This window comes from Somniosus microcephalus, chromosome 1, assembly GCF_052327205.1.
Source record: "Somniosus microcephalus isolate GS21.2 chromosome 1, FLI_Smic_1.0, whole genome shotgun sequence".
In the NCBI taxonomy this organism is placed as follows: domain Eukaryota; kingdom Metazoa; phylum Chordata; class Chondrichthyes; order Squaliformes; family Somniosidae; genus Somniosus; species Somniosus microcephalus.
Window position 1 is genome coordinate 428,917,919 of NC_140987.1, and position 144,179 is coordinate 429,062,097.

At 44.4% G+C, this 144,179-nt stretch overlaps 1 protein-coding gene across 1 annotated transcript; it reads left to right on the forward strand.

Annotated features, from left to right (window-relative positions):
• Positions 1-12,662: 12,662 nt before the first annotated feature.
• abcb7 (ATP-binding cassette, sub-family B (MDR/TAP), member 7) lies at positions 12,663-98,828 on the forward strand. Its single transcript, XM_086000416.1, has 16 exons — positions 12,663-12,830; positions 29,463-29,546; positions 33,804-33,887; positions 38,501-38,620; positions 43,960-44,092; positions 46,166-46,434; positions 53,312-53,400; positions 53,504-53,591; positions 54,652-54,826; positions 62,953-63,110; positions 63,392-63,555; positions 73,686-73,815; positions 86,149-86,320; positions 90,468-90,571; positions 90,871-90,978; positions 94,846-98,828. The coding sequence occupies exons 1-16, from the start codon at positions 12,699-12,701 to the stop codon at positions 95,059-95,061; spliced, it is 2,226 nt and encodes a 741-aa protein (XP_085856542.1). The 5' UTR covers positions 12,663-12,698; the 3' UTR covers positions 95,062-98,828.
• The last annotated feature ends 45,351 nt before the right edge of the window (positions 98,829-144,179 follow it).

The following is a 144,179-nucleotide window of genomic DNA, read 5'->3' on the forward strand; positions in this document are numbered from 1 at the left end:
ATGGGCAAAATAAAGATGGCCACCGCCATATAAAAGGAAAGCTGGCCACACCCTCTACTGAGTGGCCCGCGAGGGCGAGACCTTGCCCAGCCTTTTGCCTCCCCTGCCCGGCCTGCTGCTCCTTCGCAAGCTCTGCCCAGTGGCTGCTGCGAGGCTGGGGGAAGGCGCCTGAGGCTCAGATGCCCTTCCGCCAGATGCCGCTGGGGGGCGGCCTACACGGCGTTTGGGCCTCGAGGGGCCGTCTGCTGAGTGGCGCACCTGAGCCTGGCCACCATCAGCTGCAGCCGCTTGCCCTTGACGCCCCAGTGGGGGAATGGCGGCGACGGATGGCGCAATGTGGGCCAGCTGGCGTCTGGGATGCGCTGGCTGGTGCTGTGGCGCGGTGGCACTCGGCCGGGCCCGCACTGCAGGATCCGCAACAATCAGCCGAGGGGCGGCTTGCTGGGATGGTCCAGCGCGGCGGCTGCCCTGGCGATGCCTGCCTGAGACAGCGCGTGTGGCAGCAGTGAGTGCCCCTGTTGTCCTGGTGTGCGCCCGCATCACATCCGCCAGGGTCTTGACGGCATCAGTCAGCATGCGGCCACTCGCGGCAGTTGCTGCCCCGAACTCGCGCACACTGGTCGCCAGCGACTCGATGGCCTCAGGCATGCGCCCCACCACGCTCATGAGCTCCGTGTGGCGCCGGTCCGAATCCTCGGCCATCTTATCCAGCTTCTGCACCTCCTCCGAGGTGAAGGTGTCCGGACTGGAGTCGCGACTCTCCCGCTGGGGAGGAGGGGGCCGAACTAGGGGACCCTTGCCACGTTGGTGGCGGCGAGTGTGCCGATCAGCAGCACTCCCCTCTGATCCTTCCCCCCTTTGGGGGGAAGGCCGCGGGCCACGCGCACGGCTCCTGGGTGGCTGGACGCCACTGGTCCCAGAAGCTGCATTGCCCTGCGACAGTTCCTCCAGGCACTCGTCCAGTGAGGAGGTGTCAAGCATTTCCTCCTCTCCTGCGGGACGTGACTGTTCCCCCGATGGTCCGGCTTGCTCCTCCTCCTCCTCCTGCTCGGAGGTGCTGTCACTGGCAGCTTCAGGGTCCTGGTCGTCACCAGCTGAAAGCAGGAATGCACAAGAGTAGCTTCAGAGTGAGGAGACGGCGTCAGCGAGGGAGTTAGGACTGGTGGCATTCAGCGCATTGGTGGGACAGTGGCAAAGGAGGTAGCTCGGATGGGCCAGTGCGACGCGAGAGGGCCAAAAGGCGAGGTCCTTACCATTGCCGGGCAGTGGAGGGTCGGCTACTCCGGACGCTGTGGGGACGATCACACGGGCTCCCATGAGCACACACATGCGCTCCTCCAGCCGAGTGAGCTTCTGCAGCTTGGCGCGGCCACCCCTGGCACGGGCCTGGCGATTAAAGGCTACTTTAGCCTGCAAGAGAAAGGACGGGCTGTAAGTGCGCAGTGTAGCCCTGATGTAGTGTGCACTGCCTCCCATGGTGGAATAGCTTGGCCAGAGTGAAGCCCTGATGTAGTGTGCACTGCCTCCCATGGTGGAATAGCTTGGCCAGAGTGTAGAGTGCCGAATGGCCAATTGATGCTCATGACTGTCCCAATGCTGCTGGCTGAGGGCTGGCCAATAGGACTTTCAGCTCCCTTTGCCCATCATGTCAGGTGTACATGCAAGAATGAGGAGGAGACTGGAAAGGGTACTCACCCTGACAATCCTGGTCAGGTCGTTGTATTTTTTACGACATTGTTTGTGGGTCCTGGGGGCATTGCCGGTGAACGTCACCCTCTGGGCGATCTGCTTCCAGGCTTTGGTGTAGTCGTGGTGGGTTGGATTCCTCCCACTCTCTGGGAACAAGATCTTGCGCCTCACCTCCAGAGCTGTGACCATTATGTCCAGATCACCCTCTGAGAAGCGCAGGGCACGCTGACGGGCCTTCTCTGGCGTTGCCATGACTCCCTGGGGCTGAGCAGCAGTGTTGAGGCCTCTTTGCAAGGCTGCAGTGTGCAGGGCGTGGCAGCAGACCAATTCGTCCCTTCCCCCTTTAAGAGCTGGTCGGCGCCACGGGGTCTGCTGTCAGTCCAAAAATGACCGCACCCGCGCTGCGCCCCGCCTGGGCGCTATCCCTCTGGACCGCCGGCTTAGCGCCTAAAGATAGTAGTGGAACGCCTCTTTTAGCGCTCCACCAACCTCTTAGGGCGAAGCCACTGAATTTCCGGCAACGGGGCGCTACTTTGGGGCGGGCGCTAACTTCGGGCGGGCGCTAAGGTTAGCGCCCCAAAACTGCCTATACTGAAAATCTACCCTATAACTTTTGATTGTATAGCCGGACAGACAGACAGACAAACAGACAGAAAGACAGACAGACCGTTTTATATATATAGAGACTAGCTGGAGTGCCCGGCGGTGCCGAGGGAACTCAAGAACCCTGTGCCAGACAGAGAGAGGGGGGGAAGGAGAGAGAGAGGGGGGGAAGGAGAGAGAGAGAGAGAGAGAGAGGGAAGGAGAGAGAGAGAGGGAAGGAGAGAGAGAGAGAGAGGGAAGGAGAGAGAGAGGGAAGGAGAGAGAGACAGAGAGCGAAGGAGAGAGGGGGAATGAGAGAGAGACAGAGAGATAGGGAGAGAGAGACAGAGAGGGAGAGAGAGACAGAGACAGAGGGAAGGAGAGAGAGAGAGAGAGAGGGAAGGAGAGAGAGAGGGAAGGAGAGAAAGGGGAAAGGGGTGGGGGAGAAAGGGGTGGGGGGAAGGGGTGGGGGAAAGGGGTGGGGGGAAGGGGGGAAGGGGTGGGGGGAAGGGGGGGAAAGGGGTGGGGGAAGGGGGGAAGGGGGAAGGGAGGGGTGGGGGGAAAGGGGAGGGGGGAAGGGAAGGGGGAAGGGAGGGAGGAAGGGAAAGGGGAAGGGGGGAAGGGAAGGGGGAAGGGTGTGTGTGAGGGGGTTGGGAAGGGGGTGTGGGGGGAAGGGTGTGTGTGGGGGGAAAGGGGGTGGGAAGGGGGTGTGGGGGGGAAAGGGGGGTGGGAAGGGGGTGTGGGGGGAAGGGGTTGTGGGGGAAGGAGGGGGGAAGGGGGTGGAAAGGGAGGGGGGGAAAGGGAGGGGGGGAGCCAGCAGACCCTCTCCCCTCTGCCAGTGTTGAGAGCTGCACAGCCAGTGGTTGGAGAAGGCTAGGCCCCGGGGCCTCGGGCACCCGCACTGACATGGCCCAGCCGAGCCCAGCGTCCCGGGCAGCCCGAGCTCCGCAGCCGCCGCTCGGCCGCAGGCCACAAGCACCCGAGCCCATCGCCGGCGATGGCTCCGCGGAGCTCCGTACCACCCTGCCAGCCTTTACAAAGATGGCGGCGGTGGCTACGCTCGGCTCAGTCCCACCCCGCCAGCCTTTACAAAGATGGCGGCGGTCGCGGGCCGCTTGTTGAGCGGGACAGGAGGTGCCTAGCTCGGGCGTGGCTGGGGAGGAGAGGCCGAGGCTTCGAGGCCTGCAGGTGGGGTAACCCTGGAACGTTGCGGCGCCCGGTGGAGGTAGCGAGTCAAGAGGGAAAAAGAAGAGTGAAAGGTAGGAAAATTAATGAGGTTAGAGAAAATATTTACAAATTAATTAACTTTTTTTTAAAACAATTTAATTGTGTTTTAAAAGCAACTTTTTTTTGCTGGAAATCTATATTTGAAAATAAACATGCAGAAAGTGGGAAAAATAAATGAATAGTTAGGAATCAAGATGGCGGCCACTCACCTCAGCTCAGAAGGATTAGGCCCGCCCACACATGCAATGAAACGCCCCCCATGAGGGCGGGGGGGAGGGGAGGGGGAAGGGAGGGGGAAACATAGAAACATAGAAACATAGAAGATAGGAGCAGGAGTAGGCCATTCGGCCCTTCGAGCCTGCTCCGCCATTCAACGAGATCATGGCTGATCATCCAAACCCTAGCACCCGGTCCCTACACCGACAGCCATCCCACCCAAGCCCTATCCCCGTAACCCCGCGTATTTAATCCCCCCTAACACTAAGGGTCAATTTTTATCATGGCCAATCAACCTAACCCGCACATCTTTGGACTGTGGGAGGAAACCGGAGCACCCGGAGAAAACCCACGCAAACACGGGGAGAATGTGCAAACTCCACACAGACAGTCACCCGAGGCCGGATTTGAACCCGGGTCCCTGGCGCTGTGAGGCAACAGTGCTAACCACTCTGCCACCGTGCTGCCCCCAGGGCTGAAGTGCCCGGCGGTGCCGAGGCTTTTTCGAGGGCGTGTTGTTGTTGGAAGAGAGAGAGAGAGCGACTGGGGGGAAGAGAGAGAGTGACTGGGGGGAAGAGAGAGAGCGACTGGGGGGAAGAGAGAGAGCGACTGGGGGGAAGAGAGAGAGCGACTGGGGGGAAGAGAGGGAGGGGAGGGGGAGGGGGGGAGGGGAGGGGGGAGGGGAGGGGGAGGGGAGGGGGAGGGTGGAAGGGAGGGGAGGGGAGGGGGGAGGGGAGGGGAGGGGGGAGGGGGGGCGGGGAAGGGAGGGGAGGGGGAAGGGAGGGCGGGAAGGGAGGGCGGGGGGGAAGGGAGGGCGGGGGGAAGGGAGGGGGAAGGGAGGGGGGGAAAAGGGGGCGGGGAGGGAAGGGAACCCCGAGGTGAAGACCGCCGATTGCGCGCGCAGCAGGAGCTGAGACGCGGCGTCTCTCTCTGGCTTGGCCGGCGGGCCCGGTTGCCAGGGTAACCGTGACGCTGACCAAGCCCCGCCCCCGGGCTGAGCCAGAGAGAGAGAGAGACGCCGCATCTCAGCTGCTCCTGCTGCGCGCGCGGCCCCCCCGAGGGTCGCGGCCCCCCCCCCGAGGGTCGTGGCCCCCCCGAGGGTCGCGGCCCCCCCCCCCCGAGGTGAAGACCGCAGATTGCGGCTGTGCGAGACGGCCGGCCGCGGTTGCCAGGGTAACGCTTGACGCTCAGCAAGCCCCGCCCCCTGGCTGAGCCAGAGAGAGACAGCGCGTCTCAGCTCCTGCTGCGCGCGCACCCTAGCGGCGCTGGGCTGAGGCTCGGCCCTCCAGCCTTCGAGTGGGGCCGGGAGGTGCCTAGCTCGGGCGTGGGTGCGGAGGAGACGCCGAGGCTTCTAGGCCTACCTGGAAAAACGGGGAAAGGTAGGAAAATTAATGAGATTAGATAAGTTAATTACTTTCTAAATCATTTTAAAAAAAAACAATATGGGCTAGATTTTCAGTATAGACAGTTTTGGGGCGCTAAGCTTAGCGCCCGCCCGAAGTTATCGCCCGCCCCAAAGTAGCGCCCCGTTGCCGGAAATTCAGTGGCTTCGCCCTAAGAGGTTGGTGGAGCGCTAAAAGAGGCGTTCCACTAGTATCTTTAGGCGCTAAGCCGGCGGTGGAGAGCGCAACACCCGAGCTCGGGCGTAGCGCACGGCAGACACTCTGGTGCCAGTGAGCTCTTAAAGGGGAAGGGTGCATGTATTTTTTTCAAATGCAAAGGAGGAGGAGGAGGAGGAGGAGGAGGAGGAGGAGGAGGAGGAGGAGGAGGAATGATTGGTGCCCGGAAACATAAAGACCGTTCAGAACAACACCCAGCTTACTTCCACACAACACATGCAGAGTGCCTTTTGTACGAGTGCCCTTTAATTTGCGCTCCCCAGGGTGTGTTGCGTTCCATTTTACAAACGCTCTGGACGCCAGGCGCACAATGGGGCGGTCCGACTGAAGTTTGGATTCGGGGCGGCCAAAGGCGTTGCACGAGGATGTGACGTCATTTTCTGCGCGCGCATCCGGGCGGCCGCTAAACTTTGCGCCGGCGCTAACGGGCAACTTAATTTGGGGCGGGGCGCAAACTGCGCTGCGCCCAGGCGCTACACGCATAGCGCCCGAAAATCACTTCTCTTAAGGCGCTAACTGCTGGCGCAAGCAACTGAAAATCTAGCCCTATGTGTTTTAAAAGCAACGTTTTTTTTTAAGACGCAGAAAGCGGGAAAAAGAAAGGAAAAGTTTGGAATCAAGATGGCGGCGACTCACCTCGGTTCAGAACGATAAGGCCCGGCCACACACGCACCGATTGGCCCGGCGGCACACGCCAGCAACCCGGCGTACGATTGGTCGAGCTCGAGGTCACTCTGTCGCTAATGAGCGGATAATGAGATGCTAATGAGCGGAACGTTGAAGGTTTTTGGGATACCGCGGGCGCAATTTTAGCCCGGCCGAAACGTAAATATGCTTAAAACCGTCTCGGAAGCGTAAGCTTTCTTTAGAGGTAATGCGCGCGTAGGTACGCCCTGTAACTTTCAAGCGCATAGCCCGACAGACGCACAGGCGATGACAGACAGAATGACAGACAGACAGAATGACAGACAGACAGACAGACAGACAGATGTACCGATTTATATATATAGATAAAGATGAAGAAAGACTCATGAAATAACACTGGACGGCCAGCTGGTGGCGCCGTCCCAGGAGTATAAATACTCAGGCGTGGGCCCAGCTTTCCCAGGACATTTTGTAAACAGGAACTAGTGAAAGATAACTAGACCTCCATGTTTTGAAACAAGCTGATTAAAGCCTTGCTTTATACTCGAACCAAGTGCATAGTGAGTTTTATTACGTCAATTGCTACCAGTAATATTGTTTTGGGAATTATTGTTATCAGTAATATTGCTCTGGGGATTATTCCTACCGGTAATATTGCTCTGGTGATTATTACTACCAGTAATATTGCTCTGGGGATTATTGCTACCAGTAATATTGCTCTGGGAATTATTGGTATCAGTAATATTGATCTGGGGATTATTGCTATCAGTAATATCACACTGGGGATTATTGCTACCAGTAATATTGCTCGGGATTATTGCTGCCAGTAATATTGCTCTGGGGATTATTGCTAACAGTAGTATTGGTCTGGGAATTATTGCTACTACTAATATTTCTCTGGGGAATATTGCTACCCGTAATATAACTCTGGAGATTATTGCTATCAGTAATTTTGCTCTGTGAATTATTGCTAACTGTAATATTGCTCTGGGGATTATTGCAACCAGTAATATTGTTCTGGGAATTATTACTACCAGTAATATTGCTTTAGGGATTATTGCAACCCTTAAAATTACTCTGGAGATTATTGCTATCAGTAATATTGCTCTGGGGATTACTGCTACCAGTAATATTGCTCTGGGGCTTAATATTGCTCTGGGGTTATTACTACCAGTAATATTGCTCTGTGGATTATTGCTATCAGTAATATTTATCTGGGGAATATTGTGTCAGTAATATTGCTCCGGGTGTTATTGCTGTCAGTAATGTTACTCTGGGGATTATTGCTACCAGTAATATTGCTCTGGGGATTATTGCAACCAGTAATATTGTTCTGGGAATTATTACTACCAGTAATATTGCTTTAGGGATTATTACAACCCTTAAAATTACTCTGGAGATTATTGCTATCAGTAATATTGCTCTGGGGATTACTGCTACCAGTAATATTGCTCTGGGGCTTAATATTGCTCTGGGGTTATTACTACCAGTAATATTGCTCTGTGGATTATTGCTATCAGTAATATTTATCTGGGGAATATTGTGTCAGTAATATTGCTCCGGGTGTTATTGCTGTCAGTAATATTACTCTGGGGATTATTGCTACCAGTAATATTGCTCTAAGGATTATTGCTACCAGTTATATTGCCCTGGGGATTATTACTACCAGTAATATTGCTCTGGGATTTATTGCTATCAGTGTTTGCTCTGGGAATTATTGTTACCAGTAATATTGCTCTGGTGATTATTGCTATCCAGTATATTTCTCTGAGGATAATTACTACCAGTAATATTGCTCTGGGTATTATTGCTCCCAGTAATACTGCTCTGGGGGTTATTGCTACCCATAATATTGCTCTGTGAATTATTGCAACCAGTAAAGTTGCTCTGGGGATTATTGCTACCTGTAATATTGCTCTGAGGATTATTGCTATAGGCAGTTTTGCTCTGGTAATTATTGCTACCAATCATACTGCTCTGGGGATTATTGCTACCAGTAATATTGTTTTGGGGATCATTGTTATCAGTAATATTGCTCAGGGGATTATTACTACCAGTAATATTGCTCTGGGGATTATTGCTATCAGTAATATTACTCTGGAGATTATTGCTATCAGTAATATCGCGCTAGGAATTATTGCTACCAGAGATATTGCTCTGGGGATTATTACTACCAGTAATATTGCTCTGGGGATTATTGCTACCAGCATTTTTGCTCTGGGAATTATTGTTTCCAGTATTATTGCTCTGCGGATGATTGCTATCAGTAATATTGCTCATGTGATTAATCCAACCATTAATCTGGGGATTATTGCTATCAATAATTTTGCTCTGGGAATTATTGCTATCGGTAATATTGCCCTGGGTATTATTGCTATCCGTATTATTGCTCTGTCAATGATTGCTTCCAGTAATATTGCTCTGGGTATTATTTCTAGCAGTATTATTGCTCTGTGAATTATTGCTATTGCTCTGGGGATTATTGCTACCCATAAAATTGCTCTGAGGATTTTTGCTATCAGCAGTTTTGCTCTGGTAATTATTGCTACCAGTCATATTGCTCTGGGGATTATTGCTACCAGTAATATTGTTTTAGGGATTATTGTTATCAGTAATATTGCTCTGGGGATTATTCCCACCGGTAATACTGCTCTGGGGATTATTATTTCCAGTGATATTGCTCTGGAGATTATTGCTACCAGTAATATTGCTCTGGGGATTATTACTCTGGGAATTATTACTACCAGTAATATTGCTCTGGGGATTATTGTTACCAGTAATATTGCTCTGGGGATTATTACTACTAGTAATATTGCCCTGCGGATTATTACTACCAGTAATTTTGCTCTGGGAATTATTCCTATCTGTAATTTTGCTCTGGGAATTATTGCTATCGGTAATATTGCTCTGGGTATTATTGCTCCCAGTAATATTGCTCTGGGTATTATTGCTATCAGTATTATTGCTCTGTCAATGATTGCTACCAGCAATATTGCTCTGGGGATTATTGCTACCAGTAATATTGCTCTGGGGACTATTGCTATCTGTTATATTTCTCTGAGGATTATTACTACCAGGAATATTGCTCCCAGTAATATTGCTCTGGGTATTATTTCTATCAGTATTATTGCTCTGGGATTTATTGCTATCAGTGTTTGCTCTGGGAATTATTGTTACCAGTAATATTGCTCTGGTAATTATTGCTACCAGTCATATTGCTCTGGGGATTATTGCTACCAGTAATATTGCTCTGAGTATTATTGCTATTAGCAGTTTTGCTCTGGTAATTATTGCTACCAGTCATATTGCTCTGGGGATTATTGTTACCAGTAATATTGTTTTGGGGATTATTGTTACCAGTAATATTGCTTGGGGGATTATTCCTACCAGTAATACTGCTCTGGGGATTATTACTACCAGTAATATTGCTCTGGCAATTATTGCTATCAGTTATATCACTCTAGGGATTAATGCTACCAGAGATATTGCTCTGGGAATTATTGCTGTCGGTAATTTTGATCTGTGGATTATTGCTATCAGTAATAATGCTCTGGGGATTTTTGCTTTTGCTCCTGGTATTATTGCTATCAGTAGTATTGCTCTGGAGTTATTGCTATCAGTAATATTGCACTGGGGATTACTGCTACCAGTAATTTTGCTGTGGGGATTATTGTTTCACAAGTGTATCAGTAATATTGCTCTGGGCTTTATTGCTACCAGCAATATTGGTCAGGGGATTATTATTACCAGTAATATTGCTCTGGGGATTATTACTACCAGTAATATTGTTCTGGGAATTATTGCTAGCAGTTATATTGCTGTGGGGATTATTCATACCAGTAATATTGCTGTGGTTATTATTGCTACTGGTAATTTTGCTCTGGGGAATATTGCTACCAGTAATATTGCTCTGTGGATAATTGCTATCAGTAATATTGCTCATGGGATTATTTCTATCAGTAATTTTGCTCTGGGGAATATTGCTACCAGTAATATTGCTCTGGGGATTATTGCTACCAGTAATATTGTTCTGGGGATTATTGCTATCAGTAATTGTTCTGGCGATTATTGCCACCAGTAATATTGTTGTGGGGATTATTGCTACCAGTAATATTGCTCTGGGGATCATTGCTACCAGTAATAATGCACTGGGGATTATTGCTACCAGTAATTTGCTGTGGGGATTATTGCTGTGGGGTTTATTGCTACCAGTAATATTGCTCTGGGGATCATTGCTACCAGTAATATTGCTCTGGGGATTATTGTTACCAGTAATTTGCAGTGGGGATAATTGCTATCAGTAATATTGCTCTAGGGATTATTGCTACCAGTAATACTGCTTTGGGGATTATTGCTACCAGTAATTTTGCTGTGGGGATTATTGGTATCAGTAATATTGCTCTAGGGATTATTGCTACCAGTAATACTGCTCTGGGGATTATTGCTACCAGTAATTTTGCTGTGGGGATTAGTGGTATCATTAATTTTGCTCTGGGAATTATTGCTATCAGTAATATTGCTCTGGGTATTATTGCTATCAGTGTTATTGCTCTGTCAATGATTGCTACCAGCAGTATTGCTCTGGGGAATATTGCTACCAGTAATATTGCTCTGGGGATTATTGCTACCAGTAATATTGTTCTGGGGATTATTGCTATCAGTAATTGTTCTGGGGATTATTGCCACCAGTAATATTGTTGTGGGGATTATTGCTACCAGTAATATTGCTCTGGGGATCATTGCTACCAGTAATAATGCACTGGGGATTATTGCTACCAGTAATTTGCTGTGGGGATTATTGCTGTGGGGTTTATTGCTACCAGTAATATTGCTCTGGGGATCATTGCTACCAGTAATATTGCTCTGGGGATTATTGTTACCAGTAATTTGCAGTGGGGATTATTGCTATCAGTAATATTGCTCTAGGGATTATTGCTACCAGTAATACTGCTTTGGGGATTATTGCTACCAGTAATTTTGCTGTGGGGATTATTGGTATCAGTAATATTGCTCTAGGGATTATTGCTACCAGTAATACTGCTCTGGGGATTATTGCTACCAGTAATTTTGCTGTGGGGATTAGTGGTATCATTAATTTTGCTCTGGGAATTATTGCTATCAGTAATATTGCTCTGGGTATTATTGCTATCAGTGTTATTGCTCTGTCAATGATTGCTACCAGCAGTATTGCTCTGGGGATTATTGCTACCAGTAATATTGCTCTGGAGATTATTGCTACCAGTAATATTTCTGAGGATTATTACTACCAGGAATATTGCTCTGGGTATTATTGCTCCCAGTAATATTGCTCTGGGTATTATTTCTATCAGTATTATTGTTCTGTGAATTATTGCTACCAGCAATATTGCTCTGGGGATTATTGCTACCCATAATATTGCTCTGTGAATTATTGCGACCAAAAAAATTGCTCTGGGGATTTTTGCTATCAGTAATATTGCTCTGGGGATCATTGCTATCATTAATATTGCTCTGGGGATTATTGCTAGCAGTAGTATTGCTCTGGGGATAATTGCTGCCAGTAATATTGCACTGAGGATTATTGCTATCAGCAGTTTTGCTCTGGTAATTACTGCTACCAGTCATATTGCTCTCGAGATTATTGCTACCTGTAATATTGTTTTGGGGCTATTGTTATCAGTAATATTACTCTGGGGATTATTACTACCAGTAATATTGCTGTGTTTATTATTGCTACTAGTAACATTGCTCTGGAGATTATTCCTACCAGTAATTTGTTGTGGGGATTATTGGTATCAGTAATATTGCTCTACGGATTATTACTACCTGTAATATTGCTCTGGGGCTCATTGCTACCAGTAATATTGCTCTGGGGATTATTGCTACCAATAATATTGCTATGCGGATGAATGCTATCAGTAATATTGCCCATGGGATTAATGCAACCAGTAATATTGCTCATGGATCATTGCTACCAATAATATTGCTCTGGGGATTATTGCTATCAGTAATATTGTTCTGGGGATTATTGGTATCAGTAATTTTGCTCTGGGTATTATTGCTACCAGTAATATTGCTCTGGGGATTATTGCTACCAGTAATTTGCTGTGGGGATTATTGGTATTAGTAGTATTGCTCTGGCGATTGTTGCTACCAGTAATATTGCCCTGGGGATCACTGCTACCAGTAATATTGCTCTGGGGATTATTGCCATCAGTAATATTGTTCTGGGGGTTATTGGTATCAGTAATATTGCTCTGGGGATTATTGCTATCAGTAATATTGCTCTGGGGATCATTGCTACCAGTAATATTGCTCTGGGGATTATTGGTATGAGTAATATTGCTCTGGAGGTTATTGGTATCAGTAATATTGCTCTGGGTATTATTGCTATCAGTAATATTGCTCTGGGATTATTGCTACCAGTAATATTGCTCTGGCGATCATTGGTATCAGTAATATTGCTCTGGGTATTATTGCTATCAGTAATATTGCTCTGGGTATTATTGCTACCAGTAGTATTGCTCTGGGTATCATTGGTATGTGTAATTTTGCTCTGGGTATTATTGCTACCAGTAATATTGCTCTGGGGATCATTGCTACCAGTAATATTGCTCTGGGGATCATTGCTACCAGTAATATTGCTCTGAGGATGATCTGTCAGTGGGTGGAAGTCATGACGTCACTGGAAACCGGTGAGGTGGTGCTGCGGCTCCCACAATGCTGCGGGGTTGAGCTAAGATGGCGGCGCTCTGGCTCTCTTTGCGGTGTGGTGTTCATCTCCAGAGATGCCGGCTCGCCTTCCTGTTACAGCCGGCCAACTCGGTCCACCTCCTGAGCTACTCGAGGCACCGCGCCGAGGAACGCCGTGAGGTGAGGCCCCATGAGACGGGAACAGCGGGAGAGAGTGAAGGACAGTCGGTCGGTTAGTCATTAAGTGAGTGGCGGGGAGAGAGAGAGACCGGCCCAGCCCAGCAGCAAACTCTCTTCCTGGTCCCAGTAAGCAGCTCTGCCCTCCAGTCACCCGTATTACCCCGTAACAGCTGGAGCTCCAGGTTCACACCTGGGTTTTCATTATTAGCAGACAGTGAGTGAGCGGTAAAATAAATGTGCCTTCCCGGTTTGTCTTTGCGCTCTGTTATTATGTTTCTGTAGAGCAGGCTCCACCCTCCCCTCAAAGATCAAGTTGGGAATTTCCATTTAAAGGCAAAGGAGGTGGAACATTACATAAGAACATAAGAAGTAGGAGCAGGAGTAGGCCATACGGCCCCTCGGGCCTGCTCCGCCATTCAATAGGATCATGGCTGATCCGAACCTAGACTCACGTCCACTTCCCTACCCGCGCCCGTAACCCCTAATTCCCTTATCAGCTAGGAAACTGTCTACCTCCGTTTTAAATTTATTTAATGTTGCAGCTTCCACAGCTCTCAGGCAGCAAATTCCATAGATTTACTACCCTCTGAGTGAAGAAGTTTCTTCTCATCTCAGTTCTAAAAGGACAGCCCCTTATTCTAAGATTATGCCCCCTAGTTCTAGTCTCACCCATCAGTGGAAACATCCTCCCCGTATCCACCCGATCAAGCCCCTTCACAATCTTATATGTTTCGATAAGATCGCCTCTCATCTGAATTCCAATGAGTAGAGGCCCAACCTACTCAACCTTTCCTCCTAAGTCAACCCCCTCATCTCCGGAACCAACCGAGTGAACCTTCTCTGAACTGCCTCGAGAGCAAGTATATCTTTTCTTAAATATGGAAACCAAAACTGTACGCAGTATTCCAGGCGTGGCCTCACCAGTACCCTGTATAACTGAAGCAAGACTTCCCTGCTTTTATACTCCATCCCCCTTGCAATAAAAGCCAAGATTCCATTGGCCTTTCTGATCACCTGCTGTACCTGCATACTAACCTTCTGTGTTTCATGCACCAGGACCCACAGATCCCTTTGTACTGTAGCACTTTGCAGTTTCTCTCCATTTAGCTAATAACTTGCTCTTTGATTTTTTCTGCCAAAGTGCATAACCTCACACTTTCCAACATTATATTCCATCTGCCAAATTTCTGCCCACCCACTTAGCCTGTCTATGTCCTTACAGTTTGTTCCTAATATTTAACAAGTGATCAAGATTTTTGTTATCTTGTATAGTATGTTTACAGGAAACTTTAAAACAAATCCTTTTTGTGTCATCTCTTAAAAACGAAAGGGATGTGTTAAAATATGTCCCTTATTTCCAAATTGTGTTAAGTGTTGTATATTGTGCATGAGACTGGCCGAATTTTGAGTTGGGGTAAGCAAAAAGTAATTGCTTCCTGCAGTTGTCGCCGGTAAGGGGGGAAATCCATATTTAAGTGGTGGCAATCTGGCTCACTTTATGTAATAAACTCTCACATTTGGTAATGATCTTACTTGCAGATATTTGCTCATATAAAAACAGAAAATGTTGGAAATACTCTGCAGGTCCGGCAGCATCCGTGGAGAGAGAAACAGAGTTAACGTTTTGGGTTGATGACCATAGATCAGAACCCTTGCTCATGTTTACTTCTATAATTTGGCATCTCTAACACTGATTTTTGTTCATTACTGATAGCTGAGCAAGTGGCTTGCCATTGGTGAACTGCTTGGTGGTTGTGAATAACAATGTAGATCCCCTTTTAAATAGCCAATAGTAGATAATTATGAATGATAAAGGTTATTAATCTCCAAAGCAGATGGAGCTGTGTATGTCTTCATAATTTCACCCTCAATTTGTACTTTATTACAATTGAAGGTCAGAGGCTAACTATGATGGATTGCAGAAGTCACATGTTAGGAAATAATTTTACTGTTGCTGCTAATTGCTCTTTATGGGCATTATTCTCTTGTGAATGTCATCAACAGGCAGCAAAATAGATCATTATTGATATCACAATAACTTGAGAATTAACCATAAAAGGATAAAATGTTTTCTTTCAAATTTGCTTTTAGAATACTGTTGTTATAAAAAGCTAATATAAGGTATTATACTCAACTTTTTCTCTTGCAACAGTCTTATGAAATTTGCCCCATTTCCCAAATTCCTCAAAGTTGCTGGAAAATGTGCATCAGCTGCTAAAATGTTGGAAAATATGCATTCTGCTGGATTAAAAAAAGCCTTGAGCATTTCCACAGAAGAAAATATATTTATGGAAAATATGTTTACTGTTCAGGGTCACAAGATGGTCTCTAACCATAAGTGAACCAAATTGGGTTTCTGACCACCGTTGGAACCACTGAGATTAGATTACAGCTTTGCCATCAATGTCTACAATGTAGGTTTGACAACTTGCTTGCATGTATTTTTTTTTCTCTTCTGTTCAGAAGGTGTTAACTCCTTGCTGGGGTATGTTTTCTTGGGTGTTGGCCACCCTCCAGTACAGGAAACTCTCGATTTACCGGCACCCAAACAACCAGAAATCTCAGTTAACCGGCAAAATTCAGGAGTAGGTTCAGTTAAGTTTTACTTCATATTAGTGGCCGTTCCTGGATCTGTGGCTGTGTAATCGGGGTTCCTGCACTTGTTGCTAAGCAACAGGGACGCTTGGTCTGTGGCTGGGGTTCCTGCAGCTGTTGCTAAGCAACAGGGAAGCCTGGATTTGTTGCTGTGCACGGAGCTCTCGTACCTTTTAACTATACCTCTCTGTAATCCGGACATTTTGATAAACTGGCACCACGCCGGTCCCATCAGTGCCCGATTAAAAAAGAGTTTCCTGTACTATGCCCTTACTCATGTACGAGCCTTAACAGTGAGTGTCAGCAGACTTTTCACCCCCGGAGGCATCACAGACTGATGCTGTCCTCACGCAACATCCATACGTGTGCACCCTCAGCAAGAATCTCTGTGTAGTGGTCAGGAAAGGAATTCTGGATAATTTTATTGCCCTCCATAACTCCTGGGTGCTGTGGCCAATAGTAGTGCGTTTATTACTACCCTGGCTGAGATTAGCTTGCTCAATACAGACTAGAGCTCAAACCTGACATATGCCTGGAGTATCAGGTTTGGGTCGCATAAAATTACGGTGTCACTAGAGTGCTGACTGGTATTATTCAATGTCACTGTTTGAAATTTATGACTGGGTTCTTGTTTTGAAGTTTGGGTTTGTGAGTTAAACTGCGAGCTAAAAACAGTACAGTGCCCTGTTCTCGGAAGGATAATGAAGTTGTTTCAAGTGTACTGAGACATCATTTCCATTTGATTGTCATAAATTTCCTCCCTACATATTGATGTAATGTATTTTAATGGGTATTTTGGTTTGAACAACTATTATTAACTTAAACTGTGTGAAGATGCAATATATCTAGAATAATGAGTATCTTTGGGTGAGTTATAATGCTGTAGTTAATTTGAGAAATTCAGGTGGCAGTAATCATTTATGAAGCCCAGGCAATTTTGTCTGTCACCAGAATCCTAAGCTTGGGTTAAAACCTTTAAATCTTCCCTGCTGATTGTGCTTTTTTTTTTGTATGGTGTAATATTATGTATTGGAACTGTATGAAGGAAAATGCCATTGTTTTTGTACACCATGATACAGGGAACTAGCATATATCGTGTTGCTGCATAGGCCCGGAATTTGCGGTCCGGATGACGTCGAACTGGCAGCGTTCGCCGCCATTCCGTCTTTGAAACAGTCCACAACTTCGGGATTTGGTACAGGCGCAGGTGGAAATCCTGAAGTTGCGGCCTGTCATTCACTGCTCCGACACAGGCTGCGCTGTGCCCCGCAAACCCCCCTCCCGCCATCTTCTGCAGTAATGCTGCTGTTCAATTCCCCACTAAAAGTTAGACCCAAAGGGATTAGGCGTAACTGGGGTTTTAAGTGTATTGACTGCTGAACAAAGGTTATGGCCCTGAAAAACGTTTTAATTTTGTGCAGTGTGAAGTTTATCCATTTCAATAAAAATTAAAATTAAGAAACTATATTCATCTTTATTTCAAGTTTACCTTTTCCTCATGAGAGCCCCAATCTTTGTTTTGCTCGCTAACATTTTTAAAAAGTTAGAATTTTAAAAGCTTACCCACTTCCTTGTTCGCTGTCTGAGAATTCTGCCTTTTGATTGGCTGCATAAGCAGCTTATTGATGTCACGGCAGCTCGCACTAGGGGAGCCCCACTATACTCCATTGATTTGAACTACGCGTCGGAAAACCTGAACTTCTCGATAGAGAGCGCAAGATCTTTGTGTGCAGCTTACTTCGGGGTCAGCAGCGAATGCCTTTGCTTCGCTACTGACCGCAAATTCTGGGCCAATGTGTAGTGTTTTCTGGTAATAATCTGTAATTTCCACTGTAAACTCAGTGATTCCATCATATTCAGTAATCCTCTGACATGGACATTGTAGTTCATCAACTGTATAGATCATTTTGGCCATTGATTGCTGCCAAAGATAGATCTATGGAGAAGGTGATTTGGGTGGGGGCAAGAGGAGAAGCTGCTCCTGGAGATATACTAGCTGTGTTGGGCAGGTAGGAGAGAAGCTGTTCCTGGAGATATACTAGCTGTGTTGGGCAGGTAGGAGAGAAGCTGCTCCTGGAGATATACTAGCTGTGTTGGGCAGGTAGGCGAGAAGCTGCTCCTGGAGATATACTAGCTGTGTTGGGCAGGTAGGAGAGAAGCTGCTCCTGGAGATATACTAGCTGTGTTGGGCAGGTAGGCGAGAAGCTGCTCCTGGAGATATACTAGCTGTGTTGGGCAGGTAGGAGAGAAGCTGCTCCTGGAGATATACTAGCTGTGTTGGGCAGGTAGGAGCGAAGCTGCTCCTGGAGATATACTAGCTGTGTTGGGCAGGTAGACGAGAAGCTGCTCCTGGAGATATACTAGCTGTGTTGGGCAGGTAGGCGAGAAGCTGCTCCTGGAGATTTACTAGCTGTGTTGGGCAGGTAGGAGAGAAGCTGCTCCTGGAGATATACTAGCTGTGTTGGGCAGGTAGGAGCGAAGCTGCTCCTGGAGATATACTAGCTGTGTTGGGCAGGTAGGAGAGAAGCTGTTCCTGGAGATATACTAGCTGTGTTGGGCAGGTAGGAGAGAAGCTGCTCCTGGAGATATACTAGCTGTGTTGGGCAGGTAGGCGAGAAGCTGCTCCTGGAGATATACTAGCTGTTGGGCAGGTAGGAGTGGAATCATGCAATGGCAGTCTGACAGGGCTGTACCACGGATGAGAGGAAGAGGGTGGCATGGTGAACTGTCTTAAGCACTGCAGAAAGGTTGAGAACAAACCAAGATAATGCACCTTGGTCACAGTCATAGAAGGTATTGTTGCTGGCTTTGAACAGGGCAGTCTCTGAGCAGGACAAGGAATTTAAATAGGGTAGGCACAGAGCGGAGAGGTTGATAACCCATTTAAAGGAAGGGGGTTAGCGATTTGGCAATATTTGGAGAGAAGTAAAGGGTAGCCATTTTGAAGAGGGGGTTAATAATGGCAGCTTTGAAAAGGAGAGGCAAAGTGCCTGAGCAAAGCAGTCCATTACCAATACTGGCTTGAGGGACTAGAAAAGGTGGCTGAGTGGTCTGGAGTTGGGTGGGAAGTGGATTGAGGGAGCAGGAGATCAGTTTCATGGAAAGGATGAGCTAGTGAAGTGTGTTGGGGAGAGAATGGAATTAAGCTGCATTGTACAGTGGGTTGAGGCCATGGCTAATGGATTGGGTGGGGAGGGAAGAGGAAGGAGTGATGTTGGCCAACACCTGTCTTGGAGACAAAGTAGTCTTCATGCTTGGTATTGGAAGTGAGGGTGGAATAGTGTGGGGGGATGAGTTTTTGAGGGTGGTTAGTTATGGAAAAAAGATCAGAGCTCCTGGAGTGGAAGCATTTAACCATGGAGAAATAAGCTTAATCGCTAATAATGCTTCCCAGGAATAGATGAAGATAGCTGGCAGTGACCGGCAGTTTTAATCGACAAGAGCAGATAGGTGTTGCATAGAAAGCTGTTCAGTCGACAACTGTTTTGCATTCGGGGGTTTGTAAACCTCCCAGCCTGGTAACACGTTCCACCATATGCTTTGCCTAAACCGCCATGAGATACTGCCATATCGCAGTTACACTGCCAATTCGATTCGCTCCACGTGATATCAAGAAATGGCCGAACGCACTGGATACAGCCAAGGCTGTGGGCCCCGACAACATCCCGGCTATTGTGCTGAAGACTTGTGCTCCAGAACTAGCCGCGCCTCTAGCCAAGCTGTTCCAGTACAGCTACAACACTGGCATCTATCCAATGTGGAAAACTGCCCAGGTATGTCCTGTCCACAAAAAGCAGGACAAATCCAATCCGGCCAATTACCGCCCCACCAGTCTACTCTCAATCATCAGCAAAGTGATGGAAGGTGTCAGCGACAGTGCTATCAAGCAGCACTTACTCACCAATAACCTGCTCACTGATGCCCAGTTTGGGTTCTGCCAAGACCACTGTGCTCCTGACCTCATTACAGCCTTGGTCCAAACATGGACAAAGGAGCTGAATTCCAGAGGTGAGGTGAGAGTGACTGCCCTTGACATCAAGGCAGCATTTGACCGAGTGTGGCATGAAGGAGCCCTAGTAAAATTGAAGTCAATGGGAATCAGGGGGAACACTCTCCACTGGCTGGAGTCATACCTAGCACAAAGGAAGATGGTTGTGGTGGTTGAAGGTCAATCATCACAGCTCCAGGACATCACTGCAGGAGTTCCTCAGGGCAGTGTCCTAGGCCCAACCATCTTCAGCTGCTTCATCAATGACCTTCCCTCCAACACAAGGTCAGAAATGGGAATGTTCGCTGATGACTGCACAATGTTCAGCGCCATTCACAACTCCACAGATAATGAAGCAGTCCATGCCCGCATGCAGCAAGACCTGGACGACGTTCAGGCTTGGGCTGCTAAGTGGCAGGTAACATTCACGTCACAAGTGCCAGGCAATGACTATCTCCAACAAACGAGAGTCTAACCACCTCCCCTTGACATTCAATGGCATTACCATTGCCGAATCCCCCACTATCAACATCCTGGGGGGGTCACCATTAACCAGAAACTTAACTGGACCAGCCACACACATACTGTGGCAACAAGAGCAGGTCAGAGGCTAGGTATTCTGTGGCGAGTGTCTCACCACCCGACTCCCCAAAGCCTTTCCACCATCTACAAGGCACAAGTAAGGAGTGTGATGGAATACTCTCCACTTGCCTGGATGATTGCAGCTCCAACAACACTCAAGAAGCTCGACACCATCCAGGACACAGCAGCCCGCTTGATTGGTACCCCATCCACCACCATAAACATTCACTCCCTCCACCACCGGTGTCCCGTGGCCGCAGTGTGTACCATCTACAAGATGCACTGCAGCAACTCGCCAAGGCTTCTTCGGCAGCACCTCCCAAACCCACGACCTCTTCCACCTAGAAGGACAAGGGCAGCAGACGCATGGGAACATCACCATCTCCAAGTTCCCCTCCAAGTCACACACCATCAGCAGACGCATGGGAACATCACCACCTCCAAGTTCCCCTCCAAGTCACACACCATCCTGACTTAGAAGTATACCGCCTTCATCGTCACTGGGTCAAAATCCTGGAACTCCCTAACAGCACTGTGGGAGTACCATCACCACACGGACTGCAGCGGTTCAAGAAGGCGGCTCAACACCACCTTCTCAAGGGCAACTAGGGATGGGCAATAAATGCTGGCATTGCCAGCGACGCCCTGATCCCATAAACGAATTTAAAAAAACACCATCGGCATGTGACAGGATACGTGAAAGGCGTGTTTTCAAAACATCTAATTACTGTATTCAGTGTCAGTGGTGTTTAAGTTATTACTGAAGTTAAAAGTTGACTAGTGTGCAGATGTAAGATTTTTATTATGTAGATGAGTTAATGTTTATGTTTTGAGATGAGATTTTTATTCACCTATTTTCGGTGAGTAGAACGCAGAGTTCCCAGAATTTTGTGTGGGATATGCACTTTTTAAAAACTCTTGGGGAGAAATTCGGTTGGTTGCGCCACCTATTAGCGCCTAAAGATGCCGAGAAGTGGGGCACTAACCAACTAGCGCCTGGGTGCAGCGATCCTTGCGCCGCCTCCCATATTGAGCGGACATTTAGCGCCGGTGCAAAATTTTAGCGCCTGCTCACGGGCGCAGGTAGATCATGACGTCATTTCAGTGTGCAACGCCTTTTGGGCGCCCCGGACCGGAAATTCAGTGGCGCCCCCCTCCATTCCACCTGGCGCTAATAAGGACAGCTTACCTGGAGCGCTCCCCAGCCGCTCTCGGGCTGGGGGGGCGCTATTTAAAGGGGACTGCTGTGGTTTAAAAGCAGCAGCCATTTCTGGAGCACAACTTCTTCCAGAGTTAGAGTTGCTGAACTGCACACTGCGAGCCCTTTCACCACTGAGCCAGAACTTCAGCCTTCTGACCATCTCCTTGCTGTTGGTGAGCTTTTCAAACGGGGAAACTTTCTGTGCGCACTTATTATGGGGGCTGCATTGGAGGCGAACGTCCTGCTGCTGAATCATCTGGAAAGGGCACAGAGACACAGGGAGAGAGGGGCAGGCATGGCCAGACGGAGGAGGGACAACAGACGTCGCCACAGGAAACCGTACGCTGCCAGGGTTTTCCGACAGCAGTTCTCATACATGAACATGTCGGAGGAGCAGTGTATCAGAAGGCTGCGCTTTAGAAAGGAGGTGGTGAGTGAGCTGTGCCACCTGCTTCAGCCAGATCTGCAGCCTCAGTTAAGGTGCAGGACATCTCTGTCGGTGGCTGCGAAGATCACTGTTGCCCTTAACTTCTACGCAAGCGGCTCCTTTCAGGGCGCAACTGGGGACATAGCCAACATCTCGCAGTTTGCGGTGCATTGCTGCATCCGTCAAGTGACCGATGCCCTGTATAAAAGGAGGCAGCAGTACATCTCCTTCCCAATGACGCCGGACAAGCAGCGGGAGCGCGCAGAGGGCTTCGCAGCAATAGCGGACTTCTCCATGGTGCAGGGTGCCATTGACTGCACGCACGTGGCTTTGCGGGCGCCTGTAGAGAATGCGGAGGAGTTCCGCAACCGCAAGGGGTTCCATTCCTTGAATGTCCAGCTGGTCTGTGACCACCGACAGCTGATCCTCGCAGTGAACGCTCAGTTCCCAGGAAGCAGCCACGACGCCTTCATCCTGCGCCAGACTTCTGTTGCAGACCTTTTCGAGGCCCCGGCTCACCCAGGATTCTGGCTTCTTGGTGACAAGGGCTATCCTCTGTGCACCTGGCTGATGACCCCGCTTCGTTCGCCCAGCACCCCTGCTGAAGAACGCTACAATGCGAGCCATCAGGCGACGAGGAACATTGTGGAGCAGACAATCGGCATGCTAAAGCAGCGGTTCTGCTGTCTGGACCATTCCGGAGGAGCCCTGCAGTACTCGCCTGAGCGAGTCTCCCACTTCGTGGTAGTGTGCTGCATAACCTGGCAATCCTACATACCCAGCCAATGCCACCAGACATTGAAGCACCAGCAGAGGAGGAGGACGAGGTCCAAGATGGGAGGGAGGCACAAACTGGAAGGTCCGTCCGTCGGAGGCTGCTCAGAAGTCGCTCCTAGGCCCCTCTAACGGAATGTGAAGGGCAAAATTCATGTAAATAGCAGACATGGCCATTGTAAATAAAGGAAGTTGTTTATTGTACAAAATGTGCTTCCTTCCAGCAAAAAAAGCAAAAATATCACACTGACACATAAGTGACTCGCACACCCGGGAGACTGTCCAAAACATTACTACCATCCAGACCTGCATCCTCGGCCTTGATTTCAACAAAAACGGGGTTTCAACAGCACCCTCTAATCTTTCCCCCTTAATAGTGATCTTCTCCTGCGAGTTCTGCCCCATCCCTCCCTGCAGCTCCTTCGCAGTGGGACCCCAGTGGCTGCAGCAAGGCTGGGGGAGGCCTGCTGACTGTCCGAAATCGCAGATGCCCGTGAGGAACGGCCTGGACGAGCTCTGGCCCTGGAGGGCCCGGCTGCTGACTGCTCCAACGTGGCATGGGTGGAAGCAGTCTGTCCTACAGGTGGTGGCAGCTGCAGTGGAGAAGTGCCAACGGTTGGAGCAGGAATGATGTCATCCTGAGAGCGGACAGCAGCTCCCTGGTCGGCCAACACACTGGCACTCTGACGGGCCAGCAACGCAGCATGCGCAGCAATCGGCTGGTCCACAGATTGCTGGCCTGCTGTGGTGCTGCAAGGGCCCCGGGGAATCCTGCCTGATCCAGCGAGGGTGGCAGCAGTCAGTTGTCGCGTGGCCTCAATCTGCGCCTGCATGAGACCAGCGAGTGACTGCGTGGCAGCACTCAGCACTTGCGTGGCAGGTGCCAGTGCTTCGGTGAAGCCCTGGACAGTCCTTTCCATTGCTGTCGCGAAGCCCTGGACAGTCCTTTCCAGTGCTGTCCCGAAGTCCTGCGCACTCCGGGCCTGTGCTGCGCCGAAGTCTTGGACACTCCTTGCCAGTGTCTCGATGGATTCAGGCATCCTTGCCACTGCAGCCATGAGCACAGTGTGCCTCAGCCCAGCCTGGGCGCTCATTTCAGAGCGGGCACGCACCTCCTCTGCACTCTGTGCAGCAGCACTCGCGGCCTGACTCGCCCTCCGGGGAGACGGCCCCCCGAGCTTCCCTACCCCCCTTGCATTGCTGCAGGCCGCTGGTTCCTGGAGCTGGCTCCTCCCCAGAGCATTCCCCCCCCCCCCGCTCCCCTCCAGGGAAGTAGTCTCCCCAGTCGGCAGATGGGCTGGCTCACCCGAGGGTGGTTCGGATGGTCCAGCTTCCTCCTGGTCGTCGCCTCCAGAGTCAGTGGCACTGGCAGCTTGAGGGCCCGGCTCCCGAGCTGGTGATGCAGCATCTGAACGCAGGGAGGTTGAAGAGTGGCTTTAGCGAAAGGACAGGGTGGCAGCAAGGGATGCATGAGTGCTGCAATGCGCTGACTTGGGCCCAGAGTGAAAAAGCATGCTGGTGGGGGAACAAGTGGAAGGAGAGAGTTCAGAAAGGTGATGACCTTACCATCGCCCTGCACAATGGGGTCGGCGGCTCCAGAGGTGACAGGACCACTCATCCGGCTTCCAACAATCTGGTGGACTCGCTCCTCGAGGTCTGTGAGGGTCTGCAGATGAGGCCAGCCTCCTCCGGTATGAATCTGCTCCCGACGGTTCCTGGCCAGCTTGGCCTACAAGAGAAGTGATGAAACATGCTGCCCTGATCTGACATCACATGCCCCCCATGATCGAATAGCCCTTACATTATGCACTGAGCTGAATGTGCGTGTGTGTTTCCAGAAAGGGCCATGGGTTATGGATGACAGCTAGCCATTGGGGTTTTGTAGACCCTCTGGCCATAAAGTGAGGTGCAGATGGAGATGATTGTGAAAAAGGCACTTACCCTAACGACCCGAGTGAGGTCGTTGAACTTCTTCCTGCATTGAACAGGAGTCCTGGGCACCACGCTGGTGGAGGTCACTATCTGGGAAACTTCCCTCCAAGCTCGCCGGTAATCTCTGATGAAGCCACCTGCCATTTTCGGGGTACAGCACAGCCTGCCGGCGCTCCACTGTGCCAACCAGAGCATTCAAGGCCTCCTCGCTGAATCGCTCCGCTCTCTGCCTGACCCCCTCCATGTCTGGGAAGTCTGGTACGCCACCGGTTGCTCAGCACCGATTTTGAGGCCTACAAGGCGCAGAGTGTGGCTGCTGATGCTACTTGACCCGCCCCTTTTAAGAGCTGGCCGGCGCCAGTGTGACTCGTGGAAATCGATTATTGACAGCACCTGCGCTGTGCCTGGCCGCCGAGAAATTGAGTTGCGCCGCCGGGGCAGCGCCTGATTTAGTGCCGCAATCACCTTCAGGGGCACTGCAACCCAATATCGCGCGAGGTGGCGATAAATTGCGCCTGGCGCTAAAGTTTGCGCAACGCCAGTACTAGCGCCCCAAACGGGGCGATACTGAATTTCTCCCCCTTGCTGTTCTATCTTTGAACTTTATTTTCCTGCAGCACTTTTCTATTTATTCCCTTATTTATCAGTTGGCAAACTAGTGTTTCCCGTGCAAATAAATGGCATGTGGGAGATTTTTTTAATAATCAGATGGCAATGTGTCTGTTCATTTCATGGCATGGATGTGAAATTTTAATGTGGGGTTGGTGAGCTTTATGAACACTCCTGTTGTAAGTGCGTTAGGATGTGCTTGGAGGACGAGTAACTTCAGGAAGTTAACTGGCTACAATAAAATAAAACAGTGTAATGATCTGGCATTCCTAGCAATATCCGACTTCTGTATTAGGATTTTTCTGCCAAGATAAATTAGGTTGAAATATAGATGGCCCTCCTTGAAAGGGGCTGTGTAGACATGCCACAATTACGGTTGCCATATTGTGCCACTTCAGACACTTCCAGGAACTGCTTACACTGGTGATTGTTGTAGTGCAAGCCTACCTTTACAGCCAAAGATTATTTTGAACTTTTTCTCGTGACTTAAATTAAAAATTTAGGAGTTAGTCTAATAATGTCACTGACCTCAGCATTATATTCTCTATGCAAAAACATTATTCAAAGTCTTACTGGACACTACAGAATGCCATTGCCTCCATTTCATTTACCTTTTTGAACTGATGGTTGAAATATTCTCCTTTAGATGCCTTGGCACCAGTATATCAAAATAATCCATGTGACATGGCGTCTAAAGTTTGGAGCTAACTGTTCAGTCATGTTTTTAAATCGGAAAGCAATTGTTAATGTAAGGTTTTTATTAAATGCAGTATTAAACATTGCAATCAAATTGGTTCAAAATTTTCCATTTCACTTTACCATTAGTACAACCTCTATAAATTCAGACTTCTAACAAAGCCATAATTGTTTTTGTGTTAGTGCTCACGGTCCTGTAGATCGGGATGCTTTATCTTTTTACCCCAACTAGAAATTGTATTGAGAAAAATGCATTTGGTGCTTGCTACCCCTCCTTTGTTTCCTATTTTCCTCCTTATTCCAGCAATAACGCTTTGGCCACCTGCACTGCTGCCATTGGTGAAGAGGAATTAAGTTTCTGGTATTGGCAGATTTCTTCTCTGCCATTTTAAAAATGCAAAATCTAGTTTTTAATGCTAATTTGTCATTCCACTATGATCTTGAGTAACTGATATTCCTGTAATACTTGATATTGGCCTATGGGGGGCGATTTTCTGACAGAGGAGGAGGCGGGCTTGGAATCGGGAAAATCCGATTCAAAGAGGTCTGGTTCGGAAGCGCTCCCGCCTCCAGCTGGCCACCGCTATTAAAGATCCTTAAATGCTTGTTTGGGGCCTCTCTAAGCCTATTTTGAGAGGCCCTTGTGATTGATTTTTTTCAGCGTGATCCACGCGCCTCCTAAACCAGGCCAGATAAACCTGGCAGGTTGACTTGTGGGTGGCCTCCTCATTGCTGCAGGTCTAACAAGACATTGTTTATTGCAGCAAGGATTACTTGCAGGTGCCAGACCTTGGCTTTAAAAGGTCTCTGAGCACTTTTAAAAGGCCTTCCGAAGTCTGAGGTGCTGCAGCTTGACTCCATCAACTGTGGGACCTCTTTGGAAGACCCTCTCCCCGCTTGCAATGAGCGTTTCCCCAAAGGAGGCATCTACAAGCAGCATGGGAACAATTCGTTTTCTTTCTGCATGGACCTCAGATGAGGAGGTCAGAGCGCCGGTGTATTGACCAGCGGCAGCATGCAAGCACGTGGCTGCCTGGGATGCAAGGGATGAACTTATGGCCAGATTTGCATAGGTTGCCCAAGTTGGCACATGTCCATGGCTCCATCCTAGGACATCATTGACAATGGACATGACTCTCTGGACTCCTTTCACTCAGGCCACCAACCTGACAACGCAAGTGTGGTGGTGCCTGCAATGTGGAGCTGCCTAAGGCGAAAGAACAGATGGCATAATGCCAACATTTTGGCTTCAAATCCTTTTAATGCTTTCCAACAGGGATGGCATTTCATCAATACACAGAATCAGTCTCCCAATCTGTGCACACATCCCTTGCCAGCTATATCCACACAGCCTTGGTTTCTTTGGCAGGCCTCTTACTCCGAGATGAGTGGAAGAGCACCTCCATGCTATCTGTCACTCCCTCCAACAACATTTGCAGCGCCTCATCCGAGAGCCTCGGTTAGGCCCTTGCATTGGAATTGAACATAGTGGTTTCTCAAAAGATGTTGGAGGTGGTGCAGGAGATGCAGAAATGCTGTGGAATGAGCCAAGGGAGCAAGAAGCCATAAAATCAGACTGGGAAAAGTGCTGTCAACAGAGGCGAGTTTCAGCCCCAAAACACTAATTGAGTAAGGGCATTCCACACCTCTGAAATCAAGTGGCCAATCATAGGTTTCAAAAATTTGCGATTTTCCCATCAGTGGAGGCGGGTTTCAAACTCGCCCAAACTGAAACCTGCCTCCAGTGGGAAAATCACCCCCATGGTTCTGCTGTTTGGCACACTGTTGCTGGTGCACAAAGCCATTTACAATGGAAGCTTAGAGGGTAAACTTTGAGAAATTACTCTGGCATTGAGCCCTACAAGCTAATAACAAACATTTCATTACAAAATTTGCTTACTGAAAGTAATCGCTAACCCAACTTTGACACACCTGGACTCTGAACTTTAAGCTTTGGCTGTGTTTTAATGAAGATACTGGAAATTCTACATCAATAAATGTTTGAGGTGAATTCTATATTGCCTGGCTTCAATGTAGATTCTTGACTACAAAATTCCTTCTGTTATTGGAAGGAAGAATTTAGAACTTTACTGAATACATAGAAACACAAACCCTGTACTATACTTTTAAACAATGACTTTTTCTAATGTATAATTTCCTTACTACTGAAGATACTATTAAAATAATTTATTATCTTTTATGCTGGAGATGTCTCAAACATTTATACAGTGTTGTAAATATAAATGCCTATAACATATTAAAATGGTACATCAATACTCTAGACATCTAATGTAGCTTCTGTATGATGCTTAAAGAAATCAGTTGGAAATTGTAGGAAAAAATTCTGCAAGGACCAGAAAATGTTGGAGCTTTTTGATCGAACTGTCAACAAAGCCGAGCTTTCCACCTAAAGCCTGAATACCAGTTAACCTTTGAACTCTGTTTACTTATCAATCAACCTTTTGTAGTCTTAAGCGATATAGCTTTACTGTAGCAAAATAATGCATTATGTATTTATAACCATCATACCATCTAACTTATCATGAGTGATGCCAACAGAGATCCACCAGTATCTGTTAACATATCTCAAACCTTGCTACGTAGACGCTTCCTGTAGCATAATTTTTGTCAGGTCTCTGCACCTTCTCACACCTTTCGCCTTCTAACACCTCTGTCGCCCATAAACTAATGCCTGGATAACACCTACTTCTAAACTACCTATACTGACCAAATTACTTGCCTTTCAATCATTCCAGGACCAGGTAGTACTGCTGTGCCTTCCAATAAGTGCCTCAAAATGTGATTTTAAATTTGACTGCTTATTAAATTTTAAATGCAGCCATCTGCCTTATTCCTACTTTATCCCTGCGGGAAGCCATCCTTCTGGTTGCGTTTCCACCCCACTTCATGCGTGCTTCCACAGGGTGCCCGCCCCTGCCTTCCCCGATCCAAGGCGTGCCTGCTGGCTCCCTATCAACCTCCCATTGCTAGATCCACAGCCTTCCAGCCCTGCTGCATTAATCTTGATCGCTTTAGTTACACTTCACTCTTCAATTCCTGGACCTTGTTTCTGGCTCCCAGTGCAGTCTGCTGCCTCCCAGCCCATTGGACAATCTTTAATAGTTTTAGCCACTTTACTTTGGAGAATCTAGGCTGCTGCCTCTGCCTAAATTCTGCCCATGAAGATTATCCAGTGGGCGCGGGAGTTTACCCTGCTGCCTACCTCAAACATCTTGACTTCCTGCTGTCTCTTCTGGGCTCCCTGAGCCTGCCAGATTCCTGGCACTTTGGGGCTCCGTGGCCATCAAAGTCTGCCTCCGCACAATAATACATTGTGCATTACATGCACAATAGCTCTTAAATTGTGCATATGTAATGCTTGCTTTGTTATAGTTGTGGTCCTAAGACATCAATTGGGATGTAACCCTCAAGAGGCCCATCATTGTTTACTGTAGATGACAGGTGATTGTTATTGGAAAAATATCAGCACTATAAATTACAAAATGCAACTTAGTGGAGTGGTATACTTCTTTAAGATCTCCTATCCAGCTGCGCTACAATCAATCTGTTCACCCTTATTAGCCTACGACATACTACAGTAATGTCTCCATTTGATCAAGTGTTTTTCATTGGCTATTGTGACAATTATTGCTACCACAGCTTCATTTGAGTGATGTTTAGCTGGTTAATTTTCTGGCTAGTAAATACAAAGCTAAATCTTGATGTACTAATGATCTTTGGGAACTTTTAGGGCAGCAGTAAGATTTGGTTTAATTTTTCATATACAGAAACAATGTTGATTCTTTCTTCTACTTTTGTGTTCTTTAGGCTTCTTCAACATGTTTAAGATATGGGACCTTGCAAAATTTGAGAGGAGAAAATGGAAGAAGGCGCATATTGGAGGCTGCAAAGGTTGGATTTTAATGTTTTGTATTTTGTATCAAGTCATTCCTAGGAAGAATATTGCATGAGCCGTCATTTCAAATGGGTGTGATTTAATGACTAGTAGCGGCGTATCTCTTTTTAACAAGAATTGATGAGTTCATGTATATTTTTGAAGTAAATTTGCCTCATTTAGTTACTGCTGGGTTACCTATTAGTATGATTATTTGACACTTTCCTGCTCATATTACATAATTTACTTGTCTGGTGCAGTGGTCAAAATTTTTATACTTGAAGGGTGAGACTCCCTATTGGATTTTCTCCCATTTCCCATTACTTCTCACCATGCCATACACCATCCAACTAAGACAGTAACTTGGATGACTTGCTTGCAGACCTCCACCAAGTTGTACTGAGATTGGCCACGAGGAGGAACGTGAGAGCATTCCTGGAGAATCATAGAATGGTACAGCACAGAAGGAGGCTATTCAGCCCATTGAGCTTGCACCGGCTCATTTGAAAAGCAATCCAGTTAGTCCCACTCCCCCTCTCTATCCCCATATCCCTGCAATTTTTTTCTCCAAGTATTTATCCAATTCCCTGTAGAAGGCTACTCTTGAATTTGTGTCCACCACCCTATCAGGCAATACATTCCAAATCCTAACCACTCGTTGCGTAAAAAAAAAGTTTTTCCTCGTGTCGCCTCTGGTTCCTTTGCCAATCACCTTAATGTTTCGTCTAGTTTTCTCTCCTCCTCTACAAAGGTCTGCTTCTTAGTATGGCTGAGATTTGGGAAGGCAGCACTGTGGAGTGCTGATGAGCAGAATCTCACATCCCGTCGGAAATCCGCCTTGCTGTAGGGGATATACATCAGATCCTATAAGCCAAGTCTTGTCATTTTGGCCCAGTAATTCCGTTCCAAACGCGTGAGTACGGTTGGGGTACTCACGTGTCTGGCTGGAGGAAATGCCGGTTTTCAGCATGCACAGTGCATGCGGGGAAAACCGGCATTTCCTGTCCTCTGAACGAAGGGGTTCAGAGGCAGAACGCGCGCGACTGCACAGGCAGCGCGTGCACAGTAAAATTCCTTTTTTTTTTTCCCCCCCAGAGTTGCGCGCGTGTAAAGGCCTCCGGTCTTTACGCGTGGAAAAACAAGATGTAAGTATTTAGTTTTTCAGGTAAGTGGGCTTTTAGTACACTGTAGAAATTTTTTTCCACAGGTTTGTTATTTTTAAAGAATTTACAGGATGGTAAGTTTAGTTTTAGACCCTATTTTTAAAAAATTTATTTTTTTCAAAAAATTGATTAATTGTTTAAAACATTTTTAAATTAAAAACTTATTTATAGTTATTATAATCAGTGGGATGTTTTTTTAAATTTTATTTAAAGTTAAAGTAGTGTTTTGGCAGCCCATACTTTTCATGAGTTTGACAGCTCTTACTGTCAAACTCATGAATGAGTTTCCCCTCCCCTGATTGGCTGCACAGTGCTCACCTGATCCCAGCCGGCACATCGCACTAACTACGCCGCTGGATCAGGTAAGCACATCGCGCCGACAGCTGAACCGGGCCTGTGACAGGAAATGCAAGCAGGCCCGGGCTTCAGATGTCGGCGCGCAGGGTGAGTGCAGATCGGGGGCTTGCACGCGCGGCAAGCCCCCGATCCTAATTTCAGGGCCTTTATCTTTTATCCATCTTGCGTGACTGCTATTAATTTACCTTTTTACAATGTTGAAACAGTGAGGTTCCTTACCAGCTCAATGGATAAGTGCACCATGTAATACGGAACTGAATTGCACAGAACAGGAAGATCCCAGTCTCAACTGAGTCGGTTGATTTCAACTGAGACAGTGGTGCATGTGTTACAATTGGCTTCAGTGGTTAACTCTAGGCTAGTATGTGATGAATGGCTTGGATGAAGTACTGAAGGGCTGCCAGGATTTGCAGATATTGTACTTAAGTGCGATACAGCCCCATCGAGGGAAGGGAAGGGATGATAATCTGAAAGAAAGACACAATAGACAATATCTTGGCTTTATTTTGTGGGGCCTTGCATAATGCAGACTATTGGATATTCTTGATAGAGTTGCTATTCTGTTGTGCAGTCAGTGAGCTCTGTGCAATCAGTGAGCTCAGTGTAGACACTTGGTGGGTGATGTGTGCATATCGTGAAGCAGTAGAAAATAGTGAAAATTTCCACTCTTAAATTATAATCAAGAAGCAAAGTTTAAAAAAAAAACATTGTTTTTGTTATGAGGGTAAGTAGTTTAAAAGTCTGGTCATTAGGTACAGGAAACTCTTTGGTATCCGGCACCGACGGGACCGGCGTGGTGCCGGTTTATCAAAAAGTCCGGATTACAGAGAGGTATAGTTAAAAGGTACGAGAGCTCCGTACACAGCAACAAATACAGACTTCCCTGTTGCTTAGCAACATGTGCAGGAACTCCGGCCACAGACCAAGTGTCCCTGTTGCTTAGCAACAAGTGTAGGAGCCCCAGTTACACAGCCACAGATCCAGGAACAGCCACTAATATGAAGTAAAACTTACCTGAACCTACTCCTGAATTTTGCCGGTTAACAGAGATTTCCGGTTATTTAGGTGCCGGTAAATCGAGAGTTTCCTGTATGTGCATACATCATAGGATGCAGCACAATTTCATTTAACTGCCAGTGTCAAAAGATCAGTCACATGGAAGCCACCAATATTTTGTCTATGTTTTGATATAAATTTATAGCAATCATTGTTGCAGTATATCGCATGAAAAATTTTCAGGCAAGAGGAAATCAATTTTCAGTTTTGACTAGTTAACCTTTAAAATCACTACAAAATTACTAGACTTTATTCAGTGGGCAGCTCATATATTTCCAATTATTATGTGGCGAGGAATAATGTGTTTCCCTGTGCAATTAGAGGATAATCTGAGGTTGAATAACCACAAATATTAAATACTTGGAGGAATGGAGGTGTGTATTATTTCTCAAACCTGATCGACTAGCTCAGAAGAAATTGCATGAGTGACTTGCAGGGAACTTATTACAGTTGTCAAATTATTATAAATTAATCTTTTAATCCAATGCCTATATACAGGTTTAGAATGTTGCTGCTTAAATGTTACCTGATGGCTGAATATGTACAATGCCTTCCTTGCTTTAAAATTGTGTTCTCTGGTTCTATACACAGATTTAACTATGTCTACCTTTTCCCTTTGTGATTTTTACAAATAAACTTCCATTTTGTCGTTGTCCAACAGCAAAAATACTCCACCCCTAGATAGATTTTTAATTTTTTAAACATTTGAGCTGGTGCAATATGTTGCAACAGTTTATGGTTCAACAATGCTGGGGAATATGTGATCAATTTATCTCTCTCTTCCAACCATTCCCCCCCCCCCCCCCCCCTCTGCCAGCCAATCGCCCGTGTGATTAGTTTGGAGGGAAAGAGTTACAGGAGGAACTTATCCCCAGTTTATTGATGCACAGTCCTGGCAGCTGGGAGCAGCATTGGCAGAGATTAAGCTGCTCTGGGCTGCAAATGCAGCATGAGCTGGAGAGGAGGCAGAGTGATTCCCAACCTCAAAACAATATTTTATTATAGCCATTCTAAACATGATCGCTGCTGCCAGTGTTGATGCTGGAGGGCGCCACAGTCACATTCATTGCCGTGAGAAAACATGGGTGCCGCCTCTCTCTTGCCCTCCTGCTACTTTCGCACTCTCCCTCTAATAGGTTTCAACAGAACTTGCCATCTGTTGAGCTTCTATGCTCATTGCAATTAAAAAAGAAAAGGAGCTGGAATAAAGTGAAATTTTTGTTTGAATTATGTATGAGCAACGCACCCAATTTAATTTTCAATTTTTCTTCTGATTTATTTTACTACAAGAAGAGGGGCCAATTAGAATCTAATTCCTATTGAAATCACTTTCAGGCAGGATGAAACGGTGGGTGGGAGGCAGGGTGGCGATGATCTTATTTTTCCTGCTTTTATGATCGTGTTTCTCCTCCCTCTATTGGTGAAACAGTCCTGCCCCTCAACGAGGAAGGTTTGGAAAAACAGGAGCTTTTGCATGCTTACACTTGGATCTTCTGGCTGTAGATTTGAATGTAAATGAGATACCAGTTGTTTTGTATGTCTGGCATCCAATGTGTTGGCATCATGAATGATTTTTTAAAGTACTGTAATACAGAAGTCAATAACTCAACTTTTCTAATTATCTAATTTTGTGAATTTTGCTTTGCATGTTTTAAAAAATGTGCTTGCATAATTAATTTGTCTTTGTTTTTGTTTCAGGGACCCCAGTGGTGGCAGTTGATAGATAAAAGGACAGACTGGCATGGGCATGCTGGTGGACGCCTTCATACCGACCCCAAAAACGTAACTATTGTTTGTTCACGGTTGAGCATAAACTTTGAATGCAATTTTATTTAAAAATCTGATGCTGAAGTCTTACTTGAAAAGGGCATAGGCCGGAATTTTGCCTGCCTCGGCAGGTCTAGTGCGGGCGGTGTCGGTGGCGGGTCACAACCCCGCTGCTGGCTCCATCCAGCTGCTGAAAACGGACTTGTGTTAATAGGGCCTATTAAGCCTGCCCAGCGCGTTACCCGGCCCAATTAAATGGAGCAGGTCTGGTGACGTCATTCATCACACGTTTTCAGCCGTGATCTTTAAAGGGACCATGGCCGCATTACATTTGATGTTTAATCTAACACAATGCTGTCAGTGTACTACAGCATTGGAGAGCTACAAACACTGATCATGACTGCACAGAGACAGAGGGAGGCACCCAGGTACTCCGATGTCTCCCTCCATATATCAGAGCATGCAGGGAGGTCCTCTTCCCTTCCGATGGGCGGAAGAGACCTCCCCAGGAGACCAAAACAGCCTGATTGCAGAGGAGGTCACAAGCAGGGATGTGCTCAGGAGGACCTGGGTGCTAAAGTTTCAATGATCTCATTAGATCAGGAAATGTTAGTACAAAGCCACCTTCAACAGCATCCTGCTGTGCCACTCATCACATCCCCATCACTCCGCCTTCCCTACCCTACTTCTGCACGTCCTTACACCAACATACCTTGCACCTCCACCCACCCCCCTTTCTCTATCTACATTATCACATCCCCATCTCACTAGCCACCCCTCACACTCATCCTAGTGCAATCAACCAACTAACAACACACAAGGGTAGCCACTTGAGTCTTTTATCCAATGTTTATGTAAAGTTTCTGTTAATGTGTCAAACATAAAAATCTTTATTTTCAACACTTTCCGGTCTTGGACAGATTTGTGTGCACCTTTGGAAGTGGCTTAGTGAGTTGCAGTGAATGGTGAGACATAACGGTACCTCCCGCAATGGTGATGAGTGTGAAAGGAATGGCTTGGTCATTGTGGGGATACTTTATGGTGTTCGTGTGGGGTGGTGCCAACCTGGCGTATCATGTGGCAGCCATATGGGTGTGCAGCGTAAAGTTAAGTAAATATGGCCATGATGAGGCCATCAACTGGCCTCCCGGGCATCAATGTTCTCGGGTGCTGATGCCGTGTGTCCTGTGCAGCATCAGGTGATTGTGAAGGTTGGTACTACTGGTGTGCCTGGTGTTGGGGCTGATCGTGGTCGGATTCTGAGAACCATGGTGGGACAGTATAAAGGGCACCTATGTTGATGGAATAGATGGCAGGTGAAGTACAGATGACAAGCATTCTGTCAATGGTGAGAAAGTCCTTCCAATAAGGTGAGACTGGATAGAGACTTTGCTGGAAAGACTTGCAGCCTGCAGAATCTGTGCTGGAAATGGACTGAGCAACAGCTTCTGCCTGAGGAAAGTGATCATCTGTCAGGCGGGAGCTTTTACTGTACATTTGATGCTGTCAAGTAATCAGCTGGAGCAATGGCCACAGAACTCCCGCCTCAGGTTGACAGACGTGGTTCCCGAGCTGCATGAATCCCGTGGCCACGCAGGGAAATTTAAAATGTAGGGGGAGAAAGGCTCTTGAGTGCCCGTAAACTATCTGATAATGATTTCAATTAGGTCGCCTGCCAGTTGGGTCGCTGCCGCACCGGCAAACGTGCCCATGGGAAAGGCGCACGGGGGCGGGATGACGGCAGGTTCCCGACCGGCTCCCAATTTTTTTCAACTTTCCCACCTGACCGGCTTCCATTCCCACCCGCTACCACCCCGGAAAATTCCGGCCATAGTCTTCATGAAGGCGTGTTTGGAGTGTAATTTACATCTTTTATAAACATTTGATTTTGTTTAATAATACTCCTGTGAAGGACCTTGAGATGTTTTACTATGTTAAAGGCGCTATATAAATGCAAGTAGTTATATCAAACAATTTTTCTTGATTAGTGGTCCTTAATTGCATAGGTTTATGAGATGGAAGTGCAATTTGTGCATTAGCACAGAAAAGGTTTTTGTGATGGGGGGCAATAGGATTTTATCCCTGGAACTGTTTTGTGCTGTCAAAAGTGGATTTGTTTTGTGGATGAATGCAGTGCCTTTTTGTGAGGACGGCGAGCCTGAAAGCCTGGGTTTGCAAGTCATGTAAGAATGTAGGAAAGTGCAGCCTGTGCGCCAAAGCTTTTTGTGACTAAGTTTCATTGTATATGCCACACTCTAGCATTCGCTGAACTGCTGTCAAATCAGTTTGAATTTGTTTCACGCATGAATTGGTTTCACACAAATTGGATAAGCAAACTTAGGAGGCAGGGTGTTGATATACAATTGTTGTCCTGTTGATCACACTTGCAATTCCTTATAGCTTGTGTTTTTGATCTTGATTGTCCTGTTGAAGAGCTAGTGAGTAAAATGATTTCCAATATTGATTATAACCAATGAGCAGATTTTACACCTTCAAGAAACCATGCTGACAAGACAATTTCTTTAAAACGTTGCAGTGATGCCATAATGTAACGAATGAACTGGGAGAAAAGAATAGGCGATGGACATTGGGAAAAGATTGTTGAACAATGGAACACGCATATATGGCTTTATATATTCTGGAAATTGACATTAAAATATTCTATATATAATGTATTTTATTGTTTTTCTCAGTTAATTTTGTGGATTTAATAATTCATATTTAATTAGTATCTATCAAGCATGATTTATATGTTAAATCATAGAATTTTACATACACTCAGCCCCATTACCTGCCCTGTTCCCTTTTCCACTTCCCTCTTATAGAGCTGTTACAAATTCTGCTTCCACTGTTTCTGGTAGGGCATTCCACGTTTGGAAAAAAAAAACCTCTGCGTGAAAAAAATTCTCCTAACTTCTGCCTTTGCTCTTAACTCAAAATGATGTCTTCTAATAACTGACTCACTGATTTGTGCAAATAGTTTTTCCCTGTTTACCACACCAGAGTGCCTCATCATTTTTCACATCTCTATCAGATCTCGAAGCCTTTTCTTTCCGAGTTTCTCCAGTCTCTCATAACTGGCCTCTTCTCCTTGCTGCCATCTTAGTAGATCTATTTTATGCCATGTCCTTGACATTCTTCCTAAAATGGGGTCTCCAAAACTTGATACACTATTGTAACTGTGGCCAAATCAATGATTTCTACAAGTTTAGCATTACCTCTTTGCTTTGTACTGTCACTAATGATAAAAACTAGGATCGTATATGCTGTTTTTTTCCTTAGCTTTATCAACTTGTCCTTCCAAAAGTGTCTGGTCTTACATTTCAGGAGAAAGAATATCACTGTTCACATTTCTGTATTAAAATTTATCCAACAACTATATGCCCAATCCGCAATCCTATCTGTTCTCCTGAAGTGACTTGCAGTTCTTCAATTTATTCATTTGGCTAACTGGCTATCCATTCTACCACGTTTTCTTTAATATTGTGCAGCTTAATTTTATCAGCAAGCTTCCCATGCATGCCCTTTTTAATGACTTTTAAAATTTACAACACCCGCTGCATTGTCTTTATCAGTACATGCCTTTATTTTATCAAAGAACTATTAAATTTGCCAGGCACAATTTGCCTTTTACACATCTGTGCTGGCCATGTCTTTCTAAATGAGTATTAATTTTATCCTGTATTACGGCCTGTAAAAGCTTACCCACAGGTGTTGGGCTAGTATCCAGTTTATTTTTTTCTTCATTCTTGGACAGAGGTGTAACATTTGTAATCTTTCGGTCCTCTGGTGCAACATTTCTATCCAAGGATATTTGAAAGACTTTTTTTTACTTCATCATTCGGAGTTGAGTTTCACCAACATTTTCAGCAATACTTCCTTATCTATAATTATCCCATCTAATTTTTCAGCTCCTCTATGTATCCTTTGTGTGAAAACCAAGACAAAGCACTCGTGACCATTCTTTCACCCTCCATTAAATTGTCTTTTTGTCTCTAATTGTCACATTATCCTTTTTAACTTTGTGTTGATAAAATCCTTTCCTATTTCCCTTTATGTTCCTTGCCAGTCTTTCTTCATGCTCCCTCTTGCCTTTCTGATCTTTTTTGCTTCCCCTTTATATTTTCTATCCTCAGCTTTATTTTCTTTTGTATTCGTCCTACATTTGTCCTATGCCTAGATTTGTGATGTTTTTAACAAAACTGTCCAGGAAGTTTTTTTAATGATTTAAAAAAGACTATCTCCTGATACTTTAAAGACAGTGTCTCATCATTTGGTTCTCTTTACAAAAAAATCATATATGACTAGAAAGCATTGAAGCATTCTTTTTGTTCCATCCATTTCTGTCTGTTTGAAAAATCTTATTTAAACAGTGTACACGATTGCACTGGGCACATTAGCTGGAGGATTTACTGAGCCCAACTATTGGCTAAATTCGTAGTGGTACGATCCAAAACCACGAAGATGACTCGGCACCTGCTGTGCCTGTTAAATAAGATCATTTGCATTGTCAGCTTAGTAACCTTTACAAACCAGAAATACTCATGATGCCGTTAGTACGTGCTGTTTACAAAAATCTGCTATTTAAGGTTGAAAGGAATACTAATTTTGTAAGTTTTGTCTTTCAGTTCAAAGATGTTGATGCAGGAAAAATCCTCAAGGCTATGTTGACATATGTTTGGCCAAAGGATAGACCTGATCTCCGTGCCAGGGTGGCTGTATCTCTTGGTCTTTTAGGTGGGGCGAAGGTCAGTAAATTGTGCTCAAATTTTTAAAATATGCTGTGTTTGTAGCTTTTTTTATTGCAGTTTGGTTTTGAGCATTTTATTGTGCAGTCCAATAGATTTATATTTGAAAATGTGCTTTTTTGTGAATGTACAAATTTTTCTATAATGCCTTTTACTTTAATGTAATTTCATATTTTAGTAATCCTGTGTAAGAAAAAAGCTTGATCTTGTATTTTTTATGGATTTAAATTGAGGGAATGTATTCCCATTGTTCATAAGGAAGCCATAATGAGGCTTGTTTTGCACAAGGGATTATTTTACACATTGGTGGAGTTGTGTAAAAAAGCTGTTTTTAAAGTGGTAAAAAGTATAATTACAAGTGATCCAGTTCTACAACTAGATAAATTGTGTTCTGTGTTCACTTCATGGTCTTGCTGTTTGCATTTGATCAGCTTAGTAATATGAGGATCAAGTGAATGGATATGGTGGGGAGGGGGAAAAGGGCACTCGATTCTCTAACTACTGACTTGGCATGGGTGAGAAGAAAATAGAGTTCAAAATGGAAGAAATAGTAACTTCTGAAAATGAAAGCTAAAGAAAGTGAGCACTTTAAAGTAATGTCAATTTTGGGGAGAACAGCAACTCGAGGAGAATTGTGCTGCTTCTGTTTTCCTGCAGAAACCTTTGCTCGAAATCCTGCTTTAAATTTCGTGATTTTTACCCAGCTGGTCATGCTATGTATTCTCTAACACAATACCAGTGACCTCTATAGTTGATGCACAAGAATACAAGTTATAAGTTCAAGTTCTGTAACCAAAGGAATTGTTGAGGTGTACTGAACCGAGAAAGGGAGGATAGGTGTCCTGCTGTTGATTTTGACCCAGTGTAACTCCATCCTTCCCCCCAAGTTACTGATGGAGTTTGGTGTGGAGGTTGAATTTTCTGGTCTCCCGAGAATTAGTTGAGCAGTATTGGCATCTGCTGTTGACGAGTATTGGCCTAGATTACCTTGTTCTCCTGAAGTACATTGTGCAAGATCAGATGCAAGAGGATGAAAAGGTTGAGGGGGACAAATGTAGATAACCACTTCAATTCAAAACTTGCCACAGAAATAGGTTTTTCTGCAAAAGTTCCGTCAGACGCAAAGCCAAGGTAAAGAAAATAATTTGTGGGCGAGTCACCCCAAGACAGTCTATTGTACCTCCTAGAGACAAAAATGTTGGAAATACACAGTGTGGTTTACCAACATCTGAAAGAGAGACAGGTGAATGTTTCAAGTGGATACCTTTCATCACAACCCTAACAGTCTATCCAAAATATTAACCTTTTTCAGATGCTGACTAATCTGCCATGTATTTTCAGCATTTGCCTGTGTATTTATTTTGATCTTGCTAACTGCGTATGTGATGGAGCTCACTGGTTCTAAATGCAAGTTGTCTACTTGCCCTCTCAGCCAAGTACTTACTGGTGTGTGGTTGTAGGGTGGGAGAAAGGGGAGCAGAACCAAGAGGGGTATGATTTTTTTCTCTCGAAAAAAGAAGTAACTTTTAACCTGTGTGTTTGCATTCAACAACATAAAGTTTCTAAATTTTAATTATTTATTAGTAGATAGTGTACTAAATTTGCTAAGCTTGTCTTGATCAAAGTAGGAATTCTATCTAAAACCTGCAGTCTCTCCAGTTATTGCTGTAACCTCTTTCCGTGCCTTCTTGGTAAAACACAATGTTTTTCATTAAAGAGGTCTTCCAAAATCATGCTGATATTTTATTTACAGTTATCAAATGTAATTATGAAATTAACTGTATACCCTGTGCCCTGAAATACGAACTTTATTCATTTGGGAACATAATTTACATAATATCCACATGACTGCATTGCCCCTAAGCAATTTGATAGTCTATCTTTGTGGAATAAATCTCATTATACAGCACAGTGTGGTATTCTCTGTTCTACACATGTATGGATTTTTTTTATTACAAATTCTGCAGTGATCTTAATTTTAAATGCTAACCTGAATTGATAATGTGTAGCTTTTGAAACTTATTTTTAGTGTCATCCTGATGCAATGTGTTTTGTTTTTAACTTGATATCTATATTAAAAAAACAGCCTCTTCCATTGAAAGTGTATCACATGATTTCAGCACGTGATGTAATTTTCCTCATCTGTTTCTATGGAAGCTCGCTCTCTTGTGTATAATTTTGCTTTAAGTATGCGTTTAGCAATCTATACACACAGTATGCTTTCTAATCTGTTAATTGTTCAACTAAACAAGTTGACTACCGTATAACCATCAGCTAGAGTTAAATTTCATCATTTGGATCGGATAATCGAACCAACAATCCAACTGCCTGAATGGCTTCTTCACATTCCCTATCATCAGTTTATGGCAGTGGTAGTCTTTAGATTTTCTAGAGATTAGCCCTTAGCAAACTTGCTATTTGGCATCCATTCCATTGAGCAGTCATAGGATGGTGACCAAACTTGGGTTCAGTGCTGCTCCCTCTTTTATTTCATGTCCAGCAGTGTGAGGCTGGGCTAGCTCAGGCTGCATTTAACAGCTGAATGGAACCCATTAAAATAAAACTTATCAATTTGATGTCGTTTTTTCCCTTTATGCAGTATTGCCTGGCCTTCACTCAGCTACTGTCCAGGGTAGTCATGTTTAAAATTAGGAACTTGCCATATTTGGAACTGCGGGTACAGACTCTTATTGCATCACTCTGGTGAAATGTGTTGGAACATTTGTGTGTGGTCCTTGGGCAAGGCATTGTTTGGGACTGTGATTATTAGTAAAGATGATGAGTACTGTTGGATGGAAGAGGCAACCTAACTTGAAGCTTGCAGGATGTGCTGCTACTGTGTAGTTTTCCACTATTTTTGATTTATTTTTCTAATCTTTCTCTATATTTGGCTTTTTGTTTGGTTATATAGGGGGAGAAATTCATTATGGCCCTGTTTGAGGTGCTAACTTTTAAAAGTTGAAAAAATTAGCGGCAGGCGCTAATGTTTCTCAACTTTAAAATAATTCGGTTTTGCGCTCCAGGAAGGAAGTGGAGTGCTAAATCAAGTGCTCCACTTCCTTCTTGGAGTGCAGCAGGCGGGGCGGTAGGTGTGCAGCGCTGCCGCGTTGGAAGGCTCCTTCCCTCCCTCAAAGGGAAGGGCCATCGCTGCAGGCTCTGCAAGGGAAAGCAACTTACTTGGTCCCCAACGGCAGCCGCGATTCAGCCCGATGCACTGCAGCAGAGTGCTGGGCTGATCGAGCGCTGGGGGGGTGGGGGGGGAGCAAAAAAAAAAAAGAGAGTGAGCATTTGATTTTTTTTCAGTACCTCGGCCGCCTCGCCTTTAAGTATCGCCCCCGAAGCGCCCGGCTTCCCGATGAACACTCCTGCAGCTGCCGGTGTTGTCGTCCGGCGATGCTGCAGGGGGCGAAACCAAAGTTCGGGTCCGAGCGCAACCGGGGCAAACCTCCTGCTGAATTTAGCGGGAGGCGATATTCTCGCCGGGCCCGGGCAGTAAGTGCTTAGCGCCCCGTTATTGCCCACCGGAGGCACAAAGATACCCAATTTCTCCCCCATATTATTTACATAGAATTTTACAGCACAGAAACAGGCTATTCAGCCCAGCAGGTCTATGCCGATCTTTATGGTCCACACAAGCCGCCTTCCACCTTACTTCATCTCGCCCTATCCTTCTACCGCATGTACTTATCTAGCTTCCCCTTAAGGGCATAATTTCTCTCCTATTTTTGCCTTTTTTTTTGGTCTTTTCTCTCTTTTATTTATGATTCCTGAGAAGTTGGAAGGAATATGAAGGCCCAGGTTGCCAACAAGTGTTGTTCAGGAAGGGCTTTTAAGTAATGTTGCCTACTCAGTAAGTCAGTTAACTAGTGCAAACTTGACAAGGAATGTGTCCACATTTCTTTTTGAAAATGACTTTTCTAAGGATCTGAGACAACTAATAATTCCTAGATTGCTTGGACAAATCCCAGTCTGCAACATTTTCCAATAATTCTACATCCCTGTATTCCCAAGAGTGCTTATTTTTGTTTTACTTTTTAAGTCGTGCTTTAAGTTTTGTTCATAACCTCCTATCAAAAGAAGTGGGTGTAAACATAGCAAGAAAATGAGTCAGACACCTGTACTTGTGGCTTATTGGGCAACTCCTATCACAGGCTGCATCTGCACAATGTGATTACATGGAGTTATTTTCTTTCTTCCATAGCCCTCCCGAGGTTTAATTTGTTCTGGCACCATTACAGAATTGATGAATACGTGCACTTTATATTAAAAAAAAAAGGAAAAATCCACACCTGCAATTTTCTGATTTTCTGAAGTCAGGCAGACTGAGGGAGGGCTAATTAAACACATAATTTCTCTTCTATTTATTCTTTCCTCTTTTGGGTCTCTTCTCTATTGTTTGATTCCTGAGAAGTTGGAAGGTATCTGAAGGCGGTTAGTGGAAATGGGAGAGTCCCAGGTCAACCTAATGCTGCTCTTGTGCATCTACTAGTGACTAGATATGGAATGGCATCAGCAGAGGCCTGTAATGTGTCAGGATGGTGAAGGTTACAATTTTTGACCTGATTTCAAAAAAAGACCAGTTAGGTACCTGCATCAAGCTGTAATATTGGTTTGATGAGAAGTGAGCTTTGTTTTTTTTTCTTAAAGTAAAATACAGGAAACTTTCTGGTATCCGACACTGACGGGACCGAGCTGTTGCCGTTCCATCAAAACTGCCGGAGAAACCAGCGCTAATGTTAAAACATACGGAGCTTCTGAGCTCCGTGTGAAGCAACAAACCCTGTTGCTTAGCAACAGCTTCAAAACAGTCGGCGTAGCTTGCAAGCATTTTTGTAGCTAAGCAACAGCTTCAGCTAGACCTTGCAGAGCCACGACTGGAGAAAAAAAGCAACGAGAAGTAAAAAAAACTTATCTGAACCGACTCCTGAATTTTGCCGGTGGATAGAGCTTTCCGGACATTTAACCTCCGGTTAAACGAAAGTTTCCTGTAATACAGACCTGCATTGTAAATTTAATGAATGTGTTCTTTCTATTAAAACAGGACAACTGTGAGGTGCAGCTGTGTTCTTTAATACATATTAAAGAAGATGCTGCTGTCAGGCTCTTTGTTGTTAAAAGCAGACATGTAAATACAGTGAAGTAATGATAATACCAGCATCAGCTGCCAGCTATTAGATGTTGCAGTGAATTAAATCTTTACTGCCAACTTTTTACAGCACCAAGGACTTGACATTTCAAAGTGCCTCCAGGACCTTTATTCAGGAAGCTGTAAATCAGTCAAATTATTCACTAGGTATAGTGTTCAACCTTTCGTAATGTTTGTTCTCGTGTCTTTGCAGCTCATGAATATAATGGTTCCCTTCATGTTTAAATATGCAGTAGATGAACTCAACCAAATGTCAGGTAGTGTTTTGAACCTGAATGATGCAACAAGTACAGTCATCACCATGGCAACGACTGTCCTCATTGGCTGTAAGTAAAATATTTTAATTTGCTTGACAGATGCTGACTTTCTTAAGCCAGTGCATGTTGCAGTGAGTAGCAAACATTTCTGGCAAAAGAATTGCAGGGATTTTTTTTCCCTTTGCATAAATTTATATTGTAATGTGTATGAGGTTGTTACTGTAGTGATTTTGCTGTGAGTTTGCAGATTATTATATCAAAATACATCATGTAAATCAGTGTTTCTATTGCAAGAGAATAAAGCGAGACGTGTATGGCGGGAAACTCAGAGTCTGAAGGAACAATAGATTTGAAACTTAAAATGTGCTCTCAAACATAAATACTGTAAATCAATTTATTGGAAGAGTGGATCCTCAGCCTGCTTCATCATGGTGACTCATTGTCTTGTTTGATTAGCTGTCGCAATAAAAGCCCTAATCGTGTCATAGAAGCATACAGCACACAGTCTGTGTGGAGTTTGCACATTCTCCCCGTGTTTGCGTGGGTTTCCTCCGGGTGCTCCGGTTTCCTCCCACAGTCCAAAGATGTGCGGGTTAGGTTGATTGGCCATGATAAAAAATTGGCCCTTAGTGTTAGGGGGGATTAAATACGTGGGGTTACGGGGATAGGGCTTGGGTGGGATGGCTGTCGATGTAGGGACCGGGTGCTAGGGTTTGGATGATCAGCCATGATCTCGTTGAATGGCGGAGCAGGCTCGAAGGGCCGAATGGCCTACTCCTGCTCCTAGTTTCTATAGGAGGCGGCCATTTGGCCCATCGTGCCTGTGCCGGCTCTTTGAACGAGCTATCCATCAGTCCCATTCCCCTGCTCTTTCCCCAGAGCCCTGCAACTTTTTCCTCTGTCAAATGGACACAGACAGAAATGGATTAAAAACTGGGTAATAATAACATGGACAATTGGAATGGGCGGAATGCACGTACAACACCTGGCATGAGACTATAGCAGCATTACATACGCCCCTCCCTATCTCTCCTCCTCCAGCCCCACAACGCCCGAGATGTCTGCACTCCTTCAATTCTGGCATCTTGTGCATCCCTGATTTTAATTGTTCGACCATTGGTGGCTGTGCCTTCAGCTGCCAAGGCCCTAAGCTCTGGATTTCCCTCCATAAATCGCTCCACCTCGCTACCTCTCCTTCCTCCTTTAAGACGCTCCTTAAAACCTACTTCTTTGACCAAGCTTTTGGTCATCTGCCCTAATTTCTCCTTATGTGGCTCAGTGTCAAATTTTGTTTTACAACGCTCCTGTAAAGCACCTTGGGATGTTTTACAACCTTAAAGGCGCTATATAAAGGCAAGTTGTCGTTCAAATTACATAGAATGTACAGCACAGAAACAGGCCATTCTGCAGGTTTCCCTTTGCTCTAGTGCGGGATCATTTTATTCATATGGAATCATCAAAAAGCTTGACCAGATGTCTTTTGTGCCAATTATACCTTTGTTTTGACTGATCTCTTAGTATTTGTCATTGGGTTTTTTTCTCGCTGACTATATCTCTCCTCTCTTGAGAGACTTGCCCTCTTGCTGAGATAGTTACTCAGATGCCTGTTGCCCTCCAATACCTTGCCTAAGTAGCCATTATTCATGTGAGAGTATTGGCAGGTTATTCCAATAACAGGATGCTTCATAACAGAGCTGTGCCCTATCCTTAGTCAACATCCACGTGCACTTCTCGCAGGGCTCGCTGGACAGCGATCAACATCAGAAATCCTTTCCAGTACACTCTCTTTCTTTCTCTCCCCTCCCAAAGCTGGCAGCGCTGAGGCCATTTGTAATGCCCTCACAGCCCAACTGAGATCAACTAACTTATAGGGTGATGAAATTTGGGACCCTTCTAGTCTGTATGGCTCAGCATTCACTGGATCAACTTGCTGAGCCATCAGGAAAATAATGATTGTGCTGTATTTTTGCTAAAATGTGAAATGCAATGTATGTGTAACAAAGACATAAATAACTTAAATCATTAACTTTTTTTGTCCAGTGTTATAATTTGATTAAAATTTAAACTTTCTTAATGTAGAAAGTAGCTTTGAAATGTTGGTGTGTTTTACAAAGGCAATTTGAATCTCCAATTCCTTTACAGATGGTATTTCGAGGGTTTGTGCAGCTGCCTTCAATGAGCTCAGGAATGCTGTCTTCGGCAAAGTAGCTCAAAGTTCTATCAGGCGAATAGCCAAAAACGTTTTCCTCCACCTGCACAATTTAGATTTGGGTTTCCACCTCAGCAGGCAGACAGGCGCACTTTCAAAAGCCATAGACAGAGGGACCAGAGGAATCAGTTTTGTGCTGAGTGCCTTGGTGTTTAATCTGGGTCCCACCATGTTTGAAGTACTGCTTGTCAGTAGCATTTTGGTAAGTAATATATTTGTTGAATTGCTTTTGGTATTTTGGTAGATACAATGGTCCATGGGATGTTCAGCCATTAATCTACAACTGAATTGTAGAGCAGAAATCTCTTTGGGGAAGATGAGAAAATATTCTGTTTTGTCAATTTTCTTTACATCCTCAGCCATTGTGTACTACCTTCAGGCAAGAGGGTGCGCAGGAAATCATCTCCTGCGTCTTCTGCCAGTATTGCTGTAATATTTTTGATCACGGAAACCAAGGTGAAAAGTACAGGGTCCATAAGTCAGGTGCTACCAAGGTTGAAAAGTGAAGACTAGCTAAATCAGAAATTAGGGAACGTATGACTTTGAGATTTAATTTTTAGAAACCAAGATTATAGGAGGAAGGAAAGATTGAGTGAGGTAAGGAATTCCGTAGTCTTGAGGTCATAGCAAAGAATGAGTTAAAGTAGATTGTGATGATTCTTAATTTCAATACAATAATAATGTAAGGGGGAAGAAGAAGAGAGGATAGCATATTCAGAGCTTTTAAAGAATGAGAGAAAAGCTCAATAAATTGACAATAACAGTATTGATTAAAATAGAGGGTGATATAGATTGCAGTGGAGAGAGAGGAATTGGCTAGAAGTTTGAGCGATTTCCTATCTCAAAAAATAGCTTTTTCTTGGATCCCTCCAAGAATGCAAGAAAAATTTTAGGACAGTTGTGGCCCGGTATGGGAGTAATATTCTAGTCTTGGACAATTAAACGTTGATACCAAAAATGTTAGGCATAAACAAGGAACCAAGCTTCTTAAAATCAGCTTTATAAATGGAATTTGCTGTCAGAAAAGATAGTGAGACCAATGTAATAAATAAAGAACCAAGGGTAGAGGTGGTAAGACTGGCTGTTATTGGCAGCCAGGTGACATGTAAGGATGGGCTCGGGTGACTTCCTTTTCTTCCCAGGTGTAGATGTTGCTTGGTCAAAGTTGGAAATTCACCACAAAAGGAATTGCGTGCTTGAACCAATGCCCTACACCACCGTCCATTCATGTTGACACATGCTATACAATATCTGGGAAATTAGTCAGTGATTGAGGAAACTTGAATGTGATTACTTTCATGGTGTGGAGGGCAGCTTTTTTAAAAGATGTAAAAGTGTGCCAATGTTTAAAAGTATGTTTACTTGAGATGATACGAAGTATTTTATATTAGGTTGTGACGGTAGTGCTTTACCACTTGATCTACTGTCCCAGTGATCAAGGTCACTCTGCTTCTCAACTAAACCATTGTGAGACAGAAAAATTCTCAGTTTCAGGAAAGGCAGATAAAACTGATGGGAAAGATTAATACAGTGGTAACTCAAGCCTGAGGTTGGTCAACATGTTTTCATGATAGTCAATCCATGGCATGCAACTAAATTTTGATTTTGATATGTATACTGTCTTAGAACTACAGGAAACTTTGTGCTATCAGGCACCGACTGGACCGAGCTGTTGCCGTCCCATCAAAACTGCCGGACAAACCAGCGCTAATGTTGAAACATACGGAGATTTTGAGCTCCGTATCTGGCAACAAACCCACAGCTTCTAAACAGTCGACCGTACCTTGCAAGCGTCTCTGTAGCTTAGCAACAGCTTCAGCGAGACCTTGCAGAGCCTGACTGGTGGGAAAAAAAAAGCAACGGGAAAAAAAAAAACCTAACGAAACGGCTCCTGATTTTTGCCGGTGGCTCGAGCATTCCATAAGAACATAAGAAGTAGGAGCAGGAGTAGGTCATATGGCCCCTCGGGCCTGCTCCGCCATTCAATAGGATCATGGCTGATCCGAATCTAGACTCGCGTCCACTTCCCTGCCCTCTCCCCGTAACCCCTAATTCCCTTGTCTGCTAGGAAACTGTCTATCTCTCTTTTAAATTTATTTAATGTTGCAGCTTCCACAGCTCTCTGGGGTAGCAAATTCCATGGATTTACTACCCTCTGAGTGAAGAAGTTTCTCCTCATCTCAGTTTTGAAAGGGCAGCCCCTTATTCTAAGATTATGCCCCCTAGTTCTAGTCTCACCCATCAGTGGAAACATCCTCACTGCATCCACCCGATCAAGACCCCTCACAATCTTATATGTTTCGATAAGATCGCCTCTCATTCTTCTGAACTCCAATGAGTAGAGGCCCAACCTACTCAACCTTTCCTCATACGTCAACCCCCTCATCTCTGGAATCAACCGAGTGAACCTTCTCTGAACCGCCTCGAGAGCAAGTATATCTTAAATATGGAAACCAAAACTGCACGCAGTATTCCAGGTGTGGCCTCACCAATACCCTGTATAACTGCAGCAAGACCTCCCTGTTTTTATACTCCATCCCCCTTGCAATAAAAGCCAAGATTCCATTGGCCTTCCTGCTGCACCTGCATACTAACTTTTTGTGTTTCATGCACCAGGACCCCCAGATCCCTTTGTAATGTAGCACTTTGCAGTTTCTCTCCATTTAGATAATAACTTGCTCTTTGATTTTTTTCTGCCAAAGTGCATAACCTCACACTTTCCAACATTATATTCCATCTGCCAAATCTCTGCCCACTCACTTAGCCTGTCTATGCCCTTTTGCAGGTTTTTTATGTCCTCCTCACTCACTGCTTTCCCTCCCATCTTTGTATCGTCAGCAAACTTGGATACGTTGCACTCGGTCCCTTCCTCCAAATTGTTAATATAGATTGTAAAGAGTTGGGGTCCCAGCACTGACCCCTGCGGAACACCACTAGTTACTGATTGCCATCCTGAGAATGAACCATTTATCCCAACTCTTTGTTTTCTGTTAGATAGCCAATCTTCCACCCATGCCAGTATATGACCCCCAATCCCGTGATTTTTTTATCTTGATCAGTAATCTTTTGTGTGGAACCTTGTCAAATGCCTTTTGGAAGTCCAGATACACTACATCCACTGGTTCCCCTTTATCCACCCTGTATGTTACATCCTCAGAGAATTCGAGCAAATTTGTCAAACATGACTTCCCCTTCATAAAAACCATGCTGACTCTGTCCTATTAAATTATGTTTATCCAAATGCTCTGTTACTGTTTCCTTAATAATGGACTCCAACATTTTGCCAACCACAGATGTTAGGCTAACTGGTCTACAGTTTCCAGCTTTTTGTCTACTTCCCTTCTTAAATAAGGGTGTTACATTAGCAGTTTTCCAATCTGCCGGGACCTTTCCTGACTCCAGGGAGTTTTGGAAAATAATCACCAATGCATCCACGATCCCTACCGCCACTTCTCTCAAGACCCTAGGATGTAGGCCATCAAGTCCAGGGGATTTATCCGCCTTAAGTCCCATTATTTTACCGAGTACCATCTCCTTAGTGGTTTTAATCGTGTTTAGCTCCTCCCCCCCCCCCCATTGCCCCCTGTTTGTCCAGTGTTGGGATATTCTTAGTGTCCTCTACTGTAAAGACTGATACAAAATATTTGTTCAGCGTCTTTGCCATCTCCATGTTCTCCACCACTAGTTTCCCGGTCTCATCGTCTAAGGGACCAACGTTCACTTTAGCCACCCTTTTACTTTTTATATAGCTGTAGAAACTCTTGCTATCTGTTTTTATATTTTTTGCTAGTTTACTTTCATAATCTATCTTCCCTTTCTTAATCTATCTTCCCTTTCTTAATTAATCTTTTAGTTATTGTTTGCTGGCTTTTAAATGCTTCCCAATCTTCTATCCTCCCACTAGATTTGGCTACTTTATATGCCCTTGTTTTCAGTCGGATACTATACTTTATTACTTTACTAAGCCACGGATGGCTGTCTTTTCTTTTACTCCCCTTTTTCCTCAGTGGAATATATTTATCTTGAAAGATGTGAAATATCTCCTTGAATGTAGACCACTGCTCTTGTAGCACTGTTGCCTCACAGCGCCAGGGACCCGGGTTCAAATCCGGCCTCGGGTGACTGTGAGGAGTTTGCACATTCTCCCCGTGTTTGCGTGGGTTTCCTCCGGGTGCTCCGGTTTCCTCCCACAGTCCAAAGATGTGCGGGTTAGGTTGATTGGCCATGATAAAAATTGGCCCTTAGTGTTAGGGGGTATTAAATACGTGGGGTTACGGGGATAGGGCTTGTGTGGGGATGGCTGTCGGTGTAGGGACCGGGTGCTAGGGTTTGGATGATCAGCCATGATCTCGTTGAATGGCGGAGCAGGCTCGAAGGGCCAAATGGCCTACTCCTGCTCCTATCTTCTATGTTTCTATGTACCGTCTTACACTTTAATCTGTTTTCCCAGTCCACTTTAGTCAATTCTACTCTCATACCTTCATAGTCTCCTTTATTTAAGCTCAGTATGCTGGTTTGAGATCCAACCCGCTTACCCTCAAACTGAATTTGGAATTCAACCATATTATGGTCACTCATTCCAAGGGGATCCTTTACTAGGACATTTTTTATTAATCCTGTCTCATTACACAGGACCAGATCTAAGATTGCCTGCCCCCTGGTTGGTTCAGTTACATACTGCTCAAGGAACCCGTCCCTAATACACTCTATGAACTCTTCCTCAAGGCTGCCATGCCCAATTTGATTAGTCCAGTCAATATGAAAGTTAAAATCCCCCATGATTATAGCTGTTCCCTTATTACAAGCCCCAACTATTTCCTGATTTATACTCCGACCAACAGAGTTGCAACTGTTAGGAGGCCTTTTGACTACGCCCACTAGTGACTTTTTCCCCTTATTATTCCTTATCTCCACCCAAACTGTTCACTATCCTGATCCTTTGACCCAATATCATTTCTGACTATTGCAGTGATTCCATCCTTGACTAACATAGCAACCCCACCTCCCTTTCCTTCCTGTCTGTCCTTCCTAATTGTCAAATACCCTTGTATGTTTAGTTCCCAGTCATGATCATCTTGCAGCCATGTTTCCGTAATGGCCACCAGATCATACCCATGTGTAGTTATTTGTACCATCAACTCGTCTAATTTGTTACGAATGCTGTGTGCATTCAGATAAAGAACTTTCAAATATGTTTTCTGACAATTTATTCCTGCTTTTACCCCTTTTACTACTTTACCTTTATCATTATACATTCTGTCCCTTCCTGACATGCTCTGGTTTTTAATTCCCCCACTGCTACCTTGCTCTATTGCGTTCTCCGCTGTCATTTTTATTTTTCGCTCTCTTAAAACCTCCCCCCCACTAATTAGTTTAAAGCCCTCTCTACAGCCCTAGTTACTCGATTCGCCAGGATTCTAGTCCCAGCACTGGCCAAGTGAAGTCCGTCCCAACGGAACAGCTCTCTCCTGTCCCAGTACTGATGCCAGTGTCCCAAGAAGCAAAACCCATTTCTCCCACACCAGTCTTTGAGCCACGCATTTAACACTCTAATTTTATTTACCCTAGCCAAATTTGCACGTGGCTCAGGAGGTAATCCAGAGATTATTACCCTTGTGGTTCTGCTTTTTAATTTGGCCCCTAGCTGCTCAAACTCCCTCAGCAGAACCTCTTTCCTTGTCCTATCTATGTCGTTGGTACCAACATGGACCACGACAACTGGATCCTCCCCCTCCCACTCCAAGTTTCTCTCCAGCCCAGAGGAGATGTCCTTAACCCTGGCACCGGGCAGGCAACACAGCCTTCGGGACTCTCTCTCTCGGCTGCAAAGAATTCTATCTATCCCCCTAACGATACTATCCCCTACCACTACAACATTTCTTTTAACCCCCCCCCCCCCCACTTGAATGGCCCCCTGCTCCACGGTGCTGTGGCCAGGTTGCTCATCCTCCCCGCAGTCCCCGTTCCCATCCTCACAGGGAGTAAGAGCCTCAAACCTGTTGGACAAGAGCAAGGGCTGCTGCTCCTCCAACACTACCTCCTGGATCCCCGTACCTGCCTCACTTCTAGTCACACCATCCTGTCCCTGGCTACGGACTATATCTGAATTAATTACTCTAATTGGCGTGACTACTTCCTGAAACAGAGTCCAGGTAACTCTCCCCCTCCCTGATGTCTCTCGGTGTATGAAGCTCGGACTCCAGCTCATCAACACGGAGCCGGAATTCCTCGAGCAGCCAGCGCTTACTACAAATGTGATCACCGTGAGCATCAATGGTGTTCACCAGCTCCCACATATTGCAGCAGCAACACATCACCTGCTCTCCCATTCTATGTAATTAATTAAATTTATTAATATTTTTAAATACCCTCTGCCCCGATTTTAGATGATAAATATCTCACCATCGAAACTATAAACCACAGAGTTTAAGATTAAAAAGAGAGAAATACTCACCAACCAATCACTTACCTGCTTTCTGGTGACGTCACACTTCGATTATTTTTTACCCCTCTCCTTCCCTTTGAGTTCCGAGTTCGGAGATTAGTACGCCTTACCTGGTCTCTGGAGCCTTTTATAGCCCCGCTCTGCCGCTCGAGTTTCCCGCCGACGCTCTGAGGCCTTACCTGTTCTCTGGAGCCTTTTATAGCAAAGTTTCCTGTATTGTGCAGTCAATAACAATTTGTATTACAGGTAGTTGTCTTAAAAGGAAGAAAGATCTTGCATTTATATAACACCTAATCACACCCTTTGACAGTCCCAAAGCGCTTTTCAGCCAATGGATTGAATGAAGATATGTTTTTTAAAAAAGCTAGACGTGCAATTTATTGACTGTTTCTCTCACTATCTATAATTAACATTGAAATAGAGCCTAGTGTCTAATAAGAGTTTATTCGTAAACACAGCGGACCAAATCAAGGTTGATGTTGCAATACATAATTCATGTTCACATACACAAATCTGCACTTGCCCAAAGTTGGTTGTTTTTATCATAAATGCAGCATATGCTAACACTTTTGACTACTGCAGATACTAAATTCCGAGCTGGAAAGTTTTCACTTTTAATGTTTCTTTCTTACAGTATTATAAATGTGGTGGACAGTATGCATTAATAACCCTGGGGACTTTGGCTGGGTATTCAGCTTTTACTATTGGCATCACACAGTGGAGGTACTGTAGAAAAGTTAAATTTGTTGATTTTCTCAGTTTTCTTCGTACACACCAGTGTCGTGTTATGGCGACTTACAACGTCAGTGTAATTTCTTATTTGCAGGACTCGATTCAGGATCGAAATGAACAAAGCTGATAATGATGCAGGCAATGCTGCAATAGACTCACTCCTGAATTATGAGACTGTGAAGGTACGGTGCGCTGAATTCTGTATGTTTTAGATTCTGGATGGTCTTGTATCAAAAGCAAATTTTTTTTTCCAGCTTTAAGATTATACAATTTAGGTTGTTACTCTGATCCTCCCCTCTTTTCAAATTACAGCTCTCGGTACTGCAGAAGTGTTGTAAAATAACTGACCCCATTTCCTGTAGCATAAGCATTGTTTTGCATTTCATTTGGTTCCCTTATGAACTCTGAGCTATATAGATTATGTATTTCAAAGTTTAGTATCTATTTTTGGACAGTCTTAACAGTGTTGAGACAATCCAGTTGTGGCAAGTGTGGTTGTTACGGTTGCTTCAGAATCAATGACTGGTTGGGATGCAAAAGCTATCTTGCAAGGGTGAATTTGGTAGTCTCGTTATTAGTGTTAATTTGTTGCCAGACTGATGGATGGAAATGCCAGCCTTGCTGCAAGCTACCTTTGACCAAATGTTGATATAGCATTGGCAGAGACCTGCGTCTAGACAGTTGAGCTTTCTCTTTGAACAAGGTTCACTGGTAGAAATGCTAGTTGGTCTCAGCTGGGGCACTGGCAGGAAGGGAACAATTTGCCTCAGTGCCCCTAGGTTGGGGAGGAGAAAATGAGCCAGGGTTCCCTGCACCTGATTGTAATTGTAATCCAGTGAACTCTGTTGAAGGTGGGCGTTGGATGACAACAAAATTGGTCTTGGCTGTGATGCCCCCTGTGGTTAAATAGCCTGCCAACGCACACATGAAAAATGGCCACTTTGGAGAGCTAACAGAGGTTGTCTGGCATCCATGGAAACATAGCCTGGCAAGGAGCCAATGCCTTCAGAAGAACAACAGAGCAGAAAATTGTGGAAAAGGTGGGAATAATTTCAGAGTGTATATCACTGGGGAGAGGCACTACGTTCTGAAGAAAATTCTTCAAATATTTACACTTTATAAATGTGTGCTTTCTAACGTGTAACCTGTTTGCTCTAAATTTAAAAGGTAAATTCTTATTATGCAAAACCAGTTCTCTCGATTGATGAAAAAGAGTACCATAGTTTAACATTTTTATTACAGTATTTCAACAACGAGAAGTATGAAGCAGAGAAATATGATGGGTACTTGAAGACTTATGAAGATGCATCTCTGAAGACTACCTCGAGCCTCGCAGCACTGAACTTTGGTCAGAATCTTATCTTTAGCTTTGGCCTGACGGGGATCATGTTGCTTGCAAGTCAAGGAATCCTGGCAGGTACTGCAGTTAAACTGGTGAATATGTTTAAAGCTTTATAGCCTCCAATGTTGGGTGGGATATCCTTTCATGTAACGTTCTTCTCTTCCCGCTATCAGTTTATATGTTTTGAGCAGTAATCCTACTTTCTGCTATAAGATGCAATTTGTGTAACTCATTGACCCTGCTGGAGAACCCACTGTGTTGGGTCTCGGGCAATAGCTGCTCAACATCCATGCTGTGGCTCTGTTTGTAGGAGCATAGATGTGCATTAAGGACCTGGAAGGATGCTGCCCTGCGCTTCTCGAGGACTAGTGACTCACTGACCGAATTGTGTGCGCGCCAGTAGAGTGGCTGTCCTCCAGGCATAAGACCCAATGTGGTAGGTCACGAGTATCCAGCAGGCTGCTGGCAAGTGAAGCAATTTGAGTGCTCCTAACAAGCAGAAGAATAATTTCTTTATTTCATGAATCATATGGGGTAGATTATTTAGGAATACTTTGACATATCTTCCCTTCTCCCCTCCCATTATCCCCTTTATCAATTCTGGAAAATAGAATTCATTGAATAATATATTTTTAGATGTACAGGTACTGTGTTTCATTTTATCAGCCAATCCAAAAGAAAAGATTATTGGCTGCATCAGCAGGAATGAACCTGCAACTGATCTGAAAATCTAGTGAACTCATATCTACTAAATGGCCATAGCATCAGGGTTTTGGCTTGCAATGCAAAAATTCCTGATGTAAGCGTGTCTCTTTGCTCTACCCAATATGGTGACCGGTTCATTTCAATAACAAGAGTTTGAAAAGTGATCAAGTCAAATCTTTTATACAAGATTGCAGTTTTTGACTGTAATCACTCACCTTGTCCTCCTTGACCAGATGACCATGTCCCTTTATAAAAAATAAAAAAAAAATATGATCCAAATGAAGTGGAGAAAAATTGGTATAATAGAAAATTGATGTGCTTTAAAGTGTCAAATTTTGAATTAATCATATAGTTAAAACATTAGCTGTTACAGTTTAGCCATATGGCATTAAAAAAAGGTGCAGCATTTTGAATTGGAGATCTGGCCACTATTTTGTCTCCTTTCACTGCCCTGCCATCTCCATATTTGTATATCCTTTAGTAAGGATGGTCCAGAAGCAGTCACTGACTCTCCAAAGCCTTTCCACCACCTAAAAGGCACAAGTCAGGAGTGTGATGGAATACATTCCTTTTGCCTGGATGGGTGATGCTGCAACAACACCCAAGAAGCTCAACACCATCCAGGACAAAGTAATCCACTTGATTGGCACCTCATCCACTAGCTTAAACATCCACTACCATCGTGCCCTGGCTGCAATGTGAACTATCTATAGGATGCACTGCAGCAACATGCCACGACTTCTTCGGCAGTACTTCCCAAACCTGTGACTTCCACCACCTTGAAGGACAAAAGCAGCGGATGTATGGGAATGCCATCACCTCCAAGTCACACACCATCCCAATTTGGACATATATTGCTGTACTTTGATGATCGCTGGGTCAAATCCTGGAACTCCCCACCTAACAGTGCTGTGGGAGCACCTTCACCACATGTACCCCATTCAAGAAGGCGGCCCACCACCACCTTGAGAGCAGCTAGGGATGGGCAATACATGCCAGAATGGCAGCGACGCCCATATCCCAAGAATGAATGGGGATAAAAACTGTTGTGTATGTACCTTTTAAGGGAATAATTGGTCTCAGACTGCAGTACCGGCAGTGACCACCCCTGTATAAAAGGCCCTAGCAGGCTTCTGTAGTTTCAGTTTCCAGGTTGTCTCCATTCAGTAAAGACTTGTTATAATCAACTCCTGCAGTCCGTGTCTCAATTATACATGGACATAATACTGGCGACGAGTAAGAAACGAACTTACCTGCAACTCGGCAGCACCTCAGACGACGTTATTGAAGGTCGAAGCCAGAAGAAAGAAAAAAAAATAGTAATCCAAAGAAACTCGAGAAACGGGCGTTGACCGTGGGCAACTGCCCTCCAAATCATTGAATTGAAAAGTGCAGGAGAGACTGTCGAGAGCCGGGCTTTGTTCTCCAGTCTGTGGTTTCCCAGCTAATCGGGCTGGTGGCAGGTAGTGCACTGATCCTTCCTGGGCTGCGGCGGGCTAGAGCTCGATCGGGTGGCTCTGCAACGGGGCCGGGCAGCGAGTCGGGAAGCAAAGAGAGAGAGAGAGGGTGGAGCACACAGGGCGCGGCCGGTGCTTCGAAGCCGGGCAGCGTTCGGACCTAAGAAGAGGGAGGGAAGTGTCCCAGAGGGTCCGCTCCACGACGGGAACGGTTCTTCAATTAACGGAGCAAATATTGAAGCGCGATAGAAAAATAAAAATACCGCGGAGAGCGGCGTTGGCAGCAGTGATCGGGGAGGCGTGAAGACCATAGGGCGTCGCCATTACAGGATAGTAAAATAAATATAATCGCCAGCAACAGCGTTGGCAGCGGCGGGAAAGCGCGGGAGGCGCCATCTTAACTCGGGGAAGAAGGAAAAGCGCGGGAGGCGCCATTTTGATCCATCGGGGACGAAGGCAAAGCGCGGGAGGCGCCATCTTAGATTTTCAAGATGCCAAAGACTGGCGATATCACTGCCTTCGATAATGCAATAGAAGACTGGACCACGTATGTGGAAAGAGTCGAGGTATATTGCGAGGCAAACGAAATAGCCGATGAGAAAAAGGCATCGGTATTGCTAAATTTAATGGGCGCAAGAACGTACGGCCTATTGCGGGACCTGATTACTCCAGCCAAACCGAAGGCGAAGAGTTTTAACGAAATTGTTGCTATCCCACAGGAACACCTAAATCCTACACCGCTGCTGATAGCAGAAAGATTTAAATTCCACAGGAGAAATCAGCATAAAAATGAGAGCAATGCTGATTACCTTACGGAACTACGCAAGCTATCAAAGCACTGCCAGTTCGGAGCAGGACTGGCAGATACCTTACGGGACAAATTTGTCTGTGGACTCCTGAGTGAAGGAACCCAGCGAGGTTACTCTCCGAGAAAGAGCTGACGCTAGATAAGGCTTTCAGCGTGGCAGTATCTTACGAAGCAGCAGCAAGGGGAGCTGCGGAAATACAACAAAAGCCACAGGAATACGGCACCCACGAAATGACACGGGGATTTGCAAAATGTTATCGCTGCGGCAGAACAAACCATGACCAGAAGGACTGCTGGTCTAAGGACAAAATATGCAGGCAATGCGGAAAGATGGGACACATTGCACGAGTTTGCAGGTCTGGGAAGAAGACCAACGACAACAAAAAGGCTACTAAGGAACCGTACAGGAAAGTACAAAAGATGACGGACAGTAGTTCCGAAGACCAGATGAGCGATAGTGAATCCGGGAACAAGAGACTAAGCTGTCTCAAACTTCACAACGTAATCGCAAAAGAGGATCACCGAACCATTTGGGTCACCCTCACGATAGCAGGGTCCCAAGTCAAAATGGAATTGGATACAGGATCAGCTCTAACTGTCATGAATCGACGAGACTACGAGCGGCTATTCTCACACATACCCTTGAGAGAGACATCCATTGTCTTGAGGATGTATACGGGGCAAAAAGTATACCCCAGAGGAAAAATAAGGGTGCCTGTCGAATACAACGGCAAGAAAATACGGAAATTGTATCTCTACATTCTGCAAGATGGTGGACCACCGTTATTGGGACGTGAATGGATCAGAAAGATAAGTTTAGATTGGCACTCCATTCAGGCACTGACGGTGGCTGGTAAAAAGGATGACGACGTCACTCCTGGACGATTGTCAACAATCTTAGCTGACGCCAAAGAGGTATTTCAACAAGAACTGGGCACTCTTAAAGGCATAACCGCCTCGATAAAAATAGAGGAGAATGCAATTCCCAAGTTTTTCAAAGCAAGACCGGTACCATATGCAATTCGCCCAGCCGTCGAGGCAGAGCTGGAGAATCTGCCGAAGGCAGGCGTGTTATCTAAGGCAGACTGGAGCGAGTGGGCGACACCCATTGTTCCTGTCATGAAGAAAACGTTAAACAATAAGTCTGAGGAGCCAAGGAAGGTTCGCATCTGTGGGGACTTCAAGGTGACTGTGAACCCAGTCCTTCACACAGTACAATATCCTCTTCCAAGGATAGAAGATATCTTCGCCTCACTATCTGGAGGGAAGCGTTTTACAAAAATTGACCTACCGCAAGCATATTTGCAGATGGAGGTTGAAGAATCCTCTAGGAAGTATCTCACGATAAACACTCGCAAAGATCTTTACCAGTATAATCGACTGGTATTCGGAGTAGCATCAGCTCCGGCGATATGGCAAAGAGCGATGGAACAAGCCCTGCAAGGGATTCCGGGGACTCCGTGTTACTTGGACGATATCCTAGTGACAGGTGAAGATGACAATGAACACCTTGCCAACCTAGACCAGTTGCTCACTAGACTACATGAACATGGGCTACGAGCCAATCGCCCCAAGTGCGAGTTTTTTAAGAAACATATCGTATTGTGGCCACGTGATTGATGAAGAGGGGTTACATAAGTCCCCTGACAAAATTGAAGCGGTAGTTAAGGCTCCAGCGCCTGAAAATGTGTCGCAACTGAGGTAATTCCTCGGATTGGTGAATTACTACCATAAGTTTTTGCCGAATTTGTCCACAATTCTGCATCCACTGAACGCCCTACTACGAACGGGAGTAGCATGGAAATGGAGCAATGAATGTGTAATACCCACTGGAAATGTTATGTACGCTAAGTATGGTTATCAATCTTTAACTTAGACACTGTATTATCATTGTTATAAATCCCTGGGTTAAAGTTGCCCATGTGAAGGTACGGCAAGAACTTTTAAGGACACAATGTGACGAAGAGCATACTTTCCATAATTCTGCACCAGTATCAACTGTTGCAGACAGTGAGGCTGCGCAGTCTCCAGGCAGAAACCCCAGGAGGAAGGGGTGGAGTCAGGTTTTTCGAGCGGGAAAAAAAGCTGCAGAGAGCGACTGGAAGAGAAGAGGGCAGGAGCTCTGAAAAGAGGGCTCAGGAGACAAATGGCTGCCGCATCCCGTCCCGGGCTTCCAAACTCGGCCGCCGCCCTTCGTATTAGTAGCACTGCATCCTGAACTGGCTGGCTGCAAGTCACCAGTACCGGGGGATCGTCATCTGAACCCAGATCTGCAAAGTAGAGGTCTGGGGAGAGCTGCTTGCCTCGTGCTGATGGGGATCTACTTGGAAAAGCTGGAGAGAGAGAGTCACCAACTCCAGCTGCTGCTGTGTGCTCTGCATCCAGAACTCCAAGTGGGATTCAGTGATGGTGAAGAGAATTCAACGAAGGGGTTCGGAGTCGTAAGTCTTGCAGACATTATACATAGCATGAGCTCCAACTTAAGCGCGCCAACGAAAGAGTGCACTCGAATTTGGACACAGGGACAGATTCTCCTTTGAATCCATGTAAATGGAGAATGTATGTTTATTATGTCTAGATTCATTCTAATGCATGCAAATGTCTAATTTAGCTCATTGACCTGTAATCTTCTTATACTGTCTGATGTTAAAACTATAAAGTAAGATAATTAGAATTAAGCCATTGTAGTAGTGATCTCCTTACTGGACTATAGAATACTGTCTACAACAGAGACCACATCTCACATATATCTAGAGAACCGAGAAAGGGGTTACAAATGTAAGCGGGCCTTTCAGAAGAGTAAAGACCTAATCACTTCAAGAGAAGTATTGGCTCACTACAACCCATCACTACCGATAAGACTGGCGTGTGATGCGTCTCCCAATGGCATTGGGGCGGTACTGTCACAAATTCCTTGATGGTTCAGAGAGGCCGATAGCTTTTGCATCACGCTCGTTAACTTCAGCCGAGCGTAACTACGCCCAGATTGACAGAGAGGCCCTCAGCCTGGTGTGGGGGGTGAAGAAGTTCAATCACTACCTGCACGGTCAGAAATTTACTCTACGAACTGATCATCAACCTCTTGTCTCCATTTTCAACCCTAAGAAGGGCGTACCGATAATGACGGCACAACGGCTACAGAGGTGGTCCCTGTTCCTAGGGGCACACCAATATGACATCGAGTACAAAGGAACTAAACAGCATGGGAATGCTGATGGATTGTTGCGCCTACCGTTGCCGACGGTGGAAGAGGAACTGGCAGTGGATCCAGTGGAGTTATTCCACTCGACTATAGTCGAATGTCTCCCTGTGACGAATGCAAACATAGAAAAGGAAACACGAAATGACCCGACACTCTCCAGGGTCTATGATTTAACGGTGAAGGGATGGCCAGCACATGGCGAACCACTGTTGCCAGCATTCTTGCCGAGAAGAGAACAGCTGTCAGTGTGCAGAGGAACCTTGATGTGTGGATCCAGAGTAGTAATTCCACCCAAATTGAAGGATAGAGTGCTCAATGAGCTTCATGAGGGTCATCTGGGAGGGGTAAAAATGAAGAACTTTGCCAGAGCGTTTGTGTGGTGGCCGGGAATCGATAGAGAAATCAAAGAGATGACCAAGAGCTGTACTGGATGCCAGAAGGTCCAAAACGCCCCACCACAAGCCCCTCTACATCCATGGGAGTGGCCCTCATCTCCATGGCAAAGGGTGCACATTGATTTTGCTGGTCCCTTTATGGACTCGATGTTTTTAATTGTGGTGGATGCACATTCAAAGTGGCCAGAGGTAATAAAAATGTCCTCAACCACCACAGAAAAAACTATCACAGTCTTACGAACCATATTCGCCAGGAATGGGCTGCCTGAACAGATTTGCTCTGACAATGGACCACAGTTTGTGTCTGAAGAGTTCCGGAGGTTCTTAAAGAACAATGGTGTTAAGCATTACACATCCACCCCATATCATCCAGCCACTAATGGATTGGCCGAGAGGTTTGTTCAAACATTCAAGAAGGCTATCAAGGCAATGTGTAATGAAGATATACCCCTACAACACAAGGTGGATAACTTCTTGTTTGCATACCGGAATGCGACACATGCGGTTACCAACCAAACTCCAGCCATGATGTTCTTCAATCGAAGACTACGATGCCGCTTGGATTTGGTTAAGCCAAACGTCAGAAGAGATGTGGAGAACAGGCAGTTTCAGAATATGAATGAAAGGCCTACCAGGAGTTTTAAGAGAGGTCAACCAGTTTTGGCCCAGGACTACCGCACAGAGAAATGGCAGTCAGGAACGATCTGTACATGGCAAGGACCTCTAATGTATACCGTGGACGTTGGAGAGAGCATTGTAAGACGCCATGCTGACCAGATTCTAGAATCACTGGAAAACGTCAACTCCACACCACGATCTGATACACCTGGCGATGAAACCGAGTACCAATTGCATCTACCTCCGAATCGGTGATATTGGAAGCAGACGAACCAAACAACGACATTGATCCCGACTCAACCTTGCCAGAAGAACCTGATACCCCAAAGAGGCGTTATCCAGACAGAATCAGGAAGCCTCCTCAAAGACTGAACTTATAATTGCTTAACTTCAACCAATGTATCTAGCAACCGTAATTGTAATTAGTTATTATTTAGTTGTTAAATGAATGTTATGTACTGTTTATCTAAAAGGGGAGGAATTGTTGTGTATGTACCTTTAAGGGAATAACTGGTCTGAGACTGCAGTACCAGCAGTGACCACCCCTGTATAAAAGGCCCTAGCAGGCTTCTGTAGTTTCAGTTTCCAGGTTGTCTCCATTCAGTAAAGACTTGTTATAATCAACTCCTGCAGTCCGTGTCTCAATTATACACGGACATAATAAAAACTGCTAAAGCTGCATTTTGTGTTAGAGGCATAGTTTGGGGTGGGATAGATCTTCCTGCTGGTTTGTATGTATTTTGCCTTCCCCATCCACCTTGAAGAGAGGTGGATGGGGAAGGAAAAACTACTAAGTAAGGTGCTCAATTTAGTAGGCTAGCTGAGAATTAACGAAACAGTAATTGATGAATTCAGATTAATAGACTCCCATTAAGTTAAACTCATCACCTTAAACTGGATAATGCAAATGTTGTTCCTAAATTGTAAAAAGATAATGTTCAAACTTTTTTGTTTCTTAAGTTGAATTGAATTTAAATCTATATAGAAATTTATTGCAACATCCCATTCTTTTGTAGGTACGCTAACGGTAGGAGACCTGGTGATGGTAAATGGGCTACTTTTCCAATTGTCTCTTCCCTTAAATTTTCTGGGCACCGTATATAGAGAGACACGGCAGGCGTTAATAGACATGAACACTTTGTTTACCTTGCTAAGCGTTGACACAAAGATCAAGGTAAGGTAGTACAGTTCTTGAAAGTCAATGATGCAGGACTCAAGTTCTGGGTTGTTAGCCAGAAATTGGTGTGTGAATTTGTGTATATGTTATATATATGTGTATGTGTGTGTTATGTGTCTATGTATATGTATAGTTAATGTATTGAAAACCTTTCCATTAAAAACTGAAGGTTTGAAGTGTCCAAAACCGTCTCAAGTCATTAATTTCTGGGTGGAAAACCTGATGTGGATCTGGCTCCCAGCTGAGTAACGTAACTTTGTTTTTTTTGACTTTTTTAGGAAATAAAAATGGCTCCAGTACTTCAGGTTACTCCTGAGAAATCTACAATCACTTTTGACGATGTTTACTTTGAATATATTGATGGTCAAAAAGTTCTCGATGGAGTATCATTTGAAATTCCTGCTGGGAAGAAAGTGGCAATTGTAGGTGGTAGTGGTTCAGGGTAGGTGGTCATTTACACTGGTAGTCTTGCCATTTAGATTTGCTTTTCAAATGTTTCCAATTTTCTCCACTTTATTCATCTTTCTGTCTCTTGAGTTTGCGTGTTGTCTCATAATTTTCTTTCTCTCTCACACTTATGAGCAGGAGTCACTGTTTGATCAGCAGTGGACCCCTAGCTGACTTCCTCTTTTAGCCCAGGGACTTGCTGTCCCACTGATATTACTTGATTCAGCATAGATGAGAAACTGAACTAGGGACTTCTCTAGTCAGTGATATTGCTTAGCTAATGCCATTTTTTGTTCCTTTATTTTTACCTTGCTTTGAAAATTATAATTTCAGAAACGAATGTTCCTGTTTTTGATTATTCATTTATCAGTAGTTAACCTCTCTGACCAGCAAAGTGTTGGTGATGTCATCTGCTAGCATGGGGGTCAGCTTCCATATATATGTTGATAGTGCCCAGCTATACCTCTCATACCACATCCCTTGAGGCCAGGACCACATCAGTGCTGTCAGACTATGGCCTAGAAATTCAGTGCCCTTAGCACCGATTTTGCGGCGCTAGAGGGCCGAGCGCTGCAATTGGCGCCGGTTCCTAAATTGCCTGGGGCCCTTCCGCGGCGGTAGACCGGTAGCGCTGCGCCGGCACCGATGACGTCATCGGTGTGCGCAGCGTCCCGGTTGCCGTGGTAACCCGGCCCCAAGCCGAAATTCAGTTGCGCCCGCCTCGCCCGTGGCAGGCGCAACTAAGACTCTGGCAACAGAGTCTTCCCCCAGTGTGCGCCGGCGCATAAAGGTGGAGCGGCGGCCGGCCGCGTTCCCGGCGGCCGCCTGCCCGCACCTCCCTTCCCGGACTCCTGCATTCCCCCCCCGCGGCCCTGATCAGTGTCTCATGCGAGCCCGGCACTTCCCCGAGGTGCCGGGCTCAGATGTCGGGTCAATCCGCCGGACAGTTGTCGGCTGCAGGCAGCTCCTCCTTAACAGGAGGAGGAGGCCTGCAGTTCCCCCGCCTGCCGCACCGCATCGGGTGCCGCAGCGGGGGATTAGCGCCGGGAAACCCAAGTTGACGCCCGTTTTGAGGCGCTAAAGGAGGGTTTTAGCGCCCGCCTCCGTCTGGGCCCGGCGCACCCGAATTTTCGTCGGGCGCTGCCGCATTACCGCTGGCGCAAACTTTCTGGCGCTACAGCCCTGGCAAGACCAGAACCCAATTTCTAGGCCCATGTGTCTACATCAAGTTGTGAGTAAGTCAAAAAAAAATTCCAGATATTTTCGGGAGGGCCAAAGCTATTGTATTTGGCTCACACGATGAACTCCGCTCCCTTGCCACTCACTCCGACCCCCTCCCCGGCCATTGTCCCAGGCTGAGCCAGGCCATGCAAAACATTGGCATCCTCTTTGCAGAAATGAGCTTCAAACCCCAGCATCTATCCATCACCTAGTGCGTTAATTTCCACCTCCTCAATATCACCAGCCTATGTCCTTACCTCACCTCTACTACTATCAAAACCTTTATTCATGCTTCTTTCACTCCTAGACTCTCTTTCCCCAATGTCCTCCTTTGCAACCTTCTACATTCCACCTTCCCTAAACTCTGTTCACAACTACATCGCCTGTATCCTGTCTTGCACTAAGCCACACTTGTCTATCACTCTTGTCCTTGGTGGCCTCTTTGTTCCTAACCCCTAACATGTTTAATTTAAATAAAGCCCTGGTCTTAAAATCCCTCCACAGCCTTTAATCCTTTGATTGAGCTTTTGTGCACTGCCCCCTCCATTTGCTCCACCATTGGTGTCAGAACCTTCATCTGCCTTGACCCTACACACTCATTCTCTCACTAAACCCTTCTGCCTCTCCACTACTTTCTCAACATTTAAAAGCATCCACAAAACTTATCTTTTTGACCAAACTCATTCACAATGCTGGGCTTGATAGACATCCAGGAGCAGTTTAATCCACTGGGTAATGAATTTAATTGGGTAAAAGTCATTCAAAATTTTGAAGGTTCCAGTCTGATCATTATCAAGATATTAAAATGCAATGCTACTTATCCCTATCCTGTTATTATACAGAAGCAGCAGTGGTATTGATCGTAAAGCAAAGATTGTAAAAAAAAATCAAACAGAATTCCCTAATACAATTATTTATATATGTACACAGCTATCCTCCAACGTGCAAATTATAGTTACGGCAAAGCATTACATAGAATTGCATAGAGTCTACGGCATAGAATCTACAGCATAGAAACCGGCCAGTCAGCTGAACTAGTCCACACAAACCTTCTCCCACCCCTCTTCATCTAACCCAATCAGCATATCCTTCTTCTGCTTTCTTCCTCATGCGCTTATCTAGCTTCCCCTTAACTGCACATATGCTATTTGACTCAACTACTCCATATGGTAGCAAGTTCCACATTCTTACCACTCTTTGGGTGAAGAAGTTTCTCCTGAATTCCCTATTGGATTTATTAGTGACTATTTTATATTTATGATGATCTCTTGTTTTGGACTCTCCCATAAATGGAAACATTTTCTCTACGTCTATCCTATCAAACCCTTTCATATTCTTGACAATCACTATCAGGTCACCCCCTCAGCCTTCTCTTTTCTAGAGAAAAGAGCCCCAGCCTGTACAGCCTTTCCTGATAAATATATCCTTTCAATTCTGGTATCATTCTTGTTAATTTTTTTTGCACCTTCTCCAATGCCTCTATATCTTTATAATACGGAGACCAGAACTGTGCATAGTACTCTAAGGCCACGAATTTAATTGAGGAGACGGGATGTGGGCGGGACCGCTGGTTTCTGGTCCTGCTCCCAGCTGCATCCGCTCTGTGATATACCTATCAATTCCTCCAATAAAAGGCGAAGAGTTACGAAGGTGACTAAAGGTTTTTATTGACTAAATAACAGAGCCCACTCTCGTGGGTGATCCGATCCAAGCAGGAGGAATACCAGCCAGTCGCTCACCTTTATACCTGGCCTGGTGGGTGGAGCCAAGGCGGAGTCGGCAGTGGTCATCCCAGGTATAGCAGTGTGGCAAGAGGCGACCTCGTACCGTGATACAATAGTGGTCAGTGATACAGTTATAACGAACAGTGGTGAACAGTGCTAACTACTAACAGTGATACGATAGTGAACGTGGTTTACCACATTCACCCCTTGTTTAGAATTAAGTCCGGCGGGGTGAAGTGTACTACCAATTCTGGTAGGTCAGTCTGTCCGGAGGCTTCGTAAGCCCCTCCGATCGCCGCAGCGGTGGTGTTGCCTTATCCGGTGCTGGTGCCTTATCCGGTGTTGATGCTGGTGTTTGCGTGGTCGGCGAGGGCTCGTGGGGTTCCGGCATGCCGTCTACCTGGACTGAGGTTGGGGGGGGTGGTGGCGGTGTTTCCGGATCGGCTGAGGGTGCGAGGTCTCGTAGGGAGACAGTGTCCTCCCGCCCGTCTGGGTACGCCACGTAGGCGTACTGGGGGTTGGCGTGCAGGAGGTTCACCCCCTCGACCAGGGGGTCCGTTTTATGGGTCCTCACGTGTTTCCGCAGCCAGACCGGCCCCGGGGCGGTCAGCCAGGTTGGTAGAGTGGTTCCCGTAGTCGACTTCCTGGGGAAAACGAACATTCGTTCATGGGGGGTGGTGTTAGTGGCCGTGCAAAGTAATGACCGGATGGAGTGCAGCGCTGTCGGGAGGACTTCTTGCCAGCGGGAGGTTGGGAGGCCCTTAGACTTTAAGGCTAAGAGGACGGCCTTCCATACCGTCGCGTTCTCTCTTTCCACCTGACCGTTACCTCTGGGGTTGTAGCTGGTGGTCCTGCTTGCTGCAATACCTCTCTCTAGGAGGAATTGCCGGAGTTCCTCGCTCATGAAGGAGGAGCCCCGGTCGCTGTGTATATAGTTCGGGAACCCGAACAAGGCGAAGAGGGCATTCAGGCACTTAATGACCGTGCTACTGGTCATGTCGGGGCAGGGGAAGGCAAAGGGGAAACGGGAGTACTCATCAACGATGTTGAGGAAGTACACATTACGGTCAGAGGACGGGAGGGGCCCCTTAAAGTCGATGCTCAGGCGCTCGAAGGGGCGGGTGGCCTTGATCAGGCTTGCTCGGTCCGGCCTATAGAAGTGCGGTTTGCACTCCGCACAGGTCTGGCAGTTCCTGGTCATGGTCCTGACCTCCTCGATGGAGTAGGTCAGGTTGCGGGCCTTAATGAAATGGTAGAGTCTGGTGACTCCGGGGTGGCAGAGCTGGTCGTGGAGGGTCTGAAGCCTATCGATATGCGCGCTGGCGCATGTCATTCGTGAAAGGGCATCAGGGGATTCGTTCAGCTTGCCTGGCCGGTACAAGATCTCATAATCGTAGGTGGAGAGCTCGATTCTCCATCTCAAAATCTTGTCATTCTTGATTTTGCCCTTCAGCTTGTTATTAAACATGAAAGCCACCGAACGCTGGTCGGTGAGGAGGGTAAATCGTTTGCCTGCCAGGTAGTGCCTCCAGCGCCGTACTGCCTCCACGATCGCCTGGGCCTCTTTCTCGACCGACGAATGTCGGATCTCGGGGCCCTGTAGGGTCCTTGAGAAGAAGGCCACTGGCCTCCCCTCCTGGTTTAGGGTGGCGGCTAAGGCGAAGTCGGATGCGTCGCTCTCCACCTGAAAGGGGATGGACTCGTCCACTGCGTGCATCGTGGCCTTGGCTATGTCTCCCTTAATGAGGGAGAAGGCCGCGCACGCCTCCTCCGTGAGGGGGAAGGAAGTGGCTTTCAGGAGGGGTCTGGCTTTGTCCGCGTAATTGGGTACCCATTGGGCATAGTAGGCGAAAAGCCCCAGGGTTCTCCTAAGTGCTTTAGGGCAGTGGGGGAGGGGTAGCTCCATGAGGGGGCGCATTCTTTCTGGGTCGGGGCCGATGATTCCGTTCTCCACTACGCAGCCGAGGATGGCAAGGCGCGTGGTGTTAAACACGCATTTCTCCTTATTGTAGGTGAGGTTCAGCCGTTGGGCCGTACGGAGGAATTTCTCCAGATTCGCGTCATGTTCCTGCCGGTCGCGGCCGCAGATAGTGACGTTATCTAGGTAGGGGAATGTAGCCTGCAGTTCGTTCTGGTCAACCATCTGGTCCATCTCCCTTTGGAAGACCGAGACCCCATTAGTGACACCGAAGGGGACCCTAAGGAAGTGGTATAGGCGCCCATTCGCCTCGAAGGCGGTATACTGGCGGTCCTCAGGGTGGATAGGGAGTTGGTGGTAGGCCGACTTCAGGTCGATGGTCGAGAATACTTTATACTGTGCAATCTGATTGACCATGTCAGATATGCGGGGGAGGGGGTATGCGTCCAGCTGGGTATATCTGTTTATGGTCTGGCTGTAGTCGATGACCAGGCGGTTTTTATCGCCGGTCTTTACGACTACGACCTGGGCACGCCAGGGGCTGCTGCTCCCCTCGATAATGCCCTCTTTCAGGAGGCGCCGCACCTCAGAGCTAATGAAGGCTCTGTCCCCGGCGCTATACCGCCTGCTCTTGGTAGCGACGGGTTTGCAGTCGGGTAAGGTTAGCAAACAGAGAGGGTGGCGGGACCTTGAGGGTGGAGAGGCTGCAGGTGTTACGCAGTGGGCGGTTTAACGTTTGCTGGTTGTTGACTGTGAGTGGGGGGAGGGGTCCACCATATGCTAGGGTTACGCTTTGGAGGTGGGATTGGAAGTCCAGCCCTAGTAGGACGGCAGCGCAGAGATGGGGGAGGACGAGGAGTTTAAAGTTTTTATACTCCGTGCCCTTAACCGACAGGGTCACGACACAGTAGCCGCTGATGTCCGTGGCGTGGGACCTCGATGCCATCGAGATTCGGCTGCGCGTTGGTAGGACAGAGAGGGAGTAGTGGCTCACCGTGTCTGGGTGGATGAAGCTCTCCGTGCTTCCGCTGTCGAACAGGCAGGTCGTGGCGTGGCCGTTCACTTTGATGTCCATCATTGACTTGGACAGATGGTGCGGGCGGGCTTGGTCCAGGGTGACGGAAGCTAGTGTGTAGCTGAGCGAGTCGTTGTCATCTGCGGGCGAGGCGGTCGGGCGTGGTGAGTAAAATGGCGTCTCCCACGAGGTAGGGCCCCATGAGGCACTATTGGGGTCGGTTGCCTTAATCAAAGATGGCCGCCCCCATGACTCATGTGTGGGGATGCTGGCCTCAGTTGCCCTAAACAAAGATGGCCGCCCCCATAGTTCGCATGCGGCACTGCTGGCCTCTGAGGATCCGCTCCTGCAGGCCTTGGAGAAGTGGCCTTTCTTTCAGGCAGGTTTTGCATATGGAGTTCTTGGCTGGGCAGCGCGACCTCGGGTGCTTCTCCTGGCCACAAAAAAAAACAGCCGGCGGCCCGATCGCGGATGCCCGATGTCGGTGCCGGGGGTGGCGGGGCCGGTCGGGTCCGGGACGCCGACGCAGAGGTAGGTCCCGGGGGCGGCGCTGGGAAGGGTGCTGTGGTAGGGGTCGGGCCCGAGTCCCAGGGTCGCGAGCAGTACCTGGTGAATGCTTCCTGATCTTGGTGGGCCACTTCCAGGGAGATAGCGAGGGCTTCAGCTTTTTCCATGCTGAGGTCTTTAGCTTCCAGCAGTCTTTGCCGTGAGTACTCGGACCGTAGGCCTTTCAGGAATGCGTCGCGGATATTATCTTCAGTATTTTCGGCTGCCGACACCGATTTAAAGTCACAGTTCCTGGCGAGTGCATATAGCGCCTGTGAGAATTCGGCTACTGATTCTCCTGGCTGTTGCGGCCGTGATCTTAGGAGGTGCCTAGCGTACATGTAGTTTACCGGGGTCCGGTACTTCTGTTTCAGCAGGTTGATGGCGGTCTCGTAGGTAGTCATGTCCTCGATGAGAGTGTATACTCTCGGGCTCAGTTGTGCCTGCAGGACACTTAGTTTGGATGCCTGAGGGACGCTGGATTCTCTCAGGTATGATTCGAAGCAGACCAGCCAGTGTTTAAAGTCTGCGGCTGAGTTTGCTGCTCGTGGGTTCAGGTCCAGGTACGGCGGTCTGAGGGCTCGCAGCCAAGCTGGCTGGTGTGGCTGTGCTCCTGGGAGCTGCGCTGGTGGCTCCTCCGCCGGTTGTGACTCGTTGTCGGACATCATTAAATTTAGTCAATAAAATTGATATACCTATCAATTCCTCCAATAAAAGGCGAAGAGTTACGAAGGTGACTAAAGGTTTTTATTGACTAAATAACAGAGCCCACTCTCGTGGGTGATCCGATCCAAGCAGGAGGAATACCAGCCAGTCGCTCACCTTTATACCTGGCCTGGTGGGTGGAGCCAAGGCGGAGTCGGCAGTGGTCATCCCAGGTATAGCAGTGTGGCAAGAGGCGACCTCGTACCGTGATACAATAGTGGTCAGTGATACAGTTATAACGAACAGTGGTGAACAGTGCTAACTACTAACAGTGATACGATAGTGAACGTGGTTTACCACACTCTGCAGACGTGATTTTACCTTGAATGGCCTTGTTAAGCCCGCCCTGTGGGCTTACTGGCCAATTAACAGGAAGCGGATCTGATGACGTCATTTGATGATGCGTCATCAGCCGGTTTCCTTAAAGGGACCACGTCCACTTGGAGTTTGACAGCATTGAGGTGCTGCAAACACTGACAATCACTGCACAAGGGTGGACGCTTGCACCCAGGCTCTCCAGTGACTCCCTCCCTTATGGAGGGAGTCACAGCATGCAGAGAGGTTCTCTTCCCTTCCAAGGGCAGAAGAGACCACCCCAGGACACCAACTTACCTTGCATCTCCACCCAACCCCCTCTATCTACTTTATCACTTCCCCATCTCACTAGCCACCCCTCACACTCAACCTCATCCTACTGCAAGCATACCAACTAACAACACACAAGGGTAGGCACTTGAGAGGTTTAGCCAATGTCCATGTGAAGTTTCTGGTAATGTGTTGGCATACAGTGAAATCTCTTTTTCAAAAAGTGCCCCTTATTGGACAGATCTGAGCGCATCTCAGTGTCTTACTGAGTACCAGTGATTGTTCAGTCTTAAATCCACCCCGCCCGCCCCCCCCCCCCCCCCCCCCCCCAAACCGCTATAGTGATGTGTGTGCATGGAATGGCTTGGACATTAAAGGGATGCTTTACGGTGCTGGTGTGGGATGGTGTCAACCTGGCACATCATGTGGCAGCCAGGGTTTAGTGTCAAGTGAAGAAAGTCTGGCCATGGTGATGCCATCGCTGGCCTCCTGGCCAGCAATTTTGTCAGGGGCTGATGCCCTGTGTCCAGTGCAGCATCAGGTGATGGCGGAGAGGGTTGTTGATGTTGCTGATATTGGTGTGCCTGGTGATGTTGGTGTTGACGCTGATCGTGGAAGGATTCAGAGGACCAAGGTCTGATTGTTTCATTGGCTCCGATGTTGCTGGAATAGATGACAGCTGCGGGTGAGATGACAGACGATCTGTCAATGGTGAGAGGTGTTCTCCCAATGAGGTGGCACTGGACATACAGTTGGATCTAAAAACTTGTAAGCTAAAGAAATCTCTCTTAAAAATGCAGTAAACAACATTTTCTGCGCTCTGAAATTCACCATCTGCAACATGGCATCCTTGACACCACTTCTGCAGCTGTCAGCTTTTCACAAACAGCAGAGCAGACTCAAAACGCGCCAGGTTGAGCTGGCGTGTTCCCTGAACAGCGGGTAACCAGTGGGGGAGAAAGTAAAATTAGAATTAAGCCTCAAAATCCTCTTAAATTGGCTCTTAACAAGCCATTTTAACTAGCTGAATTGTATCTCCCGCCGCTTGGTGTCGGGTCAGTTCTGCACTGACAGACCTGACACCTGGGAGACTCGCGTGGAGGCGGGTTGACAGTGGGTTTCCTACCCGCTGTCAATCTTTGCAATTTTGACAGCAAACCCGCTCCCTCAGTGCTATTAAATTTGCGGCCTAAGTGTGGTCTAACCAAGGTTCTATAAAAGTTTAACGCAACTTTGATTTTCAATTCTAACCCTCTAGAAGTGAACCCCAGTGCTTTGTTTTTTTATGGCCTTACTGATCTGCATTACTATTTTTAGTGATTTGTGTATCTGTACCCCATGATCCCTTTTGCTTCTCTCCACCATTTAGCAATATGTGGCTTTATTATTCTTCCTACCAAAATGCACGACCTCACACTTCTCTATATTGAAATTGATTGCCAATTACACGCCCATTCTGCAAGTTTAATAATATCTTGTATTTTCTTGCGTTTTTCCTCAATATTAACTATACCCTTCAATTTGGTTGGTGTCTGCAAATTTTGAAATTGTACTTCAGATTCCCAATTCTAAAACGTTTATGTAAATTGTGAACAACAGCGATCCCAGCACCGATCCCTGTGGAACACCACTTCCTGCCTTTTGGCAGTTGGGTAGCTACCCTTAAGACCTACTGTTTTCTAGCCAGCTTGCTATCCATTCTGCTACTTGTCCCCGGACTCCATATGCTCTGATTTTAATCATGAGTCTACTATGCGGTACCTTATCGAAGACCTTTTGAAAATCCAAATATATTACATCTATTGCACTCTTTCTGTTACTTCAAAGAATTCAATAAGATTGGTCAAGCATGAAATCTGTGCTGACTGCTGTTTTATATTTTGCTTTATAGATGTTTTTTCTATTGCATCTTTGCGAAAAGATTCCTTTATATTTCCTAACGCCAACATTAAGCTAACTGGTCTGTAGTTCCATGGACTTATTTTCTCTCTCCCTTTTAAAATATAGGAATAATATTAGCTGTCTGCCTGTGCTCTGGCACTATTCCCTTTTCTAATGAATTTTTATATATATGTAATGGTGCCTCTACTGTCTCTTCTCTAACTTCTTCTTTTAATATGCATGGATGCAATCCATCTGGATCAGGGGTTTAATCCTCTCTAAGTTTGATTATCAGTTATCTTCCCCCTTTCTATCTTAAATGGCTTTGTATCTTTTTTGTCCTCTACTAATGTCTTGTCCACCTTGTTTGCCTCAGTATTTCCCAGAGAGACTATCAGGTTTACAGTTCTGTAAGTCATGGAAAAAAATCTCCTAATATTGACCATCATTAGTATAGTAGATCCATTCATGTTTCTACAAAGGCTTGTAAATGTCTTAAATAATTGTACAAATTCTTTCTTCTTGTTTAGGAAAAGTACAATAGTGAGGTTGATGTTCCGCTTCTACGAACCTCAGAAAGGGAGTATTTATGTGGCTGGTGAGAATATTAAAGACATCAGTTTGGAAAGCTTGCGGAAAGCCATTGGCGTTGTACCACAGGTAAAGATAATTATAAGTGTCCTAATGTCCTGTTTCATCTGGTCTCAAAATGCATTAGGTGTATGTAAATGTCTTTGTTTAAGCAGCTGCCGTATGTAGCCTCAAAGTGAAGGAACATCTGAATCTATGTAGATTTGATATCCATAGACTTTTGGGGTGGGGGGTGCAGGGGAAATGCAAACTGACATATGGTAATAACTTACAGAACAATTGTCATACTCAAAATGAGTAAATAGCATGAAATTCATTGCCTTAGGGAAATTGTCAGCCAAATTGTTAAATGCTTCTGGTAGCACGGCATTGGTCTGAATTAATCTTGCTTTGGGCAATCTTAACTTCTGAAAGTGGGAGCCCAACTTGAAGCTGACTGCAATGACAGATGGTAGACTGTTGTTTTTCCTGATTTGGAATAATTTAACTGCATAAATACATTAGCTTTGATGAGCTGTTCTTCTGGAATTTGCCTTGCATGCTAATCTTCTGAGGATTCAAAAATGTGTAAACTCTATGTAACAAATCTTTATGATGTAGATTTAGTGCATCTTTTAGTTATGAAACAGATTGAAGTCTTGGCCAGGCCACTAGATGGAGTTTTTAAACGCTGCAGGCTTTATACAAGAGCTTCTGTCTAAAGGCTTTGCTATTTGTACACTTCAGAGATGGTGTTGTTGAAAAGACCATGACCCACTCACTGGCTCTTGTCTAATGGTGTAGCCTCTTTGAAGCACTTCCGGACATTTTTCTACATTAAAGGTGCTATGTAACTGCAAGTTGATGTTTGTATTCAGCAATTAACTTGAAAGGTATGCAAAGTCTCCATATATCTTTTTCATTGTGAGCGAGGTGTATCTTGTATTAAATTGATTACTGTGGGGCTCCCATGATGTCGCATGTACCCATTTAGCCTTGCCCTACGATGCATAGCCAAACAGGCCAGGGAAGTCTCCGCTTCAATCTCTGGTGTTCGCTGAATTAGCTGATTTGGTGGTAATGACTTTATTTTGCCACAATGTCCCTGGGGTGTGAAGGAAAAAAAATCAGCGCGGATTCCTGTTCCTCATCAGTGTTTTCTGCTGGAGAATGCACAGGTGAGGACAGGTTTGAGCTTGGTTCTGATGTCTGCCATGGTCCAAGATCCTACAACAACTCATTGTCTACGTTCACACAATGGCCACTTGGCTGTACTGAAGTGTTGCTGAAGTCTGTGGAACGTGCCTTAGAAGAGAAATCATTTTCAAGGGAAGAAATAGGACTACAATCAGTTACAATGAGCTATAATAACGACTCAAAAGAACACACTTGAATACGCCATCAGCACTCTCTCATCACTGCTCTCACAAATGACATCAACTCTCTAGAAAAGCTTTTGTACAGCTTATTAAGCAAAGATTGGAAACAGTGAGTGTAGTGTATGTGCCTTTAAGAGCCCCATGTGTACTGTAATGCGGGTAATGGCCACTCGGGCTATATAAGCTTGTATATTGTGTTGTATCAGTTAGTTCCCCTCCAGACTTTGTTTAGTAAACACCTATGAAACCAACTCCTGTCTTCAGTGTCTCTATCAACACACAGACACAACAGTGGCGACGAATTGGAAACGGACTTACCTGCAATTCGGCAGCCCCTCAAGGACATCGATTCCTCTGGCGTCCAAAGTTGAAGAAAAATCAAGAAAAAGAAAAAGCTGTGGTTTCACCAGCTAGCCAAGCTGGTGGCAGGTACTGCAATAATCCTTCCTGGGCGTCGGGCTGGGGCTCCAGCGACTGTCTCTGCAGCTGGGCCAAGCAGCGAAATCGGAGGCAAGCAGTAACAGACGGGGAGGGAGCACTCGGGAGACGGCCGGCGCTGCAAGCAGGTCGGCGTTCAGACCTAGAGAGAGAGTCCGGCGGGAACGAGTCTCCAACTGTAAATAAATAAATAAATAAAAAGAACGGAAACCGCGGGAAACAGCGTTGTCATCGGCAGCAGTGGCGGGGAAGCGCGGGAAGCGCCATATCTTTTCTGCAGAAAAGAAAGAAAAGCGCGGGAAGCGCCATTTTATTTCTAGGATGCCTAAGTCTGGCAATATTGATGCTTTTGATAACGAGATAGAGGATTGGACCACATGTGGAAAGAGTGGAGGTATATTGCACCGCAAATGCAATAGAAGATGAAAAAAAAGCTTCAGTACTGCTAAATCTAATGGGCGCAAAGACATACGGGCTGTTACGAAATTTAATCACTCCAGCCAAACCAAAGGACAAGAATTTTAAAGAAATTGTTGATACCCTACAGGAGCACTTAAACCCAACACCGCTGCTGATAGCAGAACGATTCAAATTCTTCAAGAGAAATCAACACAAGAATGAAAGTAACGCTGAGTACCTCACCGAATTAAGAAAGCTATCAAAACACTGCCAATTCGGGGCAGGACTAGCAGATTATCTTCAAGACAAATTCGTCTGCGGTCTCTTAAGTGAAGGAACACAGAAAAGGCTGCTTTCTGAAAAATATTTAACACTGGACAAGGCTTTCAGTATGGCTGTATCATACGAAGCAGCCGCAAGAGGAGCTGCAGAGATACAACAAAAGACACAGGACTTCGGCACCCATGAAATGACACAGGGTTTCGAGAGATGTTATCGCTGCGGCAGATCCACCCATGACCAGAGGGACTGCTGGTTCAAGGACAAAGCATGCAGGCAATGCGGAAAGATTGGACACATTGCACGGGTATGCCGATCTGGACAAAATAAATCCACGGACAGGAAAAAAAAAATCAATAAAGAAAAGTACAGAAAGGTACAAATGATGACGGACAGTAGCTCCGAAGACCAGAAGAGCGATAGCGACTCCAAAAACAAGAGACTAAGCTGTCTCAAATTACATAATGTAATTGCCAAAGATGATTACCAGACCATTTGAGTTACCCTCACGATAGCAGCGTCCCCAGTTAAAATGGAGCTAGATACAGGATCAGCTCTGACCGTAATAAATCGACGGGATTACGAGCGGCTATTTCCGCATATACCTTTTAAAAGACACATCCATTATCTTGAAAACATATACGGGGCAGAAAGTATACCTGTGGTAAACCACTGTTATACCTGTCTGTAGGTGTATGTGTATTCCACTAGGTACAGGTCTGGACATGCCTCGGCTGACTCCTCCCACTATTCCAGGTATATAAGTGACTACCTCCCAGTCCCTTAGTATTCTGGACGGGTCGACCACTCGAGACAAGACCTTCATTCTTTAGTTAATAAAAGCCTGGTTGTTACTCGCTTAACCTCAGTCTTTTGAGTAATTGATGGCGCATCAATACCCCAAAGGAAAAATAAAGGTGCCTGTTGTATACAACGGCAAGGAAATACAAAAGTTGTATTTATACATTCTACAAGATGGTGGTCCACCGCTGTTGGGACGTGAATGGATCAGGAAAATACGTTTAGACTGGCACTCCATTCAGGCACTGACGGTGACCAGTAAGAAAAAAAAACGATGATGACGTCATACCTGAACGATTAAAAGACATCTTGGCCAACGCCGAAGAAGTGTTTCAAGAGAAACTAGGAACCTTGAAAGGCATCACCGCCTCAATAAAAGTGGAAGATGCAGCAATTCCCAAGTTTTTTAAGGCAAGACCGGTGCCATACGCAATTCGTCCAGCAGTCGAGGCAGAGCTGGAGAATTTGGAAAAGGCAGGCGTATTATCTAAAATAGATTGGAGCGAGTGGGCAACACCCATCGTTCCAGTCATGAAGAAAGCATTGAATAATGATAAATCTGAAGAACAGAGAAAAATTTGCATCTGTGGAGACTTCAAGGTGACTGTAAACCTGGTCCTTCACACGGTACAGTATCCTCTTCCGAGGATAGAAGATATTTTCGCCTCACTATCCGGAGGGAAACGTTTCACCAAAGTTGACTTGGCACAGGCATATCTACAGATGGAGGTTGAAGAGGCCTCTAAAAAAAAAATATCTCACGATAAATACACAAAAAGGTCTGTACCAGTACAATCGACTGGTTTTCGGAGTAGCATCCGCTCCAGCTATCTGGCAAAGAGCTATGGAGCAAGTCCTCCAAGGGATTCCAGGGACTCAATGCTACCTAGACGACATCCTTGTAACAGGAGAAAACGACAACGAGCACCTTGCCAATTTGGAGCAGGTGCTCACTAGGCTGAGAGAACGGGGCCTACGAGCAAATCGCCCCAAGTGCGAATTTTTCCAAAATCAAATATATTGTGGCCACATAATTAATAAGGAAGGGTTGCATAAGTCACCTGAGAAAATTGAAGCGGTCATAAAAGCCCCAGCACCTGAAAATGTTTCACAATTAAGGTCGTTCCTGGGATTAATAAATTACTATCATAAATTTTTACCGAACTTATCAACTCTTCTACACCCTCTTAATGAACTGCTACAAACGGGAGTAATTTGGAAATGGAGCGAAGACTGTAAACGTGCCTTCCATAAATGCAAAGACTTAATCACGTCCAAAGAAGTTTTGGCTCATTACAACCCATCACTGCCAATCAGACTGGCGTGCGATGCATCCCCTTACGGCGTAGGAGCAGTATTATCGCATAAATTCCCTGATGGCTCAGAACGGCCGATAGCTTTTGCGTCACGCTCATTGAACTCAGCTGAGCGTAACTATGCCCAAATCGACAGGGAAGCACTCAGCCTGGTATGGGGAGTGAAGAAATTCAACCATTACCTACACGGACAAAAATTTACCTTGTTGACTGACCATCAACCCCTCATCTCCATATTCAACCCTAAAAAGGGTGTTCCCATTATGACAGCGCAAAGGCTACAGAGGTGGTCCCTTTTTCTAGGGGCACACCAATACAACATAGAATACAAAGGATCAAAACAGCATGGGAATGCTGACGGGTTATCCCGCCTACCGTTGCCAATGGTAGAAGAAGCACCTACCGTAGACCCAGTGGAGATTTTCCACTCTACCATAGTCGAATGTCTACCAGTAACAAATTCTGCCATTGAAAGGGAAACTAGAAATGACCCGACTCTCTCATGAGTCTACGATTTAACAGTGAAGGGATGGTCAGCACATGGCGAGAATGCTGGCAACAGTGGTTCGCCAAGAAGAGAACAGCTGTCAGTCTGCCGAGGAACCTTGCTGTGTGGATCCAGAGTGGTGATTCCACCCAAACTCCAGGATAAAGTTCTAAAGGAGCTTCACGAGGGGCATCTGGGTGGAGTGAAAATGAAGAACCTAGCCAGGGCGTTTGTATGGTGGCCAGGTATCGATGGAGACATCGAAGAAACGACCAAGAGCTGCCTCGAATGCCAGAAGGTCCAAAACGCTCCACCCCAAGCCCCTCTACATCCATGGGAGTGGCCCTCATCTCCCTGGCAAAGGGTACGCATCGACTTTGCTGGTCCATTTATGGACTCAATGTTCTTAATCGCGGTTGATGCACACTCCAACTGGCCGGAGGTAATAAAGATGTCCACCACCACCACGGAAAAAACCATCACAGTATTAAGGACCATATTTGCCAGGAATGGGCTGCCGGAACAGATCTGTTCTGATAATGGACCGCAATTTGTGTCCGAAGAATTCAGGAAGTTCTTAAACAATGGGGTTAAGCACTACACGTCCGCCCCATACCACCTCGCCACCAATGGATTGGCTGAAAGGTTTGTCCAGACCTTCAAGAAGGCCATAAAGGCCATGGGTAATGAAGACATAAAACTTCAGCACAAGGTGGATAACTTCTTGTTCGCATACAGGAATGCAACACATATGGTTACAAACCAAACTCCCGCCATGATGTTCTTCAATAGAAGCCTAAGATGCCGGCTGGATTTGATCAAGCCCAACATCAGAAGGGACGTGGAGAACTGGCAATTTGAAGGCATGAATGAAAGGCCAACTAGAACCTTCCAGATAGGTCAACAAGTTTTGGCCCGGGACTACCGTACCGAGAAATGGCAGCCTGGAACTATCTGCACACGACTAGGACCGCTGATGTATACCGTGGACATTGGAGAAAGCATAATAAGGCGCCATGCTGACCAAATCATAGAGTCATCCGAAAAGGGACAACTTACACCACAACTCTATACGCCTAACGATGAGAGACTGACTTATAATTAATTAACTGCAGCAATGTGTAGGTTATTTTTCTTGTAACATGTTATTAATAATTACTTAAAATATTATGTACTGGTTGGCTAAAAGGGGAGGAATTGTAGTGTATGTGCCTTTAAGAGCCCCATGTGTACTGTAATGCCGGTAATGGCCACTCGGGCTATATAAGCCTGTATATTGTGTTGTATCAGTTAGTTCCCCTCCAGACTTTGTTTAGTAAACACCTATGAAACCAACTCCTGTCTTCAGTGTCTCTATTAACACACAGACACAACAGTGAGTTTTAAATTTGAGTCCAAGTTACTTATTTCAAGACTTTATTTGGTAAATGTTTTTAAAGCTGAAGCAAGATAGATGTACATAATGTATAATGCATGTAGTGTATTCTATTGCTCAGTAAGCATTCTGGAACTATTACCGGAGCAAGCCCAGGCTGCCGTTAACGTGAATTATTTTGGACGTGTCCTGTTCAATATATTTTGTGTCTTTAAGCGAAATGGTACCCATAGGGCTCTCCATTTAGACAACAGAAAGTGCATCCTTTGACCTCCATATGGGATTCATTGTATGACTTTTAAATTCGTTCCTGGGATGTGGGTGTCACTGGCAAGGCCAGCATTTATTGTCCATCGCGAATTGCCCTTGAAAAGGTGATGGTGAGCCGCCTTCTTGAACCGCTGCAGTCTGCATGGTGAAGGTGTTCCCTTGGTGCTGTTAGGGTGAGAGTTCCAGGATTTTGACCCGGCGACTATGAAGGAACGATATATTTCCAAGCCAGGATGATGTGTGACTTGGAGGGGAACTTGAAGGTGATGGTGTTCCCAAGCACCTGCTACCCTTGTCCTTCTAGGTGGTAGAGGTCATTGGTTTGGGAGGTGCTGTCGAAGAAGCCTTGGCGAGTTGCTGCAGTGCATCTTGTAGATGGTACACACTGCAGCCGCGGTGTGCGGTGGTGGAGGGAGTGAATGTTTAAGGTGGTGGATGGGGTGCCAATCAAGCGGGCTGCTTTGTCCTGGATGGTGTCGAGCTTCTCGAGTGTTGTTGGAGCTGCACTCATCCAGGCAAGTGGAGCGTATTCCATCACACTTCTGACTTGTGCCTTGTAGATGGTACTTCTACAAGTATGTAAAAAGGAAAAGATTAGCAAAAGTAAACGTTGGTCCCTTAGGGGCTGAGACAGGAGAAATTATTATGGGGAATAAGGAAATGGCAGAAACGTTAAACAAATATTTTGTATTTGTCTTCACAGTAGAAGACACAAAAAGCATACCAAAAATGGTGGGGATCCAGGGGTCTAATGAGGGTGAGGAATGCAACGTAATTAATATAAGTAGAGAAACTAATGGGACTAAAAGCCGACAAATCCCTTGGACCTGGCGGTCTACATCCTAGGATTCTAAAAGAAATGGCTGAAGAGATAGTGGATGCATTGGTTTTGATCTTCCAAAATTCCCTAGATTCTGAAATGGTCCCAGCGGATTGGAAGGTCGCAAATGTAACACCGCTATTCAAGAAAGGAGGGAGAGAAAAAAACAGGGAACTACAGGCCAATTAGCCTGACATCAGTTGTCGGGAAAATGCTGGAATCCATTGTTAAGGAAGTGGTATCAAGTCACTTAGAAAATCATAACATGATTAGGCAGAGTCAACATGGTTTTATGAAAGGGAAATTGTGTTTGACAAATTTATTAGAGTTTTTTGAGGATGTAACTAGCAGGGTAGATAAAGGTGACTCCGGTGGATGTAATATATTTGGATTTCCAAAAGGCATTTGATAAGGTGCCACATAAAAGATTATTACACCAGATTAGGGCTCATGGGGTTGGGGATAATATAGCAGCATGGATAGAGGATTGGTTAACAGACAGAAAACAGAGAATAGGGATAAACGGATCTTTTCCAGGTTGGCAGGCTGTAACTAGTGGGGTGCCGCAAGGATCAGTGTTGGGGCCTCAGCTATTTACAATCTATATTAATGACCTAGATGAAGGGACTGAGTGCAATGTATCCAAGTTTGCTGCTGATACAAAGCTAGGTGGGAGAGTAAGCTGCGAGAACAGAGTTTGCAAAGGGATATAGATGGACTAAGTGAGTGGGGCAGTAAGGTGGCAGATTGAGTATAATGTAGGGAAATGTGAGGTTATTCACTTTGGTAGGAAGAATAGAAAAACAATATTTTCTAAATGGTGAGAAAGTTTCAAATGTTGGTGTTCAGAGAGATTTGGGTGTCCTCATGCAAGAAACACAAAGCTAGCATGCAGGTACAGCAAGCAATAAGGAAGGCAAATGGCATGTTGGCCTTTATTGCAAGGGGGTTGGAGTATAAGAGTAAGGAAGTCTTGCTAGAATTGTACAGGGCCTTGGTGAGACCACACCTGGAGTACTGTGCAGTTTTGGTCTCCTTATGTAAGGAGGCGGTGCAACGAAGGTTCACCACTAGATTGATTCCTGGGATGAAAGGGCTGTCCTATGAGGAGAGATTGTGTAGATTGGGCCGATACCCTCTGGAGTTTAGAAGAATGAGAGGTGATCTCATTGAAACATACAAGATTCTGAGGGGGATTGACAGGGTAGATGCTGAGAGGTTGTTTCCCCTGGCTGGAGTGTCTAGAACTAGGGGGCATAGTCTCAGGATAAGAGGTAGGCCATTTAAGACTGAGATGAGGAAGAATTTCTTCACTCGGAGGGTTGTGAATCTTTGGAATTCTCTGCCTCAGAGGACTGTGAATGCTGAATCTTTGAGCATATTCAAGGCTGAGATAGATAGATTTTTGGACTCATGGGGAATCAAGGGATATGGGGATCGGGCAGGAAAGTGGAGCTGAGGTCGCAGATCAGCCATGATCTTATTGAATGGCGGAGCAGGCTCGAGGGGCCGTATGGCCTACTCCTGCTCTTATGTTCTTATGAAAGGCTTTGGGGAGTCAGGAGACACTCGCCGCAGAATACCCAACCTCTGACCTGCTCTTGTAGCCACAGTATTTATGTGGCTGGTCTAGTTAAGTTTCTGGTCAATGGTGAACCCAAGGATGTTGATGTTGGGGGATTCGGCGATGGTAATGCCATTGAATGTCAAAGGGCGGTGGTTAGACGCTCTCTTGTTGGAGATGGTCATTGCCTGGCACTTGTGTGGCGCAAATGTTACCTGCCAGTTGATCAGCCCAAGCCCGAATGTCGTCCAGGTCTTGCTGCATGCGGGCATAGACGGCTTCATTATCTGAGGAGTTGTGAATGGAACTGAACACTGAGCAATCATCAGTGAACTTCCCCACTTCTACCCTTATGATGGAGGGTAGGTCATTGATGAAACAGCTGAAGATGGTTGGGCCGAGGACACTGCCCTGAGGAACTCCTGCAGCAATGTCCTGGGGCTGGCATGATTGACCTCCAACAACCACAGCCATCTATCTTTGTGCTAATTATGACTCCAGCCAGTGGAGATTTTTTTTTCCCCCGACTCCCATTGACTTCAATTTTGCTAGGACTTCTTGATGCCACACTTGGTCAACTGCTGCCTTCATGTCAAGGGCAGTCACTCTCCCCTCATCTCTGGAATTCAGCTCTTTTATTCATGTTTGGACCAAGGCTGTAATGAGGTCTGAAGCCGAGTGGTCGTGGTGGAACCCAAACTGAGCACCGGTGAGCAAATTATTGGCGAGTAAGTGCTGCTTGATAGCACTATCAACAACACCTTCCATCACATTGCTGATGATTGAGAGTAGACTGATGGGGCGGTAATTGGCCGGATTAGGTTTGCCCTGCTTTTTGTGGACAGGACATACCTGGGCAGTTTTCCATATTGTTGGGTAGATGCCAGTGTTGTAGCTGTACTGGAACAGCTTGGCTAGAGGCGCGGCTAGTTCTGGAGCACAATCTTCAGCACGATAGCCAGGATGTTGTCAGGACCCGTAGCCTTTGCTGTATCCAGTGCGCTCAGCTGTTTCTTGATATCACATGGAGTGAATCGAGATGGTTACAAACGCTTCAGCCTTGTCTTTTGCACTTGCGTGCTGGGCTCCGCTATCATTGAGGATGAGAATGTTCATGGAGCCTCCTCCTCCCGTCAGTTGTTTAATGGTCCACCACCATTCATGACTGGATGTGGCAGGACTGCAGAGCTTTGATCTGATCTGTTGGTTGTGGGATCGCTTAGCCCCGTCTATAGCATGCTGCTTCCGTTGTTTAGCATGCATGTAGTCATGTGTTGCAGCTTCCCCAGGTTGGCACCTCATTTTTAGGTACACCTGGTGCTGCTCCTGGCATGCTCTTCTATACTCCTCATTGATCCAGGGTTGGTCACCTGGCTTGATAATGGTAGAGTGAGGGATATGTCAGGCCTTGAGGTTAGATTGTAGTGGAATGCAATTCTGCTGCTGCTGATGGCCCATAGCGCTTCATGGATGTCCAGTTTTGAGCTGCTAGATCTGTTCAGAATCTATCCCATTTAGCTCCATGGTAGTGCCACACAACACGATGGACTGTATCCTCAGTATGAAGACAGGACTTCGTCTCCACAAGGACTGTGCGGTGGTCACTGCTACCAATACTGTCATGGACCGATGCATCTGCGACAGGTAGATTGGTGAGGACGAGGTCAAGTAGGTTTTTCCCTCATGTTGGTGTTCTCACCACCTGCTGCAGGCCCAGTCTGGCAGCTGTCTTTCAGGACTCTGCCAGCTCGGTCAGTCGTGGTGCTACCGAGCCACTCTTGGTGATGGACATTGAAGTCCCCCCACCCAGCGTATGTTCTGTGCCCTTGCTACCCTCAGTCTTTTTCCAAGTGGTGTTCAACATGGAGGAGTACTGAATCATCAGCTGAGAGAGGGCAGTAGATAGTAATCAGCAGGAGGTTTCCTTGCCCATGTTTGACCTGATGCCATGAGACTTCATGGGGCCTGGAGTCAATCTTGAGGACTCCCAGGGCCACTCCCTCCCAACTGTATACCACTGTGCCGGCACCTCTGGTGGGTTTGTCCTGCTGGTGGGACAGGAGATACCCAGGGGTGATGATGGAGGAGTCTGGGACATTGGCTGAAAGGTACGATTCTGTGAGTATGATTGTCAGGCTGTTGCTTGACCAGTCTGTGGGACAGCGCTCCTAATTTTGGCACAAGTCCCCAGATGTTAGTGGGGAGGCCTTTGCAGGTTCAACTGGACTGTGTTGTACGTATGTCGTGTCCAAATCTGGTGCCAAGGTCAATGCCAGGTGCCATATAATACACAGAAGAAGCACATTTGAGATTTGTTCAATATAATACATATCCAACAGCTATAAACAACCACAATACACAAGTTGCACCGGTGATAAGTTGGGGCTGTGTTGGAAACATACTGCATGTATTTAGTTTGTATTATGGATATAACCAAATGACATTTTAATAGTTCAGTAAATGGAAATAAACAATAATCAGCACTTGTGTCATAATATAGATGGCATTACCTAAAATGTGTGAAAAATAGTTATTTCTCATTGTGCCTGAGAGTACAGAGACCATTTTGATTTGGTTGTCTCCTGTTCGTCATTGGCCATATGGTGGCTAAGGCAGTGTTTTAGTGTGGGTTTTCTATAGTAAATAGATGAAGGGTAATGGCTGTTAGAGATTAAATATTCAGTGAGGCTTTATTGTCCATTTTATGGCACATGATTTACATTAATTTATATTCATATATGTTTAGTGTATAAAAATGCATAAGAACAGTTTAGTTGTGACTGAAATATAGCATCGTACTAGATTTAACTTTCATCAAGTGAAAACTCTTCTGTAACTGTCCATCCTGTTGTCTCTTGTGGCTTTATGTTTACAGGGAGCCAAACTGGCATTTTAAAAGATTGTTTACTTTCTTTTACAATGAACTCATCTGCCAGTTGCCACAGCTTGAATCTGCTCTGTGTTTACCTGACAGCATCCCTGGAAAGTGCAGCGGACACTATACCAAATGGTCACTTTACAGTGAATGAATGAGTAGTGACGTTTAAATGACCTTGTCAAACATCCGTTTCTGTTCCAAGAAGTGGTGAACCTGTATGCATGATTTTTAAAATGTATTCTTGAAGATCAGGCAAGGAATACTTCAATAACAGTGGTGTGAAGCATTCGAGATTAATTTGGCTATGGGGGGGGCGGTGGCGGAGGGGCCAGTATATTAATTTGTTATGGCTGTGCTTGTGATTTTGTATTTTTTGTACATTTAAAGTTGGGATTGCTTGTTTTCCTTGACTTCTAGGATGCTGTCTTGTTCCACAATACTATCTTCTATAACCTCCAATATGGGAACATTAATGCAACGGCAGAAGAAATATACAGTGTCGCTAGGCTTGCTGGCCTTCACAACTCCATTCTCAGAATGCCAAATGGTTATAACACTGAGGTTGGTGAGCGTGGACTAAAGCTTTCAGGTGAGTTAAAGGAAGACTGGAGATTGTGTTTGGAGTGCACAGCCTGGAGCGCCAGTTAAGGTGCTGGGTGTTAATATTTGAAACAGCTGGTTGATGTCTTGCTGAATATGCTTTCTAAACTTTTGTCTTCAGCCAGGCCACTAGGTGGGGCTCCCTACCAGTGAGACAATTTGAATTGTCTGTCCAATATACATGGAAATATTGGTACTTTTGACTGACCATGTAATCATTGGGAGCCATGTAATTCCAGCTTCCACTGGACTTGGCTGTCCTTGCAAGTGGTGATGAATAGCAATAAAAGAATAAGTGAAGTAGGAAAAATAGTGGGTCAGCAGTAATATTGGATGTTGAATTTTTCTGTCATTGTGTTGAAGTGAATGTGTTTGCAGCCATGGCAGCATGCAGTATAGATTGGTTACTGCCAGCTGTGATATCACAGTGAAGCTACTGTTTTCTGATCAGTAGTGCGCAATGCAACTGAACCTCGAGCAATGTTTTTTAATTCACTTTGGCTGCACACTTGAGGACAGCTCTCCAAGGTCTTGCACCACTGCACTCTAGAGTCCGATTGTGACCCCACCTCACTTTTGCATCTCTTAAGCGCAAATAACTTTGCATAATACATTAGCTTAGACAAACTGTGCTAGTAGAATCCGCCTTGCCTGCTAATTTTGAGGATTTTCAAAATGTGTTTAACTGCATCCAAAAGAGTTCTGCAACATTTTTGACTCAATGATCCATCAGATAGACAATGCTTCCACAAAAGGATTTTTAGGCTTGATGATTGTAAATTAACAGGTAAAGAATTGTTAAATTTACTGATCAAATATAGATCGCACTGTATGTTTTGGGAAGCTATGTCATCATTGTCTATCTGGAGGCAGCTTTTTTAAAATGTTTTTTCCTCCTGCTTTTGTTGCACTTTTTTTCTTCTTTCTACCCATCTCACTCTCCTACCTCCTCTCTCCCCCCCCCCCCCCCCCCACCACGTGCAAGTAATATTAGGTAATTCGCAAAATACATATTTTTAAGCTTAAATTCCAAAAAAAAACCTTGACGATAGAAAATGTTGGTTAACTCATTTAATCCATCAAAATCTGTAAATGTACATTTGAGTTCATGCTGCAGAGGAGGAGGAAATTCTCTTTCAGTTGTTTTCCTACTTCAGAATTTAAGGTTTTATGCATTAATGTTATATAAACTAATTTCAGTAATTGTGCATTTGCTAAACTTGCAGTAGCTACACTTAATGTGGCTATCTTTGTGCATTGATTACATATAGCATATTGGTGTGTACTGTTGGAACTGAAAACGATGCCCATTAACCAGTGTCCATTTTAAAAGGGAAGAAAATTGCATTTTGTGGTGGGGGGATAATCTCATTTTGGGGTAGTTAGTTTTCAATACCCCTACTGCTGCAAAGCTTGTAAGCAATTCCCACATTTGGCCTCTGTAACATCAAGTGGTTAAGAAATGTAGTCCAGTGGGATACATGTGCTTCTAATCTGTCAAAGCAGACAACTTGTTTCTTCATGCAGAAGATTTTGAACTGCTCCATGCTCTCTCCCATTGAAACAAGTGCAAATAATCCTGTCACCAGCAACAAATTTGTTTGTTGCTTTTATGTTGCACTATGGAAGCTTGTACTGCCCTGCAAAAGCACTTTCTCATCCTAAACATGTGGCATTGGCGCTGGCCACGGAGAAGCTCCTGGATCCAAACAATCTGTCTTCAGAATGGAGACACTGACAGGGCAGGAAAATAATGGAAATAGTGGCAGTACAATCTAATGTGGGAGAGGAGGAGGAGTAACCCATTTCTCTATTAAATTGATTTAACCTAGTTCGTTAACTGCAGGGATAGAAAATGAAGTTCAGTAGACTTTACCAAAATACTTTTTAATAACCCATTACTCAGTCATGTAATAAGCATTTTAACTAAGCTCAGTGAAGACATGAATACAAGATCCTGACTCCATTCATTTTATTTAACATTTTCTCCATTTGGTATTGATTAGGCCAAAAAAAACCCTACCTTTAGTAGAATTTTTTTTAAATAGCACTTAATTAAAAGAAAGCAAGGAAAGTGCAGTTCCACACGTAGCATCACACTGCCAAATGTAGCATGACGCGTGATCATTTTCTTTTTTAAATCATAAGACGATTGTAACCATATTGCTGCCTTTTTACATATCTATTTACACAATTAACTATTGCACCTGATGGTGTGGGAAAGCATTACGCTTCAAAATGTCCGAGGAAATGCCTGTTGCACATCAGAGTGCTGCATATGCACAATGTCTGTCGCATTTGCAGAAGTGTTCGTTAACCAAACATTTCTAACTGGCTCAAATATATTCATAAAACAACAAATCACTACTTTACCTTAGAAATACAGACAACTACTTTTCTTTACTCGTATCTGACAATTTGGAGCCCGAGTCCATTTCCAGAACTTGTGGTTTTACTTGGACTTCCCTGCTGATATTTCCTGGGCTCCGCATGCTGGACTTCAGTTTGGTGCCGAAGACAATTAGGAGACGACTATTTTACGTCTGGTAAAATCTCCTTTCCACTACTGAAATAAATAAATCCTGATGCCCATCTCAGCCCCACTGCATGTTAGCTCCTATCTTGCTGCATAGCTTAAGCTTTAACAATGATCGGACATAAAAACTGAATACATATTAATGGAACTTGAAAGCCGTACAGATACATTGAAAGATTTACAGAAGAAGGAAAATTGAGAAAAGCAGAGACTTGCATGAACAATGATGCTAAACAGAGATAAACACAATGGGGAAAAAGTATGACCAGTCTTTTCCCATCACCATTTCCCCATGTAAGCAGAATGTGTCTCTTTAAAAACTAGAATCTGCTACACTAATCTAGCATAGCCCCAAAATAACAATTAACCGAAATCACGGTACGCTGCTTGCTGGAGCACAGATTGGGCGCACAGTACATCTCCTCTGCTGTCAACTTGTAAGGTGGTAAATATTCACAATGCTAGAGCACTATAGGATAAATTACTGTTTACAAATCAAAATGATTCACAGCAGCAAAAGCATAGGTGATTTACTAAACCATGCAATACTTGTATAAATGAACTAGAACCAGTCCAGAAGGGGTTAATCTATCTGTTTGTTAGGTTTTCACTGGTTAAATTCGAAAGAGTACAGAAAATGCAGCTTTTAACTTTTCTTAATCTCTTGGAATAAACCAATTTCTTCAGGTGAATCTGTTGTCATTTCTTGTTTCTCGGTAGTCTGAATGCAGTCTTGAGGTGACATTTTTTTTCCAGATGATATGATTCATGTGGAATATGTAACCCCCCAAAAGCCCATCAAGTTCATTGTGCCTCACCAGAAATTGGACCCTAATCTAAAACTTAAAAACTAGCAGCCAGATCCAGGAGTACGTATCCCTCCGATCTCCCTTGGTAGCGAGCAATGGAATATGGCCTATTTCCTCTCCTGTAACATTCCACATTTCCGCAGGACGGCCTTGTCACTTGGAAAACAATAGGAGATAGTGTTTGGTATGCTGAATTCTGCATTTGTTAATATTTTAGTCACTCAGTCCCTCCATGGACTCTTTCCCCCCCCCCCCCCAAACCACTGAAGAGAAACCTTTATTTGATTGTTTGTGATCAATAACTGCCTCGTTCTTACAGATGCAGTATCACTGGTCCATCGTTTTATACTTGGTGGAGGAGCCCTCTGTATTTACACCATAAAGCCTACCGGGCCAAAAATGCCAATTTTGTCAGTGTTATGTGATATAATGTTGCTTTTGTAAAACACTATATCCTCCGAATTCCCTTTCTACTCCAATCTTAGTGAGCAATGTCACAGGATCCCCTAATGTAGCATAAAACCACACTTTAACTGATGCAAATGATAAATTGTTGTTGTGTAAAACCTTTAAAAAGGTACAGTTCGTAGTTTAACCTTCACCGCATTTAAAATATGGCATTATCTGAAACCAGTGGGGAATATGATGACATTTCATAGTCTTTTAACTTTTTCAGTCTTTTTCTTTTTGCCTCAACCTTGAGTGTAGTGTTTTGAAGAACCAAACCATTTAAAATGGACCTTTTGTCATTCATATAGCCTAAGGTGAACATAAACTGATGTTTCTTTCAGGAGGAGAAAAGCAGAGAGTTGCAATTGCTAGGACGATTCTGAAAAACCCTCACATTATCTTGTATGATGAAGCTACATCATCTTTGGATTCCATCACTGAAGAGGTATGTTCTTGATGTTTCTGGTCAAATATCACACTCCAAAATATAGCCACGTCTTATGGTCACTGCTACCCAATTATTATAGCACATTTCTACTGCACACCATGTGAATCAGACGTCTTTCTGTAAATCAAGGTAATCCAACCGTGGGAGTAAATGACAATAATTCTTGGATTCATTTGTAAATAAATAAGTTAAACTTTTGTTCCATTGCAGATTTATAGGTTATGTAGTTAAGAGTTTTTGGTTTCCAACTGTCTTTGCAACAATAAGGGAATCAATTTCTACTCTGCTCTCCACAGAATATTCTCAGTGCAATGAGAGACTTGGTGCACCGCCGTACATCTGTGTTTATCGCTCATAGGCTCACTACAATTGTTGATGCAGATGAAATTCTGGTTCTGGATAAGGTAGGAACCCGCCATTTTAGAATATTTGTGTAACTAGGATACCCCAGAACAGTGTTGCGTGCTCTCATTTTGTTAAGGGCCACAATCCCAGGCAGTATTTTGCTCAAAGTCTATCCTCAATAATGCTACACAGAGTAATGGGAATTGCCTATGTTGAGTTCCTCATTTCAAAATGACTGCCTAGCAGTTTGAGTGAAAATCTAGCACTACCCAGAGGAAGGGGAGGGGAAAACAACTACAGGACTGACATACAGCTTCATTAAAACTATTGACCCTGTAGTTTCAGTCGAGCCTTTAACACCTGTTTAATGGATGCTGGGATAGTCTTGCTTCCTTTGCTCTTTCTCACTATGAATTCCAGGTCTGGCGACTTCCCACAGTCTGCAGGCTGTAAATCTGAGATCTGTCGAGCCGTGAAGGAGACCGAGTGCAAGTGGCCTCCTGTGGCCGCAATACGAGTACCATTGCCCTACGGTGTTCACAAAATGGTGTAGAAAAATATGCCAGGTTTCTTTTTGCATTTTTACAAGGAACCTAGAGGCTATAGCATCTGCTGTGTGCATCTATGTCTTTTGGTTGAAATGATCACATTTCAAAATATTAAATTTTCAGCATATCACCTACTAATGCATTTCTATTCGCCTGTTGTACACTTCAGTTATGGGGTGCTATAGTATTTTATACATGCTCCATAAGCTGAGTACTAACCCTTACCTTATCTTTCAGTATAGCATTCATCTTGTCAACTGACATGAACTTGAGTCCAGGGGCATTTGCAATTGGAATCTGGCTGTACCTGGATGAGTTCTCAGTTTTTAGCCAGGCCAGCAGTTTGACCACTACAGTGAGCGTATGTAGGGCATATTCATTAACTTTGGTGCTACAAAGCCCAATAGTATGGCATTATATTGTGGGTAGAGAGAAAAGAAAAAGTTTAGATTGTCTTGCTCACTTGAGCCACCTGCAATCTGATCATGGTTCAATCTTCATGGCAGTGTGGAGAAGTGTTACATGGTTGTGAGCAGCCTGCAACAGGCAACATTAGGAATGGGTTATTGTTAAATATTTTTGGATAAAGAAAAGGTGTGATCTAGCAAACAATTCCTAGGAAAGAAGTGAGCTCTTATTAAAGGTTACCAAGCTTCACAACCACATGTACTTTGATGATCTGTTAATCCACCATCTCCTGCCATCTCCTGTATTTATCAGAAGTGGATCTTCCTCATGGATGGAGCTTGATCCATGGATGGTTTACTGACATACAGCCTCTATTAAATTGCCTATGTATTCATATATTAGCTACCAACTTCAAACAAGGAAATTGGCAGTTCAAAACTGCTGACTATGTAGTCACATTTTAGTGTATACAGGAAACTTTGTGATATCCGGCACCGACGGGACCGAGCTGTTGCCGTCCCATCAAAACTGCCGGACACAACCAGCGCTAATGTTAAAACATACGGAGCTTTTGAGCTCCGTATCTAGCAACAAACCCTGTTGTAACTGCTTCTAAACAGTCGGCCGTAGCTTGCAAGCGTCTCTAGCTAAGCAACAGCTTTAGCTAGACCTTGCAGAGCCTGACTGGTGGGGAAAAAAAAAGCAACGAAAAGAAAAAAAACTTACCAAACCGACTCCTGAATTTTGCCGGTGGACCGAGCATTCTGGACAGTTAACCTCCGGATAAACCAAAGTTTCCTGTACTTGTCCCAGTCATCTATCACTTTATTCAATCCAAAATCTATGATTTAATGGAGGAATTTCACTTAAAACTATATACATACAGGTTTATGCCAGTGGATCCTTAGTCACATCTGACTAGAAGTTTTCTTCATCTACTGTCAAATACAATACTTCCAGTTCGAGGAACAACACCTCATCTTTCGATTTAGGCACTTAACAGCCTTCCGGACTCAACATCAAGTTCAACAATTTCAGACTATAACCTCTGCCCCTATTTTTTCACATGGCAGCTGTTGTTGATGCTGCCATTCCCATTTACACCTCTTCTAGACTTATCTTTTATTTCTTTACTTGTCCCATACCATCTCCTTTTGCTTTGTACAATCATCCCTTTTGTCTCTTAATCTCTTCTGCCTTTCATTCTATCACATAGAAACCTAGAAGATAGGAGCAGGAGTAGGCCATTCGACCCCTCGAGCCCACTCCGCCGTTTAATGAGATCATGGCTGATCATCCAAATTCAGTACCCTGTCCCTGCTTTTTCCCATATCCCTTGATCCCTTTAGCCTCAAGAAATATATCCAACTCCTTCTTGAATATATTTAATGAATTGGCCTCAACTGCCTTTTGTGGTAGAGAATTCCACAGGTTCACCACTCTCTGGGTGAAGAAATTCCTCCTCATTTCAATCCTAAATGGCTTGCCCCTTATCCTTAGACTGTGACCCCTGGTTCTGGACTCCCCGACCATCGGGAACATTCTTCCTGCATCTAGTCTGTCTAGTCCTGTTAGAATTTTATGTTTCAATGTGATCCCATCTCATTCTTCTAAACTCTAGCGAATATAAGCCTAATTGACCCAATCTCTCCTCATACGTCATTCCTGCCATCCCAGGTATCAGTCTGGTGAACCTTTGCTGCACTCCCTCCATGGCAAGAACATCCCTCCTCAGATAAGGCAACCAAAACTGCACACAATACTCAAGGTGTGGTCTCACCAAGGCCCTGTACAACTGCAGCAAGACATCCTTGCTCTTGTACTCGAATCCTCTCGCTATGAAGGCCAACATACCATTTGCCTTCTTAACCGCCTGCTGCACCTGCATGCTTACCTTCAGCGACTGGTGCACAAGGACACCCAGGTCTCGTTGCACTTCCCCTTTTCCCAATCTATTGCCGTTCAGATAATAATCTGTCTTCCTGTTTTTGCCACCGAAGTGGATAACCTTGCATTTATCCACATTGGGCAGATGCATGGCAAATGCAGTATAATCACCCAACCTGTCCAAATCGTACTGGAGTTTCTCTGCATCCTCCTCACAGCACACATGCCCACCCAGCTTTGTGTCGTCTGCAAACTAGGAGATATTACATTAGTTCCCTTGTCTAGATTATTTATATATATTGTGAATAGCTGGGGTCCTAGCACTGGTACCCCACTAGTCACTGCCTGCCCCTTGGAAAAAGACCAGTTTATTCCAACTCTTTGCTTCCTGCCTGCCAACCAGTTCTCTATCCAAGATAGTACCTTATCCCCAATCCCATGTGCTTTAAATTTACACGCTAATCTCTTATGCGGGACCCTATCGAAAGCCTTCTGAAAGTCCAAATACACCACATCCACTGGTTCTCCCTTATCTATTCTACCAGTTACATCCTCAAAAAAATTCCAGTAGATTAGTCAAGCACGATTTACCTTTTGTAAATCCATGTTGACTTTGTCCGATCCTGTCACTGTTTTCCAAGTGCTCTGCTATTACATCTTTTATAATGGACTCCAGCATTTTCCCCACTACCGATGTCAGGCTTACCGGTCTATAATTCCCTGTTTTCTCTGTACCACCCTTTTTAAATAGTGGGGTTACATTAGCTACCCTCCAATCCATGGGTACTGTTCCAGAGTCTATAGAATTTTGGAAGAGATCTTCCCTTTTGTTCTTTCCTCACCTCCCCCCTTTCCCTGCCCCTGCACTTGCTTAAAATCTGTTACATCTTTAACTTTTTCCAGCACTGACGAAAGGTCATCAACCTGAAGCACTAACTCTGTTTCTCTCTCCACAGATGCTGCCTGACCTGCTGAGTAGTTCCAGCATTTTCTGTTTTTATTTCAGATTTCCAGCATCCGCAGTATTTTACTTTTGTTTTTACACTACTTCGTGTTTTTCTGACGCCTTGTAATTCACTGCAGGGTAAGATAGCAGAGCGTGGAACCCATCTCACTCTCCTGAACAATACCAACAGTCTTTACTCTGAACTGTGGCACACACAAAATAGCAGAATGTTCAACAAAAATTCCTACAGTCAAGAAGTGAAGAGAGAAGTGTCATCCAAGGAAGAGGAAAGGAGAAAACTATCGGAAGAGATTCTGAACAGTGTTAAAGGTTGTGGAAACTGCTCTTGTTAAAACTTTTAATTTTATACTGGACATTAAACTATGTTGGCACTTTGCACCGGAAAGCATCATTGGGTACCATGTACAAGTAGACCATTTTGAACAGCAAAGCTACTCTTTTTAGTGAAGGATTTTATTTTTGTAACAAAACGGTCAAAAATATTTTTGAATGGTAACCCCGATATGTTGAAAGGCCTTTCATGGAACAGCAAATCAAACACTGGTTAAAAAATGGATCAAGTAAATGATTCCACTGTGGGTAGCGTCCATGCATTTTTCTAATCTAAATATAAACTTGAGGCAGTTGTGCATTACAGATGATTTAGTGCATTACTGGTGAATTTCTACAATGCCAATACTGTATCAGTATTAGCATAGACCAAGTATCAGGAATAGTCATGAGAAGCTAAACCAGTGCTTGCTTGCTTCCATGATTGAGTATGCTGTAGACTGAGAAGGAGGATTATTATAATCCTTGCAGGGATAAATTCAGTAAATACTGAAAGTTGGTATCTGGATTCAAGGCCATAGTACCTATTGTGACAGTTTCTAATTGGGCCAATGCTTGGTATACCAGAATTAGCTTGGGAATGAGGCAAAGCTGAACACGCATACCTTCACAAACAACATTTGCCAATAATGCACATTTTGATCTTTGTTTACTGCCTTTTTATAATACCTCTAGAAAGATTTAACTGAGGCTTGCTAATTTCTTAGTTACTAATTTGAGATGGCATGCCAATGTTTTAATGAAAGGTCACCTGTATTTAAAAAGGCTGTAAAAGCGAAAGGTTATTTTTCTTGAGTTATCTCTTCAACTGCATTGCCTAGATGTATTTGCCATCCTGTTCATTAAACATCCATACTTCTACATAAATCTGTTTTCAGTCATCCTGCTCTGCTTTCTATTTGCCTTCACATTAAATCCCTGTGTCACCTTTGATTGGTAGTGAAGGCAGCACTGCCTGGTAAGATATGTAATCGAGGATGAGTCTACTGTCTTTGAGATTTTTTTCCTTCCCCCAATTTTTGTGCCTCCCCGCACGAGGTTTCTCGTCCCTGTTGGTAGTTTTCTCCAGGCAACGCTGTCAGAGATCAGGAACTCGGCATGTGGAGAAGCTTTAACTCAGTCTGGAGGTTTAGCAGTCCGTAACGTAGCACACCGTGGCACTAATCTCTTCTGTACGAGGCAATTTATTAACTACCTTTTAAAAATTATGGTCACAAGGAAAAGGCAATGTGTAGTCTGTGATCATTGGTAGTTTGCTATTTATGTGGATTCATTTTGCCATCTTGAATTAAATTGCTTTTGGAGAAGCTTGGGTGTGCTAAACATTCATTGTATTAATCTGTAAGAATTAAAACCAAGCAACCAGTTCTGAAATGACTTCCATGTTTTTCATATTTCTATTTCCACAGCAGGGTATTGTACAATCTTTTTATTGTTTTCCCTGTAATTGAGACATGTTGTGTTTTTAGCTTATTGTAATAGATGCAAACTAAATGGCCCAGTTAATCTGGCAATATGGTCCCCAGGCATCTAGGAATATTAAGCTGTGGTGTGCACCTTTTGTTTGTGTTTTCTTTTTCAGCACCGTGATCAAATGTTGGCTCAAAATAGCTTTTTTTTTTCCCTATAAAATGTTTTTGACTTGTGCCTTTGCCATTGTTTCTGTATTGTGAAGTATGTTCCTGTATTATTTAATCCAAATCACTGCTTGGACCATTGTACTAGTCATTTGCATCTCTGAGCATTGTACTCCTGAAATGGAGTGTGTGCGTGTACTGAGCCAGACCAAGATAAAGCTTGGGATTGCTGTTTGGAGGGGATAGTCATTAAGTTCTGTAGACTGCCATATCTCTGGATGAGGCACTGATAAACCAGTATTTGCATTATCCTAGTTCCACTTGTGTTTGCCAATCTAAATACTGTAATAGTTGAGAACTACCAACTAATTGATCATTGTAAATCCCAAGCCATTCGAGGAGATTTAAGCATGACTGATAATATGCGGCATTTCTTCTGACTCTGACTTTGTGCAGGATGCTTATGCAGAAAATTTGTTGCAACAAAACTTTCCACTGTAGGCCTTTATTTGAAACAGCATTTTGTTCCAAAAATCTTGCTTGAATAAAAATGAAAATATAGTACAGTAAGAAAAAGCATTTACGTTTTGTGTGCATCCAAATGTTACCCAAAGCATTTTTTCTCATTGTGGTCCAGTGGTGTAAATAAGTCAAAAGTGTATGGTCACCTGTACTGCAGAGGATGCCCACAAGAACACACTACAGCGACCTTGAAATTCCACTCAGCCACCTTTTTTAATGGGAGGTGTTTAAATAAATGGGTTAATGCCTCTTAAAATAGCTGATAAAGGAATTGTATACAAATACAGTAATAAGCATTGATGCGCCAGAGTGGAATGTTAAGCTTGTTTTTGTTTTAAAAACAAACCGGTTAGAGCTGTTTGTTGCTAAACAGATTTGTTATGCTAATTTTTAAACCATTGCTTGTTTAAAAAGTTAATGAAACAGATTAATTATGAATGAATTTGATGACCACTCCCTCAATGTTATCTGTACTCTTCTCTCTCATTTTAAAACAAAGGGTTAACAACTGCAGAAATGAGTCTTCTGTGGTACAAGCTTATTTTTGTAAGAGCTGTAAGATCTTCGAGTGCCTAACTCTCGTCTTCATTCATTTGTCTTTGTCTATGACTGATTTTTGTTCAGCAAAAAAATTACGGTTCTCCTTGCAATCTGATTTCTTTATCAGCAGCCGTGCTCATACAAATGCTGAGATTAACGGAGCTCCACAATATCTGTCACAATGTAAATTTGCTTGACCTTTTAGCTGTGTTTTTTCCCAAATGGCAAAACTCTGTGACTGAACCTGTAATTTGACATACAGTGCTCTGCATACAATCAGCAGCATGCAGCTCTTAATTGACACACAATTATGTAAATTGGAAAACATATTGTTGTGGTTTCTCCAGAATTGACATAAGACCGTAGTGTTTTAGAAATCTTCACTTTAGTTTTAGATCACTTGTCGCGACTTTCACTAGTAACATTTTTATTTCCACCCTTGCGAGGTCACATTTACTATCTATTGCTCTTTCCTAAACAAATTTTAAACATTCAAAATAATGGTATAGGTACCTTAATGGTTTGAAACCAAATACCTTATTGAGATTTACATAAATATGTAGTTTAGTTTCACTTGCAAGACTAACTTGCTCATGCCTTTAATTTGTGAGTTATTTGGATCCTTTGCCATGGAAAATTAAACACCAATCCTGTAGACCTGCATTAAATAATTGCATTTCGCACTACATATAATGGTGGATTTTGTGAGCAGGTTAATTTAAAGCTAGTGCAGGTATACAGAAACTACATTTGTCCTTTAAATTCAAACTTGACCTGATGTATAAATCTTTAAATATATTTGTTTATAAGATGTGCTTCCTTGTATGGATAGTGCAAAGCCAATGACACAATACTGTGCTAATTGGCTAAATACTAATTAATACAAATTTATTTGTTTCTGATGCACACTACACTATAACCTTTCCATTCTACTTCCTTAGTTGAAAATAGAAGATGAAGGAAGTATTTACATGATGTGTACTAGGGCTCCATGATCTCTTTTGCTGAAAGTGGTGAAATGTTTAACCTTCTTTACTTGTGTACCATTCAAAGATTTACCCACTATGTCAAAGCCTGAATGCTGTTTCATAGAATTGGTCAGCCCATATAAAATCTTGTTTTGTCCAATTTGTTTTTGATTTGACTGAACTATTTGTGGCATTTACTGTGTCTGGTATCCCACTAGCCCTATAACAGAGGCATACTACTGAGTTTGCTAAAGTATACTTTAAAGGTAGATTTGCATTGGTTCAAGATGAAATGTTTTCAACTGCCTGGAGGTCAGACTGTGCAAAGAAGAAATTCTTCACTTAAGTCAGTGAAGCAGCAGTAATACCATATGGTTTACTTTAGTCATAACTCAAATCATTAAAAAAAATATTATCAACTAAACTAACAATCTTTACAAACAGAATAATTCAGGGAGGGGAATGTCAGTAAGATTTTATTTTTCTGTATTTGAGGCTAACCACAAATCACTGTGATTTGGTACTTTACATAGGGCCACATTACTGTATCTTATACTGTATTTGCTTTTGTTAAATGTTTTGTATATTACACTATCGAGAAAAACCTTTATTGCAGTTTGGCTGACTCCAAAACAGGCCTGGTTTTTAAACCTTTTTCATCGTGCTTAATTCTAAACTGTAAAATATTTGCAATAACTTTTACAAGAGATTTGACATTTTTAACCTTTTTTAGTACTTGGTTACCATCCCTCTGTTATCTCAAACAGATGGAGCCTGTTTAATATTCTCAATTGTAATCTGTTTAATATTTGGTAGGGCTTTTCAACAATTTAGCTAAAGTAATGTTCAAAAAATATGTATTAAAGGTACTTGTAAATTAAAAAGAACCTTTTTTAATTTGAGGAAAAATCCAAGGTTAATTTTAGCAGGGCCGGAAAGAAGTGAGGTTGATGTGATATAAGACTTCAAAGTCCCCATCTGTAGCCCATGTATGTGTGACACATGCAGTTCCAAATTCAATTATACAGTTACTGTGTGAAATAAATCTTTAAATTGTGTATTAGTACTTTGGAACACTTGCATTAATTAATTGTAAATTGATAATTCAGTCCCAAATTTAATGTAATAAGGAAAACAACAACTTTTGGTCTCCCTGGGATTGCTGGTAGAAGATCCTGTGATTCGCTGAAGAACTTGCAGTCTCATCAATCTATATAATTAAAGTTTTGCTACAAGTTTATTACCTCGATATTAACCCTGCCCCCAACGATGGTCGAGAGAGGGTCGGGGGGGTGGGGGGGCGGGTGGAGGAGGTTAGAGTTAAATAGGGGGAACGCGGCTCATTCTGCCACGCATGCACCCGCTGCCTTTTTTATGGTGGCAGATATCGGGGCATCCAATTGTCCTGACCCACTTAATGGGAGCCTGATTTAAAATTTACTGTTGCTGCACGGGTTTCCCAGGGGTCGGGGAAACTGCAATGAAAGGCAGGCGGGAGCTTCCGGCTCCACAAGGTGCAAGTGCCTCCTTTAGCACTCCTTGTCCGCCAGGAGGCGCAGGAGTGCTCCCTGGCCCCTTCCTGAAGCCTTCGGATTCCCCCATTCCTGATCACCAATCTCTTGCCAACTTCCTTGCTCATGCTCCCAATTACCGCCGACCTCCACCCCTCCCCATTGCCAGAGACCACCCCCAAGGGCCTCCTGCCACTGGTGGTCTCTCACCTGCCTGCCAGGATGTCCATTTGGCACGCAGTCAAAGTGACCCCACGGATCGCATCCAGGGGAGCAGGTGGTGGATCTCTTAAAGATGGGTTTGCAAAGTGCAGAAAAGGAAATGGGCGATCAGGTCTGGAATAAGTAGTAAACAGGGAGGAGGTTGGGAGAGAAAGGGGAGGAATCAGCTGCATATATCTATCTTGGCGATTAAGAAATCCATAAACTCAAATAATGAAAAATTATCACTCATGAACTGCAATCCACACAAACTTGATCAACCAAATAGCTTGCATTATTTTAAAAGCTACCAATCAAACCAGCAACTGCCCCAAAACACAAATCAAATTTGCTTAAATAATTTCTTCACTCTTTTAATCTGAACTTTCCCTCTCCACTCAGGTTAAATTTAACAGCGTACCAAATAGAAAATAGCACTCCACTTATACCTAAAATTAGAAATCCTTCGACCAACGTTTTGCCTACATTAGCATGTTCCTCTTGGGGCTTTGGTGCTAGAGTTGGAAATTTCACTTGGGCCTGGGCTGCTGAGGATTTGCAGCTCATGTTGACAGATTGTGGGAGGCGTTGCAGAATTTCTAGTTTTTAAATGCCGCTCGTGAAATTACAATCACCAATGTCACGCAATATGCCAACTTGGCAGATCAATCGCAAAGGGAATCGAAAATAAAAACGTAATTTTTTATTGATCATTTTATGTGGTTTAAATCATTACATTTCTTGGCTAATGGTGTTTGGAAGGTGTTTTATTTTCATGTCATTGTTTGTGCCAGAGCTGAAGTGGGATTTTTGAGGTGTTTTGATGCCCAGCTTAGACACTGGCTGAAGTGAGTCAATCAAGTCTAGAGCATAGTGAATGTTCAAGATGTTGGTCATTGGAAAGTCGATGATGGGAAACCCTTGTGCAGTGTTATGCCAATGACTGCTTCAGCAAGAACTACAAAATTACTGCAGGAAGTTGGGGGGGGGGGAAATATACATTTGATCCTGAAAATAACAATAAAAGGAAAGCTTTAGAGAAGGAAGTGGGGAAGGAAAAATAAATAAAGTACCATCATAAGTAAATACGACAATACTACCATGAGAGGTGGAGCGCAAAATTATATAGGTGAAAATGAGGTGCTGGCATGGCCAGAACAATTTTTTGTAAAGCAACCGTTAAATATATCTGCAGGGCCTGTGTCTCTCAGTATTCCAAGTTGTTTAATATTTTTACTGTGTAGCAATATATTGGTTGAGTATATTACATTACAGCATTGGGTGGACTGCTTTTGCATTTAGATTGCAGCAGGAGTGGTAAACATCAAACTGCATGCCAGGTCCCAAGCTTCCTGTGAATAACACCATGGGAAATTTATTAATCTTTGCTATGATTCATTTTATCCCCCCCAACCCCAAAGACTCACCAGAAGTAAAAACAAAATCAGTTTTCCCTTAGTCGGGAACTTCTCGGCAGTCTATCTTTGATGTGAGTTTTATAAAATAAGTTCCTTTTAGCTGATTGTTGTTAGCTGGCATTTGTGAAATGATGATCATGTGAAATGGATGAATGGACTAAGATACCATGGAATATTCAGCAGCAAATGTGTACTTGGATACTATACCATCTAACTTTAAAAATGTGTTAAAAGGTTTTATTTAAACTTCATAAGTGCCTCTCTTCAGATACTGGTTTTGTTTTGAAAATGGTCACGCAATAAGCCATCTGTGTCTCAAAAGGGAATTTATATTAATGTATTCACTATAGCTTTAGTGCTTTTTTGTATATTCAATGTTTTTCCTCGTGTATTTTGAAAATGACATGTTAGGAACCATCAAACCATATGGAAATATTCTGTATCCAAATGCTAACTTGCATCTAGTTTAGTGTGAAAAATGTTGTCTCACTGGACTGTTGGTACCCTTTGATAGTGTACAATTTTGGGTTTACACACTTTCAACAGAAAAGTGCTAACCTTTGGTTATATGTTTAGGTTTATATTTTCACAAGCCTTAGTTAAAATGGACTCCTTTTGAATAGGCAATTAACTTGTTTAAATATAATAGATTCACATTTAAAACATTTGAGCTAATTATTTTTAAACCATTTATTTTAATTGTGAATGTTTGCATCTGCATGGCATTTTCCAAACCACATTATACTGATGATCGATTGATTTTCAACATTGCACCCATTTCTGTTTTTTGTGTGTATGGTGCAAAAGGGTTTAGAGAAAGGAAGTGGGGTACAACATTTTAAACTCAAAGCCTTCAGAGATGTATGGCTTACGTATTTAATATCACCAGGAATGCAGTGAACTGTGATTGCAGTGTTCAACAAATTTCTTTCCCCCACCATCTTATTTGCAATCGGAAGGCTTGCTTGTACGTAGATGAAAAAAAATCCTTGAATCAGAAAATCAGGATGTCTTTAACCGCAGATTGACAAAAACAAAACACGACGATCCATTCACACACTGACCCATAGTTTCCTGTTTGTACTACTACCTACTTGTTTATAGTTTGGTGAAGGAGGCAGCCTTTGGCTACAACTCAAAGAATGCAGTTTCAGTGTGAGGCGCACATTGGCATTGGTGCATTATGGGAATTGTAGTCCATCCATGTGACCTGCAGAGTAACAATGCAGCATTCCAGGAGTTTGCAGAGTTTCCTTACTTAGGACCTGGAGAATGTAGTAAAACTCAAGTCTCAGACCTCTGCAACTGAAACAATCCTCCAATTGAAAAGTTCATGGAGACAATAAAACACACAAAAAAAACTCTACACAATTTTAATGCCATGAATTTATATTTTTAGTATTTATTTAGTACAATAACCTCTGGTTACTGATAAAACAAGATGGTGGCTAGGCTGGCTGAAAGATTTTTTTAAAGATTTTGTGACCTCATTGGTTCCAATTCTCTTTGAAGATGCTTCATTGGTAGCTGTTTAATTTTGATTAATGTTTGTATTTCCTTGATACTTAACAGTTTTCATTGCTACTTGTTCACTGACGCATTTTCTACCAGAAATCATAGAATTAAACAGCTCAGGCCAAGCAGCTTGCCACACCCATGCCAGTTCTCTGAAAGAGTTATCCACATAGTTCCATTTCCTGCCTTTTCCCTACATCCTTTATATTTTTAGTTTTTAAACATTTAGCCACTTTCCGTTTTAAAAGCTATTCGGTTTCTGGTAGGACATTCCATACCTTAACAACCCTCTCTAAGAAAAACAAAAATACTCTTCATCTCTCCCTCCATTCTTTTAGTGGTGATCTTAAATCTGTGCCCTGTAGTTCCTGACTAACTGACCAATGGGAATAGGTTTTACCTGATTTTTCTTTCATCAGTACTCATAATTTGAATACCTCTCAGATTTCCTTGTAACCTTCTCTGTTCTATTATTTGTTCAGTCGTGACTTGGAGGGTTAGGAAAATTATATTTGAGCCAATCAGGTGCAAGTGTATATTACATGCAAAATGTTTATGTATTATTTACTAATGAGACCACTTGTTTCTCTCCTTGTCTGGGGAATCGCACCATTATAAGCTGGCCAGTTTTACAGTGGCTACCACTGGTTGAGCATAAACTCTGAATCCAATTTTATTTTAAAACCTGATGCCAAAGTCTTACCTGAAAGGCCAAACAGCATGTTTGGTGTGTAATTTACATCTTTATAAACATGTTTGATTTTGTTTAGCAACTCACCACAGAAACCCCACAGTGCAGATAGAGGCCATTTCGGCCTGTCAAGCCTGCACCGACACATATCCCACCCGATCCCCGTAACCCCTACACCAACACATATCCCACCCTATCCCCACGTACTTAATCCCCCTAACACTAAGGGTCAATTTTTTTTTTTTTTATCATAGCCAATCAACCTAACCCGCACATCTTTGGACTGTGGGAGGAAACCGGAGCACACCCACGCAAACACGGGGAGAATGTGCAAACTCCACACAGATAGTCACCCGAGGCCGGATTCGAACCCGGGTCCCTGGCGCTGTGAGGCAACAGTGCTAACCACTATGCCACCGTGCCTTGGGACATTTTACTACGTTAAAGGCGCTATATAAATGCAAGTTGTTGTTGGTTCCTGATTCACCAGCCAAAAGTGCAATGTAAACCAGGTTTATCACTTCCTTAATTTACCCCCAGAAATTGGGTGCCTATTGTACTCATTACAATCAATCCAGGAGCCTACTCAAGACTTAACCAAACATTCAAGTGGAATAGAAACATAGAAGATAGGAGCAAGAGTAGGCCATTTGGCCCCTCGAGCCTGCTCTGCCATTCAATGAGATCATAGCTGATCATCCAAACTCAGTACCCTGTCCCTGCCTTCTCCCCATATCCCTTGATCCCTTTAGCCTTAAGAAATATATCTAACTCCTTCTTGAATATATTTAATGAGTTGGCCTCAACTGCCTTTGTGGTAGAGAATTCCACAGGTTCACCACTCTCTGGGTGAAGAAATTCCTCCTCATCTCTGTCCTAAATGGCTTACCCCTTATCCTTAGACTGTGACCCCTGGTTCTGGACTCCCCCGCCATCGGGAACATCCTGCGTCTAGTTCTGTTAGAATTTTATAAGTTTCAATGAGATCCCCTCTCATTCTTCTAATCTCCAGTGAGTATAAGCCCAATCGACCCAATCTCTCCTCATACGTCATTCCTGCCATCCCAGGTATCAGTCTAGTGAATCTTCGCTGCACTCCCTCCATGGCAAGAACATCCTTCCTCCGATAAGGCGACCAAAATTGCACACAATACTCAAGGTGCGGTCTCACCAAGGCCCTGTACAACTGCAGCAAGACATCCTTGTTCCTGTACTCGAATCTTCTCGCTACGAAGGCCAACATACCATTTGCCGCCTTAAGCGCCTGCTGCACCTGCATGCTTACCTTCAGCGACTGGTGCACAAGGACACCCAGGTCTCGTTGCACTTCCCCTTCTCCCAATCTATTGCCGTTCAGATAATCTGCTTTCCTCTTTTTGCCACCAAAGTGGATAACCTTGCATTTATCCACATTATACTGCATCTGCCATACATCTGATCAATCACCCAACCTGTCCAAATCATCCTGGAGTTTCTCGGCTTCCTCCTCACAGCACACATGCCCACCCAGCTTTGTGTCGTCTGCAAACTTGAATGACTGGCAGATCTGTATATTTTAATCATGATCACCTAATTCAGGTCAGAGCATAGTACAAATTAAGGTGCCATTTTATAAACCTAATTTTCCTAATAATCTCTGCTATTTTTAAAAATTATTCCTTTCATTGGCTATGTTTTATTGCTGATGGAAGAAATTATACTCCTAATGCACTGTATCATGGAGTGGTAAGGATACAATTTTACCCAAATAACACATTCCTGATCATGGTAATATTGCAATAGGGGAGACACCAAGCAACGTCTTTGTTAGAGGAAGTGAGAAAAATCTGTCTCTTCAGATTGTTGTGCCTAACCTCAACTCAAAAGTATCATTGGCAGAGTGCTGCAAGTAAATTGCCTGCTCGTTTAATGCTGTATGTCACATAAAAGGATGCTAAGAAAATTACTGGGTGGAACTAACATTAAATTTAAATCAAAGGTAGAAATTCACCTATATAACAGCAACTGCACTTTCAAAGTAATTCATTGTATGTGAAGCACTTTGGGGCTTTTCTGAGAGATGTGATAAGATGCTATAAAATACATGTTCTTTCTAACTAACATTTTAAAACTAAGTTGATCTCTTTTTAAAATTATTTTGCCACATTATAAAAAGCCAAGATAAACATTAGCAGACATTCACATTGCAGTCACATAATGTGTAATGAACTTCTGTATTTTACTAGTTACCTGAATTCTATGTTGTCCACTCTCTCTCATTCATCTTTTTCTCCGGTAAATAGCTTGATGACTATTTCCATAAGCAGAACAAATCTCCTACGAACTGAAACTTGAGTATTTATCCTCTGCTGTATTGCGACAATTAACCCTGATTGTGGTAAATTATTTACTGGAGAATATATAGGGTGCCTACTATATCATCAATTCAGATGACAGAAAATATCACACCATTAGCCCACTATCTATAACCCAACGTACTGCCCAGCTTTATTTACAACTAAAAATGATTCACAGTATCTTGGAGCTGAGCAGATTCTTTAGATTGGAGGAAAGAAAGCTTGCATTTAAATAGCACCTCCTCATGTCCACAGGATATCCCACCTGCTTTACAGCTAATGAATTACATTTGAAGTGCAGCCACAGTTGTAGAGGTTGATGAATCAGATGGGTGCTTGCTGTTCCTTGGTAAACAGTAATGAGTTTCGCAATGGAAATTTTTGGTAATGAAATGGTGCATATGGAATACATGAGCCTCGAGTACCAACAGAACTTAATACATCCATGCCAGAAATTCTGACCACTGGAGGAAAAAAAAAATCATTTTTTTGACCATTTTTCTTTGAAGACAGTGGTCAAAGGAACAATTGCTCAACCATCAAAACACAACCATAATGATTCTATGAAATACTAATGAAAAGTTAAAAACAGATTATCTGAGACCCAAGCTTCTGACACCTGATATATTCCTTACAGTACACAATTCAGTTCATGCCTAAATCAAAGCACCTTTATCTTAACTGATTCCTGACCGAAATGAATTTGCCCTTCCAGTTTGACAGTCTCCTGTCTTCCATTTTGCACTAAGCAAAGGAGGGGCCTCCATTTTAAACCCTAACTATTTGAAATCTGTATCACCAAAGACACACATTTCAATTTTAACACAGAAGGTGCCAAAATATATTTCCCATCTTTTAGAAAGATGATCTAACGGAGTATGCTCAAATGGGATGTGACAGATAAGATTAGGTTTTGACGCAGCAGAAATCTAAGAGCAAAATGTTGTACTTTTTTTTTTTAAAAACAATTTTAAGTCAAAGGCAGTCTTGGGTCTGGAAAGTAGAACGAAGGTGCTGTCTCTAGGACAGCAGGGAAACCCAGTAATGAGGCCAGCATCTGTCAACAGGAGGCAGTCCAAGTGGACAGAAAGCAGTAACATTGGCTGATTTCTGTCCCTTTTCGGTTGTTTTCCCACCTGGTCCATGGGAGCCACATGACATTATCAGTCATAGCATAGACCAATCAGCTCGGTCAAAACCAACACTCAACATATGATTTTCATATTGATTTAGTTATTCGCATTAGTCCAAACTATACACCATTCTGTTCTACATAATCCCAGCACACTCATTTTAAAGACATTTTTAGAAAAACTGATTTTATATATCTTTACGGGGCCGTAAAAACTGTACGGCATCATTTAAACTGAACTTTTAGAGAAGGTACATAAAATATTTAAATAAGGCTGAAGCATTTAAAATATATTTTAGATGTTTTAATTTGACAGCTTTGAGCTGTACCCTAGCTAGGCCTAAAAAGTTGACAGTTTTTATCCTCCCTCATCTGTGCCCACTTAATTCATATATCCAATTAAAATATCCTGGTGTGTAACTCTTATTAGCAGATACAAAAACTGTTTTCTTCTGGATTATTGAAAAGTGTTTGGCAACACACAAACACTTACACCATTGACTATGCTTGGCATATGTTATGTTTGTTCTTTCTGGCAAATAAAACCTATATCACCTGTCTGTATTTGAATAAGATCCAGTGTATGATTCCATCTGTTTAAGGTGATAAGCCATTCTGAGCAGGCATTTAAAAAAAATCTTTTCAATAGACCCATAAGTCTGTATTCAAATCATTCAGTTTTTGTGTTTATAACTAAGGTTATTAAATGCCTTTCAAGTGGGACTGGAACGGAGTCATGCCTTACTACAATTAATATTGAAGCTGGGAGGGGGTAATTACAGGTAGATTAACAAGAGTTTACACATCTAAATTAGAAGCGAGCATCTGTCCTTTTTATTGTCGTCTTGCCATGTGATTTTTTTTCAAATTGAATTGCCATATCAGAAAATGTTTGCTCAAAGTCTTGTGGGTGATAAAGTGATAAACTGTTGATTTTGTTTTGTTTGTAGAATTGTACCAAGTTTGAAAATCCTATTTTAAGTTCTGGCAGGTGTGAATGCTGCTACTTTTTGGTTTGGATTGCACATATGTTACTTTGGCACTGAATTCCGACACCGTGCCTTCTTGCTGCCAATTTTCTACTTTCTCCCCCCACCCCACCCAACCTCCCCTCAAAAGGCATTATTCTTTTCGGACTATGGTTCCACAACTACTAAGCACCTAACTTAGCCCACCTTGCCTAAGTGGGCATTCTTCATGTGTGAGCCGAGACTATTAATACCAGGCTATGCAACTACAGGGGCACTACAGCAAAGCCTGATTCTGATCCCACCTGATTTCCACACTTCCAGTAGAAGATACTGGAAAGCTATTAAGAGTGGGAACCCTTATTTTCTCCCTCCCCAACTAAAGGCATTGAAGTGCTTCCATCGTAATCCCCCTCCCAAAAAACCCCACACTAATTCAGAGATTGAACCTGAATCCTCCTGACCTGTGTGGCTCAGCTATTCTGTGCCACTGCCAACTGAGCCATTTGGGAAGCTTCACACAGTATATATGTCATATAATTTAAGTGTTGAAATTTGCTCTTTTTTTTCATTAAACTAAATGCCCTTCCTTATTGCATTCTTATGACAGTAACTTCTGTTAAACTACATATAAATTACTACTCCATTTATTTACTAGTAGTCTTCTGCTGAAAAAAGACTGGTAATAATGTAAGTGACCTACCACGATCATGTGCCTGTTGCATAACAATTGAAAATCTTATAATAGGTTTTTTCATCTTTTGAGGAACAACAGCTGGCAGCAAACTGCCTTTGTGATTTATGATATAACTGTTCAATTAAGTTATTGCTTTGTACCTAACTGCCATCTATCTAGTCCCCTATATTTATTGCCCTAATATACTTGAGCAAAAACTGAATGTGTTACTGCGCATTTAAGTCTCTGGACAAGGCCGTATGTATCTTATCCACAGTAGGTTGCCAAGTGTTTATACCTGCTGGGAAAATTTTTATTTGATTTCTGCAGGAACATTGACAGAAGATAGTTGTACAAACCACCTGCTGCAGTTAGTGCGTACGTGTTACCCGTATCTTTCTGATGGCACTCTTTGTCCTTGTACAACAGGTGTTAGGCAGTAGTATCTTGGGCAGTTCCCCTGCTTTGAAGATACAGGTAGTCTTGTGGGAAGTGTGCATGTTCACAACAGCAAGTCACTGTGCCCTCTTTGTATAGTGAAGTAGAGATTTATTATCCTTCCATTTTATCACAGAATTCCAAACCAATTTCTGTATGACATATCCTATTTTATGGCATAAAAGAAACATTTAGTGTTATACATGCTTCTAGGTTAAAGCACAGGATAGCTACAGCTATTGATGTATACTTTTCTTTTATTACATAATTGCTTGTTATCACTTGGAAAAGGTGGATACAGGCTCCCAGCGAGTTTAAAAAAAAAACTTAAACTCCCTTCCCTCCACCCAGTTTCCCTCCTGTGCTGGAAGCAGTAGCCCGTGCTGCCTATGTTGCGACATGCATCTGCAATCCTCTGGTGGCAGGTTATTGGTCTGTGTGTGGCATCTAAGCCAAGCTCTCTTCTTTCTTCATCAGGCATCCATACATTTCCATTCCAACAAGCGTCACTGGTTTATGATCTCAATCGGGGATTCTGGCTCATTTTTCTCTTTCATAACCTGGGTATGTTAAAATCAAGTAATTCAGCAGATCCAGTCTGGTCTGTATCAACTGAGCCACCGAGAAACTCCTAAATTTTAAGTTCTGAAATTTTAATAAAATAAACCTCATGTGGCACTACTATACTCCCATTCTATCTCTGTCATTGGTCTGTCTAATTGGTCTACGCTTTCCCATCAACTAGAATTTCACTGGCAGCCAGAGGCTGATGAATACATATGTCTGTCCTCCTTTCCCAACAATGATGAGAGTGGACAGTATAACTGTAGCCACTGACTGGGGGAAAAAGGTATGAATCCTTTTACACCTAGTTTGCATATGAACTGTTTTAAGTATAAACCCCAGTAAAGCATTAGAATTGCCCTGACCACTGACCGTCATCCTTAACCCCTGTGCCTGGTTCTTGCAACCACAATGAGTAACTATAACCAGTGTTTTTCAAACCTTTCCTTGTGGGAAAATTCCCAGAAAATTCCCTAAATTCCCAGAAGTAACCTCAAATACCAAAAAAAAAACAAGGCAATCATTGCAGAAAACATTTTATTTATTAGTACATATAGAAACAGAAATAAAGAACTGGTAAGTCAGTAAGTACAGAGAAAGGCAGAACTCTGATGACAAAACAGACAGAAATCTGACACCCCTACAGATCTTTGTGTGAAGTCTTTTAGGAACATAGGGGCAGTAGGCTATTCAGCCCCTCGAGCCTGCTCTGCCATTCAATTGGATCATGGCTGATTTGTATTTATCTCCATTTACTCACCTTGGTTCCATATGCCTTCATACCCTTTACCGAATAAATACAGTTCTTGGAATTTTCAACTGACCCCCAGCCTCAACAGCTTTTTGGGGGAGAGAGTTACCCTTTGCATGAAGAAGTGCTTCCTGATATCATCCCTGAACGGCTTAGCTCTAATTTTAAGGTTATGCCCCTTGTTTTGGACTCCCCCACTTCACTGTTTTTGGCAGTAAACAGACAGCATGGTGGTGATTAGAAGCAAAGTGCTCTCATGTTGACTTCCTGCCATTTCTGGTGGTGTAGGTTGTGTATTTTGGATGTTGTCACCATTGGAAACAGCTTGGACACCTGCTCAAGGCAGCTTCCTGGTTGCCAGAATGCTTTTATCCTTTAACATTTGTGCAAACCTCTTTCTGTTTTCTTTTAACTTTGGTATTCTACATTAGGTTCTTCCGAGACAAAGGAAAAAGGTTTTGAGAGGGAGGGGAGAAGAATAAACAAATTAATAAATTGCTTGGATCTTAAGTAAATACTGCAAATCCACAGGGCCAGGTATAGCAAAAAATGCTCTATAATGTAGATTACTGGAAACAGGAGGTTTAGGGAAAAGAGGAACAATCTTTAATAAGCAGAAGCATCTTAAAGGTTTTTTTTAAAGTGGAGGTTTTTTTTAAAGTGGAGGGTAAATTGTATTACAAATATTACAATCTCTGAGGTACTATTCTGTGCCATTAAGATGTATAATATTTTTACCTGTGCCAGTCATATGATACATTGCTTCAGTAAATTTGCTTTACTAAAACAATGGGAAAATTGCTTAAGCTGCAGTGGTCCTCCAGTTAGCATTAGAAACTACAATCCAGCTCATGCAACCCACCAGCAATGGCAGGGGAGATCAATTAGGACTGTCCTATTAGACCACTTTGTTTTCGCTTGTTCCTTTCCCAATGCACTGATTTCTTTTCATCTTGATATCTTCTTTTCCCCCTTGTCCAGTCTCTACCCATTTACACCTACCCACTTACATCCGTGACTCCCGATGCCCTCTGTTACTTTAGGGCCCCACTCCAGAGACTTGAGCACGTAAATCTAGGCTGGCACTTGTGTGCAGTACTGAGGGAGTGCTGAACGGATGAAATGTTAAACTGAGTTCACGTCTGGCCTCTCAGGTGGATGTAAAAGATCCCACGGCACTATTTTGAAGAGGAGCAGGGGAGTTCTCCCAGTGTCCTGGCCAATAGTTATCCCTTAATCAACATGTAAAAACAGATTGGTCATTTATTTCATTGCTGTTTGTGGGACCTTGCTGTGCGTGGTTTCCTACATTATTGGCTGCCGAATTTCCTACATTACAAAGTGACTACGCTTCAAAAATATTTCATTGGCTGTAAAGTGCTTAGGGACATCCTGAGGTTGTGAAAGGTGCTACATAAATGCAAGTCTTTTCTTGGATGGAGAGTGATAGAAGATTTGAGGTTAGGATCAGATCAGCTATGATCTTATTGAATGGTGGAGCAGGCTCGAGGGGCCGATTGGCCTAATCCTGCTCCTATTTCTTATGTTCTTATGTTCTCAGCCACTTTAATGATTTCAGATTCTCCAGCCCCAATTGTTCAGTCCCTCTACAACCCCATCCCTCACCAAGACAACCTGCTGGCCTTTGCTTCTTCTTTGAACACGACACAATCTATCCCCAATCACCAGCACCTTCCTCTTGTGGAACTTGTTCTCATCTTGATCAACTTCTCTTTTAACTTCACTCACTTTTTCCAGATGAAAGGTGTCGCAATAGTACCTGCATGAGTCCCAGCTATGCCTATCTTTTTGTAGGATATGTTGAACATTCTTTGTTCCAATCCTACTCCGGCCTCCTCTGAGACTGCTTCTTCCATTACACTGTTTAAATGTATGGCTGCTGCTTCTTGCTCTTGCTCTGATCTTTAGAATTTTGTTAACTATGCTTCCAATTCCCATCATCCCTCACCTTCACATTGTCTATCTGTGACTCCTCCCTTCAATCTCTGGATTTCTCTTGCACTTTCTCCAGTGAAATGGGATTTCCATGGACATCTATTACAAGCTCACTGATTCCCACAACTAACTAGAGTATACTCCTTCCCACCCAGTATCCTGTAAAGTTCTGTTGTTCCAGGCTCTCCAGAATCTGCACTGATGACTCTAGCTTTACACACTCGAGCTTCTGAATTTTATTCCTTTTCCCTTGGCTATGGTCAACAGGACCCTTGACCGGACCTCTCCTATTTCCCATGCTACTGCCTTGACCCTCTCCCCCTCCTCTCACAACTGTGATGTTGTACCCCTGGTCCTTACCTTCCACCCCACCAGTCTCCACATTTACCAGATCATTTTTACCATTTCTGTCATCTACACGATTCCTCCATCAAACCGATCTTCCCCTCCACTTTCTGGAGGGACAGTTCTTTCTGTGATAGATAGGTCACTCTTCCACCACCCTTCCAGTTGCCATTCCCTGGAACCTACCCATGCAAACAGGAGAAGCAACACCTCTCCGTTCACCTTCTCCCACACAGTTGTCCAAGGCCACAAACACTCTTTCTATGTGAGATGGCAATTTATGCGTATTTCCTCTAATCTAGTATGTGGTATTCGCTGCTCATGTTGTGGTGGTCTTTACACTGAGGAAACCAAATGCAGATTAGGTTACTGCTTTAGTGAACACCTTTGTTCTGTCTGCAAATGTGACCCCAAGCTACACGTGCCATGCCACTTTAACTTCCCCTTGCATCCCATGCTGACTGCTCTGTCATTGATCTCATACCAATGAAGCTCAATGCAGGCTTCAAGAACACACTCTCACCTTTTTCCTTGGCACCCTGCAACCCTCTGGTCGGGACATTGACTTCAGACTTTAGCTATATCCTCATTCTTCAGCCTGTTTTAATTTCATACCTGACCCCTGGGTTTTCCCTCCCATTTCCCCTGGCCTGCTACTTCTTTTAACTATTTACACACGCTTTCGTTTCTGTAGTGTCTTGTTGTTGCTGTCTGTTACTTGACTGAGAGGGTTTGCTATCTCCATTTCATGCAAGATTCCTCTGTTTTAGATACCCATCCCCTTTTTCCTGACTATTAATACATCTCCCCCCACCCGCACTAGAAACATCAACTCAAAATCTGTCCTCTCTTCACAGTGGCGTGTGTTGTTAGCAGTTTTCATGTTAATGACAGCACATACAAAGCTCCGTAGATGGCAGAATTTAGAAATTAAAAATCTGCGGCTGCCGGAAGAATGGGCAGGGCATGAGGCGATGACAAGGGTCGCAACTTGAGATTGCACTCACCTGGAAAAAAGAGGGCAGGTCCAGAGTTTGGGGGGCGGGAGCGAAGCAGGGAGGTTGCGTGGGCGCGCGCGCGGTACAGTGGGTGCAGGGGACGCGCGCGCCTGCCTGCGTGTGCACCGTGAGCGGGAGCGCGCGGGCTGTGTGTGGGGAGGAGGAGGCGCGCTCTGGGTCTCGCTAGCAGCGCAGCGCTGGAAACAATGGCACGGGGCTGCATCTGATATCCAGCAACCCGGAGAAGCCGGCACATCCCTCCGCAGGACAGAGGGGGGGGAAAAAAAAATATCCACCACAACAACAACCCTCCCCCCAATTTCCAGCAAATTTTTTTTTGCAAATATTAAATTAGTGCCTTTTTTTTTAAAAAAAAGCAAATCCGAGGCAATGGATTTTAAATAGTTTTTTTTGTTATTCCTCCCCCCTTCATTTCTCTTTTTTTGTGTTGTGTGTATTTGCCTTGGCGCCGTGTGAAAGGAAAGATGTAAGAAAGGAAGAAGGGAAGGAAAAAAGAGAGAAGGGGGCGGGAGGGGGGCTGTTTGGGGGGGGTGGGGGGGAAAAGAAGCCTTGCCTGCATCCGAGAAAGAGGCGCGACACCTGCACTGCAAAAAAAGCAGGCGTGGAAGGAGAGAAAACTGAAGCTTCGGACAGTGCACACAGGCCTTCCCTCCCCCCCCCTTTCCCCTTCCTCTTCCTGGCAGACAGCCCCCTCCAAAAACAGCCCAGCCTGCTAGTGGGAATGCTGCATTCGGATCTACAGGTATGGCAGCTCTCTTCTGGTTTGCAATTTGTCTACTATAGCTACCAGCGGTTTTGGTGTGTTTCCCTCCCTCCTCCTTCCACCTCCCATTTCCTTCTACATTTAACATTGTAGCAATCTTTTTGTTGAAGCGAGTGTATCATTCAGTAAGGTATATGTGTGTGTTCAGGCCTGTGAGTGAGTGAGTGTGTGTGAAGATGCCGATTGTAGCAATCGCAGAGTGCTTGCAACCAGATGAAAGGTGTCTTGCTAAAATGCAGCAGATTTCCCTTTTCGAAATGCTTCCCCGTTTATAAGCGATTAATTTGCAACTGTGTGTGTGTGCTACATTTGCTTTAGTTGTGTAGTGGATGGTCTACAGCAGATATGAATGGGGTGTAAGAAGTGGGTGGTGGGGGGGGATTTTGGAGCATATCTCACAGTAAATTAGTGCTGGGGTCTGTAATGGAGTTTTAATGTGAGATCTGGGGATAGATAATAAATCTGCATATGACTGATTTATTGCACCATTAATGAATTACAGTTTGCTAAGAAAATATTTTCAGAAATAGTGACAGCCATTCTAATAAAATTAAAAACAGTCCATTGTATTTACCCCCCCCCCCCATCTTATTCTGTTGCTGCAGGTTGGGGGAGGGGAGAGCCCAAGAATGACAGGTTACTGTAGTTACACAAAAGGTCCACAAAATCCTGTAAGTGTTTTTTAATGTATGGTATGGCAGTCATTAATTCGCAAATCTAGAAAAGATCACGTTGTCTGCAGCGTGGAGACAAAGGCCAAAAATATAGTAGTTTTAGGAACTAGTACCCTTTCATTTTGCATGGAATCACGCCAGATGTCCAAAGCTTGTTTACTATATCCTTTGGAGATGCAGTCATTTTTATCCTTAAAAATCTATTGCTTCTGTTAAAAGGAATACCATTCCAACACTGACTCGCTGCGCAGTATGAATGTTGAAGTAGTACTTTTCTGGACAACAATAACATTTAGTAGTTTTGTTCAGTTTGCATTCAAATCTACTGCAATTAACAGTGTTTTTTGGCAAGAAATACAAGAATCGTTAAAGGATACCCATTTTGTGTTAAAAAAACCTGGACTGTGAATACTGTTATGTATCCTGTTTTTCTGTAATCATCTTATCTGTTGCAAAGTCAAGATTTATAAGGCACATCTTGATTGTTCTTTTGGAAAACTTAAAAGTTGCACTGGCCCAAGTCATTTTCCTAAATTTAGAAGATGAGTTATATAGATTTTATAGAAGTTGAGTTGACAAAATTCACAATTTGCTCAGTTTTACCTCCTATTTACTTTTATTTTTGTGCATGTTGATATTGTACAGTTATTAAAATACAAAGGTGGCATGTTGACTAAATTTTATTTCAAATTAAGTTTTATTTGGCTAAACAAATACCTGTTGAAGATTCTTGGTTTTATCAAGTGCTTTAAATGGCGAACAAAATAGCGTAGTGCAGTCCAGTGGTCATACCAGCAGCATCTTTCTTGCAAGTGCTTTTTGTATTCCGGTTGTACAACACGCCTATGTTAAGAAATGCAGATTGAAGTTAATGCTGCTTTTAAAATTTGTTTAATTCAGTTCTTTATTTGTGGCTTAACATATTTTGTGATGCAGCCCCTTGGGATTTGGTGGAACACTGGGCTTTGAGGTGTGCGTGTTCATGTTGTGGAACTCTGTAGTGAGAAAAGAAGCCATAATGGGGGAGGTAGGATACATGCGTATAAGGAGCGGGGAGAAGACGAGCCAGTAGAAGGTGGGAAGAAGCATAAATACGCTGCGTTGCGATAAATGTTAATATTTTTAGTCTGCATCAAACAATTTTAAATCTCTAGTGCTAAGCATACCTTAAAAGGTGTAAAGCATCTGGGACCAAGTCACCTGCTGTCATTCTGTTTTTAGGGTTCATACAACTTTTTGTGTAATTTTGGCTCATAACGTTCTCTGAATAACGAGATTGAATTAAAACCATATAGCTTCGCCTAGGTATTGAATTTTTTTTTAAACCTTAGCAATGAAACAAATACATTTTTTTCACTTCCCTCCCCCATTTCTCCTGAAGGTATTGACTCTTTCCCTGAAATTTCATGGGTGGCTTATACTCTGATATCTCAGCGAAGTGGTCATTTTTCATGTGTCATTTTTCATGTGTCACCGTTGACTGTGAGCACTGGCAGACCTTTCGATTGCAAAGAGCTTCACAGCCAAGCTTGGTGCTGTCCTCGCTTAATGTTGAGTGATGTAATAGCAAGTTCAGAAGTGGGAATACTGTACGTCATGTGCATGATTTATTTTCTAAAGCAGTGTTTCTCAAATTATATGTGTGCAGGACCTCCTGCAAATATTGTCACAATTCCAGGAGCACATATAAGATTGGACATACTCACTGGAACCCCTGATCCTGACTTCAAAAGGAAAGCAGTATCATCATTAGTAGAGAGCATTTTTTATTCATATATATGCAACAGAAATAAGTCAGCAAATGCAAAAATATGGAATGGCGAATTCTAGAGACACTGCTTGAGGCACATGGTATGCCTGGCAACAGACAGAGACCTGATGACCTCATGGAACTCCTAGGATCCCCCTCGTGGATTCTTTCGGAGCTGTGGACCCCATATTGAGAACCTATGCTTTGGGGAGGTCTGGGGTGTGTCCAATCCCCTCCCCCAGCAAACTTTAATCTTTGACATTGTATTTGGTGCATTTTGGAACAGACTATTTATATATACTTAAATGTTTTCTGTCATGTATGCTTCATACGAGAAAATAGATCCCACTAAACTGGACAGAAAACCACTGTACGTATGCTGACATCTGTTGTTATCTGTTATCTGTTATCTGTGTGCAAGCTACAAGCAGCTGATTGTCACCCAGTGTATTACGCAATGCTGCTTTGTAACCAAATACCTATAAACGTGTTGCTCTAGGCTAGTGCTGTACCAGGATTTTTAATACTAGAAGAGCAGGTAGAATTCATTCATTTATTTTATTATTAAAAGAACACTCTCACCTCCTTATCCTTCTTACGTAAGAATGTAGAAGGGAGAAAAGGATGTTCAGTCCCTCCGGCACATCTTTTCTTTTACTCAACCCACTCACTCTCATTCTGCTTGTTTTGGTAAAATTTGCATATAATTTGTTCGACATTATTCAAACTTTATATTTTGCATTATGGGGAAAATGCTGGGGTGTGGGTCTAAATTGAACAGCGCTTTCAAAGAGCCGACACAGGTTCAATGGGCCGAATGCCCTCTTTTTTTATTCGTTTATGGGATCTGGGCGTCGCTGGCAAGGCCAACATTTATTGCCCATCCCTAACTGCCCTTGAGAAGGTGGTGGTGAGCCGCCGCCTTGAACCGCTGCAGTCGTGCGGGGAAGGTACTCCCACAGTGCTGTTAGGGAGGGAGTTCTAGGATTTTGACCCAGCGACGGTGAAGGATCGGCGATATATTTCCAAGTCAGGATGGTGTGTGACTTGGAGGGGAACTTGGAGGTGGTGGTGTTCCCATGCGCCTGCTGCCCTTGTCCTTCTAGGTGGAAGAGGTCGCAGGTTTGGGAGGTGCTGCCGAAGAAACCTTGGCGAGTTGCCACAGTGCATCTTGTAGATGGTACACACTGCAGCCATGGTGCGCCGGTGGTGAAGGGAGTGAATGTTTAAGGTGGTGGATGGGGTGTCAGTCAAGCGGGCTGCTTTGTCCTGGATGGTGTCGAGCTTCTTGAGTGTTGTTGGAGCTGCACTCATCCAGGCAAGTGGAGAGTATTCCATCACTCACACTCCTTACTTGTGCCTTGTAGATGATGGAAAGGCTTTGGGGAGTCGGGAGGTGAGACACTCGCCGCAGAATACCTAGCCTTTGACCTGCTCTTGTTGCCACAGTATGTGGCTGGTCCAGTTAAGTTTCTGGTCAATGGTGACCCCCAGGATGTTGATGTTGGGTGAGTCGGCGATGGTAATGCCGTTAAATGTCAAGGGGCGGTGGTTAGACTCTTGCTTGTTGGAGATAGTCATTGCCTGTCACTTCTGTGGTGCGAATGTTACCTGCCACTTATCAGCCCAAGCCTGAACATCGTCCACGTCCTGTTGCATGCGGGCATGGACTGCTTCATTATCTGTGGAGTTGTGAATGGCGCTGAACACTGCAGTCATCAGCGAACATCCCCATTTCTGACCTTATGTTGGAGGGAAAGTCATTGATGAAGCAGCTGAAGATGGTTGGGCCTAGGACACTGCCCTGAGGAACTCCTGCCGCGATGTCCTGAGGCTGTGATGATTGACCTTCAACCGCCACAACCATCTTCCTTTGTGTTAGGTATGACTCAAGCCAAAGGAGCGTTTTCCCCCCCCGATTCCCATTGACTTCAGTTTTACTAGGGCTCCTTGATGCCACACTGGGTCAAATGCTGCCTTAATGTCAAGGGCAGTCACTCTGACCTCACCTCTGGAATTCAGCTCCTTTGTCCATGTTTGGACCAAGGCTGTAATGAGGTCAGGAACCGAGTGGTCTTGGCGGAACCCAAACTGGGCATCAGTGAGCAGGTTATTGGTGAGTAAGTGCAGCTTGATAGCACTGTCGATGACACCTTCCATCACTTTGCTGATGATTGAGAGTAGACTGATGGGGCGGTAATTGGCCGGATTGGATTTGTCCTGCTTTTTGTGGACAGGACATACCTGGGCAGTTTTCCACATTGTTGGATAGATGCCAGTGTTGTAGCTGTACTGGAACAGCTTGGCTAGAGGCGTGGCTAGTTCTGGAGCACAAGTCTTCAGCACGATAGCTGGGATGTTGTCGGGACTCATAGCCTTTGCTGTATCCAGTGCGATCAGCCGTTTCTTGATATCACGTGGAGTGAATCGAATTGGCTGAAGATTGGCTTCTGTGATGATGGGGACCTCGGGAGTAGGCTGATATGGATCATACACTCGGCACTTCTGGCTGAAGATGGTTGCAAACACTTCAGCCTTGTCTTTTGCACTGACGTGCTGGGCTGCACCATCATTGAGGATGGGGATATTCATGGCGCCTTCTCCTCCCATTAGTTGTTTAATGGTCCACCAACATACATGACTGGATGTGGCAGGACTGCAGAGCTTTGGTCTGATCCGTTGACTGTGGGATCGCTTAGCCCTGTCTATAGCATGCTGCTTCTGCTTTTTAGCATGCATGTAGTTCTGTGTTGCAGCTTCCCCAGGTTGGCACCTCATTTTTAGGTATGCCTGGTGCTGCTCCTGGCATGCTCTTCTGAACTCCTTTTTGAACCAGGGTTGGTCCCCTGGCTTGATGGTAATGGTAGAGTGAGCGATATGCCGGGCCTTGAGTTTACTAAATTGTGGTGGAATACAATTCTGCTGCTGCTGATGGCCCACAGATGCCCAGTTTTGAGCTGCTAGATCTGTTCTGAATCTATCCCATTTAGCACGGTGGTAGTGCCACACAACACGATGTAGAGTGTCCTCAGTATGAAGACGGGACTTCGTCTCCACAATGTGCGGTGGTCACTGCTACCAATACTATCGTGGACAGATGCATCTGCGACAGGTAGATTGGTGAGGATGAGGTCAAGTAGGTTTTTCCCCTCGTGTTGGTTCTCTCACCACCTGTTGCAGGCCCAGACTGGCAGTTATGTCCTTCAGGTCTCGGTCAGCTACCGAACCACTCTTGGTGATTGACATTGAAGTCCCCCACCCAGAGTACATTTTGCGTCCTTGCTACTCTCAGTGCTTCTTCCAACTAGTGTTCAACATGGAGGAGTACTGATTCATCAGCTGAGGGTTGGTGGTAATTAGCAGGAGGTTTCCTTGCCCATGCTTGACCTGAAGCCATGAGACTTCATGGGGTCCGGAGTCAGTGTTGCTGTAAGATTCTGTGATTAATATAGCAATAAACAACCAACCAAAAGAAAGCTCAGCAACACATTTGGGGTTTCAGAAAGGTACTTGGGCCTGAATTGAAATCCTCATGATGCATCCACCAAGATAACAGGGACACAACTTTTACCTTTCTGCAGTGCCAGTGACTTCCAACATGCCGTTGTCCAAAATGACAAATGTTTGCCTTTGACAATGAAGCATATACTCAGTGTACCAACATATATCCTATATCCCTGCGGATGACTAAGTGCATGTAATTACAAGGGTCACTGGAGAATGTTCAGGCGTGTGAACCCTGGCTAATTTTCTCTCTGTCTAACCCAGAGGCACCAAGGCTCTCACTGCAGCATCCCTGCTGCCACCCTAGCTGAATGCAGCTAACTTAGCGGATAGCAGGGATTGAACCTGGGACCTGGGAGTCTGTAGAACTCAGCTAGTCACTGGATAAGCTCGTTGAGTCATCAAGTTATCATTACAGGAAATTTTGTTTTATTTTCTCATCTTTCTGTATTGCCCTGGCAAGGACAGATTTGCACGGTTGTGAGGAAAGAGCAGGGGAGTGGGACTAATTAGTAGCTCTTTCAGAGAGCCAGCACAGGCACGATAGGCTGAATGGCCTCCTTCTGTGTTCTGTGATTCTAATTCAAAGGATAGTCGGCCAATGTTATCCATGTCTGCCCTGCAGCTGTGCAGTAGGAGGTGTGTGACAGCAACTTGGAAGTGACATTCTTGCTTTGATTTTCCCTTACTTAATGGACCTTGGAGTCTGGCCTGCACCTCCCCAGAGCAACGCAGCCACTACCCTGTATAAGGATCCTAGTGGGTTGGGGGAGAATGATCAAACCTGTCCTCTGCTTTTCATTCCAGGGTAACCCAAATTGGCGTTCCAAAGAATAAGCAAGAATCAGTTCTCCTGCATTTATTTGTAATTATTATACTCGTATGAGAACTGCAATAACAAACTGCACCACATTCAAAAATAATTTGAGTTTGGACTTTAATTTTTTTTTCTCTGACTACACAGTGAATTGCTGTATGTTGTGTTCTTTCTAAATTTTTTCCAGAATTTTATAATACCTTTTTTTGATAAAATAATATTATGTCATCCCAGTTGTTTCTAATTCTAGAATAACAGTTTCAGATCTGGCGAGTTCTCATTCAGCTATGACCATTCTTCATTGGCAAGCTTTACTAGGTCTTGACCCAGTCTCTCTGTTGATAGACTGCTGTGCACAGAAGTGAAATGCTCAATATATTTTAGTTTGGGGGTGGAAGACTTGCGAGGCCAGTGGGAAGATTCTTAGCTAGCACTGAATCTATGTTGATGGCAGCTGCAGAAAAAATGAACGACCAAGACTATGCTAGAAGGCACTGCAGAAGAGATCATGGCGAAAGTGGCAATGTATGTCATGTAAAACCGATTTGTAAAGCAAAAGGACTTTTAGGAACAGGAAAAGGTCATTAGGTCCAACAAGCAGCCCACCTTTTTCTATAGATTATTCCCATCTACCACCTTTTCACCATGTTTCTCAAACCCTTCTCCAGAAACAAGTCTGTCTCTTAATGCATTTAAACTGTGGTCTTCCCTGGTAACTTAACCCAGAATACTACAGGTGCTTTTACATTTTGAATGTTAATGTCTCCTGCAGTTGTTGGCTAGCTGGAGATAAAGGTGATGATAGGCCAAGACCTGGCAGCAGCATAGACTTTCAATTTTCAGAGATTTAGCTTTCTGCAGCTAAAACAAATCCGTGGGGTTGTGCTGCTGAACAAGTTGAGCTGGTTCTCACTGTGTTTGTGTTCTGACGTGACATGAGCAAGCATGTTACCCTGGCTCAGTGCCGAATCCTAGGCCTGCAATTCCAATTGTTTAAAAAAAAGTGCAAATGCAGCACTACCAATAGGGGTAATAGTGGGTGTCGCTGCCCATCCCACATTGCCCTTGAGAAGGTGGTGATAAGCCACCTTGGACCGCAGAGGGCAGTTAAATGTCGACCACATTGCTGTGGGTCTATAGCCACGTATAGGCCAGACCGGGTAAGGACAGCAGATTTCCTTTCCTAAAGGACATTAGTGAACCAGATGGGTTTTTACGACAATCTGGTAGTTTCATGGTCACCATTACTGGTACTAGCTTTTTTTTAAATTCCAGATTTATTTAATTGAATTTAAATTCCCCAGCTGCCTGTGGTGGGATTTGAACTCATGGATCATTAATCCAGGCCTCTGGATTACTAGTTCAGTAACAGAACCACTATGCTACCGTACCCGGTAGGTTGCTGCCCCCTGGTATTGCACCATTTTCTTTCCCTGAAGTCCAAGGACGCAGACTTGAATGCATATGGCACACAACCTAACAGCATTGTGGGAGCACCTTCACCACATGGACTGCAGCAGTTCAAGAAGGTGAGCCTACCAGCACCTTCTCTAGGGCAACTAGAGATGGGCAATAAATGCCAGCCTTGCCAACGACGCCCACATCCCAAGAATGAATTAAAAAAAAAAAAAACTGGTTTAGCAATTCATCGCCAAATCTGAAATAAAAACAGAAAATGCTGGAAATACTCAGCAGGTCAGGCGGCATCTCTGGAGAGAGAAACAGGGTTAATGTTTCAGGTCGATAATGTTTCAGGTTGATGACCTTTCATCAGAACTGGAAAAGGTTAGAGCTGAAACAGGTTTTAAGCAAGGACAGGGGCAGGGAAAGGAGGGAGGGGAGGAAAGAACAAAAGGAAAGGTCTGTGATAGGGCGGAAGGCAGGAGTGATTAAATGACAAAAGGGCTGATAGTGCAAGGCAAAAGGAGATGGTAATGGAACAAGTAAAGAAACAAAAGATGGGACTAGAGCTGTAAATGGGAATATCAGCAACAGCTGCTGTCTGACAAAATAGGGGCAGAAGGTATGATCTGAAATTGTTGAACTCAATGTTTAGTCCGGAAGGCTGTAAAGTACCTAATAGAAAGATGAGGTGCTGTTCCTCGAGCTTACATTAAACTTCATTGGAACAGTGTAGGAGGTCGAGTTCAGAGTGGGAGTGATGCGGAGAATTAAAATGACAGGCGACCGGAAGCTCAGGGTCACACTTGCGAACTGAACGGCGGTGTTCCACAAAGCGGTCACCTAGTCTGCGTTTGGTCTCCCCAATGTAGAGGAGACCACATCGTGAGCAGCGAATGCAGCATACTAAATTGAAAGAAGTACAAGTAAATTGCTGTTTCACCTGGAAGGAGTGGTTGGGACCCTGGATCGTGGGCAGGTGTTGCATCTCCAGCGCTTGCACGGGAAGGAAGGGAAGGGTGTTGGGGGGTGACTGAAGAGTGGACCAAGGTGTTGCGGAGGGAGCGATCCCTTCAAATGCTGAAAGGAGAGGGGAGGGGAAGGTGTGCTTGGTGGTGGGATCATGCTGGAGGTGGCGGAAATGGAGTAGGATGATCCGTTGAATGTGGAAATGTGGAGGCTGGTGGGTTGAAAGGTGAGGACAAGGGGAACCCTATCGTGGTTCTGGGAGGGAGAAGGGGTGAGAGCAGAAGTGCGGGAAATGGAATGGACACGGTGGAAGGGAATCCTCGGTTGAGGAAAAAGGAAGACATATTGGAAACACTGGTATGGAAGGTGGCATCGTTGGAAAAGACAAGACGGAAAAATTGGGATAGTGGAATAAAGTCCTTACAGAAAGCGGGGTGGAGGGAAGTGTAGTCAGACATTGGTCGATAACCTATTCCCAGAAATGGAGACCGAGAAGTCAAGGAAGAGAAGGGAAGAGTTGGAGATGGACCATGTGAAGGCAAGGGAAGGGTGGAAATTGGAAGCAAAGTTGATGACATTTTCCAGTTCTGGGCAAGAGTAGGAAACCGCACCAATACAGACATCAGTGTTATCAGAAAAAGAGGTGAGGGAGGGGACAAAGAATGTTCCACATTTCCCACGAAAAGACAGGCATAGCTAGGACCCCCATATGGGTTCCCAAAGCAACACCTTTTATTTGGAGGAAGTGAGTAGAGTCAAAGGAGAAGTTGTTCAATGTGAGAACTAGTTCATCTAGGCAGAGGAGGGTGGTGGTGGATGGGGACTGGTTGGGCCTCCGTTCACAGAAGAAACGGAGCGCCCTCAGGCCATCCTGGTGGGGGATGGAGTTGTAGAGGGCTTGGACATTCATGATGAAAAGGAGATGGTTAGGGCCAGGAAACTGGAAACTGTTAAAGTGGCGGAGGGCGTCAGAAGAGTCGTGGATGTAGGTAGAAGGGACTGGACAAGGGGAGAAAAAATAGAGTTGGGATAGGAACAGATCGGTTCCGTGGGGGAAGAAAAAGTTGAAACGATGGGTCTACCAGGACAGTCCTGTATGTGGATCTTGGGAAGGAGGTAGAAGCGGGCTGTGCGGGGTTGGGGGACTATGAGATTGGAGGCCGTGGAGGGAAGATCTCCAGAGGAGATGAGGACAGTGACCGTCTTGGAAACGATAGCTTGATGTTCACTGGTGAGGTCATGCTCCGGGGGGAAGGTAGGAGGAGGTGTCGGAGAGTTGGCATTTAACCTCCAAGTTAGAGGTCAGTTCGCCAAACAACGAGCGCCAAATCTGGCTGGACCACATCAAGCACTATCAGACCATGCTCTCGCTACTCCAGGATCATCTTGGAATACACAGATAATCCCCAGCTTCTTTTCTCCACTACAAACTGTCTCCTTAAAAACTTTTTCCCTGCCCCCCCAATCCTCACCTCCAACATCTAGAGTGAGGAGCTCATGAACTTCTATGTTACTAAGTTTGAGACCATCCATTCAGCTGCCTTTGCCGCATCCCTCCCTTCCCCTTGCTCATCAAGCCAAGCTTCCCTGCCCTGGGAAGACCAAAGCCAGTGTCTTCGGCTCCTGCCACAAATTCCGTTCCCTTGCCACTGATTCCACGTCTCTCGCTGGCGACTATCTCGGGCTGAACCAGACTGTTCGCAACCTCTGCCTTCTATTTGACCCTGAGCTGACCTTCTGGTCCCATATCCGCTCCGTCACAAAGACCGCCTACTTAAACCTCTGTAACATTGCCCATCTCTGCACTGCCTCGGCTCATCTGCTGCTGAAACCCTCATCCATGCTTTTGTTACCGCCAGACTCGACTATTCCAATGCTCTCCTGTTTCGGTGTAAGTCAGTTGCACGTGAATTTCCTCACAAAATGCCACACTTAGTAGCCATTCTGAAAAGTTCGAAGAAATTCTGGACCAGTGTAGGAATAGGCGTATTCCTAACCAAATCACTGAGATCGATTCAGGAGAAACAATCCATCAGGTCTTTAATGAAAGATTTGACGAAGTACAGAAAACAACAAGGATCGATGCAGGAGAGCCGTGGAACAGGTCTTACCCGAACGGGGACGCCACGAGGACTGACTCGGCAGTCCCGTGGATTGCGTCGTGACGTCATCGTGTTTTCCCGTGCTTGGGGCGGTCATGTGATGTGCGACGTCATCGCGTTTGCCCGCGCTTAGGGCGGTCATGTGCTGTGCGACGTGACGTCATCGCGTTAGGTCACGTTCTTAAAGGGGCAACGCCCCGTACATGCAAACTCTATACAAACATAGTTAAAGGGAATTATGTACAATAAGTAAGAGACACTCGGTGGTACCGCTACATACGCCCCCCCAGAATTCGCTTTAACGGGCAACGTCAAACGATGAGATGGTCTGACGAGCCTGTCCGAACGACTCCTGTAGTCTCGAGACGGAGACTGTTGGGTGGCTGGCGGTTTGGCGGGCGGTCGTACTTGGTCTGCCGTAATGACGATGGGTAGCTGGTGGTCAGGCGGGCGGTCGTACTTGGGCTGCCGTAACGACGATGGGTGGCCGGTGGTCTCGGCGGTCGTGCTGTCTCGACTTGGTGGGCGAGGTCCAAATATGTGGTCCGGTAGATGGAGTCTTGAGCAGATCCTGATGTGTGTAAGGGTGAATAAAACGTATTCAGCCCTGTGAAGGACCGTGGAAGCGTGTGACCTCTGCAGCCCGTGGTTCGAAGCGGGCGCCGGGGCAAAACAGCTGGCTGTGTCATAGTGACTGGCAGGTTGGGCAGACGCGAACCATGGTGCTGTCATTGTTGGAAGAAGGTCCCCAGTCTGATGAAATCTGCAGAAACGCCAAACGGGCGATCCAGGAGGAAATGAACGTGGGTCTAGGCAGGTCGGTGAACTCGCCGACAGGCGAGCGAACTCTTCGGCAGTCGGGAACGCACGGAACGGTGCGTGCCGTAGTGTTACTATGGTAACACAGAAGAGAGTGAACCGTTGCTGCGTTGATCAGCGAGCTCTTCGGCAGTCGGGAACGCAGACGAGAGTGACCCGATGCTGCGTTGATCGGTGATCAGTGGTGACAGCAATGTTCGGGTGGCCGATCGCGGCCGCGGGATGCCTGTTGGACCCGTCCTCGATGGTCGCAGCATCAGTAGATGTTTGCTTTTGTTGAGGGGCAAACTGTAGAGAGGGCGGCAACGCTTCTAATTGTTGTTGATTTAGGGGGAAAACTGCCGGGAGGGTGGCAACGCTTCGCCTTCACGCCGAAAAGCATGGTAGAAGAAACCGACCAGCAGGCTGACGGGCTGGTACGGCGTCGGCAGGGGATGGGTCCTTGTGGTTTGCAAGGGGCGAATCTTCGTGGTTTGCGAGGGATGGGTCCTCGTGGTTTGCGAGGGGTGGGTCCTCGTGGTTTGCGAGGGGTGGGTCCTTGTGGGTTGCAAGGAGCGAGGCCTTGTGGGTTGCGAGGGGTGGTTTGCGAGGACTGAGTCCTCGTGGCCTCTCCGCCGGGGCGCGCTCCAATCTTGAGGGCCCGAAAACCTGCAGAACCCGCGCTTGGAGGGGTTTCATACTTGCTGTTCCGTTGGGAGATGTCAAGGAGGCGGACGATCCGTGAGGCGGTAGAGCTGTCGAATACGGAGACCTCGTTGGTCTGCGCTGCATCGATGTTCTTGGCGAACAGGGCTTCTACCTGAATAAAGCACGAGGGCGGTTGCTGCTCCCTGAATTGCGGTAGCGACAGCGAAACAGCTGGTGCTTCTTTTGTGAAAATCGTTCACAAAAATCGGAGTCTGGTTGCGCTTCTTTCGTGAAAAACATTCACGAAACTCTGGGTCACCAATGTAGGAATTGGTGTTCGTCGGTTGTTGTTCGCCGTGCCGTTCTTCTGTGAAAACATTCACAGACGGGGTTCAGGCTGTGCGCTTCTTCCGTGAAAAACGTTCACGGAGACGGGATCACCAATGTAGGAATAGGCGTATTCCTAACCAAATCACTGAGGTCGACTCAGGAGAAACAATCCAACAGGTCTTTAATGAAGGATTTGACGAAGTACAGAAAACAACAAGGATCAATGCAGGAGAGCCGTGGAACAGGTCTTACCTGAACGGGGACGCCACGAGGACTGACTCGGCAGTCCCGTGGATTGTGCCGTGACGTCATCGCGTTAGGTTGCGTCCTTAAAGGGGCAACGCCCCGTGCATGCAAACTCTATACAAACATAGTTAAAGGGAATTATGTACAATAAGTAAGAGACACTCGGTGGTACCGCTACACCAGAATGCTTTTCACCCAAACGGCCTTGAAATTCCTTGAGTGAAAATTTCCACCTGATTTTCCATTTGCTTCCGATTATTTTCCACATCTGGACAAAGTCCTTTCCCTGGTAGAAACCTCCATGTAACTCGTTTAAATGCAGTATTTTTGATCACATAGGAAGAACCATTGTGCTCTCAATTCACATGATCGTGTGTGACTTGGCTATACGACTCTCATACAACAGTCCAATTGCACACTTGTTATGTGTATTGAAAGAATAAAGGTCCTTTCATATATAAATCATCTCCGTTTAACATTAAATACTATTTTAGAATGTATTTTTAGTTCATTCGTAGGGTCTATTGTGGTATCAACAAGAACAACAAAGCTATACATTCCAGAATTCTGGTATAAATGTGATTGATTGAAAGAAATAAAGGCATATAATGTGACTATCATTCCTTTTGTGCAATCTGGAATGCTACAAATAACGGTGAAATTTAATAAATGAAAAAAAACTCGGTGCAAAATATGTGATTCAATAAAGACTCTGACAGATTTAGGGAACGTCATAAAGGGGCCTGAATTTAACCCCTTAGCTGTATTTTCGGGAGGAAACACACAAAGAAAGAATTGCATTTCTGTGGCACCCATCAGAACCTCAAAATGTTTCACAGCCATTTCATTACTAAGTGTAGTCACTGTTGTTTGTGTGCCAATTTGTGCACTGCCTACAAACAGCAAGATGGCGAATGATCAGTTAATCTGTTTTGGTAGTGCTGCTTGAAGGATAAATGTTGTCCAAGACACCAGAAGAATTTTGAGGAGTCAAGAAGTGAGTTGCAGGGAACCCAGCCTCTGCCCTGCTTGTGTTGCCATGACATTGATATGACTGGTCCAGTTAAGCTTCTGGTCAGTGGTGACCCACCAAGATGTTGATAGTGGGGACTCAGCAATGGTAGTCCCCTCAGTGATGATGATGCTGTTGAGGATTGGCGGGGGTGGGTAGGCAGGCTTTCTCCAGTTTACGATGATCATTACCCGATAGTAAATGGTGCAAATGCTACTTGGTCAGTACACGCCTGGATGTTGTCCAAATCCTGCTGTCGGCTGGCATGGGGCTGCTTTTATTATTGGAGGTGTTGTGAATGGAACTGAGCACTGGAATCATCAGCAAACAGGCCCCTTCCTGACCTTGTGGTCAAGGGAAGATCATTGATGAAGCAGCTGAAGATGGGTTCAGCCAATGATGCTTCCAAGAGGAACTCTTACAGCAATGTCCTGGGGCTGTGGTGATTGGCCTCTGACAAACATCTTCCTTTGTATCAGGTATGACACCAGCTAACCTGGGTACACAGGTCTTCAACACTACAGCCAGGGCCCATTGCCGTAGCAGTTTCCAATGCACTCTGCTGCTTAATCTCAAGTGGAGTGAACCAAATTGGCTAGACATTGGCAGCTACGTTGGTGGGGACCTCAGGAGGAGGCCATGGCCACAGTATCTTTGGCTGAAGACACGAAAATACTTCACATTATCTCTTGCACTCGCATGCTGGCTGGAGTCCACTATGGTTGAGGATGGGGATGTTCATGGAGCCCCCTCGTCCTCCTGTGGTTGCTTAGCTGTCCACCACCATACTTGACTGGATGTTGTAGGCTCAGATCTATTGGCTGTGGAACCTCCTAGCTCTGTCTATAGCCTGCTGATTTTGGTGTCTAGCAAGAAGGTAGCCCTGTGTAGTAGCCTCACTAAGTTGATACCTCATTCTAAGGTATGCCTGGTGTTGCTCATGGCATGCCCTCCATACTCCCCCAGGATTGGTTTCCCGGTTTGATGATGATGGAGGAGTGAGGGATGTGCGTGCTGGGCCATGAAGTTACAGATTGTGGTGATTAGTGTTAATGACATTTAACTTGTCGTTATTGAAGCGGTCTCTGATTAGAAACCTTTTCATTTCAATATGTTTCATATGAAACTTGTGATGGAGGCAGTTTAGTTTGCGGACCCCCGGAAAGTCTCTACAGACCCCCAGTTAAATAAATGCTTACATGTAATACAGGGAGCAGCACTTTACTCTCCATCTGTTTAGAGTGTGACTTTTCAAATCAAAGGCTAGGGAATATAAAATTTCCTTATTTGTATTTCTTCTTACTAAATGTATCTGCAATAGTACTTAATGGGAGGAAAATTGGGTTGCTTTGCGCCTCCCGTTAGCGCCCTAAGAGGGCGCAGAGCAACTAGGGCGCGGTGCCTCCCGCGAAATTCAGCGGGAGGTTAGCGGCGGTGCTAACCGGTAGCGCCCTGGCCATGATCTTCAGGAGCGCCCCCTGACTTACCGCCAGACGCTATGTCCGACGGGGTCAGGGGGGCCTACCTGCGGCCGGGGAGGCACTATTTAAAGGCGAGGTGTGGGGCGGCCATTTTTCTTGCTGGCCGCCTGCCAGCACCTGCCTGTGCTCCCGTCCCCAGTCTCCGGAACGGCCCCCCCTCTCTTGAGTGCCGGGCTCTTTTGCTGGCACTCCCGATCCCCTGGGCCCCGGGGCGCGCTGCGCAAGGACCCTCCCCTTTAAGAAGGGGAGGAAGGCCTGCAATACCGGCGCCCCAAGAGGGATGCGGGGCGCTTCCAGTAGCGCCCCGCTTCCCTCTTGGGAAGCAACCACTCAATTTTTTGGCGCCGGGGCGCTAAAAGTAGCGTCTTGGCGAAGTTCGCGCCCCGAATGGGCGCTACTCAATTTTTAGCCCAATGAATTTAAGCAGAATCTTCTTCTAAAAGATTTTTAATTAAGGACTTTAATTCAGAATTCGTTTCAAACTTGAATAATGATACAGTTCTTCCATGTTTTATTTATATGATCAATCATTGGGCTGTATATTCCAATGTCCGTAGGGACATCGGAAATGCCGGTTTCAGGCATGTGAAGCGTATATGCTGAAAACCGGTATTTCCGATCTGTCAAGAATGCACCTGCCCTCTGCGGAGGGGAGAGTTACACTTTCTGGAGAACCTCCGCCCGCAGAAAACACTTAGAAATCTTACGCCTGGTAAAAAATGTTTTTTCACTTATTTATAATTTTAAAATACTTTTTAAAAAAGGTACGTTTATTTTTAGCTCCGTAAAAAACTTTATTTTTTTCAAAAAATTTAAGTTTTGTTTAAAATATTTAATCTATTGTAATTTTAACTCATTTTAAAAACGTGATGGTTTCTAAAAAATGTATTTAATGTTTTACTGTGTTTTTGGGGTGATCTCCATTCATGTATTTGACAGGTCTATCTGTCAAGTGTATGAAGGGAGATTCCCTTCTCCTATTGACTCCCCATGGCCCACGTTATCCCAGGGACGCTTGCGAACTGCATGCACCTCTGGGATATGTGGGCCCTGCGCATTTCGAGTTTGGAGAGGCCCAGGAGCGGAAGTATATGCACCTCGGGAGCCCTCGGGTAAGTTCGTAGATTTTTTCCAGATCGGAGGCCTCCGCACGCAGGAAACCTCCGATCGGAAAATACGGGCCATTTTATTTTTACTTCTTCATATAAACATGCAAAGGACAGGCACTACTGTAACAAGTGAGGATACATTGGCCCAGATTTGTCAAAATAGCGGTGAGGCTAATGGCGCGTGCCGTTATTTATGTGCTAATGTTACAGCAACTTCAGGCAAGGGACAGATGCGCAGTTAAACTCATATCCAAAAGCTGCTGTCAGAGTTGTGCTGTTCTGCCATTAGCTTCGCAAAAACGGTGTCTCTCTACCTGCCTCACCATTGAAATGCATTGAATGGCATGCAGTTGCTGTATTTGCGCGGTAGATACGAACTAAACTCGTCACAGAAAGTTTAAATCTTGTCCATTCCAGTCTAAGTACCGTTTTAATGATGTGATAAGTGTTACTGCCAAGCAACTTCTCTGCCACTGAAAATTAACAATTAAAAGTATGGTATCTCATTCCTTCAGGTATTAATTGTTGTTGGAGATTAAAAAAATGTAGCATTGTTTTTTTCACTTTTCCCTTGTCTTTTTTTCCTCTCATAATCCAATTTTCTTTCTCTATTTCTCTTTCTGTACCTGATTTGACATTAAATTCACCCACTCTAATTTACATTTGTTCTCAATCCTTGCGCTGTTAATTTCTCAATCCTTTAATTTGATAGGTTAAGGAGATAGACCGTTGCTTTCCCTGTTCACTTGGGTCCCAGATACCCGGTTTCCTTCGCTGTGACATTATCGGCTCGCACTTTCAGCAACTTGCTATGCAAACATTTTTAAAACCTAATGGCAGAAGCCGTTATATGCCCTGCTACAGCAAATTATGGCCCATTATAAAATTTGACATTCAAACACGTAACATCCGAAAAGTAACCTAAGTTGTGTTTATTTTTGGGAAAGTTATCCCCGAATAAATTGAAGAGTTCATGTCTTAAAAACTTTAGATGAAAAAAACATTTTGGTTATTTTGCACGGCGCTAAAAGTGGTTCCCTGGGAGCCCTCTAAGAAAGAAAGACTTGCATTTTTATAGCGCCTTTCACGACCACTGGACGTCCCAAAGCACTTTACAGCCAATGAAGTACTTTTTGAAGTGTAGTCACTGTTGTAATGTAGGAAACGCGGCAGCCAATTTACACACGGCAAGCTCCCACAAACGACAACGTGATCATGACCAGATAATCTATTTTTTTAGTGATGTTGATTGAGGGATAAATATTGGCCAGGACACCAGGGATAACTCCCCTGCTCCTCTTCGAAATAGTGGCCCTGGGATCTTTTACGTCCACCCGAGAGCAGACGGGGCCTCGGTTTAATGTTTCATTCTCAGTGACAAAGAAGTCCATGAGCTTCTCGCATTTATTGAAGGTGAGCGTGGAGGGGGCAGGGGAGAGGGGTTTAAGAATTTGGTTGGTAGAGAAAAGAAGCCGGGGATTTACCTTTGCAAGCCAGGATGAATCTGGAATAGTGCACAGTTTTGGCAGAGGAGAGCGGGACTGATAGTGTTTGATGTGGTCCAGCCAAGTCTGGCTATGAATCACACTGTTACTTGGGCCTCCTTACCAGAGAGTGGTTGAGAAATAAATACTGGCCCAGGACACCGGGGATAACTCCCCTGCTCTTCTTCGAAATAGTGCCATGGGATCTTTTATGTCCACCTGAGAGAGCAGACGGGGCCTCGGTTTAAAATCTGATCCAAAAAACGGCACCTCCGACAGTGCAGCATTCCCTCAGTACTGCACTGGAGTGTCAGCCTAGATTTTTGTAAGCAGTAATTTTCCACTGTAGGGACTCGGTCTGGGCACACACTGTAAATGGCCAATGTTAAAATATTCCAGCAGTTGTATGCATGGATGCATGCTGGGAGCTGTATCTCCAACCAACATCAATCGTTCTGGGAACCTACATGAACTTTACTCTGGCTTCTTACACAGGCTTCTGACCGAAAACATTATTACAACAACCATTTCAAATGCAGATAAATGCTATTGTATAGGTATATTTAATAATTTCACGTAAACTTTGTAATTTGTTGTGTTTGTATTATGTTACAAAAGTCCTCAGCTTGGAAGCAATTATTTTGGGGAAAAAAAATTGGGAAAAATTTGATTGGTTTGCCTTCCTCCTTTCATTGGCAGCTATTACTGGTTTGCCCATTTTTGATGTCACTTTTAAAATTAACGAATGGTAGTTTTCATTCCTGCTTGCTGCTTGCCAATTGATCGATTTCCTGCCTGTTCAGATGTGACTGCTTGCTTTTTTTTTTAATGAATATGAAATTTGAGCCAAACAGCTGGAAACAATTTGCATTTGATAAAGTAATACAGGTATGCCCAAAATATGACGGACAGACACAAAAGCGCGCAGTCGTACCATCTTTGTTATACAGTGGAATAGGTATGGATTTGTAATGGAGTATTTTTTGCTTTGCGGTACAAGAAAGTAAGTTTACACATTGTTGTATGAATAAATAATTGATCTTGCCATCCAAAGTCAAAATAAAGCATGTTGCATCTTATGATCAGCCTGTTTTAGGTACATCATTTACATCTCAGTTGTGTGTGCATAAATTGGTTTAAAAGCGGGTGTCAAATGTAGGCATGAATGAAGATTTATTCTGCTCTACAGTGATCTACAACACCCTACTCTCCTTCTGTTATGTATTGTCCACAGTTAGGAGAATTATGCATAGGACCATCTTTCTTTTTCAAGTACCACTGCATGCATAAGAGCAAGCAGCTGTGTTGCAGCCATAGTGTCGTAGCGTCTTAGAATCATAGAATGGTGCAGCACAGAACTAGGCCATTTGGCCTATCGTGCCTGTGCCGGCTCTTTGAGCTATCCAGTTAGTCCCACTCCCCCTGCTCTTTCCCCTTGGCCCTGCAATTTTTTTTCCTTTAAGTATTTACCTAATTCCCTTTTGAAAGTTATGACTGAATATCTGCTTCCACCAATTTTTCAGGCAGTGCATTCCAGATCATAACAGTCGCTGTGTAATCTTTTTTTCCTTATGTCGCCTCTGGTTCTTTTGACAAATACTGTAAATCTGTGTCCTTTGGTTACTGACCCTTCTGCCACTGGAAATAGTTTCTCCTTATTTCACCTATCAAAACCCTTCATGATTTTGAACACCTCTATCAAATCTCCCCTTAACCTTCTCTGCTCTAATGAGAACAACCCCAGCTTCTCTAGTCTCCCCACGTAACTGAAGTCCTTCATCCCTGGTGCCATTCTCGTAAATCTCCTCTGCACCCTCTCTAAGGCCTTGACACCTTTCCTAAAGTCTGGTGCCCAGAATTGGCCACAATACTCCAGCTGGGGCCTAACCAGTATTTTATAAAGGTCTAGCATTATTTCTTTGCTTTTATACTCTATACCTCTGTTTATAAAGCCAAGGATCCCATATGCCTTTTAACAGCCTTCTCAACTTGTCCTGCTACCTTCAAAGATTTGTGTATGTACACCTTCCGGTCTCTCTGTTCTTCCACCCCATTTAAACTTGTACCATTTAGTTTCTATTGCCTCTCTTCATTCTTCCTACCAAAATGAATCACTTCACATTTCATCTGCCACGTGTCTGCCCACTTCACCAGTGTGTCTGTGTCTTCCTGGAGTCTGTTGCTATCCTCCTCACTGTTTACTACATTTCTGAGTTTTGTGTCATCTGCAAACTTTGAAATTCTGCTCTGTATATCCAAGTCCAGGTCATTAATATATATCAAAAAAGAGCAGTGGTCCTAATACTGACCCCTAGGCACACCACTGTATAGAGGATAAAAGCAAGGAAGTAATGCTACACCTTTATAAAACACTGGTTAGACCCAAGCTGCAATATTGTGACCAATTCTGGGCACCACAATTTAGGAAGGATGTCGAGGCCTTTGAGAGGGTGCAGAGGAGATTTACTAGAATGGTACATGGGATGAAGGAATTCGGTCTGAAAAACAGCCATTCACCACTACTCTCTGGTTTCTGTCCCTGAGCCCATTTCATATCTGTGCAGCCACTATCCCTTTAATCACATGGGCTTCAATTTTACTAACGGGTTTATTATGTGGTACTTCATTTAACGCCTTTTGAAAGTCCATATACACAACATCAGCCACACTACCCTCATCAACCTTCTCTGTTACTTCATCAAATAATTCAATTAAGTCAGTCAAACACGATTTGCCTTTAACAAATCCGTGCTGGCTTTCATTTATTAGCTCATATTTTTCCAAGTGCCAATTAATTTTGTCTCGGATTATTGACTCTAAGAGCTTCTCCACCACTGTCATCAAGCTGACTAGCCTGTAGTTTTTGGGTTTATACCTCTCCCCTTTTTTTGAATAGGGGTGTAACATTCCTCTGGCACCACCCCCATATTTAAGGAGGATTGGAAGATTACACAGTCTTGCATAGTATTTATAGCACAGAAACAGGCTATTCGGCCCAATAGATCCATGCCAGTGTATGTGGTGCACACAAGCCTCCTCCCACCCTTCTTCATCTAACCCCATCAACATATCTTTCTATTCCTTTCTCCCTGATGTGTTTATCTAGCTTCCAGCTAAATACATTGTGGCAGCGAGTTCCACATTCTGACCACTCTCTGGGTAAAGCAGTTTCTCCTGAATTCCCTATTGGATTTATTAATGACTACCTTATATTGATGGCCCCTAGTTCTGGTCTCCCCGTAAGTGGAAACATCTTCCCTACGTCTACCCTATCAAACCCTTTCATAATCGTGGCGACCTCAGTCTTTTTTCTAGAGAAAAGAGTCCCAGCCATTTCAATCTTTCCTGATGGGTATAACCTCTCCGTTCTGGTATCATTCTAGTAAACCTTTTTTTGCACCTTCTCCAGTGTCTCTATAGCCATTATAATATGGAGAGCAGAACTGTTCACAGTACTCCCAATTGTGGTTTAACCAAGGTTCTATACAAATTTAATATAACTTCTCTGCTTTTCAATTCAGTCCCTCTTGAAATGAACTCCAATGCTTTGTTTGCTTTTTTTATGGCCTTATTAACCTGCGTTGCCACTTTTTAATGATTTGTATGTCTGTACCCCCAGATCCCTCTGCTCCTCTATCCCATTTAGATGCTTATTTTCCAAGCAGTATGTGGCCTCCTTATTTTTCCTACCAAAATGTACCACCTCACTTTTATCTATATTGAAGTTCATTTGCCAATTACATGCCCATTCTGCAAGTTTATAAAATGTCTTCCTGTATTTTGTCTCTATTCTCCTCTGCATTAACTATACCACTCAATTTGGTGTCGTCCGCAAATTTTGAAAATGTACTTTTGATTCTAAATTGTTTATGTAAATGGTGAACAACAGTGGTCCCAGCACCAATCCTTGTGGCACACCACTTTCCACCATTTGCCAGATTGCGGCCAGGGCCACCGCAATTTCCACCCTTACTTTCCTCAGCAACCTAGGTTGCATCCTGTCTGGACCGTGTGACTTTTCTACTTTGAGCGCTGCCATCCTTTTTATCTATTTTTATTCTATCCAATTTCTTTACTACTTCCTTTACTGTGACATTCGCAGCATCCTCCTTAGTGAAAACAGATGCAAAGTACTCAATTAGTATCTCGATGCTTTCTGCCTCCACGAAAAGATCTCATTTTTGGTCCATAATCGGCCCCACCCTTTTTGCTATTTATTTGCTTGTAAAAGACTTTCGGGTCCCTTTTATATTGCCTGCTAATCTATTCTCATACACTCTCTTTGCTCCTCTTAGTTCCTTTTTCAGTTATCCTCTGTACTTTATATATTCAACCTTGTTCTCTACTGCATTATTGACCTGACATTTATGATAAGCCTACTTTTTCTGTTTAATTTTAATCTCTACACCTTTAGTCATCCAGGGAACTCTAGCTTTAGATGCCCTTCTTTTCATCCTTGTGGGAATATGTCTATCCAAACTATCACCTCTTTGAAATTCTCCCATTGCTCCTTTAATGTTTTACCTGTTAATCTTTGATTCCAATCCAGCTGGGACCAGATACCTTTTCAACTCACTGAAATTAGCCTTCCCCCAGTTGAATATTTTCCTTGCCCTTTTCCATAACTACCCTAAACTTAATGACATTGTGATCACTGTTTCCAAAGTGCTCCCCCACTGAAACTCGCTCCACTTGCCCCAGTTCATTCCCCAGAACTAGACCAATCTCTTTTACTTCTTTTGGTTCTTTTATTCTTTTGTCCGATCGCAGCCCTGCCTTCGATCTAGTTCCTTTTCTCTCCAGTTTTGAAGAAGGGTCAAACCCGAAACGTCAACTCAAATTTCTCTCCACGGATGTTGCCTGACTTGCTGAGTTTTTCCAGCATTTTCTGTTGTTATTTCGGATTTCCAACATCTGCAGTATTTTGCTATCGTACTGCTTCCTTCCTCGTTGGGCTGGAAAAAGTTCTCTTGTACACAATTCAGGAATTCCTCTCGCTCTTGCCCTTTACAGTGCTATTTTCCCAGTCTATATTAGGATAATTGAAGTACCCCGTTATCACTACTCTAAAGTTCTTGCATATTTCTGCAATTTTCCTGCAAATTTGCTCTTTCTCCTTCCCACTATTTGGTGGACTATAGTATACACCCATCAGCGCATCCTGACAAGTGTTGGGAAATACTTGTTTCCAATTTAGCCTGAAGAATTCTAGAGAGAGGCTGTTGACCAAATTTGTTCCTGCCTTTCCTTCCCCCCCACCCCCCCCCTCCGCTGCACAAAAAAATTGTTCATGTAATGGTGTTTTCAGAACAATTTATTTTTTAAGAACACAAAATGCTGCAGATTTATGCCATTTTTATCCTGAAGAGCCACAGCAGAGCTTTAAATCTTGAACTTGGATTTTAATGCAGTGCCGTACAGTCTTTGGATGTGTGTCCTAGAATCTAGACTGATGCCCCTTTACTGCAGCTTGCTATTGTAATAGAGTAACGTGTTGGTTTGAAACAGAAATTGTTTTTAAATCATTTGTACATTTCTATTTAATATATTTTAATTTCCTGCCAAATTTGTATTTTTTAAATTGACGAAGTACGATAATCCTAGCCCCCATTTAAATAGAGTGTAGTTTGCAGGTGCATAAATGATGATTTGATCCTTCTCTTAGCCATAAGGTCGTGCTGATTAGAATAATTTTATTCTCTGCGTGGAAGTGTATGTTGTGCATAATAGAGCTGCCTCACTAATGCCATAACTGCTCATGTTCCCAAATGCCTGCTAGTGTTACCTTACATCCTTCTCCCTAACATCTGTCTGAGGCTGAACCACACTGTTCGCAACCTTGGTGTCGTATTTGACCCTGAAATGAGCTTCCGACCACATATCTGCAACATAACTAAGACCGCCTATTTCCATCTCTGTAACATCGCCCGTTCCCGCCCTTGCCTCTGCTCATCCGCTGCTGAAACCCTCATCCATGTCTTTGTTACCTCTAGACTTGACTATTCCAACTCACTCCTGGCTGGCCTCCCACATTCTACTCTGCGTAGACTTGAGGTGATCCAAAACTTGGCTGCCCATGTCCTAACTCGCACCAAGTCCCGTTCACCCATCACCCCTGTACTCGCTGACCTACAGTGTCTCCCGGTTAAGCAACGCCTCGATTTCAAAATTCTCATCCTTATTTTCAAATCCCTCCATGGTCTCGCACCCCCCCCCCCCACCATCTCTGTAATCTCCTTCAGCCCCACAAGCCCCCCCCCCCCCTCCCGAGATATCTGTGCTCCTCTAATTCTGCTCTCTTGAGCGCCCCTGATTATAATCGCTCAACCATTGGTGGCCGTGCCTTCTGTTGCCTAGACCCTAAGCTCTGGAATTCCCTGCCTAAACCTCTCCGCCTCACTGTCAGCTGTGGCTCAGTTGGCAGCACACTCGCCTCTGAGTCAGAAGGTTGTGGGTTCAAGTCCCACTTCAGGGACTTGAGCACATAAAGCTAGGCTGACACTCCAGTGCAGTGCTGAGGGAGTGCTGCACTGTCGGAGGTGCCGTCTTTCGGATGAGACGTTAAACCGAGGCCCCGACTGCTCTCAGATGGATGTAAAAGATCCCGTGGCACTATTTTGAAGAAGAGCAGGGGAGTTATCCCCGGTGTCCTGGCCAATATTTATCCCTCAATCAACATAACAAAAACAGATTATCTGGTCATTATCACATTGCTGTTTGTGGGAGCTTGCTGTGCGCAAATTGGCTGCCGCGTTTCTCACATTACAACAGTGATTACAGTTCAAAAGTACTTGATTGGCTGTAAAGGCGCTATATAAATGCAAGTCTTTCTTCCTTTAAAACCTACCTCATGGTAATTTCTCCTTATGTGGCTCGGTGTCAGTTTTTTTCTCTTATAATACTTCTTTGCAGCACCTTAGGACGTTTTATTACATTAAAGGTGCTGTATAAATACAAGTTGTTGCTGTTACACGTTTAATCACTTTCCTAGAAGTAATTGTGAGTGTATTCCATTCAGTATCTGAACAGACCAATATAGGCTCAACAATCCAAACAGAAACTATGCAGTTTGCATTAATATGACTCTACATCGAGCATGGAACCTCATAAATAAAGCTGGACCAATATAACAAAATCATTTAAAATTGTGGCTCAGAAGTGCTCATTGACCATTGATGCTGTTGCTAATGTCAGCATGTTTCCATGGAATTGCTTTTTTCGTAATATTGGAATTCAGTTTTTACTAGATCAGAAGGGGAATTTCAGCTTTGATACCAGACTTAGCTGTACTGTTTATATAGTCAACCATTTTAATGCAATTTCTTGCAAATTTTTCCTTTACCAATTTTTTCCTCTGCTCTCTCAAAGGCATTAGTTTCTTGCTGGCATATGGTACCACTGTCACTGAACCTCCCTTAGTATTTTGTATAAGTGGCCATTATTTAGATCTGAACCGTGGCAGTCAGTATCTTTCGGCTGTTTTCTGAGGGAAGAGAAACACAATCAAACCTGACCCTGTCTTCGCCCACGTCCACACAAGCACTTCCACTGGAGGTCGTTGGGAGGACAAAAGAAATGGGGGCTTAGTTGATTTTATTTCTCCGTCGCTCTCCCTGACAGGGTTGCTGAGGCCAGCTGTGGTTCTGCCACCACCCTGATGAAGATAAGCAAAATCAGCTGCTCCCTGGGTGAAGCCACTGTGCCATCAGTGGAGCAATCTGAACCATTTGTATTCTGTATTTTGAAAATGTTCAAGCTGATTTGAAAAAAAAATCTTGATTATGTGATTGGAAATTAAAAGATTATATAGAATTTACAGCACAGACACAGGCCATTTGGCCCAACTGGTCTAAGCCGCTGGTTATGCTCCACACGAGCCTCGTCCCACCTTACTTCATTTCACCCCATCACCACATCCTCCTATTCCTTTCTCAGTCATGTACTTATCTAGCTTCCCCTTAAATACACCTATGTTATTCGCCTCAATCACTCCGAGTTTCACAATCTCACCACTCTCTGGGTAAAGACGTTTCTCTTGAATTTCTTATTTGATTTATTAGTGACTAGCTTATATTCATGGTCCCTCGTTTTGGGCTCCCCACAAGTGGAAACATTTTCTCTACATCTACCTTTATTGAACTCCTTCATAATTTTAAAGACCTCCTATTGGGTCACCCCTCAGTCTTCTCTTTTCTGGAGAAAAGAGCCCCAGCCTGTTTAGTTCACATTTACAGTCTTTTTTTTAAAGTGTTACTTGAATGAGGTGCACAACCATAAAACTTTAAAAAAAAAATTGTTTTACCCCAGTGCTGCTATACTTTCACTTCTGAATTTTAAATAAGACCTGATTCAAATAACACTATGATGTAGTGAGAACAGAATGTTAAAAACCATAGTGAGCCTCCATGTTACACATATTCTTAATTAATATCAGCTGTACTGAAAATGATAAATTGTTGATCAAACATGATTTTTTTCAGCTGTAATTGAGTGCACTGTAGACCTACAGCAAAGGCTTGAGACATCTATGTTAAAGCAGTCTTGAATAATCCATTTTCACCATATTCGATGTTGAGTTACCATTTACTTTTTTTAAAAATCTGAGCTGTAACTTGTTGCCTGTCTCAGTGTGCTAATAAGAATATGATCTATTTTAACCTCACTAATTTAAAACTCCCAGCTATTGTTAATTATTTTTTTTATATGAAGGAGTGACGAGACATGAGCAGCAGTCTCCTTTCAAGCACAAGTGGAGCTGTCTGCTCCCCAAAGACTGTGTGCATGTTCCTTCCCTGTGGAATTTCAGTTAATGGTTTTAATCACCTTAAATTTGAAACTTGTCAGTGTGCTGAAAATCTATCACTGTATACTTGAATAGACTGCGGTCAGGTATTATCTCAATGCCTTGGACTGCAGTTACACAGCAGTGCTGGTATAAGACAGCAGCGATAGAATGCACACATAGCAACGCCCAACCTAGCAAGCTGCACCTGTTTGCGAATAATAGTGCGCCCATCAGCATATTTTGGGGGCAGATTGAGATAAGTGCAGCTTCCGATACCTTGTTTTTGTATTTGATTTATGTTTTAAAAAAAATCTTGTATGATGTGGGGGTGGGAGGTTGTAGAAGCGCAGCATTACCAAAGACATTTCTCTTTCCTCCCAAATAAAATACATTCAAAAATAAAATGCAAAAGCGTACTCGCTGATCAGCGGGTGCTCATTCATTCCCTATAAAATAGATTTTTCTTCTTCCTCTCCTTTCTTGTACTCCCAGTCATCATCACTCACCCTACCCTATGCCACTTATTGTTTGTGACCAGCTGTTTTTTTTCTCTTCTTCCCCTCTTTCCCCCCCCCCCCCCCCCAGTACTTTGTCAAAGGTGGTCAGGTGCTTTTGCATTGCAGTAGTGCCATGGGTCCCCAACGTGCATGTCACAGGCAGTCCACGGCAGTGTCAAATATAAATTCCGAGCTCACGTTTGGCTATAGTGGAGATCCAGGTCTTCCACCAGCACCTGAAGTGCACTTCACTGCCTTTTAAATCTGCTGAGCCTCTCGCACTGCAATCACGCTGATGCACAGGCACCAGCTCAGTGGCAGGATGGTTTGTGCTGTTGAGTTTAAACCATTTGCATATGCGCAGTACTCAAGCTCAGAGTGCCGATTGAAGGTGCCAGTGCTTGCGCAAAACAGCAGGTTTCTGTTTCAGCATCCAGCTTACAGGGAGGCCAGCTCCATTTTACAGCATAAATGTGGAAGAGTATCACAAGAACGTCACGTTCCCAAGGCCCAAACCTGGACTCGGACCAAATATCAAGTTAAGATGATCCTAAGTGCTGTCCGGGGCTACTTCCTATAATATCTTTTATTTTCACTCTGCCGTTAGGAAGTGCATTGCCTCAGCTTTTCACCTTGGTGCAGCTGAGATTTACCACTCGGCATCTGGGGGAATTGTTGGCATGAACCTGTGATGAGCAATGTAGTAGAGGGTATACTGAGCATACCCATGTTTTATTTTTGGATGCAGAGGCATGAATGAGGATTAAACATAGTGTATTATCCTTAGTCCTCAGAACCTATGGGGGTGATTTTGCCAATGGGGGCTGTTTGGAGGCGGGACTGCTGCTTGTCAGGCCGTTGTCCCGCCTCCATTGACTTCTGGCCAACCCACACAATTTTCCCTTGATTTACCTTGTTAAGCCCGCCTAGCGGGCTTAGCAGGCCAATTAAGGGGAAGCGGGTTACAGAGAACATCAGCGTATGACATTTCATCTGTCAAAATTTTTTGACATTTTCCCGGCAGACCCGCCTCCCCAGGGCTGGCAAAATGCAGCCCTGTATTTCACATACATGTTCATACTGTTTGATCTTCATTCCTTCGTGATCCACATTACCATTCTATATTGCGTGCAATCCACATTCACATACATTCCCCATTGCATGCCATGCTTAATCGTCGTTCAAATATATTCAGTATTTTTATGGCATAAAATCTTGTCCCTTCATAAATTAATTATTATTAATATGGGCTGATAAGGAATCCCTATTCTACTATTAACTGGATAGTTATGAATGGTTTATGGCACATAAATTGATTTATGCCTACCTAGTGCTCAATCCAGATAGCTGAGTGATGATTTGAGTAGAGCTCTTCCTTAACCGCACCAGCCCTCCTTGGAAGTCGAGGCTCTGATTATTTAAGTTTTCCATATGAAACTGTGTAGCATTGCTCAGTGAGCTCTTTGATCCATTTTTAATTTTGTTCAAACCCAACTTTAAAAATCTGCCTATTAATGAAGGTGCAGAATTATTTTTCCTAGCTGTTAAAATGGATGAGCAAAAAATTGCAGGCTGGCGAGCACAGGAGCAAATAAATCTCCCATAATATTGTAAGCAGCAAT

What these genes read in the sequence shown, in the direction of transcription:
- abcb7 (XM_086000416.1), top strand. Translation starts at nt 12,699, where the DNA reads ATGGCGGCGCTCTGGCTCTCTTTGCGGTGTGGTGTTCATCTCCAGAGA. An exon ending in TTCATACCGACCCCAAAAAC is followed by an intron (nt 33,888 to 38,500) that starts GTAACTATTGTT and finishes TTTGTCTTTCAG; the next exon opens with TTCAAAGATGTTGATGCAGG. An exon ending in AAGTCAAGGAATCCTGGCAG is followed by an intron (nt 54,827 to 62,952) that starts GTACTGCAGTTA and finishes ATTCTTTTGTAG; the next exon opens with GTACGCTAACGGTAGGAGAC.